The sequence below is a fragment of the Vipera berus genome (assembly GCF_964194415.1).
Source record: "Vipera berus genome assembly, chromosome: 2".
In the NCBI taxonomy this organism is placed as follows: Eukaryota; Metazoa; Chordata; class Lepidosauria; order Squamata; family Viperidae; genus Vipera; species Vipera berus.
This window is the reverse complement of record NC_138203.1, coordinates 192,406,144-192,528,039: the sequence shown is the minus strand read 5'-3', so window position 1 is coordinate 192,528,039 and position 121,896 is coordinate 192,406,144. Positions and strand designations below refer to the sequence as shown.

At 40.3% G+C, this 121,896-nt stretch overlaps 3 protein-coding genes across 4 annotated transcripts in view; 1 reads left to right on the top strand and 2 right to left on the bottom strand.

Moving 5' to 3' along the window:
• Positions 1–2,666: 2,666 nt before the first annotated feature.
• Positions 2,667–87,534, bottom strand: STK10 (serine/threonine kinase 10). The gene is made up of 19 exons (XM_081319536.1): positions 86,763–87,534; positions 58,173–58,337; positions 37,090–37,138; positions 33,832–33,981; positions 30,601–30,673; positions 29,373–29,567; positions 26,440–26,521; positions 24,650–24,784; positions 19,704–20,285; positions 18,640–18,770; positions 15,631–15,754; positions 13,538–13,717; positions 12,816–12,908; positions 12,461–12,590; positions 10,273–10,397; positions 8,560–8,748; positions 6,568–6,693; positions 5,843–5,956; positions 2,667–5,533 (listed from the first exon to the last, which is right to left on the bottom strand). The coding sequence occupies exons 1-19, from the start codon at positions 86,916–86,918 to the stop codon at positions 5,393–5,395; spliced, it is 2,940 nt and encodes a 979-aa protein (XP_081175662.1). The 5' UTR covers positions 86,919–87,534; the 3' UTR covers positions 2,667–5,392.
• An 8,173-nt stretch (positions 87,535–95,707) lies between these two features.
• EFCAB9 (EF-hand calcium binding domain 9) lies at positions 95,708–102,420 on the top strand (the record flags this gene model as incomplete). 2 transcript variants are annotated; one of them, XM_081316981.1, is made up of 4 exons in its annotated part: positions 95,708–95,843; positions 98,054–98,202; positions 100,846–101,022; positions 101,972–102,420. In XM_081316981.1, 4 exons carry the CDS (start codon positions 95,708–95,710, stop codon positions 102,137–102,139), a joined length of 630 nt encoding a protein of 209 aa, XP_081173107.1. In that variant the 3' UTR covers positions 102,140–102,420. The 2 variants fall into 2 exon arrangements, with proteins under 2 accessions (XP_081173107.1, XP_081173106.1); XM_081316980.1 differs by lacking the exon at positions 95,708–95,843 and having other exon boundaries at positions 97,398–98,202.
• A 5,529-nt stretch (positions 102,421–107,949) lies between these two features.
• UBTD2 (ubiquitin domain containing 2) overlaps positions 107,950–121,896 on the bottom strand; it is a 73,812-nt gene continuing 59,865 nt past the window's right edge. The window contains exon 3 of the mRNA XM_081315613.1: positions 107,950–111,495. Within this exon, the coding sequence (XP_081171739.1) occupies positions 111,098–111,495 (398 nt within the window). The 3' untranslated portion in view covers positions 107,950–111,097. The remainder of the gene's footprint in view (positions 111,496–121,896) is intronic.

The window sequence follows — 121,896 nt, the reverse complement described above, 5'->3', positions numbered from 1 at the left end:
CAGGAAAGAACTGGCTCGCTCGGGGTTGCTATAGCAATGGCTTCCTCATTGGAATTCATGGCAGCTGCCGCCATCACGGACCCTGAGAGGGTGCTGAGGCCATGCCCTAACAGCACAGCGGTTTGACATTGCTGCGGGCTGGATGCTAAGGTCAAAATTGAGATTTAGCCATGCGAGGTTAGGGATTCCTCTTTTCCCCCCCAGCACTTGGGAATCAGCAGTCACGCGTTTATACAAAGGTGAGGGAACAGAACACAGTGGAAGTGTGCATTGTGTTGAGGGCCAGGCGCTCCAGGGTGGCCACGTAGGTGCACAGGATGAGGTGGGAGCGGGGGCACATGTCCAGCACCGGGTAGGCAACCAGTCTGGCTGACACGGGTGAGCACAAGGAAGGAGTCCACATGGACTCTGCAGAACCCACCTCCCACTCCTTGTCCTCACTTACCTAGTTGAGATGGTGTAGTTGGGCAGCAGGGAGGGATGCAAAGTTCCTGCCAACTCGCCTTTGCTGCAGACAACTTGCCTGTGCAACGTTTGCCGGCCGGGTCTTTTGGCGCACTCAGCAGCATTTCCTATTGGCTTTCAAAAGCCAATAGGCTTTTGAAAGCCAATAGAGGGAGTAGCACAGCTTGTGCAAAAGCTGTGTGTGTGTGTGTGTGTGTGTGTGTGTGTGTGTGTGTGTGTGTGTGTGTGCAAAACAAGGTGCCAGAACGCCGTTCTGAGTGTTCTATGAGAAAAAAAGCCCTGGCTATTTTAATCTGTGACTTATTTACATAACTTCTATCAAGCATAGAAGACATGCATGCAAATATTAGGCATGATGGAGCATACATACATCAAGAAATCAATGATGCACACTAGTACAAGCTGGGAAAGGAAGGATGCATAGCAATTGGAACACCTACACCTTTTTGTCCCCCATTTTTAAAGACTCTGCTTTTCTGAACTGTTCAAGCTGACCCTTTAAAAAAGATTTGGCTTTCGTGCTAATCATGGTGATGGAGACAGAAAACAGAAAACAAAATTACAAGGAAGAGCAAAGAAAAGAAGGATCACAGAGAAAGCTGAAAACTGCTGGTAGTGGCAGTAAGGGCCAAGCAGTGATGCTGAATTTATTTATTTTATTACATTTATATACCGCCCTTTCCTGAAGGACTCAGGGCGGTAATGGTAATGAATGGTAATGAAAGATTATGGAATAGTCAGACAAGCAGAAATGGCAGAGATGGGGCAGTAGCTGAGGTAAACTTAAAAAGAAGCTGAATAAATCAAGTGCTACAGATCCAGTGTGGACCAGCAAATTACAAGTAGACTAGGCCAGAATTCAGCAAAGGTAAAACAAGTAGTATAGCAATTTCAGAAACATAGATACAATCATCTATTGATGATAGAATTATTGATTAGGAAACAAAGTAGTAACATCTTTCCTAAAAAAATAATTTATACAAAGTTTTTCAATAGATTTCTCATTTCTAAAAAAACTGTGTATCTCTTTGGCTGGTGCTGTCTTACCAATAAAATCAATGGTATAAATAATATGGAATGGGACAACTCGCTGCAGCCAGGTTGCTGCTGCTGGCTGGCCCCAGTGGGTTCGCCGCGGAGCAATTCACCACGGGATAATTCACTGGAGAATGCCGGATGCAAGGACAACCTCCTCCCTCCTTGATCTGGCTTACCTCCCCCCCACCCACCCACAAATACCCCTTGAACTCTGTGGCAGAAGCTCCTATGCACAGAAAAATATGTGACTCTCTCCCTCATCCCCTCCCCACTTTGCCCTCCCAGATTTTCCCCCCCACTCCGAGCTACAGAGGAGGAGGAGGGGGAGGTTTCCCTTGCCCCCAGCATTCTCCCTCAGTGACTTGTCCCACAGCAAGGGGGCCGGAATGAGGTGGCAAAGGTGAGGTGGCGGTGGTGAGTTGTCCTATATCCTTAGCTTACATGGCAAATGCATTTCAGCTCACTAGAATGAAGGCATTTGCAATGGTGCCGTGTTAGGGGGCTGCTTCTCAGAGCAGGAAGAGTTCTCCAGCGCTTGTGGAATTTCCTTTTTTCTTTTAACCTGTTGTTTATTCCTCCAACAACTCTTCCCTCTATAGGAGATGAGCAGGGAGATTGGACTCAAAAATCAAGAACTAGGATCACTGCCTAAAGGCTTTGAATGATGACCTAGTATTGTATAATAACAGATGTTGTAAAAGATATTATAAGTAGTGCAAAGTTCTGAACATAAATTCCTGTATTTTCTATTCTCAGCTGCCCTGATATTTTATGGAAACTGCTGAAAATGTACAGGAAAAATGGCTTCTCTGTTAAACCTAGTCAATCAACAAATTTCCATCTTACAAGAAAATCAGTAAATTACTAGATGGTTAAAAAGAGCCTTTTAACTAAGACTTCAAGATATAGTATGTAAGGTAGAAATGTTTCTGGAACTCAACTAAAGCCAGGTTTCATGTAACTGAAAGTAATGCTTTTTGAAATACTTCAGCACTCCCAGTCTATTATTATTATTATACAGTATAATAGTTCATATCAAAATAAAACTATTACAAAAGTAATATTAAGAGTCTACGAGAGGTACAGACCTTGCTATCAGTGTCAAACCTTTTTTTAAAAAAAAACAGTGAAAGAGACTTGTACATAATTCCAACTAGTCACAATTTGCTTCAAGGATTAATTGTTTAATATTAACACATTACAATACAGTACAGATATTTTCAAGTAAGACCATCAATCTATATTTTAAAAAAACACTTTGTACAGGGCCAGCAAGCTGTGGACTTGATTTTTTTTTAAAATGCCAATCAATAGAATCCTGAAACACAATTCCACTGTAGCCAAGCCAAGATCATGTACAAATACAGCTCAGCACTGCTGGCCTATAGAGACATGCAGCAGGAATGCAATTCTGGATTGCTATGCAAAGGCTTAGTGGTTCATATTTTATTAGATTATTTACATCATCATGGTAACCCAAAGAGGGAAAATCCTGGAGATTTTTTTTCCAAAAAAACCCCTTACCCCTATAAAAATACAAAATACCTTCTCTCTGCCCTGATGAAACCAAAATATTTTTTTTCCAAGGTTAACAAATGTTTAATGAAGGGAAGAGATACTTTCTTTCAACAACCTTCCTGGAAACATTGGAAAGTGCATATTGCACATAGGGAAGTTCCAGCCTCTTTGGGAACAGCCAGGATCGGGCTGGCAAGGGAAGGGAAGACAGAAAAAGCTGTTGTGTGTGCCATTGTTTGCTTTCTTAGCCAACAGAGGAAAAAGCAGGAATGTGCAGACAAACTAACCCACCCAAGAAACAATGATGATAAAGCATCCATCATTTCAACATGAAGCTAACACTGTTCGTTTAAAGAAAACTTGCCTTTACTTTCAACATTCATATGCAGGCTTTGTTTCCTTCTCTCTCTCTCTCTCTCCTCACACATTATCTTAACAATCTAAGATCTAAGACAGGTTGAAGAGGAATTAAAGTGCTTTGTGAATACACATTTCCTAAAAATGTCTAATACCCAGTATCCTTTTGGCAGACATTTCTTTCAGATTGTATGTTCATTTTGCCATCTTTAATATAATGCTTGACACTTTGTGCCTGGCTCTGTCAGCAGCCACTAGTTTACTAAATTTCAATTGACATTCCAACAAATTAGCTGTCAGCACAGCAATCAGGTCATTAGCAACAGTGCTTTGAAAAACAGTGCATAAGAAAACAATCATTTTTCCTACAGAGAGGCAACCAACTATGCTTACAACAATCCTACATTGGACATCAAAAGGAACATTGGATCATGTTCTCTCCATAAATACATATTGTTCTGAGATGTTGAAAATGAATTGCATCAGCTTTCTGTTTGAACTTTTAACTAAACAAGTACCAAACGTAGCATTTATCCCATGTAGCTGGTTACTCAAACTGAAATCTGTGTGAATTATACTTCATCAATGACAAAACAAAAATTTAAATATAAGTAGTAGGGAAATGCAAACTGGCAAAGGGGACAAAACCTTTGGAAATTTATATTAAATAAATCAAAACATGTGGAAGGGAAAGAAGAGAGATCTCTTTGGTCAAAAATAGCATTTTGTAAAAGTCTGAAATACTGAACGGCTTTAGCATTTCAAATATATAATATTATATTCTACTACCCGTGGCCTCTCTTAGGTAGCCCTTTCTCCTGATTCAGAGAAACTACAAAGACTGGAATTGCTCATAGAAATCCAGCATTGCTTTATTTCAAAACCGTGTCTTCAGTTCTGAGCACACCCAATCATTTAGCACGAGAAAGTCCCTAAGCTAGCATTTGCTACTCTATGAAAACTTAAAAATCATGTACAATTTGATACAAAGCAAAGCGCCTTCAATCTTAGTCCAGCTACAAATTTGTTGCCATGGATAACTGGGGTTGCTCTTCTTTAATTTAGCCAGAGTAAACACTAGTTCTTTCCCTAACTTGAGCAGAGGCTTCATCCTTGACTGTGAAAAGAAAAGGAACCACAGAATTCTGGTTCACAAGCACAGGTAAACCAAAGGTACAATGCTACAGAAGCTACTGGGATAACATCTGATTGACAAAGCAAAGAAAGATCATTCTTCCTTACTATATATTTACAACCATTTAGCTTGGGCAAGTCTCTTTATTTAAACATAGCCCAGGTTGGAAGCCTTTTCCAGTCTCTATTCAACCTCCACCATGGTAGAAAATCATTCCTTGGGCTACCCTGTTAGTTTTAAGGCTGCTTTGCTTCTAAATCTCAGGCTATTCTGTATCAAAGAAAAATTACAAATTATGTCACAAACTGTTTGGAAGATGCTGAGGGACAGAACAATTCCAAAAGGGAGGCACAGAACAAAAAGCAGTCTTTTGCTTAATTTACACAGGTAGAGACCCCATTAAAGGCAGATGATGATGTACTATCCTCTTAAAGGCTATCACAGGTAAACATCATCTACTATTGAGTCTCAAAAGTTATGCTGTTGAGTAAAACCACCCAATCATTAAGCTCAGAGACACAGGAAAGCTAACTTGGGAAATCCAACCAATACTGCAATTCATCTCCTCTTAGATCTTTTCCACTATCCCATTAGGAAATGGTAAAACTGGCTGGGGAAGGATTCAGCAAGCGACGTTGATTCTGCAGTCCACCCCATCAGGTGGGTCCCCTGGAAGCTTGCTACAGCTTGCTTCTAACCCATATGTGAAGCTACCTCACCTCTAGTGGATCAGAGTGCTAGCCACACCGACCATCTGGCACACGACTGAACAGAAAACTCTGATCAGAGCTGGCAAAGAGAGGAAGGAGCCCTGTCTGTTGATTTTCCTCCAACAGACAAAGGCAAGTATCACCAAGCCTTGCCTACTGAACCCAAGTATTATGAAGCCTCTGCAGAGCTGAACGGGACAAATTTAGCAGGTTTGTTTGGAGACATAGGAGATAGATCATCAGCTTCTTCGCTGAGTTTGAAAAACATCTCTTGTTCTCGCTTTTTCTGGTTCAGCTCGTCTTCTAGTGCCTGAAACACAAAGACAAAAAGAGGTGAAAAGATGAAGTTTTTGCTAATAATAACCACCTTGATTTCTCTCTGGATTCCTGCCAGCTTACATGCAGTTGCAGGTTGAAATGAATACGACATTAGAATAAGGAAAATAAAAGAGTATACAATGCAAACCTGCTCACAAACATTCAACGTCTTCCTTACTCATTTTCCCCTAAATTATGGGTCTTGTGGAAATTAACTTTTTTTAATCCTTATTTTGACCAACTGATCTGATCTTCAACATTTCACAATTTAATTCTGATGTGGGTGCAAATTTTTAATCACCTTTTTTCTTGGCCTAAGTTTATCTCGCCAGTCCTTGAGGGTCAGGTTGTGGTTTTCATCCAAGGCTTTCAGTTTTTGAGTCTCATGTTCAACCAGAAGGTGGCACTTTTCATTCTACATAGATTGAAACAAGCAATAGAGAGAAAGAAATATGAGAAGATATTTTGCAAGGAGGAAAAAGCACCAGGCCTACCATCTCTTTGACCTAATTTGAGATTGCTGACCAGCAGCAAATAATATTTAGTTATCTTTCTAATATCTTTCTGACATTAGAAGTCTCATTCTACCTGATGTCACAGATTCAATGTGTCTGCTTAACCTGGAGTTAGCCAAGACAGCCTGCTTAGCATATTGTGCTCTAGACATAAAGAGTTGAAATCTCTGATAATCCATGGAGTTTACTTGATGGCTTTGAGAAAAATCATCCTCTTTCAAAACTAGCATAACACCAGGCTTATATTAGGATTTAAATGAATTAAATGAACCCACATTTATTTACCCGTATTTCACCCCTCGGATAAAACTTCAGATATAAATACGATTACATGCCAGCATTAAAAAAAAATCCCTGATATTATTTTTCTCTTCTGTTTTAGGACCCACCGTGACCAGCATTAACACATCTTTCAGAACATGATAACAGATAGCTCAAAGGCTTCATACGTGCTGCACTTTTGAAGATTAACATAAGCATAAATAAAACTGTACCATTGATATTAAGTTACCTGTAACTGCTGGAGTTCATTCATATTGCCCTCACACTGAGCCAACATTTCCTTCATCTGCATCTCGTGCTTCTGCTGCTGCTGCATTCGCTCAGTTTTTTGTCTCTTTTCTTCCTGCTGGGCAAACTGTAATGGGGAAAACACCAACAACCATCCAAGTTTTGGATGGTTTCCCGCAACAGTTATATACCTGAACTTGAAATACTTCAGAAGGTAACCGAAGTTTACCACTGTGATTAATTATTTCAGTGAAACTGTTTTAATTCATCTCCTGGGATAGTTATAGGATCTCTGGACCCTGACTAACATTTGCTTGTATGATGAGTGCTTTGTCAATATGATCTGATTTCATTTTTCCTTACTTGAAGATACACCAAAAAATTGAGAGGGATGGGTGATCATAATTATGATCTCTCTCTACCCTTTCACAAAATTAGAGTGTGTGACAATTTGAATTATTTCTACTTTGAAACTCATTTAATGCTGAAGCCTAAATATCAGTGATATGATATGCAGCTGCTAGACAAATAATTCCCAGTAGGCTATGTCTAGCAGATTTTTACAGTATAATACATTCATTTAGTTCATTTACATAACAAATGCAAGGCCAAATTACAGTTTAGCAGTTAATTGGCAGTGCGTTGGTCCATACAGTACTGCTGTGACAGTACCTTTAGCTCCTCCTGTGAGCTGGCACAGCTAACCAACCTTGGATAATTCACCTATAGATAATTCATCATATTATTCAAAGCAGGGGCCCTGGTTTATTCTTCTCGTGGAATCCTCCATAATTTGTTAGTTGGGCCACTAATGGATGTGGTAGCAGATACAATCGGGGAAAGTATACACATTCCTCATTTACCAGTACCTCATTTTTATTTAAAATATGCCTATTCCTTATTCTCTTTGTTAAAAAACGCCCAAGCAATTGTTATAATCCTGTAACATGCCTAAGCAGGTTACATGAACTGACTTATTGACAAAAGAATCCTCTGCTTATTTTCCATCCAGTCATTGAATCATATGGTTGGAAGGGACCTTAGAGGCAGGAGTTCTCATATCATCTTGGACAAATGGTTGTCCAAACTTTTCTTGAAAACTTCCAGCAATGAAGCACATGAAGATTGCTATCATGTCTTCCCTCAGACTTCTCTTTGTTAAGCTAAAGTTATCTCGTTACTTCAGCCATTCTTCATAGGATTAGCCTTCGGACTCCTTATCATCTTTGCTTCTCTTCTCTGCATTCTTTCTAGGGCCTCAGCATTTCCTTTGTAATATGGTGACCGGAACTGGATACAGCATTCCAAAAATGGCCTCACCAATGTGATATAAAGTGATACTATTACTTCCCTTGATCTTGGTACTATCCCTCTATTGATGCAGCCCTGGACTGTTTTGGCTTTTTTTGGCAGCTGCACCACACTGATGACTCACACTTAAACAGTGGTCCACCAGGACACCTTGATCCCTCTCATAGGCACTACTGCCTATCCTGTACCGATGCATCTGATTTTTCCTGCCCAAGTGCAGGACCTTACTTTTCTCACCGCTGAACTGCATCTCTTTGGATAGGACCTAATGCTCAAGTCTGCCAAGATCCTCCTAAATCTTGAATCTATCTTCTAAAGTGTTAGCAGTCCCTCATCTACAAATTTGATGAGTGCCCCTTCAATCCCTTCATCTCGGTCAGGGGTACCCAATCCCTGATCCATGGCTGGGCCACAGCCTGTTCGGAACCAAGCCACTGAAGTGGTGAGTGCACGCATGCATGCACGTGAAGCTGCATTTGTGAAAGTGGCGTGCGCATGCAAAACCATTCCTACTCCTCTCCCCCTCCGCTGCTGCTGCCTCTGCTGGTCTGCCGAGCCAGAATGTAGGTCATTTATGAAAACGTTGAAGAGCTCTGGGCCCAAGACATCTCTGTATCTAATGAAAGTTCTCAGACAGATCCCTTCAGCAGGGTAGCTACCTGACTCTGACAGCAAATTTCACCTGTTTTATCTTCTCTCTCTGTTCTGAGGCACTTCCACTGGAGTTGATATGGAGACTCTTTTTATACATGGCCATGCGGGTTTTCCCTTCACTCCTCTGAATTTTGGGGAGACGGGCCCTCTCTTGCTGCTGCCGAACTTTCAGCTGTTCTATCATGCGCTGGTTATATCGTTGCATTTGCTCACGCTCCTGCAATATAAATCAACACAGTGGTGGGAATGAGGGAGCCAGCATAAGATAATGCCCCGCATTACATTTAGAGACATCAGTGGCAAGGAGCCACAAATTATTGAACAAAAAACAAAAGGTTATTGGGGGGCGGGGAAGTGAGAAATAAGATCAACCTGGAAGACCTGAACACGCAGAGGAGGCTAGTATTGTTTTTTTTTTCCTGAAGGAAATAACATCAATGCCCCCAGCTCTTATGGATGGCATCCCTAGTGTAAGCTATTGGGAACTATCACAGAGACAACAATGCTAATTAAGCCAGCTGAAACATAAAAGCTATTATAGAAAGCTGCCAAATTACAGATCTATCCAGTGGGATTTCTTAATGGAAATCATAATCAGTATGTTGTTTATGTGCAGAAAGACTACTTCTTCAACGCAATAGGCAGCCGTGGTTATTAAACTATACAAATAATAAGCAATATATAAATATTAGTGATCATCCACACATGCAGTACAGGTGCCAATAAATCAGAGGTAGAATATATATTAGTATTCTCCACACAGAGGAGGAAACATTAGCTTCATCTCTAATGGGAATGAAAGGCATCTTGCTCCATAATGTAAAATAAGCATTTTTGCCAAAGGTTCAATGCAATTTCTATCACAGCAAAAGGCAAAAATAGAACATTTGCTCTTATGTCGTTTCTTTTCCTGAAATCAGAGTTTTATCTGGTTTGAACAAAATTCTCTTTAGCAAACTTGACTGTAATCACAGTGGATATTGGAACTACAGTCCAATACAATGAGAGAATCCTAATTTAGGAGAGACTAACCCTAAGAGTGTGTCCTCTCCCTAATAACTACAGAGATTGTATTATAATCAGAGTACTCCTTCCCAGGCAGAACGGGACAACACGCCACAGGACAACTCATCACTGGACAACACGCCACAGGACAACTCGCTGTGGGACAATTCAATTTAATTATTTAAAAGTTAAAACGTTATTTTAATTTTTGTCATTCATATTTCATTTTGCCCCTCCTTTGGCATCCTTTCTTTAATGATTCTATTTCACTATATTTTTTTTGAGATTAGTGTAAATCTTGTCCCATGGAGAGTTGTCACATGGTGAGTTGGCCATGGTGAACTGCTCCGTGGCAAGTTGGCCACGGCGAGTTGGCTGTGGTGAGTTGGCTGCAGCAAGTTGGCTGTGGCAGGTTGACTGTAGTGAGTTGTCGTAGAGTAGACTCTTCCCAGGAGCTCTTAGGAGCCCACAGTTACCATACTGCTAAGCTTGTAAGCCGCCCTGAGTCTTCGGAGAAGGGCGGGATATAAATGGAATTAAAATAAAATAAATAAATAAATAAAATACAATTTTAAAAGTTCTGCGTTGTGCTGCTCTATCACATCTCGTATTTCTACCAAAGCTTTCCCATATCTCCACACTCCAACCCTTCTGCACACTAGCTTTGCTTCTATATATCTGCAACTTTAGATCCCACCTATCATTCAGAAGAACAGAGAACGGAAAATGCCGCTACCTTCTCGTGTTTCCGTAGCAGCTCGTGTCTCTGGAGGAAATACTGGTCTTTTAGTTGCTGTTTCAAAATCTGGTGCTTCTCCTGCAGATGGTGCTCTTCCAGATCCCAGATAGTGGCTTCCCGGTCTACAGTGTTTTAAAAAATTAAACATACATGGCCATTCAGTACCTGAACAGAGAAGGGAAGAGTAACTGTTTCAATCTCAGCATTGTCTACCCTCATGCTCAGTTTCTATCCCCTCAACCTTCTTTTTACGTTATGATATTATTGGCCTGAAAAGGTGAATGAACGACAAGAGCAGCTGGCTTTCTTTTTCCCCCTTTTCACAGGGGTTCCCAAAGCAAGAGAAGAGAAAGGATGCATGTGAAGGGGAGGGAACTGGGTACAAAATCTTTGCTGTATAGACGGAAAACCTGTCAGCCTCTAGATTATCATCATTTCCCAATCTGTGTTCCTATGATGATATTTCAATCCATAAGATTTATATTTATATTTATTAAATTTTTATACCGCCCTTCTCCCAAAGGACTCAGGGCTGTGTACAGGGCAATAAATATTAAAAAACAAAGTACAAAAGTTAAAAAACAATTAAATAATTATGCCCTATATATATAATAATTAAAACCATATTAAAAACCCAACCCCAAACCCATCAAACCAGGCTGGATTGCTCAAATAAATAGGTCTTTAGATCCCGCCGGAAGGAGCGAAGGTCGGGGGCCATCCGGAGCTCAACCGGTAGACGGTTCCAAAGGTCTGGCGTGCCCACAGAGAACGCCCTCCCCCTGGGGGCCACCAGTCGACATTCTCTGACCGGAGGCACCCTGAGGAGGCCCTCTCTGTGGGAACGCACAGGGCGGAGGGGAGTCGACGCCGGCAGCAGGTGCTGCCGTAGGTAATCCGGACCCAAGATTGTGTGTTAATACCATTTTTAAAAATAATTTTCAAAAATTAGCGGTCCCTTGAAGCATTTCCTAACGCATGAAGCTTTTCCACGCAACTTTCCTAATTCACATTTAAAGGAAAAATGATAAGTCTCCCTGATGTATAATGTTGAATACGAACCACCCCCTAATGCCACTTTAAAAAAAATTCTCTCTGCCTTCTCCCTTAAACTTTTTGTAGGAGACGATCAGGCTGAGCCTGAGGGGAGGAACAAACGGACCATCAGTTTGGAGTGGCTACGCCCCTTTAAGAGACCTATGTCCAGCCCTCCTTGAGGTCCATTGACTCTTATCTGGCACCAATTTGCCTTGATTGTTAGTAGATCAGGTTCTTGCATATAGGCTGCATGGAATGTTGCTTTTGAACACCACACTGGTTCCTGGTTTCCTGAGCTTGACACTTTTTGCTCCTTGCACATCTATTCCTCATATATGCTTTTTAAAAAAAATGCAAACACTTTATGTACATAAAATACAGCTTTGTAACAGATGAGATCTCTTCCCATCATATCTTTTAGGAATAGTTCTTCAGAGATCTTTTATTAAAGAAGGATGAACAACCAGATAGCTACAATCTGGGAAGAATTCATACTATGGCAGGGTTTGCTTTCTTAGAAATCTGTAGCAAAGATTTGCTTTTACATTTCTATTTCTGTTTCAATTTTTGATTCCAGCTCTCACTAGCACCTGCCAGTATGGTCAACAGCTGAGGAAGTTGGAAGCTGTAGATCAGAGCATCTGGAATATGACAAGTTTTCCTATCCACATTTTATAAGTAAGCTCTATTTTTGATGTTTTATTGGCTTCCAAACTAGCACTGTGACAAAAAGTGGCTGGAAAATTATAACTTCAGATTAATTGGCTACTTTTCCAAAATAACTCTCTAGCTTAAAATATTATTCCATAATATAAAAACTGACGAGCACTCAAGACAATCCACAGCATGCTTCTCATTACTGTAAAATGGGCATGTCAAACTTGCGACGTCACGTGACGTTGCACGACATATCACAACTTTTTCCCCATTGGCGGCAATGGGGTGGGCACGGTTTCGTCGTGATGCATCCGGCTGACAGGCCGGCAGTTTGACATGCCTGCTGTAAAGGATTTGCATTCTTCCTGTTTATAGCTTTGCCAATGCTCTCCAATAGGTTGGATTGCCTTTAAACGAAAGCATATTCTTCTTAGTCTGACTTCCTTACTCGTGAGCCATTCTAACTGGTCCATTTAAGGAAAAAAAGCACCTCTCAGAAGCTGCTGTTTTTTATTGAGGCATTCTCGTTCTTTGTCACAGATCTCTTTCCGATTCTGAGCTGTAATGTTTCTCATTGCCTGCTCCAGATCCTCGGATTGCTTGGCTATAAAGTCTTGTTCCTGGAATGAGAAAGGAGATGTATGAATTACTCGTCTTGGCTTTCTCGAATCTGTCAGCTTTTAGATATGCTGGGATGGTAGTTCTCAAACTAATTGGAAACCAGAATTCCAGACTTTCTGAAGGTCTTTGAGATAATCCATAGTGTGTCTCCCTGGCTGGTTGGGAATCTATGTTTCTCTAAGAGTTTGTGCTACAATGTCAATTAAATCTCTCTTGTGCCTTACCATAACTTGCTTTTTTTGTGCAAAGTCATCCAACTTCACTTTCATGCTGCTCTTGCGTTGTTGCCGTGGGAGCTTTTCAATGTCATTCTTGAGCTTCATAACAAAGAAAAAGACAAGCAGACAAACATTTGAGATATTCAGAACTACTGGGAAGCCCTTTGTAGCTTAGAAGAATCTATACTATTGTTTTGTACATTCAGCAGAAAACTGAATAGTACTGTCATTTTTTTTGTTTCTCTTCTGTCTCTCCTACCTACTGTCTTGCTTTGCTCATTATTTTATTATTGGCCATTTTTAAATTGGCATTTCCCCCCAAATTCCTTCCTAAATACCTTTTTATTCAGCAGTCCAACCTAGGTGAATAGAATGTATTTCTAGTGTGTCCATAGAGAAATGTCTGAAGGGGTTGAAAAGGTTTGTTGTGAAAGAAGTGAGATTTGAACCAGGAACTTTACAACCCATAGGTCAATCATTAAACAACTTCATTAGCTCTTCAGGTTTTCCTCCCTTCTCTCTCACCCCACTTTTTCATTCTTCTTTCCCTAACTCCCTTCTTTGTATTTCCTGTACATTTTTCCTTCTTAGATTACTTTCTTCATTCATCCTGGGTGCCATCTTCCATCCCTTTGAATTGCTTTGTTTATGAGAAACATTTTAACTGACAGCTGGGTTGGCATCCTAATATTATCCTAGCATGGAAGAATTCAAACTACCAGCTTTACCTCTTTCTTTTTTTGTTTCAGCAGTTCCTGAAATTTAAGCAGATCCCGTTCTTGCTCAGCACGGATACGTTTAGCTTCATCTCGTCGGTGCAGTGCATGATCTTGCTCCATTTTTTCAATTTGCTGCTTCTGCTGCCGCTCTAGATTTTCTAGTTCCGTATCATAAAACTTCTTCTTTGACTATAAAAGAAAAGGCAGATACAATCTTAAATATAGTGATGTTTTCCTTAATTTAGTAATAAAAGCAAAGCTTGGAAAAAAGCAAGCTTAGTTACAACCTAAGTTTGGTTTCATATAAGGATCATTAGTCAAGCTCATATTAATTCTAAAACATTCTCTCACTATCTTGGCTGTGAACATTAAAGATTCCATTGCTGGAGCTGTAACTGAGGAGTAACTCTTATTATTCTACCTAGGATTCAGAAAAAGAAAGTAAGACTCCTCACTTCATCATGCTTCCTATCTTTATTTTTTTTAATGTTGTTGAGAGTCAGCCAGTATACAAGTTTTAACAACAACAGTCACTGTGATTTGAGACCTTTGCACTAGGAAGAATGGACAATATCCTGGGACTGGTGGCCTCAGTGATCTTAATGCACCCCTTCTGGGGAGAATAGAATTCACTTTGCTGGTGATTGATTCAGCAATGACATTCTGGGCAATAACCATTAGGTTCTAACTGTGGCATCCTTTTCTGTAGACTGAGGATTGCCTATGTGTGTGTGTGTGTGTGTGTGTGTGTGTGTGTGTGTGCATGCACGTGTGTGTGCACATGTGTGTGTGTGTTGCTGTAGATCAGAAAAAAGCCATTCAAGATTCCTTCTGCATATAAGATTGGATGATGCACATTAGCAGCAGGAAAAATTAATGGGACAAAATTGCTCAAGTACTGGAATAATTTCAGAGAACTTCAGTACAAATTATCAACGGATGAGAAATTCCTATTAAGCCTGATTGAAAACTGGGAATGTGTAGCCCTGAGAAAACTTAAGGATGGCAATTGTTAACTGTACAAATATAGTATTTGAAAAATTATTGTCATTTTGTTTGAAGATTTAATATAATAGAGAAGCTGAGAAGGATTCAGCAATGCTGATACTAGCAGATGAAATGATTGCATCTGTTTACATAAGTCTTCTCAACCTTGCATTCTCCAGGTGTGCTGGAATACAGCTCCAACAATCCCATAATGCCACAGTAATGATGTCTGCATGCCCTTAGTTGTGGGATAACACATGTAGAAGGCACTGATTTAGAAGTGGCATACTATGAGGCATAAGAAAAATGATTGAAACAAATTTCTTCTCCCAGAATGTTCAGCTAAACGTGCTGCTTCCTGACATTCTGAACATGTAAGACAATCTGTAACAGAAACTCACACCAAAATTTTACAATGCAAAAATTGACCAGGCTTGGATGGGAGGCTCCTACAAATTTTTAGAAAGTGAGAAATTATTAGGGAGAGAAGGAAAAATAGTCCTTGTTTTGTATATGCTATATCAGGAATACTGAAATTTCCTATGCTCCAGATGTTTTGAACCGAGCTTCAAAAAATCACATTAAGTACTTGGAGTTCAAAACATTTGGGATTTTGCTGCTTGACATTATGATTTTAGCAAGGATTTTCCAAAGGATGTTCAATGTTTGAGGACACTAAAATATAAACACAGGGAAATTATTCTGAATAATAAAAGATTACAAGCCTAAAATCCACAATCTATAGCAGGGGTCTTCAAACTTGGCCCTTTTGTGACTTGTGGACTTCAACTCCCAGAATTCCTCAGCCAGCATGGCTGGCTGAGGAATTCTGGGAGTTGAAGTCCACAAGTCACAAAAGGGCCAAGTTTGAAGACCCCTGATCTATAGTAAAGAATATTGTTATGTTATGTTATGTAATATATAGTATATTAATACTGATACATTTACACAGGTAAGTTTGCCATTCTATCTATAATTCTTCAGAGAACTGACACTACTTTTAGTGACAGTATTTAGGTTTCTTCCTAGCCTAATTAATACCACATGGCTTATTAATTTTTCTTTCTCCATATCTTCGGCCAACTTCTGAGATGGCAATTCCTCTTCCCACTTACATTCATTTCTTGTTCAAAACGTTTTAACATTTGTTCCAGGAGCAGCTGATGTTTGTTTGTTAATTGTGTTTGATTCCGATGTTCCTCTTTCTGAAGCAAACGTAGCTCCCGCAGCTCCTGCCGCCTGCAGGGTTAAAGTAGAACAGAAATTTAGAAACAGAAGAGAAACTTTAAAGCCAAAGCTACACAGAAACACCATTTAGAGTAAAATAATCATAATGAAGACTAGCCAAGATAGGCTGCCGGCTGCCTTCTGCATTCTAAGGATCTAGAATTTCCTTGAGGGGAGAACTGACTCCTTCAGTCGCTGCCATGAACATATATCGCTTTTGGCCTGCAGGCAGAATATTTTTCTTTTTCTCCCAGCTCTTGTTTATATTTGCACGTCTGGCCTTGAATTATTCAAATTACATCATGCAAACATTTTGAATAAATATGGTTTAATACAATCCCTCCGACAACTGCGTGCAAGAATACATCTCTGTCTGAAACTTGGCAAGCTGAAAGAAATATAATAAACAACTCAGGTAACTTTGTGGTGTTGACATCTGTTGAAGTGAGTTTTAGAAAACTGTTCTGTCACTTTTTTTGGTATAATTTAGATTTAACATCTCAAACTGTTGCCAGACATTTGTTGACTCCTGTCATAATAAAAAGAACAGGCAAAAACATTAGCAGTGAATTGCTGAACTTTCATTTTTCCCTTCCCCATTCTTATTCTGTTGCATGGTTTAGTGCTTTCTATATGTATTTTTCTGCAACTACTATAAATCTCAGCTAGCCTTTGGCTAAGCTGGATGGGAAAACTGGATGATAATTCTCAATATCTGATTCCATAAGATAATTGCTGATCTCTAGTGAATACGAGTGCCGCGTAACAGAGTGAGCGCCTGTTACTCGTCCCAGCTTCTGCCAGCCTAGCAGTTCAAAAGCGCGTAAAAATGCAAGTAGAAAAATAGGGACCACTAAGGTGGGAAGGTAACAGCGTTCCGTGCACCTTTGGCGTCTAGTCATGCCGGCCACATGACCACGGAGACGTCCTCGGACAAGCCCTGGCTCTTCGGCTTTGAAACGGAGATGAGCACCGGCCCCTAGAGTCGGAAACGACTAGCACGCATGTGCGGGGGAACCTTTACCTTTACCTTTAACTAGTGAATAGAAACCTCATAGATATCCTTCTATGTGCTGTACTTGAACATGATCTAAAATGACCTGCTACTTTTGTAGATTCTCTGATCCAAGACTGAATCTTATTACCATCAGAAAATTCTTCCTAATATGGTTCCAGGCAGTTATATCGGCTTCTTTGAGTGAGGGTAGCTTCCCCGCCGTCTTGAAAGAGGCGGTGGTGAGGCCTCTCCTCAAGAAGCCTGCCTTGGACCCAGCTGTATTGAACAACTTTCGTCCTGTCTCCAACCTTCGCTTTCTTGCGAAGGTTGTTGAGAGTGTGGTGGCACATCAGCTCCCTCTGGTCCTGGATGAAGCGGATTATCTAGACCCGTACCAATCGGGTTTCAGGCCCGGGTACAGCACGGAGACGGCATTGGTCGCGCTGGTGAATGATCTCTGGAGGGCCCGGGACAGGGGGCATTCCTCTGTTCTGGTCCTATTAGACCTCTCAGCGGCTTTCGATACCATCGACCATGGTATCTTGCTGCGGCGTCTTGGGGGATTGGGAGTGGGAGGCACGGTTTTACAGTGGTTCTCCTCCTATCTCCAGGGACGCTCGCAGTCGGTGTTGGCAGGAGGACAGAGGTCGACCGCGAGGTCTCTCATTTGTGGAGTTCCTCAGGGGTCGGTCCTCTCGCCTCTCCTGTTCAACATCTATATGAAACCGCTGGGTGAGATCATTCGTGGTTTTGGAGTTGGGTATCATCAGTATGCTGATGATACCCAGCTTTTCTTTTCGACCCCAAACCACCCCAGTGATGCCCTCACCGTGATGTCCCGTTGCCTGGAGGCGGTTCGGGTCTGGATGGGGAGGAACAGACTACAACTCAACCCCGACAAGACCGAGTGGCTTTGCATACCTTCATCCCGGGTTTATTCGGACATTCCACCTCTTACTATGGGGGGCGAATTATTACCCCCCGTAGATAGGGCTCGCAACTTGGGAGTCCTCCTAGATTCACGGCTCACCCTGGAAGACCACATAGGAGCTGTGACTAGGGGGGCTTTCGCCCAGGTTCGCCTGGTGCGCCAGTTGTGGCCCTATCTAAGCCGGGATGATCTATGCACAGTCACTCACGCGCTCGTGACCTCTCGACTAGACTACTGCAACGCTCTCTACATGGGGCTGCCCTTGAGGACCACCCGGAGGCTCCAACTGGCACAGAATGCAGCCGCGAGAGTTGTGTTGGGAGTTTCCCGATACTCCCATGTCACACCTCTGCTCCGTGAGCTGCATTGGTTGCCAGTTGTCTTCCAGGTGAAATTCAAGGTACTAGTCATGGTGTTTAAAGCCCTACATGGCAGGGGTCCGGAGTACCTCAGGGAACACCTGCTGCCGGCGTCAACTTCCCTCCGCCCTGTGCGTTCCCACAGAGAGGGCCTCCTCAGGGTGCCACCGGTCAGAGAATGTAGATTGGTGGCCCCCAGGGGGAGGTCTTTCTCTGTGGGCGCCCCGGAGCTATGGAACCAGTTACCGGTTGAGCTCCGGACGGCGCCCGATCTTCGCTCCTTTCGCCGCGATCTGAAAACATACCTGTTCGAGCAAGCCGGCCTGGCCTGAGGGGGGATTGGTGGGGTTTTTACTATCATTTTATTGGGGTTTTATTAATGTATTTATTGTTTTTTATGGGCATGTATTTAATTACTTTTTAATTTTTGTAGCTTTGTGTTTTATTCTTGCCCTGTACACCGCCCTGAGTCCTTCGGGAGAAGGGCGGTATAGAAATATTAATAAATTAAAATTAAAATTAAAATTAAATTAAATTAATGTTTTCACTGATTAGATAAACAGTCAGGCCTATATAAATTGGTTACAAACAAAACACAATTTTAGCTTGCCTGAGGAATCTCATCTCCTCATCCTTCTTTTCATCTTCACTGATGATTTTCGAGGTGGTAACACTCACTTCCACTCCATCTACTACAAATCTTCTTGTTCGTTTCAGGGTCATGTTCTGTATTTTTGCATTCTACACATATAACCAAAGAAACAGTGTAAAAAGACAACAGGAAATTCTGGCCTCGAAATAATTACTTTATCGCGTAACTAAACAAAATGTGTTTTCTACAAGCCTCACAGGAATCGTAACCACCAGAAGAGGAAGAATGACTATTTTTCTAGCAAGGAAATTCAAATTCCAAGTTGATATTAAGAAATTAAAACAATAGATTTCACACATATTCTTGATTTGTATGGTTCATTTTGTTTTCAGTATTTGTATTTGGGGGAGTATGGGGAAGCGACAACATCTTGTCCAATTAGAAGACTTTGGCAAAGAGCAGGAGGGACTGGCAGTTATTCAATGCCAACCATTTTTCTGAAATTTCAAAATTTGAACCCTCTCTGAAACCACAAATATTTGAGTGTGTCCTCTTTCCACCAAAAAACAGGACTCATCCTCTCCATCCATGCTGCATTATTATCCATCGCTAGGCAGGCAACATAGTATTAGTTAGATTTTTTGAATGACATCACTTGTAACGGTGTGTCATCAACCATCAGTTGGTAGTGCCGATGAAAATTAAAATCCAAAACATTTGTGAAGCGTTTGGTTGTTTTCCTCTGAATTCCGTGTACGGAGGTTCTTTACCTTCCTATCCAGTGCAGCCCAAAACACAACCAGATTGCAGTAGAAGATGCTGCTGCATTTCCCAACCCTGCAATCCAATGATGCATTGTTGTATCAGGAGATAAAGAAATTTGGAGTTTCTAGCTCACCTTGGCGGACAATTAAAAAAAAAATAAGTGGGAGCAGGCGTGCTATTTCTGTTACACCGAAGGGCAGCAGGAGGTGTTCTCTTTCAACCTCTTCCTAAGCATCTCTGGTGCTGCACTTTTTGCTGACCATTCAATGGGGTGCCTAACATAACCCTCTGCCCCACCCACCCTCTTCAATTCTTACCTTTACGGAGTGGCACCCGCTGCTTCTGTTCAGGGACAGATCAGTAGACAAAGAGATGCTGAGGTCCATACTCTCTGAAGCAGAGGTGCTGCCAGAATCAGAATCTCTCTTGAGGCTGCCGTTCTCAAGCTGAGAAGAGTTCAAACTCCCATTGGGGAGTTTTTCTTCAGTCGGTGTTTCAAGGAGGCTGTTTACAGTATGGCTTCCCCAATTTGAATCCTCACTATTTGCTGGTTCAGTGCTTTCCTTTCGGTGGTTGATAGCCCCATCCTCTGCTTCTTTAATGTTTTCACTGGGCTGCAATGCCTGGGGGATGGTGCTTAAGTTCTGTTTGGCACCAGGCAGGACTGAATAACTTTCTATGCCCAGCAAATCCGAATGCTCAGCAGTTTTGACCAGAGCTTCAGTTCTAGTTTCTTCCTCCAAAAGCCTGTTGTGCTGCCCGTTTATAGCTTCCTTGATGTGCTCCAAAGGCAACTTTGGCCCATTGGCCACAAGTGATAGGTGGTTTTCTTGAAGCTTGTCTCTTTCCAAACTTATCTGGCTTGCAAGAGAGGAATCCCTCTTCTGAACGTCATGAGGCTGAGTGAAGGTAGGAGGGGAGACAAGAGGAAGATAATGAAATTATCCTTTCTTAACATTTTTTTTTGCCTGAAGGAACAAGAAAAAACAATTAAGGAAGAGAACAATGAGCACACTAAGATAAAACAGACTCATTTTAAGGGGAACAGGATCACATTCTCCTCCAGAAAAGAATGTTTGCAAACAGAACCATTGAAACTTAAGCCGGTAGGTCATTTGTCATAAATTAGTGTTTCATCACTGAATTCTCAAGGAACTTTGAGTACCTAGAGATTATTCCCTCTCCCTGCCAGCTTGTATTTATGAGGTAGGGGAAAAGTGGGAGCTAGAAGTAAAAGAGAGGGTTTAATTCTCTCCTAGTAATTTGGCACTCATGAACATGCTTTCTCCTCTTCTGCTTCATCAGTCCACAGAAGGTCTCATCCCTGGGCTATAAAGAGTTCTCTTTGCTGCAGAACAGCAGCCAACATTCTGCCAAAATCTTCCAGAAGGCTATGTTTTGACTTTTCTTTGACAGTGCTGGTGAACTGTTACTTGAAGTATGTTGCCCCAGCACATTCTTTGCCAATTTTGCTTCATTCATCCTGCCTTTCCACTTCTCGGTTTCCGATGATCTCTCCTCCATAAGCCTTCAGTCATGGTTACAGGGTCTCCAATTTATAAAAAGGAAAAAGCCTGCAACCAAGAATGCTGATTTTTTTGTCATGCCTATGACATGTTATCACAAGAATAAGGGGAGCAGGATGAGACATTGGACATCCCCAGAGATTGGGATGTAACACTACTAAGGCAGAAGCAGGGATCACCACTCCTACCTCTACAGAGCCAATCTCCTCCTCTTCATCTGCATTGTCCAATCTGAAGATTGCCACTACTGTGGCTGTGGATATCCCAAGAGTGGAAAGATTCTAGGATCTATGGTGAGATACCATGGCAGGAAGATTTACCGGGAATTAGCTGTTATACTGAAAACCCTGGCTTGTGCAGTCAGCTGGCTACTGATGGCTATGTCTGAATGGAGATTGGGAACCTGGACAGAGTATAATATACTAGGACATCGTTTTCAGTACCTCAGTCTCCTCTTTGCCTTGTCTTTAAACCACACCAGCTTTCCTAGGAATCCTATTCTTTCATTTGAACTTGAAAAAACTTTTTTTTTTTGCCTTTTCCTATGAACCTAGAATTGTAAGCCACTTGGCTGAGTTGGATGGCTATAGAAATAAACCTTAAACCTTAGCCACTGATAATATTTTTTTCCTTATCTTTATTTAGATTAGACTGGAACTTTTATGTTCTGATTTCAATTTTGAATGCATCTACAAATTCATGGACTCAAACTATGAACAATTTTGTTAAAGCTCTGCAGTCTAGGAGAATTTCTGACCTATCAAAATGCTATTTTGTCTTGCATTACCATTATATTTGGACTATGGAAGTTGCAGTTGTTCAAAGCTAAACTGGAGCTGGAGTGAAGAAGGACACATTGTTGAAAGCTCATCAAAGCCTATTAGAAAGAACTAAATTGGGACTGGATTCCTTGCCTTTCATCTGAGTAAGGAACAGATAAGGCTGAGCTGTTATCTATCTCCTTTAAAGTAACATGCAATTTGACTTCAGGAAACCACCCCTCTTGCTTGGAGGATTTCACCAGATAATCATTATCAAGCATTTTTCCCCACTCTTTTCACATACAAAAGAATAAGGAAATTAGTAATGAAAATGCTGAAAAGTGCAGTTGAGGTTTTCCTGAGAGCAGAAGGCTTCAGGCTGTCCTTCCACATAATTTGCACTAATGCCTGCCCTTCCCTCCCCTCGCCCCCTCCCTGCCTTCATTTCACTTTCTTTTCAAACTGTGTATTGTTCATCATTGTACTGGATAGAATCTGAGTTGCTTCAAGGATTATTAATAAAGTCTTGGCAGCTAGTGAAGAGAGTGCTGTGCCAAAATTGATTCCTGCATTTTTAACTCTTTTCTTTCAAAAGGCTTGGGGGAAAAATGCTTTTCATTGTTTCCTACAACGGAAAACAACATTTCCTGAAATCCCACACAAAAGTGGAAGATTCTTGCAGCTCTTTTAGTTAGGAGATGGCCAAAGAATGAAGATACTCCGTCTCTCGTTGTGTAACCATTCTCCAACAATCTTTATATATCTCTGGTTTCTCATGCTTCAGTTAAATTTCAAGAGAGGCCACCACCACAGAAGTTCTCGCTTGAGGCTTCTACTTATTAGGCAGCCAAAGAGGCTGCTGAGGTGAGGACTAAAATGAAAGACAAATGGCATGTTCTACCACCTCATAGTATTAAGGCTGAAAACCACAACAATAATACGTTCTGAAGCAAACCTTAGAATGAAAAGAAGAGAAACAGAAACTTTACTCATAAGGGAAGGAAATCTCAAGAAATAGACAGGATAATTCCCAGAGCAAGGGCAGAATGAGAGTCACTAAACTACCAGTAACTAAAAAAAACCCTTATAGACTTTTTGTGAAACAGGAAAAATGAAATTATGAGGTATGGTGCTGGGAAAAAAATAAATTATAGAAAAAAATATAAATCATGTAATCCTAGAATAAGAGGTTATTTTACATGTATATTTAGAAGTGCTGCATAGAAAATTGAAAACTTCTTCATATTTTCTTTCCTTTTTTCTTCCCTTCATTTGTAGCTTTTTCTTCTCTTTCTTTTTCTTTCTTCCCTTTATTCTAAATAGTAGTTACTGTGTTTATCTTTCTTTTTCAAAATTGCAATAAAGTTACATGAAAAAAAATCTAAAAAGGAAGTAAAGTCATTCTTTACTGCAAACTATCTATAAACCTCAGCTATATTTCCTACAAACCAGAAAGCTTGGATTTCCTGTGCTGCATTTGATAAGCTTCAGTGTTACTAGGAGTAGGGACACAAACCTTTTACTTGCCTTAGTAAAAAAGTATAAATCATTTATACTTGCCTTAGTTAAAAAAAAAGTTTGTTACAATTCACAACTTCCATGCAATAAGATGCAAATTTGCCTGTTGACACAGGAGAGGAGCCTGAGACTACATGGGTATCTGTATCTCTGTGTGTCCATGCATGTCTGTTTGTGTGTCTATGTGTGTACACACCTCAGAAGGGCATGAAGGGGAAGTAAACTCAGGTTAAACAACCCCTAGGTCTAGGACAAAGAGAAGGTAGAGTGGACATGCAATGCATTCTTAATTCTCTAACTATATTCTACTGCCTTCTTGTGGCCAAGAGGTCACAAGTAGTTACCTAGCCAGTCTTTTGAATCTATACCTCCAGCAATAAGGAAAGTCCTATTCTACTACTACACTCCATGCTCCATTCTGTCCTTCCACAAAACTACTGCTGAGTCAATACAATATACTGTATTCTTGGTCTTATTGTGGTTATTCTTGTTGAAAAGTTAGTTTGTACAGGCTTCCAACTACCGTACTCTTTCAAACACGGTCTTTATTGTATTCATGTCAGGGACAAAAGGCAGAAAGAGCCAAAAAGTTGAGCTAGCTTACAAGGTATACTCTACAGAAGATTCATTCTTTTTATCCAGAGAAACCTTCTCATTGACTAGTGCAAGGGTAGGCAACTTTGGCTCTTTTATGACTCGTGGACTTCAACTCCCAGAATTCCTGAGCCAGGATGGCTCAACTTGGAAACCTCTCCCTTTCCCCTCAGCATGGCTGGCTCAGGAATTCTGGGAGTTGAAGTCCACGAGTCATAAAAGAGCCAAGGTTGCCTACCCCTGGACTAGTGACTGCAGATCTCATTTTGTTAGATGACCCTGAATCCTTCAATCGACTAGATGCCTTTTCCCTGTCCCAATGTTTAACCTTCTATCTGTCCCAGCTAAGCCTAAAATCAGCCAGCACAGTCCAGGGAGCAGTTTGCGGTTTTAATCTTAAGTGGCTAAAGGCTACGTTCTTCACAGTAAAGGTGCCAACAATTAAAACTTTGCCTAGGGGACATGTTTGTCCACACAGCAAGTGCATTTACTGAGAAAGCCATCTTGCAAAAGGAAAGGGAAGGGTTGGCCCCCTGCCCAAACATTGTTTGAAGGATTCCTGGCTGCTGAATGAAGAGCAGCCTCTTCCCAGCCAAGGAGCCATTCTTCCTGCCCACCTGCGCAAACACCTCACAACTTCTCTCTTCTGCAAGTAGCTGCAGGGATCAAAGGTGGCCAGCAGTTTGCTTTCAAAAATCCAGCTAATGTTGTTTGTGGACTCTGAAGCATTTTTAATGTGAATGTATACATATGTCTGTGTATACTATGTGCATGAACGCACATTCACGTGTAGGGGAAAAGTAATATTTTGTCTTGTTTCTAAACGCAAACATCACTAATGCAACAAAAGGAAATTCAACTTACAGATGCAGATTCTGAGGAGTCCTCTTCTTCAACTTCCTCTCTATTGTCTTCAATTTCCTCCATCACTTCAGCCTTTGCCTCTGCCACGAGCTCACGTAAGGCTTTATTGCTGGTGACTTTGCTGACAAAAGGGTGCTAAAAAAAAACAACCCAAGTTCACAATGACCAAACTAGTCTGGTTCTCTTGCAAATCGAGAGCAAGACAGGTCAAAGTGAACGCAGAGACTTTGTCAGCTATTTCACCCTTCCTTTGCTACTCAAATATTTGTATACAATACAATGTTACTGTATTGATCATGAGTTACAGGCCATAATATTGCAATCTCATAACTTTAAAATAAACAGTATAGGTCACAGGTCGCGGCTCCGGAGCCACATGTGGCTCTCTCAGCCATCTCCTGTGGCTCCTAGTCCTCTGCCACGTGCAGTCCAAAAAAAAAAAAAGTGGGACTAAAAAAGTTCAACCAATCAATTCAAATATGCAGGGTAGGTGCATATCTCGCCTTGGCTCCACTCTTCAGTCAAACCCTGTTCTGCGCATGCGCGCATGTATGCGCATGCGCACACATTTTTTGCGGCTCCCAGTTTTTCCTTTGTGAGGGAACCGGTTCCGAGTGGCTCTTTCACTGTTTCAGGTTGCTGACCCCTGGTATAGGTCATAAAAGTTTCTGTGGGGCCAAACCTTTTCCAGAAAATGTTAGGAGCTAGACGTATATTTAGTTATCAGTCTTTACAAGCTCAGACTGGTTTCTTTCACAGTTGTGGAATATGTGTGCTTCCAAGTAGCATTTCTACCGAAGTGCATGCTTTCCGTGACAGTGAAACACTGAAGCTGGAAAACTACACAGACAAGGCAAAGAAAAAAACATGAAAAAAACACATGGAATAGCTGCCTATTGGAGTTTTAAAAACACAGGTTTCTATTGCTTGATGAATACAACGTTCCCATTGCAACTAAGGAACTATAATATACAATGTTGGCATTCCATGGGCAATCTTTATTCCTCTTTTAGAGGTGCACCTACTTTAACACCACAGGGAGAGAACAAACTCACCAAGAAAACCCATAAATCAGCCTTCAATGTTTTTACTGACTCATCATTAAATTTATATGGCCCCTCCCATCTCACTTGCACGTGATTCTAAAACGCACACAGTTAAAACACAATTAAGAATTCTAACCTTCCACCATTAAAATCTACTAAAACAGTTAAAAGCTATATCTAAAAATTAACATGTAAAGAAAAATTTTTTTTTTTAAAAAAATCAGGGTTTTCCACAGTAGAAAGTATTGCACACTTTCTTTTTGTTAATTATGTCAACATAGTCTGGTTTTCAGTATACTTCTGCCAAGCAATAATCAAATTAAAATTCATCCCTCCACTTAAAGGGTCACTTTTTCCGAAGTCAAAGTTAGCAATAAACAAACAACAACTGCATACTTTTTAATGCTGGGCCAAAATTTAAGCTGCATGGAAGAGCCTTCCCCAACCTGGATGCCCCCTAACCCCCCCTCCCAATGCATGGAAATAACCACCATAATTCTCAACAATGTACAATGTTTTAGAAGTACGCGGGAGACTGCACTAGATGTGTCAGGAAGCAGGACCACTCAAACGGTAGAGTTCTTTCTCCCGTGAGAAACGTAAGTAGAACCTAAACTCCAGCAATCACCCAGGTTTTCTCTACGTTAATGGGGGGAAATCTGTACTCCCACTAGGGACAGGTGTGTGGATTTATGAGCCTTTATGCAGCATCAACATGTGACTCACTTGAGATGCTAAACTTACTTCCAGTAATTGTGTGGCAGTTGGCCGCGTCTCAGGGTTCTTATCAAGTGCAGTCTTCAGAAAATCTCTGAATGCTGGAGACCTTTATAAACAAACACACACACACACACACACACACATTTTAAAATGTCAGGAGAAAGAAAACCAGGACATCCTACCCTGGATACACTAACACGGTTTACAAATTAAAAGTTTGTATGGCTGAACAGCGATGGTTGTACAGAAGCAAGCTACATGCTGTCGTTCTGTTCCCCAACTCATGCCAAAGACCAAACGTTAGCAAGCTCACGTGGGGACAATTTGTCTGCCTGAGTTTAAGCTAATACAAAGCCTTCTGTCAGGCAACGGATTGCACCCTCCTCCCTTCCTGCATCTCTTTTTCTGTGCTGGCTGCCCTGTAAGAGTAGGTAAAAACAGCTACTGCCAGTTTCTATGTAGAATCACAGTTTCACATAGGGCTACATCTGCCCAGTGATTTTCTAGCCTGTCTTGTTCATGTGTAAGAGACTCAGAGCGTCTGGCTGTTTTCTATTCCTCTTGTACCGTAATAGGAAGCCTAGCTAGATGTACCTTCTATTAAACATTTCATCTCCTGGGAGAGGCCAAAAGGGGCTTCAGAAAGTAAAAACACAAAGCTGCACCAGTTGGATATTTGTTGGGGACTGTGCTGTGCATTAAAAATATCATCATAAATCAACACATTTCAGATATTCACCAGTCAAACTACAGGTAGTGCTCAGTAAACGGCAGCAATCGGGACTGGGTTTGCTGTTGCTAAGCAATGCGGCCATAGTGTGATGTCACATGACTAAGCTTCTTAGTAACAACAGTTCCAGCACTCCAGTTCCTCACTTCATTAAGTGAGGCTGACACATGGTTACCACTTGTGACATCCTGCTGGCTTCCCCACTGACTTTCTTTGTTGGAAGCCAAGAAAGAAGGTTGTAGATGATAAGCACATGACCACAAGATGCTGCAACTCATAACTGTGAGGTTGCACCAAGTGCTCAGATAGCAACTATGTGACCATAGGGATGCTGAGATGGCCAGAACTGCGAGGATCAGACATAAGTACTACTTGTTCAGTACCATCACAGATCTGAACAGTTGCTGAATTGTTAAGCAAGGATGCATTTGTCTTAGAATGGAGGGAATTTTTCCTGTCTCTTATTATCATACACCTTTTAAATGGGGAAGCCAAGGAGAGAAACTGAGATCTTCCCATTACAAAGACAAGCTATTATCTTTGCTGTACATTGCTCATATCTCGGATGCTGCAGAAAAATGTGGCATTATATAGTCCTAAGGCAGGAAATACTGTATTTTAAGAGTTTGGAAAATGAAATATTCTGGAAAACAGGACAATACAACACATTGAAATAAGAAATGGAAAATAATGATTGATAAAACAAGGTCAATGATACTGGAAGTTGTAGTCCAAAACATCGAGAGAACATCAGGTTGAGAAAGGCTGCTCTAAGGAATTCAAGGTGTACTCTTTATAGGTGTCAGCCCTTTGAGGTGGCCCAAAATCATGAATACTAAAACTACTTTTGTTATAGGGTTACAGTAACAGAATCTTGCAACTCTGAACAAGGAAGGGTCAAGTCTGAGACACTTTCTCAAATTCCATTCCTGCTTCGGGTGGAGATTTATCTGACTGTTGTCTTGGATGGATTTTTTCTTTCCTCAAGGTTATTCTCACAGCCCACTATATCAAACAACACCTTTTACATTCACATTTTAGGAAGATGCGCTAAGAAGACAAAGCTCTTTGCCCAAAATTACCTAGCTTCAAGGGTTAAGTGGAGATTTGTGTATAAACAAATTAGAAATTAGTGCTAGCAGTCATTGTTACCAACATAATTGGTATCTCAATGTTACACTTGCTAGATATTGCTGGAATAATACTTTCCATCAGCTACAAAACTTATGGTCAATAGTGAAAGGGGCAGAAGTTATAGCTAACCTGGAGATCAGCATGAGGAATCTTAATCAAGTCTAGGGATGCATAATCCTTTCATTGGAAGCATTTCATGTGATGCCCCAAGGGTTGCACTTGATAAATTGGGAAGAGCAAAGTCTAATTAAAATTACTTTAATTGACTTAATTGCAGTTAAGGTGATGCACTCAGCACGTTTTTAATTATTTCCCTTTTCTGTCAGAATTAAATTTTACAATTTGGTGGCAAGTTATAGAGTAGTCCTAAGGGATGAATTTAAAGCATTACAGCTTCAAGTAAGGTCTTGGTGCCTTAGGCTGTGTGTTTCTGAACTAGTCCAGGGGTTAATAAAATAATAAGAAAAATATTTCCATTCCTCTGCTTATTCATTCTTGAGAACCTTTTTATTAAATGGGTCCCAATTTGGAGTGGCAATATTTTACAGCAGCTGGGAAACCCTAATAATTAACCATGCTGGCTGAGGCTAATGGTAAGTGGAATTCAGCAACAGGAAAGATTCCGGATTTCAAATTCAACTTCTCAGACTTTTTCTACCATGATTATTCCATTTACTACAGATCTATTTTGGCTACTAATAAAGTAATAGATTTATCCAATGAAGTATTAATGTGATGGTATGTGAAAATGACCTTGAAGGAGAATGGAAGAGATGCTGTCCTGGAAACGATCAGACACAAGAAGAAGAAGGAGTCCTCAGTGGCTTAATGGTCAGAGGAAAAAACTTAGAAAGGACCTGCTGTAATTGACTGGGCAGTTAAAAGTGCCGATGGGAGATTTATACCTTCACACTTGCAATATTCTATTAATGTAGCCTTACAATAATGCAGAATCAGCTTATCCAGTCACATTTCCTATTTTGTTTACCTGGGAACACTGAGAATTATTGTTGGTAAAGGTGGGAAGGAAAGAAGACCAAGACACTTCTTGCAAGTATGCTTGAGTGTTAGTGAACAAGAAAAAACTTCTCACCACTTTGATGGATAATTAAGAGTCGGAGGATCAGATTTGGCTATTTTCAGTAAGACCCTCATAGGGTTCAGCTCATGATGAGGTGGCTCTATTTGTGCCATTTCTATGAGTGTTATGCCCAAGGACCAGATGTCAGCCTTGTAATCATAAGGGGTGTCTTTCATAGTCTCACACATCACTACTTCAGGTGCCATCCTAAAAAACAAAGAAAGAAGAGTGAAATTCTACTACAAATTCATCTCCACTGAAATTGGTTCTAAGAACCAGATCTTGTTTTCAAGATAAACTATATATTCAACTACTCTAGGACTGACCTTAAGAGTACAACTTTGTAACTAAACTATGAATGAAACATGAAAATTTATCCCTTCTGCACTCAGAATGAACTAGCCAACATTACAAACTCCTGAATCCCATTGTATTTGGTAATATCATTGAACATAACACAGAAATACATCCTCTATTGAAATTAATAGATTGCAAAAATGGTTAACTTCTTTAGGTTATATCCACATATATACTCCCGGTCATTCATCTCTCCCTTCTCCATTGGCCACAGAAGGCAACCAGTCGGCTAATGACATCTGACCTAAATACTGCTTGAAATGGCAAATTAAATGCACACTACTGCATCCCCTTACTGATGATGTAGCTGATTTAGCGATTAAATTCTTGGAGTGAATACTTGTTTTTATACCCTTGGAACTGCTTCAAAAGGACATTCCACCAAATTGGGGGAGGGGAGTGAGAAGAAGACAGAACAGCCCAAATTCCATCAATATCTCATCCCAGATACAGGCTGTAGTTTCTTTACAGCCCTAAGAGAGCAGTGATTCAAATGACAGAATACTGTTGCAGCTGACAGTTTTTATTCCTTCCATATTTTTCCCTCCACCTCCAAGGAAAAAGTCCTTGAAACCTACAAACTCACTTAAAAAATAATAATAATTGAATGCAGTGCTGCCTTCTAGGTTGACACACTCTTTTTATATTTTACATTCATTTAAAATACATACAAATGGGACATTGCACTAATTAAGATCAAGATATCAGTCACACAACACAGAGACATATATATCTGCACACTCAGGGCATAATTTAAAATACAGCCCCATAATAAGTAACAACACCATATGTTGATTAGGACACAACATTCCCCCCCCTTCTCCCAATGAAATTTGGCAGTGATTTATTTAAAGGTCATGCTATTGTGAAATAAACCTCTTACCAGTATGGTGTGCCAATGAAAGAATCCCTCTTCTGCACAGTCTTCATGTTTTTGGCTGATACTCCAAAATCGGCTGAAAAAAGTTGAAATCACATACAATTCTTTAATGAATATTTTGGGTACCAGTGTGCTTAAAAGGGTAACCTTTAATTCTATCACTCCTCAGTTTATTTCTCAAGCATACAGAGGACCAATAGAAACTTTAACCTGGATGGACACCAAGGACCCTATGTATCTTATTGTACTAGAATTCTCATTTTTGGGAATTGGCTCTACCCATATCTAGCCTATACTAATGATCTGAAACATGTTAAAATATAAAAATAGCGATACTGTCAAATGATGGAGTCTACACCCACAAAACATTATTGCTAAATATTCTTCTCATAAGACAGACTACTTCAATATGGATGAGTATTTGAGTAGGATGTGAAAAGTAACCTAGCATTCTGATTAACTTGCTTTTTTTAGCTAACCATAATTACAGGGATGGTCAGAAAAACCCTTCTAAATCTCTCATCAAGCTAGAGCAGTGTTTTGCTTTACTATAAGAGGGAAACAATTCACTGTCACGGACTTCGCCTCCATCCTAACATACAATTCATGGCTTTGCTATTTAAATTTGATTTCATACAGTAGTTTACAGTTCCATTTTACGTTAAGTATTACCGTATTTCCATATCTTCCCAGAAATTTCAACTAGAAAGATATAAAGCAAGACATGTCAGCCTTTTCATCTCTCCACACCAACTAATAAGCTAACATTCTCCACTCATATAGAAATGATGCCAATTCCCACCAAACTTGAAAAGAATAGCAAGCATTGATTTATATAGAAGCCCTCACAGAACAGTAAGAAAAATGCTGAATTCATAAGTAGCTTTCAACGTCTCCTTGCATTCCTACACCTACTACTTCTGCTTTTGTTAGTCTTTTTAATGACCTTAATTTCTTTATCAACTTATGTGCAGGACTTTTTAATTGCACAATTTTGGATTTTATAACAACTGTTCCAGAGAATTCACATGCTGTTAAATTATATTCTTGGAAGAACTGGAGCTCTCATAATTCTTCCCTAAACAGACTTAGATGGGACAAGCATGAAGATAAATGTATACTGATGATGGGAAGACAGCTTGAGGGGGAAGATCAGAATTAAAAAGTAATGAAAGGGCACCATGTGTAATGTAAAACTTAAACTTCTGCTCCTGAAAAGACAAATTTTATTTATTTTATTTTATTTATTTTTATTACATTTATATCCCGCCCTTCTCCGAAGACTCAGGGCGGCTTACAAGCTTAGCAGTAGCCTTCATTGTATGTATATGCCTGCTTGTTAAGGCTTTCACACACACACCAAGCGGCATTATTACAAAGTCAGCTTATTGCCCCCAACAATCTGGGTCCTCATTTTACCTACCTCAGAAGGATGGAAGGCTGAGTCAACCTTGAGCCTGGTGGGACTCGAACCTGCACTAATTGCAGGCAGCTGGTGTTACTTAAGGAGGCATTAGCCCACTGCTCCACCAAGGCTCAAATGCTGATTTCTTGAGGCATATCATTATAACTTCGTCTTCAAAATACCTGTCCAATACTAACTTGCTCTGCAAACAGGATTTTCATTTAGAGTTAGACAATTATCAAAAACTTCTGCTTATAAAGGAGAATCTTTGAAATGAGTTCTAAATAAAAACGTCCAATCCCAAGGAACTATTTCTAGACAATTAAGAGTTGGGATAGCAAGTAGAAATCTTAGTAGTCTAACCAGAACAACAGCTATCCTTATGTGGCAGCATGGAAAAGGTTGGCCTTTTGGACAAAGAGATACTGTGTCTAAGCCAGCAAGGGAAGAAAATTCTTCAGTGGTTGTGTCTTTCTCACTGTAGCCAATGCTACATTCCACAAAGTTCATAAAATGACAAAGTTGCTGAACTGACTCCCCACCCACCCACCCACCCAGCACACACACACACACACACACACACACACACACACACACACACACACAATACGTTTCCTGGAAGGGGATGGAGGGAAGAGATCAGCAGCAAGCACTAAAGTTCTGAAGATGAAGCTAAGCACCTAGCAACTGAGTCCTTCGGGAGAAGGGCGGTATATAAATTAAAATAAAATAAAAAATAAATAAATAAACTCTTTGATTATGTCTCTTTCCCATACAAAACCTCAGTTAAAAATGATCATTTCCTTTTTTTAAAAAAAATGTTCATCAATTTATGCCAGCTTACATTAAACTACATCTCTGCTCACTCTCTCTACACCATTTATAAACCTGCTTTAAAGCATTAGGCTCAATACAATCTTTAGAAGTTTCTACTCAGAAGTTGCCTTTCAATTGTGAAAATGATCCATTTACTCTTGTGCCATGATTTTTCTTCTTAAAGTCTCCATCCTTGCTTCCTGGGACATCCTCAAATATAAAAACTGATCTTAAAACTTTGCCTTTTTTCCTTTACTAGAAAATCTGCAATTTCACATATAAGTTCTTTTTAAAAAAAGTTCTGTATGGATACCATCTGGTACCAGAGAACAGCTCCGTGTTCATTTTGCTCATGAAGTCTAAACTCACTATAAACTTCATTTAGGTTCTCTATGTTATATGGATTATAAACAATCTGTAAATTCCCGAGAGACAACTGATCTATACTCTTAAATCTGAAGAAGGAAGAAGAATTTTACTTGCATTGTTTCTGACTTCATAGGGCCTCTCTCTGGCAACTTTTGGCGCCATGACCGAATTTAGTCTTTTTTGTTCCGAGAAAAACATTTCCAGTTAAAATATTTTTGCATTTTGTCATGGCTAATAACATGACAAAGGCCCACCAAAGCTGCAATCCAGTGTATGTTTTTTCAGGAGGGAGTTCCATTAAATAGTGGGACTTAATCCTAAATATAAGATTGTACATTAAGAACTTATTGAAAGGAAATTCAGATAGTTGGTCAATAATAAAAGCTGCTAGATTATATTCAGCAAATTCTTCTTTTCCAATCCAACAAATTCCGATCAGAGAAAAAGGCTGGAAGAAGACCAATCTAACCAAAGACTATTTAACAGTTAGATGTGACTAGCTGTCTATCGCTATTTTCATGACAAAAGAGTCCCAACTGTGTTTTTTTTAAAAAATCATCTACTTTTCATACTTGCTGAATACAAGAACCAATCTTCTGGCATACTGACTATTTCTCACTCCAGAGCCAAGTACTTTGTCTCACCAAGTTTAATGTCTCCATCTAGGGTTAGCAACACATTGCCCGCCTTTAAGTCTCGATGGATAATCTTCTTGCCATGCAGATAATTCAGGGCTTCCAGTATCTGGCGACAAATCACCTGGATCTGGGATTCAGTCAGGCCACGATCCAGCTCTACAAAACAGTTGGAAAGACTCTTTCAGTTATTCTTTGTTCTGAAATTGGCAGTAAAACGCACACAACTGAGAGTGACATCCAATTAAAACTTAACTAGTTGAGTAATAAATCACAAAATCTGCAATATAGGCAGCCCTCTGCTTAGGATCACAATGGAGCCCAAAATTTCTGTTGCTAAGTGAGAAATTTGTTAAGTGAGTTGTGTCCCATTTTATGACCTTTCTTGCCCCAGTTGTTAGGTGAATCACTGCAGTTGTTAAGTTAGTAGCACAGTTAAGTGAAGTTGGCTTTCCCTTGACTTTGCTCGCAAAAGGTGATCACATGACCTGGACACTGCAACCATCATAAATATGAGTCAGTTGCCATGCATCTCAATTTTGATGATGCGACCTTGGGAAATCTGCAACCATCATTATTGTGAAATATGGTCATAAGTCACTTTTTTCAGCTCTGTTATAACTTTGAACGATCACTAAACAAACTGTTGTAAGTTGAGGACTACCTGTAAATGTTTTGGGCACCATGGCCTGCATCCTCTTAAATATAGACAACTCATGTTAATATGTAAAATCTATCGCCCATACTAACTACAGCTTTGGAGTCTGGAGTTTACAATATTCAGGCCTAAAGTAATTACAGCAAAATCAGGTTTAAAGTGTAAAAATTCAAAAGCCGTTGTTCCTGAAAAAAAAATAGATACTGCATAAAAGCGTGCCCTGTCTGTTTCTTTTGTCACACATATGAATAACCCCCCCTCTTTTCCCTCACTGGAGGAATGCTTCCAAATGGCACTTTGCTTAGAAAACATTATTAGTAGCTAAATCCAGTTTAGTGATTAAATCATGGCTGTGGCTACCATGTGGCAGTCCAAAAGGAGATCTGGTCCCATGTAGCAGGAATCACATTTTTATCCTCCTCCTCATCTCTTGTTTTTACCTCAGGACAAGAAGGTGGTGATCTGAATATGGAAGGACAGTATAGATCTAAATGGTTTTCTGGTTGCTCTGGTGAAATTTCTAGCAAAGCCTCCGTTAATGTTTAGAACAGGGAAATCAGTTGGGAAACAGATGCAGTCTCCCTGATAAGAGTGCTCTGGCAATGAAATAGGTTAACGTTTAAGTGTCATGGAGGAATAGTTTGGAAAATCCATTGGAGGACAGCCTGGAGCCCATATTAAGGTGTATGGGATGACAAGGATAACAAACAAAAAAGTACTTTGCCATCCATCCATTAGCATTCAAAGACAGTTAGGCCATGCAGTTACTTCAAGCTGAAATAAATCTATTTTGTCCTAAAAGTGACTGTCTACTCAATCCTTCAGTTAAATTCATAATCATAAATCTTGCTGGTCTTCTGAACCACCACAGCAGGAATGTGCATGAGAGATCTTTAGAAAGGGATTCTTTCTATAGATAACATAAAATTTAGAAGATGTAATTTCCTGCTTACTTAATAACTACATAGTTTTTGTAATTGATTTTTTTAAAAAGCACTGTTCTTTTTTTCAAACTGTTTAACATTTGTACTGACTTGGCTACCCAATTTGCAAATAACAACTCTGGCTGCCTTACTGGGTTAAAAACATAGAAACTAAGAATCACAAAACAGACAACACACAAAGACATATAACAATACAGAATAATCAAGGGCAAGTACACATATGCTAAATTCCAAAAGCTTTGTAGGACAGGCTCATCCCAAATTCTGGCCCACTGCCCAGAGAGGGAAAAAAAAAACAGGTTCTTAAGGCTGAAAGCCAACAAGGCTGTTTAGCATACCAAGAGATGTATGTTCATTGGAGAAAGAGATAAGAATATTTATATAAATAAATATGTAATTCTCCAAGGCACAATTATTACAGATGACTAATAATAAAATAAGGAAGGCCTTGACTCACAGCTATTGTAATAGAAATTAGTTTCCTCATATATTTTTTTGCTAAACCATAATAGATAAGACATTTAAGAATATTCTCTATCTTTTGCATTAAGCAGCATGACCCAATATGAATGCCAACTAGGGGCAAATAGGGATAATCCAAGAGGGAGGTGTTAAATAGGACAACCATTCTTTCAGCAGCAAAACATCTTAACTACAGATGAAAAGTTCCCATTTCACTGTTGGGTTCTTATTTGTCCACTGCCAGTAGAGACGTTGGATTCATTTAAAGCAGGGGTCTTCAAACTTGGACTTTTTATGACTTGTGGACTTCAACTCCCAGAATTCCTCAGCCAGCATAAAAGGGCCAAGTTTGAAAACCCCCAATTTAAAGGGTAGACATGGTTGAAGGGAAAAGGGGGAATGTTCCCTCTGTCAGCATTGTATCTCTTCAAAAATTTTCCAGAGATAACAAAAATTGGCTATGAGAGAGTTTTTCAGGATTTCAAGTCCTCCCCAAGCTGAAGTTGTCTTCAAGGCTTGCAATGACCAAAGGACATGCCCATTGTGAAAGTAATGGGCACAGTTGGAATTCATTTCCATTGATCATAATCAGTCTTTTACAATGACTGATTGCATATTAAAGTTTCTCCCTCTTTCTTGGAAGATCTGAGTCTTTAGATCTGCAGTTTCTATGCCAGGTTAAATCCTAAAAAGTCAGAACTTCACTACCCCCTGCCTTAAGGGCAGCGACTGAACTTTTAATTTTAATTAGAAATATTGCTTGGTTCTTTCACTTTGCTTTCCTCTAAAAGCACCTTTTCAGTCCTGGGGGTGATTTGTGGGGGGTGGGGAAACTGCAATTAAAATCCTGAAGAACACAAACTTTTTCTTTCCTATCAGGAAAGACCATGAAAACTAAGCCGTCACTATAGGTCACTTTGAAATAACAGCTGTAGCAAATGAAACCTCATCACTAGAAGAACTCTCCGCATGATGAAGCCACAACTCCCAGACTGATCTCCAAAATAAAGCACAACTTCCATAGGTTTGCCTGCTTTGTTGTATTTTAAGAAAAGCTATGAAAATATCTTCCTACTACTGAATTTCCTCTATACCTATATGATTATTGTCAGGCTACTATGGGAATGTTTATCCACATACCTTTAGGCACAAGTTGTAATATTCTATACGATATGGGGCAATATGAAGCTTCATTGTACTTACCTAGCATGGTAGCATCTACAGCTCCACCAGGACAAAACTCAATCATAATCTAAAGAGAAAGAGAAATAAATGGGTAGGCAGAAATGATATTTATATAATATACACACTTTATTTCATAAAATATGCAAAACAAATAAAAAACACACATATATTTGTTATATGTATTCCCACACAACTATGTAACTACTATATACAAAAAATCTGAATCACTGAATGAAAAGCCACAATAACAAATCTCAGTCAGTTATTTCTTCTCCAAAATAAAGTTGCATTTCAGTAACATTTCCACAAATAAGCTGAACTCCTTGCTGCTTCTGAGGTGTTAAGATGCTCACTCAAATGCAAGAATAACTAAAGATGTTATCTTTCCTCCTATGAACACAGGAAAAATGTTGTATTGAAATCAAGGCAAACCATTTTACAGTTCTTGTAATTTTTAACAAAAATAATAATTTGTTTCAAAACTATTAATACATACAAAGCACATTAGGTTGTCTTGGGGTTAGATTGGAACAACAGTACTGTTATAGTTTGGGCTTCATGTGCCGCAAATGTATTCCTTTTAGTTTGTGTGGAAAAAAAATTAAAACCCTCCAGTCCCTATGTGTCTACTCGTTCCTGTGCCATCTCCAAGTCTCCAGCTAGGATGAGACTTTGCAACATTTTATATGTGTTAGGCATGCTCCAAAATTCATTCCTTCATTGATTAGGCATATTAGGCATGCCCACAAATTCATTCCTTCTCTTGGTTGCTAATAATTCCCTACCTACACTTTTTGTACCAGGCACAATCCTACAAGGTTTTCTCCTTATTCTAGTTTGAGAGTTGCCATCAGCCATATTGGAAAGCAGATTCCTGCAAACCCTTAATGCAGAAAGCATTTATTCTGTCAGTCTGGGAATACTGAATAATTGAACCACGTTTTAGCCTACTACAATTTTTATAGAGATATTTGTAGAGCTGCTAACTTGCCTCAATAAGCCATTCCCTAGTTGTTCCTATGAATTTTAAGTGAAGCTCCTCTTGGCAGACCAAAGTCCCCAAACAACCGTACTCTTTGCCTCTGCAGCTGGAGAACTCATGCTTTGCTAACAATAAATTAATTTGGGATTGCTCTTACTGGTTATATGAAGCGCTGCTGCAATTGTTCCTATGCCATTTTAGTAGCTTACTGCCTTTTATTTTGATATGTTTAATGCATCTGTGAACTGCAATGAACAATAAAGCAAGCCTCATTTACATTTTGTTCCACTCATAAAAGCTGGAAATGCAGTCAATTAAGAAAATCAGTCACTGTAGAATTGTCCCTCTCCTGTATACTATAGATACAATATAATTGATAATTGCTTAGCTGGGCTAATAGCCTGTCCAGCTAAGTAGCAACTATTTGTCAACTTTTGCCTGATCTCAAAAAACTAAGCCGTATCAGACTGGCTGGGACTTAGGAAATTACACTGGGAATTACAATTTTTCAATTACAATTGAAAAACAAAAACAAATGGCAAATGGCAAACTGCATTTGTCTGATGCCAAGTAAACTCATACCTACTGTATATCTGCAAAATTACTAGGAGAGATGCTTAATTTGGAGACTTTTTCTTAACTTAAAACACAGCCAGGCTTACAAACCATTTTCATTGATCACTTATAGATAATCTATTTTCTTACACTGTAAATGGTAAAGCAAGATATTTATACTACTGAAATATTTAAATTAGGAGTCTGTGATTATATTTACTTCATACAACTACTTCAGTTCCTGCACTGAAATATTTCTTTCGCTATAGTCTTGCTCCTTTCCATCCAAGAACGGTAAGAAGTTTCATTTGTGCTTGAGACACTCTTTTGTTCATGCATGTGAATTTGTTATATATCAGTGATGGCGAATCTTCTAGAAACCGAGTGCCCTAACTGCAACCCAAAACCCACTTACGTATCGCTGGGCGCTGGGTGGGTGTGGCCCATTGGGTAGGTGTGGCCAATTGGGTGGGCGTGGCTGCAGTGATAACAGCAGACTGGGTGGGACTAAAAAGTTCAATCAATCAATTCCAACTTTGTGAGATCTTTTTTTTTCCCTGCAAGAAGTTGAAATTGATTGATTGAACCTTTTTTTTTGCATGTGGCGGCAGCCTAAAGCGAAAAGGTTTTATAAAATCCAGCTGAAGGCCTGGGACTGGGGTGACAGCGCGCCTGCCCACAGAGAGGGCTTTGCGTGCCACCTGTGGCACACGTGCCATAGGTTCGCCACCACGGTTATATATCTTCATGATGGAGTTCTTCTATCTATCTAATACTTATAATTGGGGCCGTCATAATTATAATACTTATAATTATGATTATAATAATTATAATACTTATAATTATGAGTGCCCAGTGTAGCTGAATAAGTAGTGCCTGCTGAAGTTTGCTCCTATCAGGAGCTCCAACAGGAGGGGGCATAGAAACGGTCATTTTTGGTTGATGTTCCCCTCCTTTTGAACAGCAAGAATGCTCCACGCTATTAGGATCTTCCAGAAAATAGTTAAAACTTGGCTTTTATGGAAATCCTTTGAAGATAAAACAGCTAAAGATTTGTGCCATTATTGTTTGTTACTGTTTATAATTGTATTTGTTCGACTTTGTACACTCCAGAGCCTCTGGAATGAGGTGGCTTATGAATCTTATAAATATGTCATATTTAAATATATGCTATGATTGCTTTCTTTCAATGCAATGTTTTGCACTGCTGAAAATGGACATAATTCTATCTTGGAAACAATTTGATGCAATAATTTTTTAAGGTAAAAGGTGATTAACCCCAACTAAAAATGGACCAATATTATCTGTCTTAAGTTATTTACACTGTCTTCCTTTACTTTACAAAATAGGTGGTCTGGAAAGGAATGAGAAATAAATATACTTAATATAACAAAATTAGACCAAAAGTTTGAAAAGCTGGCATGAACATGAAGAGTGATGGAGAGGATGCAAAGCTTTGTAAATCTAAGAAATTGAAAAATTATACGTGTGCAGTTCATGTAATACTAAGAGTGGAAAACGAGTAGTTTAAGCTGCTAGGAAGCACCTTGTTCTTGAGGGTCCAGAAATTCTATTTAAGTTGCAGTAGAAACTGTAATAGCTTCTGTTATGTGAAATCCAATAATAACGCCTGCCTTCCAATCCCTAACATAAACATTTAAGAGTGCTCCGTTCTACAGAACAATATTAAGCAGACATTTACTTCACTTTTTAAGCTCTTGGCCAGCTACAATATACAAGTTGTGTGGTCAAATTCAGCAGAAGAAAGAAACAAGTTTTATTTACTGTGGAACAAATAGAAAATAACACAATTCACTACTCAAGTCAAGTAGCAATGTTGATGGTCTTTCTTAAATGAAACAACGGGGAAGAAAAGGTATCAAAGTTGTTAGCACTGGTTATTCCTGGGACTCATCTAAACCCTTCATGTACATTAGCACATTAACTTCATGACCTTCTTTTCTTTAGCTCAGTGGCACTAGGCAGCCCTCATCTCTCAGCTAAAATCTGCCCTCCAATGTTTGATTACTAGTCTTAAAAAGACAGCATACCAGATGGTTTCTGTAAAGCCTTAAAATGGTGAACAAATTTGGCATAGGCTTACTGAATCATCTCCAGCCCATCTGCTTCAGCATTCTTTTTCCAGTTGTGAAAAAGCTACTGAACAACACACACTCTTAATTTCATAAATAATTTTAATAAAAGTCATTTAAAAAAGAAAAGGAAAACAAAGAAAGAAGAAATAGTCTTACGTAAATTATATTGGCAGGTCCCATAGCTGAGTTCAAGCCATACTTGATATTCCATACCTTATAAATGTAAGTTCCATACAATAGGATTGTCCAGTGGTCACATTTGTTATTTCTCTTTTTATTACTTGTCGATTCCTTTTAAAATATTTCTTGAATTGTTTTCAAGGATAAATGTTAAATCACAAACTAGAGTAGCCTTATGAAGAGAAATGACTTTTTTAAAAAAAGAAACAAGATGACTAGCTGGAAGCTGTTTTGGAACTGGTTGAGTTGTATGGATGTTGGGGAACATGATTAGAAAACTGGGAACAAGAGATTCTCCAGACCAATCACTCCTGGATGGTTATCACACAACTGAAACCAACTAGGATCACTGTAGCTCTGCACCAGAGGTCATTCCCTCTCCTGTAGAAAAATAAATATCTATACCATCCATAAAGGATTTGTAGCAGAATGTTGAAAATCAGCCTTAATTAATAAATAGAGGAGTGTTACTGTTTCATTAGGTAAGAAGTCAGGTGCTCTCAGAAAGACTGTTAGGATAAAGCCACCAATATATTTTTTTTTAAAAAAGGATGCTTGCCATTGTGTTTTTGGAGACAGATTTGTGACTTCACTCCAAAGAGATAAAACCCACCCTTTCAAATTTCTTAACCCAGTCTTCACTCTTTTCAGCAAAAGAGGCTTAAAGTCTGTGGCATGGAAATTTAACTGCTGAGTAAGCAAAGATTATAGCTGAAAACTTGACACCACCCTTCCTGTGTGAAGAATTCATGACCTTTGGTCACTTTTCATACAAACTGGCAATTCTCTCAATAATTAATCCTGGAGGGGAAGCACACTAAAAAGTAGGGTGTGTGAGCCAGAGACAGAATGAGAGATACTTGTGTATTACTGGGTGTATTCTGTTAGCTTTACTGAAACTGTCCCAGAACTAAATTCTGATTACCAACTTTCCAAAAGTACTGCTTTGACACAAGACTCTTGTATTTGCATCTCTTAATGTCTGTGGAGATTCTCAGTCATCCAGGTCACGGTTATCCCAAAGGTGCTTTTTCACGAGGCAACTGGGCTTTCTTTTTTCTCTTTGAAGACGTTTTGCTTCAGCTTCTCAAGAAGCTGAAGAAGCTTCTTGGATGAGAAGTGGAATGTCTCCAAAGAGAAAAAAGAATGTCCAGTTGCCTCGTGAAAAAGCACCTTTGAGACACTTGCATCTCTTCTATCTCAAGATCCCCTCTCTAGAAGATCTTTATCATGCCCAAAATATTGGGTTGCAATTTACTTTCTGTATTCAAAGTTTTACGAGTTTCATACTTTCCATCAGAAGTGAAAAGATAAAGTCACTACTACTCAGGTCTTGTGACAGAAGCACTTGTGACAGAAAGGCCTTCATAGCCTTGGACCTGACTACCTGAGGGACCTTCTGCCTCCTCTAGTTAGTGCTTCTCCGGTGAATCAGCCAGAGTTATCATGTTCTGAGATCCATTGACTAAACTGGGTCATTTGACGGAACCCAGGAATTGTGCTGTCTCTGTTGCAACGCCTATCCTCTGAAACAGTAACTCCCTGGATATCCATATTATTAATAGATTTATATCTTGCTTTTATTTGTAAAGCTTAAATATCCCTCCCCCACTTTTCCCCATAATAATAACATTGGGAAGTGGATTGAGCTGGGAGATTGTGACTGGCCTCAAATCATGCAGTTGGCTCAAAGGAGGCTTAGAACTCAGAGTCTCCTGGTTTCTTTGTCAACACTTTCACCACTGTATCAAACTGGCTTCTATAAGCTACAGGTATAGTCTGTACCATGATCTCATTTAGTAACCCTAAAAAAAAAAGTCTCCCAGGCCTTGGGCTAGAGGGCGTGGCATATGGGAATGTTTTGCACTCATTATGTGGGCTTTATTGCTTTCTCTGGATGTTTATCACTCTTACCTATGTATTATATTGTCTCAAATTGTTCTTAATATGATATGCTTCCCAGAGTTATTATGAAGTCAAGTAGTTTCAGAAATTATATAAATAAATAAAATGTACCTGTCAAGGTCCCCGCTCCATCTGATTTTATTTTTTTGTGACTCTGATTAATAATTGTTAAGGGGTGTTGTGCAACAAGTGCTTCTCTATTTGAATTCTAAAGTCCCAGAGCACTTTATCTTCTTCATTTTCTATTACTTGGCCTATTTTGTGGCCTCACCAACTCTTGTTTGCAGCTAAATAATATTTCTTCCATAATAATAATAACAACAGTTAAGAAGCTAGTATGTTGCATTTTCAAAACACTTCTATAAAATGGTGGGATGCTATAATCCAATGTGTTGTTTGATTTCTGGCAAATGGGCTTTTTTAAAAATTTGGCCATACCCACCAAGGCAACCATCTTGTTAAAGTGCCCATAACATACTGTCTAAATTAAAATGTGTCCTCTGGTTCAAAAAGACTTCAGACCCCTGCCCTAAATTATATTTCTCGACCATCCAATCTATACATTGGTTCTTATGACATTTCTTTTCCAGAATCTATACTGCAGAAAACTCCAGTGAGACAACACAGACAAAACTGAGTCAAATGGGTTGACTTTAAAACAATAGAAAACCTGATGTTTACAAGTTCTTTTTCTGAGCTGAAGGAAAGCAGCCCCACGACAGCTCAGAGATAGACCGCACACATCTTAGTCCTTTTACATTTCCAGGCCACACTGGAAAGTACTGTTTTTGTTTGAAACACTGATGACCTGTCTGCTTTAGTGTGCCTTATTTTTTTTATAATATTTTATTAATTTTCCAATCTTACGTTTAAGTATTTAAAAAGCAATGTGGTGGCTGGGTTAATCAACAGATAACAAAATCTTTAGTATAAATCTCAAGTTACAACATCAAATATTTCCTCTCTTTTTCCCTTAACATTTACTGTCTTGTATTTAAGCTAATACAGTTCTTATTATATCAACTCAGTAAAAACATCATTATTACCGGTACATTTATCAATAAATTTTTAGTTTATACGTATCTGAATTATTTTTACATTCAACCTTCGTAAACAATCCATATCCTGTTACTACTTTTTCCCAATTTTTAGTTTCCCAATCAATATTCCAATTTAATCTTTGATATTTATAATTTTCAGGTTTTAGATAACCAAGATTTCCCTTATCTCAATTCATAACAGAATCTAATATCCAAAATACACATTTTATCTATTTGAATATAATCTTGTTCTATTTCCTAAAAGTTATCTATTTCCCACCATATTAAATCATCTACTTAATAATACAATATCCTCTTTAATAAGTCAAAACCATTGTTTATATTACCTGGGTTAATCAATAAATCAAACATATTTATATATTTTTAAAATATTAAATATTTGAACAGATAAATATTAAATATTAAGCAGATAAAATCCTTATTTTCAACTAATTTCCAAATATGTTAAATCTAATGACCAGAATTCCCCTTATCTCAATTTCTCCCTTTAACCCTCTAATTAATAATATAAAATCCCCTCTGATAAATCAAAACCCCAATTTTCTTCATCCTTTTTCTGGCTTTCTTCCTTTGCCAACTAGGCTTCCATATTAGTGCTTTTAGCTCGTCAAATAGATCTCCCTCTATTATTATATATGTTATTTGAAATAAAGGAGACCATTTAGTTGCCATTTTTTTTAGAAGGACTAGCCCATTTGTAGCCATAAAGTTGTCTCCCTATTATTCCAATTCCCGATAATTGCCCTGATATGTTTATCTTCCATTCAATCTGTTCTTCTTTTTCAAATTCCTTCTGATTTATATAGAAAGTCTTTTCCATTTTCAATGTTGTCACTCTCTTTTCTGGATTTTCCATTAACTGTATTTATTGGTCAATTGAGTCCTCTGTCTTAATATTTAATTATTCCACTTCTTCTGTTATCTTCTGCATTGTTGGTTCTTTGGTTGTAGTCAAAGTTTGGGTTTGTGTATCTAAGCTGGCATCTTGATCTTTTATGTTAGGTCTTATTTTATCACAAGCTGAAAAAATGGTTTCATGTACTGCTTTCAAAATGGAAAGGATCTTTTCCAGGTCTTCATCCATCTCTTTCATGTGTTTATAATTAGTCTTTATAGTAGAAATCATTTGTTTAAGGTTTTTTAAGTCCAAATTTTTTATAATCCTTTTTTTTTGTAAGGTAAAGGTAAAGGTTCCCCCGCACATGTGCGCTAGTCAATTTCGACTCTAGGGGCCGGTGCTCATCTCCGTTTCAAAGCTGAAGAGCCAGCGCTTGTCCGAGGATGTCTCTGTGGTCATGTGGCCAGCATGACTAGATGCCAAAGGCGCACGGAATGCTGTTACCTTCCCACTGTAGTGGTCCCTATTTTTCTACTTGCATTTTTACGTGCTTTCGAACTACTAGGTTGGCAGAAGCTGGGACAAGTAACAGGCGCTCACTCTGTTACGCGGCACTCAGGATTCGACCCGCTAAACTGCCGACCTGATCGACAAGCTCAGCATCCTAACCCACTGAGCCACCGCATCCCTGGTTTCTTTTTGTAGATAAAAGCAAAAGTCTCCAATAAAAATAGGAAAATTTTTGGTCCCCAAGTTTCAGGAACATATAAATCCAATTAAATTAAAGTTGTTCTTTTAATCCTTTAATTCCCCTGGGTAGTCAGTCACCTCTATTCTTAGAGGGTGGGATAGAAATTCCCTTCCCTCTCACCTCACTGGGGGAAAGATACTTCAGGCAGCTTTTACAGGAAAAGAAAGTATTTAGGGTAAAGAGAAGATCAGATCTCACCCAGTTTCATGCGCATTGCTTTCAAAGTGCATGGTGGTAAGTTTAACTTTGGCTGTCTGCAGCCTAGTGTCAGGCCATATAACTATGGCCAGTCTTTCCTCTGCTGGTTTGGAGAGTTGCCCTGGATTGGAAGGACTGCTGCCCTCCCGTGGTCAAGTGGGGGTCCCCTCCTTGTTCATCACTCCTAAGGGCGACTTTCGACCCTTTCCAGGGTCCCCCAGTGGAGCGAAACCAAACGTGGAAGATGGAGCTCACCTTCCAGCGGCCGTGGCAGCCGCAATGGCAAACTGGAAGTTCTAGTTTGCCTTATTTTGAGCCATATAGCAGCGTTCTACATTCTGGTCACTTAAGTCTAGATTTTACTAAATGGTCATTTAACATTTATTTTATTTATTTATTTATTTATTTGTTTGTTTTTATATACCGCCCTTCTCCCGAGGGACTCGGGGCGGTGTACAGAGCAAGGTAGGTATACAGTTAAACAGTAGTAAAAATAAATGAGACCCCAAGCGCTATCAGGCCAGGCCGGACTGCTGGAACAGGTAGGTTTTTAAGTCGCGCCGGAAGGTGCGAAGGTCGGGGGCCATCCTGATTTCGGTAGGCAAGCGGTTCCAGAGGGTTGGTGCACCCACTGAGAATGCCCTCCCCCTGGGGGCCACCAGTCGGCATTCTCTGACCGGTGGCACCCTGAGGAGGCCCTCTCTGTGGGAGCGCACAGGACATAGGGGTGTTGACGCTGGCAGTAGGTGCTCCCGCAGGTAATCCGGACCCATGCCATGTAGGGCTTTGTATGTCATCACTAGCACCTTGAATTTCACTCTGTCTACTAATTTCACATGTCTACTAATAAGAGGAAGTTATTTAACTATATGACAATCACAACAAAACAACAAACCAAATTAAAGACATAAATGTTCAAAGTCAGGTTCACAATTGTGTAACTGCTGATACCAGTTCCATCTCTCTTTAAATCAAGATATATATTTATTGAATGGATTGCTCTAGTAATCCTTTTCAACATCTACATCAGGGGTCTTCAGACTTGGCCCTTTTATGACTTGTGGACTTCAACTCCCAGAATTCTTCAGCCAGGCATGCTGGCTGAGGAATTCTGGGAGTTGAAGTCCACAAGTCATAAATGGGCCATGTTTGAAGACCCCTGATCTACATGAAACTGCTGGGTTTGGTAACATCAGTATGCTGCAGTATATCATTCAACCCCAGGCCAGTCAACTGATGCTCTCAAGGTTCTGTCTCAGTGCCTAGAGACTGTATGGGTTTGGATGGTGAGAAACCATCTCCAACTCAGCTCAAACAATACTGAGTGTCTATGGGTATTTAGGCCATCCAGATCTACGATATCTCATCTCTGATCTTGCTTGGGGTGGCATTTCCCCATTGAAGGGTGCTGTATTGGGAGTCTTCCTAGACTGACACTTACCTACACTCTGATCATCTTACAGCTTGACTAATGTAGCATGCTGTAATGAAGCTGCCCTTGAAGACCACCTGGAAGCTTCAATTGGTCCAGAACACAATAGTGCAAGCAGTGATGGGCATATCCCATTATGCCTATATAATACTTCTGCTTTGTGAGCTGAACTGGTTGCTTCCAGGTGCAATTCAAGGTATTGGTTTTTACTATAAAGCCCTACAGGGTATAGGGCCTGGTTACTAGGGCCACTTATCTGCCCTAGTAGCCACTTTGATTTGGCTAGGTTTGCATGCTCTGGGTTTGCTTAAACAATGTCATCTATCACAATACCTGCCCTCTGGAATAAGGTTCCTCTGAGATCCAGATAGGCCTCACCCTGCAGATATTTCAAAGGGCTTTGAAGACCTAGTTATTCACCTAAGCCTTTGGCAAGAGTGAGGGAAACCTCTTTTTTGACTATGTGAGTTCATTTTTTTCATTCATGTTCAATTTGTCATCTTTGCCATCTTTTACTCTTCATTTTTGTATTATTTTTGTATTTATTCTTGTGTTTAATATTTTTATTTGTGAACTGCCCAGAGTTGAGAATTGGGCAGCATATAAATATAAATAAATTCATGAGAAATGTGCTGGGATACAGAAAAAGCAATAATCTTAAATAACAGTGGCACATCCTTTGGTTCACAACCCCGTTTTTGTTTCCTCCAGAGATCATAGTGGTAAAAATTGGAAGTAAATTGCCAGAGATCAATGGTATTATGTGAATTTTTAGCAGGAGATAAAATCTGTTTTGCATTCAGATAAGCTCAGTGCATTTCAAGATGGAAAAAAGGGACATCAGGGACTATATCTTGCAGCCGCCTATCCTCCAAATATAACACAAAATGTGCAACTATTTTAAAAATTAGGGAATTTTGTGCATGGAAGAAACAATTTCAGACAAAGCACATGCTTTTGATAATTTGGGTTATGCTCAACTACTATTGGAGCATTCATTGTTCATACACACACTGAAGATTAAATTACTATTTGATGGTTTCCCTGGAATAAGGTCCGATTTAGTGATTCCCCTCCCTCAGCAGAATGCAAAGAGATTACACCATATTTGTGTTATCCAACTGTTCTCAGGAAAAATACAAAGAACTAGATATTACCCATAAGGCCCTAAACAGCTGGGATTCAAGCTACTTTGATAGCTCGATTTGATTTTTCTATCTGGCCGGTGGTTAGATGATCTGGGTGGGGGTTCCCCAATTGTTACGCCCCTGTCATGGACCGATCATCATCTCCTGCGGCTGGTCTTCCGTTTTGCCACTCCCCGTCGTGGGGTTGTTGAACCAACTAGATGGTTCCACCCTAGGCGCTTAATGGACCCTGAGCGGTTCCAGGCGGTGCTTGGGTCCCCACCTGCCACCTTAGTTCACAGCTCGGCCGATGCCTTAGTGGAAGCCTGGGAAAAGGCAGCCACGGAGGCACTCGACCAAGTTGTACCCTTGCGGCCCCTGACCCAGTGCAGATCCCAGTGGGCTCCGTGGTTTTCCGCGGAGCTCCGGGAGATGAAGCATCGGAGACGGGGCCTAGAGAGCTGTTGGAGGTCCAGCTGGTCTGAATCCGACCGATTGCGACTAAGGTCCTCTACGAGGTCTTATCTCGCAGCGATGAGGACGGCGAGGTCTAACTACTTTGTTACCCTCATTGCGTCCGCAGATAATCGCCCGGCTGCCCTGTTTAGGGTGACTCGCTCCCTCCTTAATCAAGAGGTGAGGGAGGAGCCCTTGCAGGGTCGAGCCGAGGAGTTTAGCCAACATCTGTCGGACAAAATCGCTCGGATCCAGACCGGTTTGGACTCCGACTGGGCAGAGTCTGACGGTGAGGACATGGGTGGTCTTGGTAATGTCATCTGGGAGGAGTTTTGTTATATATTCAACACACACACACAGTCCCCTCACAAATATTAAGGAATCCCCGGCAGCCGTTGACAGCCGTCAAAAGGCTGCCGCGGCATTCCCCCCCCTCACACACGCGGCAAGCGGCCGATTCTGACAGCTGTCAAACTGCCGCGCATACGCAGTACACTGACAGCTGTCAAACCGGCCGACTCTGACAGCTGTCAAACTGCCGCGCATGCGCAGTACACTGACAGCTGTCAAACTCCAGAGAACCGTGCATGCGCAGTTCAGCCGGAGCTGTCAAAGCTGCCAGCTGGCCCCGGCAACAAGCCGCTAACAGCCGCGCCTACCTTTAGCCGGTCTCCTTCTTATTGGGCGTCCTTGTTTGGCGGGAGAACCCCGCCTGTTTATTGGTTCTTGATATTGTTGTGTTGTCCCTGTTCACTATAAATACGGGGGATTCCCGGCGGCTTTTTCGCCCGGGGACCTCTGCCCAATAAAAGTTGTTTGGACCGTGCCTACTGTCTCCTGTCGTCCCTCAAGATAGTCCAAGTTTGATCCTGTGACTCTGGAAGAGGTGGACAGGATCATGGGGAAGCTGAGCTCCACCACATGTTATTGGACCCGTGCCCCTCCTGGCTGGTTTATTTGGCTCGGGAGGGGACACGAGGCTGGCTTCAGGCAGTGATAACTGCTTCTTTGAGTGAGGGCAATTTCCCCGCCGCCTTGAAGGAGGAGGTGGTGAGACCCCTCCTCAAGAAGCCTGCCTTGGACCCAGCTGTTTTAAACAACTATTGTCCGGTTTCCAACCTTCGCTTTCTTGCGAAGGTTGTTGAGAGTGTGGTGGCACATCAGCTTCCTTTGTTCCTGGAGGAAGCTGATTATCTGGACCCGTACCAATCGGGCTTCAGGCCCGGGTACAGCACGGAGACGGCATTGGTCGCGCTGGTGAATGATCTCTGGCGGGCTCGGGACAGGGGTTGTTCCTTTGTCCTAGTCCTATTAGACCTCTCAGCGGCTTTTGATACCATCGACCATGGTATCTTACTGCGGCGTCTCAGGGGGTTGGGAGTGGGAGGCACCGTTTTGCGGTGGTTCTCCTCCTACCTCCTGGGACGTTCGCAGTCGGTGTTGGCAGGAGGGCAGAGGTCGGCCTCGAGGCCTCTTATTTGTGGAGTTCCTCAGGGGTCGGTCCTCTCTCCTCTCCTGTTCAACATCTATATGAAGCCGCTGGGTGAGATCATTCGTGGTTTTGGGGTTGGGTATCATCAATATGCTGATGATACCCAGCTTTTCATCTCTACCCCAAACCACCCCAGTGATGCCCTCGATGTGATGTCCCGTTGCCTGGAGGCGGTTCGGGTCTGGATGGGGAGGAACAGGCTCCGGCTCAACCCCGATAAGACTGAGTGGCTGTGTGTGCCGGCATCTCAGGAAATTCAGATTATTCCATCTCTAACCATGGGGGGTGAGATATTACCCCCGTAGATAGGGCTTGCAACTTGGGTGTCCTCCTAGATTCACAGCTCTCCTTGGAAGATCACATTGAAGCTGTGACTAGGGGGGCCTTCGCCCAGGTTCGCCTGGTGCGCCAATTGTGGCCCTATCTGGACCAATATGCCTTGCGTACAGTCACTCATGTGCTCGTGACCTCCCGTTTGGAGTACTGCAATGCTCTCTACATGGGGCTGCCCTTGAGGACTACTCGGAGGCTTCAGCTGGTGCAGAATGCAGCCGCGCGAGTGGTGGTGGGGGTTTCCCGATACTCCCATGTAACACCTCTACTCCGCAAGCTGCATTGGCTTCCGGTTGCCCTCCGGGTAACATTCAAGGTGCTGGTAATGACCTATAAAGCCCTAAATGGCATGGGTCTGGATTACTTACGGGAGCACCTGCTGCCGGCATCAACTTCCCTTCGTCCAGTGCGCTCCCACAGAGAGGGCCTCCTTAGGGTGCCATCGGTCAGAGAGTGTCGACTGACAACCCCCAGGGGGAGGGCGTTCTCTGTGGGCGCGCCAGACCTTTGGAACCGTTTACCGGTTGAGCTCCGGATGGCTCCCGACCTTTGCTCCTTCCGACGTGATCTAAAAACATACTTATTCGAACAAGCCGGCCTGATCTGATGGGTTTGGGGTATTTTAATATTAATATTAATTGTATTATTTTTATTGTTATTGGGCTGCACTATTTAATTCCTTTTTAGTTTTTGTATATTGTATTTTTATTGTATTTGCCCTGTACACCACCCTGAGTCCTTCGGGAGAAGGGCGGTATAGAAATTAAATTATTATTATTATTATTATTATTATTATTATTATTATTATTATTATTATTATTATTATTATTATTATTATTATTATTATTATTATTATTATTATTATTATTATTATTATTTGACAGATACCTTGTTCTACATTGTTCCCACCCCTATTGAGATCATCTGAGGAGGTTTCTAGAATACAGCTTTGCTGTATTGGGAAAAATAGGTTTTTTCTTGGCTTTTAAAAAATTTCTTAAATGGACAGTAAAAAAAAAGGGGGGGGGCAGGCTGATCTTGAATTTGGGATGACTGAGAAGAATTGTCCAAAAAAAGATTCAATTCTGTTCTAAAGAAAGAGAACTGCATTCAGAGTTCTTTTGTATACCACCAATCCATAATTAAAAGTTATATTTCCCTCCCATTCCTAACTTTTGCCTTTCCTCTCATGTTCTTTCACTCTAAGGCAGACATGTCAAACTCGCGATGTCACATGACATCGTGACACGCATCGGGACTATTTTGCCATTGCTGGCAATGGGGTGGGTGTGGCTTCCGGATGACATGTCCGGCCCACGGGTAGGCAGTTTGACACTCCTGCTCTAAGGTTACTGATAGAGCAGGAAGTCAGTGGCACAAAAGTTGCCTTTAGCAAGATTGGAAGCAGTGGAATGATGAATGGTGAAGCAATAATATATTACATTAACTGGTCCTCTTATCCTCTACTATGGAGCTAGAGGAGCTAGAGTTTTTCTAAGGTAGAAAGTTGGCTGTGTCTTCAACTAGTTTTAAAGGTGAAATTTATTTTATTTTATTTTTTTATTTTATTTTAATTCCATTTATATCCCGCCCTTCTCCGAAGACTCAGGGCGGCTTACAAGCTTAGCAGTAGCCTTCATTCTATGTATATGCCTGCTTATTAGGGCTTTCACACACACCCCCAAGTGGCATTATTACAAAGTCAGCTTAATTGCCCCCAACAATCTGGGTCCTCATTTTACCTAACTCGGAGGGACGGAAGGCTGAGTCAACCTTGAGCCTGGTGGGATGCGAACCTGCACTAATTGCAGGCAGCTGGTGTTACTTAAGGAGGCATTAGCCCACTGCTCCACCAAGGCTAAATCATGACACAGGTGGGAAAAATGCACTAATTAATATAGCGGTAGGGCCTCTACTACATGTTCAGAGAGGGCAACCAACCATTTAAAGCAATTCCAGCTTAAGATAGAATAAACATTCTTATACAGACATGCTGAGGGAAAATTCTGCTGACTTCAAGGTAAGGAGCCTACTATCTTGCCAAATTCTAGCTAGAGGCCCTGATAACTATGTTCAGAAGACTACTGAACCTCAAAGGCCAAAAAAGGTATTATCAATCTGTTCTTGGTGGAAAGATCTGGGTGGTTGGTTTCAAACTTGAGCATTATGGGATGGTCTCAAAGAGAGATATCCAATAGCCTGAGAAATCTTCAGAGGCAAAATGATCAGGTTCAAAAGAATCAGTACAGGAGATGAATGGGGAGAACTCCACGGCTCAGTGGAGGCAGACAAAAATCTGAGACTGAGGAACCTCAGCAGACGCAGACCTAACTCAAGGGGATGATTGTAATTGCTGGGCAAGCAACAGGCTTTGCAATGCCAGGAAAGGAAAGAATGAAGAATGAAAGAGCGTTGCTAGCTAAGCTGCCTGTCATACGGTTGGTCCAAAGACAATTACTGTATGTAGCAGATTTCAGGAGAAATACAGCACAGAAAGCCAATATTTAGAATGGTCTTCTTAGTATACTTAATTTAGACTAGTTCAGGGAATCCAGGTCCATTAATTAGGACCACAAAAGCTTCGATGCCAAGGAGGCCAATAAAATATTCTAGAAGAATGGAACAGCATGAAAGACATTACAGATTAGAAAGCAATGCTGTCTGAAAATGGAGTATGCATGAAATGATCAGCAACAGTCACAATGATCTTGAAATCAATGAAAGGAAAAGTCCTTAGTTTTGATCATCCTAATTCATCAGCGAACAGACCAGAGAAGAAGATGTGAGGGAGATCGGTCCTGAATTTCACCTTTCAAGCTTGACTCCCAGATTTGAAGAAGAATTGATAAATGTGGAGAGGATGAATTGAAGAATTTAGTCACACTTTCTAGGGATGAAATGATGTGTGGGAAGGCTTGGAGTTAGGTGAAGGGACTATATTAGCTTTGGTGTGTATGAACCTTAGAGCTTGTTCCCCAAAGAGTGGGTCACCCACAAGATTCATTGTTATAATTCTGACATGAATCTACTATGTGGCTTACACCAAAGTAACCCCACTCATAATTTGTTGCCATATGAGGTCTTTTTTCCACCACACTGGCATTTGCACAAGCTGAGAGAGAGAGAAAAAAAAGAAAATAATGGTTTCAGTACAACAGAAGGACAATCTGCTTTATCGGTACCAAGTGCTTATTAAAAACAAAGATGAAATGCAGTTTGGCAGGGGAAACATCAAGTAAAAAGATCAAGATCTTGATTTGAAAGAGTTAATGTAGAACTACACTTTCTAAACAGACGCATCCTGTAACAGCTCTGCAACCTCGTCTGTGCTCAATGATCTGTCCTATAAGAGAAATGGGAAAGACTTGATCTCGTTACACACTACAGAGGTGAAAGCTACTCTATTTTTCCTATTTTGTGATGGAGCATCTCAGAAGAAGGTGAAAGGAAATATAATCTGAAAAAAGGATTTAGAAAGCAGTTTGAATTCTGGTGGGAGCATGAGTAAAAGGAAAGAGGAAAGAGTGATAACTACCTTCAGAGAAAATTACTATTTTGTTCTCTTCCTCTGGATCTTTGCCCCCCACCATCTCTGGGGGACTGTGGAGACTGTGCTTTTCTTCTTCCCCTGCCTCTGCATTTATATATAAAATGCAATAGCTATTTGAGGTATGGGCATTCTTAACTTGGAGTCCTCTAGGTATATTTGTAGGGAAAGGGGAGGAATTGAGCAGCAACTTAGAGCAGCGGCCCCCAACCTTTTGGGCACCAGAGACTGGTTCTGTGGAGAGAGGTTTTTCCGTAGACTGGCATGGTTTCTCATGCTGCCTGCATCCCGTGGATGGGGCTTCACTGGTTTGCACATCCTTGTTTCTGGCATGCTGTGGACCGATGCCAGTCCATGGACCAGGGGTTGGGGACCCCTGACTTAGGGCACATTTTGTTATTTCCAGAATTTGCTGGTAGACATCTGTCCTGTATCTTTCAAATGCCTAGCAATGCTGACTGTCTGACTGTAAAAGTTCCCATGTCCAATGTGATTGATAGCATAAACAGTGAGGAGATCTGCTCTCCTTTGCTCTGGGTCACTAATCCTTGCCTTCCCCTCACTGAACAGGAACTAAGTCTGGCAGAAATGTCAAATGCCTTCCCCACACTTTCTAGGCAATCTGTGTGATCTCACAAAACCATCACACTTTTGGGTAACTTCAGAGAATCTAAAGACATTCTTATTGGGGAGTGGGGGAAGTTAAATGTCAACAGCTTGTCTGGCATGCAAGTATTCAGTAGGTGGAATTTAAATAGCTAATTCCCTAGGAAAACAGATTGCTTCCATTTTGCTATCATTCTTCTGCAATACAAAAATACCATTCACCAGCATGTCAAGCATAATGTCTTATTTTTCCTGAACAAACAAACACAATAGGGAAAAAAAATCAAACTGGGAATGTTATTCTTGAACTCAAGTAGCAAGTTACAAGAGAACGTGGAAACAGTCCCAGGTGGGGGGAAAAATTAGAAAATAATAACTCTAGCATTACACTCTAAATCTGAATAGATTACACCCGTTTGGGATTCTAAACTCATATAAACCATCTTCAATATTCAATGCCACATGCTTTGTCCTAAACCATGTTTGCCACTGCAGTAGTTCCAAACTATGCTATGAAGGATCAACAGCTCATACTTTTAATTCTGGCCTGCTCATATGTCTATGTGTGAGTTCAGCTAGTAAAACTACAGTATTCTACCTTGAGGACTAATTTAAAAAACATCTTCTAAGTGTCACTTTCTTCCTTTATTGCAATAAATAAATGTAGGAAGATAGCATTGGAGGTTATAGTGTTAAAATTATTATTCATAATATTAATGTAGGGAGGGTGGTACAGGTCGTCTTCATTTAGTGACTAGACAATGATTGTTCACAGATATGACAGTGATGAAAAAAGAACTGTGACTTAATGCAGGTCTGTAAAGCAAAGCTAAAGTAAGATCATAAAGCCAGTCATGGTTTCACTTAGCAGCTGCTTTACTTAATGACCAAGTTGCTTGTCCCAATTATGGTTGCTAAATGAGGACTACCTGTATAGTATTCATATATGACATCAACATTGGGGTGGCTGCTTTAACATTTTAATTATTATTTGCATATAAACTGTGTTTCTTTGACCCTTCATTTGGCAATCAACATCTTAACTTGGGGTTCATTATTTTATTATATTGCAAATAAAGTTCTAAACTGAAGGATGCCTACTCAGAATGGATTTCCATTTCAATCCAGAAAATATTTTAATCAACAAATTGACTATTTTAATATAATTCACTAATTTAATCACCTTCTTTTAAAACAATTTGTATTAATAAAATACTTCATCAAGGCTTGAAGATTCATGCCCATGAGACCGATGGCAGAGCTTGTGTGTCAAGCCTAGTTCCCTTTTGAACCTTTCAAGAATCATTTAGAGACAACTGGAAAATTCCAGACAACTGTAAAGTTCCTTCCTTCTTAGCGCATGCCTGCACTTTAGCCTTCTAGTTCTTAAAGTTCCACTTCTGTAAACTAAACCTGACACAGGAGAAACAGAGAATCCAATAAGGGATGTTGTCCGTTTGTCTGTTATTGGGGCTCCAACTAGTTCAGTATTTCTCAATCTCAGCAACTTTAAAATGGGTGGATTTCAACTCCTGGAATTCCCCGGTTGGTGCTTGTTGAAGTCCACCCATCTTAAAATTGCCAAGGTTGAGAAACTGTAGCGATGATCACATATAAACATTCCACTTCCACTGAGGCACTTAATTCAATTTAAAATGTGTAAGTCAGGGCAGCTGGAACTCATATTCTCATACAGTACTAATCTTTTTAGAGGGAAAGCTGCAATATCAACATAATAACTAGGATGCACATTGACTTTAAAAATCATTCTGTTAGGATTTCCATACTATGGCGAAATAGTCATATATGAAGAGAAACAGCATAAGGCAGGGTTATGTGTGGAATGATTTTAAGCAAGGCAGCTAAAATAGCTGAAAAAGAAATAGAGCTCAAGAATTTCAATTACCAGCTCGATTAGAAATATAATGGACATTGTACTAAAGAGTTTTTTTGGACTAGGGCAGGTATATTAAACCCAATAAAATACAACAAAATAAAAATACATCAGAAAAATCTTTCAAAAGTGGAAATCAGGTTCAACACTGAGCAAAAGCAGCTTAGCAGCAAGATAAAACCACAACTAATGAAAAACTGAGTGAACGAGAATTTGCCTGTCTCTTCTCCATTATCTTTTAAATGGTTTTTAGACAGCAACTCCCAACTGCATCCCAGCTCAGAAGGTCAGTCATTTTAGAGAAGAAAACACGTTAATCTTTACCGCTTAAAAAAAAAAATCCTGAGCAACAGCGCATTCGTTTAAACAAGTTGAAGTTCTTTCTGAGAAAAAGTTTTCAGAATCAAAACTAAAGGTGGTCAGATGAGGGCGGATGGTTTGTGAATCATCTGTCTTTCCAAAGAGCCCACTTCATTCCTGTTGTTAAATATCTTTCTCCCCAAAGCCCCACGTGACCAGCTCCCACCCAAACTCTCCACATTTTATTTTCAGTTATATTCATGTGTACTTGGGAGGTTCCTTTTCTCAATATATCTTGCAGCTTTTCTCTACTTAAGCAGAGTGCAATTTAGTGATTTTAAATAAATAACTGCCACAGAAGATTGACTTTGTTCTTGTAATAGTTGTCAAGGTTCCTGTTGCAATGTAGATTCTTTCCTCTGAATACTAGAAATTTCACTGAACGTGTTTCTGCAATAAAATTCAGATGAAACTTCTGTTGATTAAAGAGTCGTCCAGTTAGAAAGTCCCAGCTACTATGCCACGAAGGACAATCCTTATTGTAAGCTAAAGATCTTGAGAACCAGTTTATGGCTTGTTGAAACAAAACAGCATTTAGCCATAACTTATAATATTTTTAATTGTTTTTAATTTTTGTATTTTTTGTTTTAATTACCCTTGTTTTAATTACCCTTCGGGAAAGGGCGGTATACAAATCCAATTAAATAAATAAATAAATAAACTTACGAGCTGGTGAACAATTCAAAGTTTGAAGTCACCAGAGTTTCATCAATTTGAATAAAACAAAGTTCAGCTGTCAAAAAAAGATCCATTTCTGGCTGCTCTATAGAGATTCAGAAGAAAAATAGGCACAAGGAAGCTCTGAAACACTGCTAGTGCAAAAGGAAGGTCTGTCTCAGTGCAAATTAAGATTAATGGTAAGGATCACAAGCCAATATAAACTTCACTGTCAGGCTCCTGAACGGGAAATAACTCTATGTGTGATTGACTTGCCAGGCTGGTGTGTTGTGCAATTAGTTCACATGGTGTCACAAGATGGTTGGGTTTGTTGTCACTGTGAGTTGTTGGGGGGACACAAAGGGAGGCTAAGCCAATCTCACTGTACACATGTTGTACTTTGACAATAAAGGTTCATTCATTCATTCACATTAACTGTATTTATGGAAAATATGTCATAAGCAAAATATTATATGAAGATATTTAATAAATAGCTTCAAGAAGACCAAGCTACACATAATTGGCATATGTCTGCTTGTGCACAATCTTGCACACTCACACGATGTTAACATTCTTGAATAAATATAATGACCTGGAAAAAGAAGAGCGCTGCATTATAGAGTCCTCTTACCCATAATTTGCTATCATAATAAAAGGATCCCAGCAGCTTTACAATGTGTGGGTGATCACAAGTAGCAAGGATCTCTATTTCCACCATATAGTCTTCCAGCTCATCTTCACTTTTGGTCTCAATAACTTTGGCAGCAGCTAAGGCTCTGGTCTCTCTGTTTATGGCCTGTAATATATAAGTAAAAGGAACATTACATCTTGTGTGACAAACGGATGAATGCTACTCCATACACACCTGGAAGCACAATTTAGGGTTATGATTATTGTACCCAATAATAACCTAGGTGTAATTGGTACATGAGAGCATATATAAAACGTGTCATAAAATGTCTAAACATATATGCAATTATGGGAATTACTCAAATTAACTCCACAATCAAGGCAACAATCAAATAGTCTATTATTAAGTCTGAAGGCAGCTCCATCTGAAACCATCATTGAGCAACTGCCATGGCTGAGGGATTACAGGGAAGAGAGGCAAATGTCTTTTTTTATGGTAAAGCCCTTGGTATGACATTATAAATTACCATTTTTGTCTATACCATAATTGGTTAAGCTTACAAGATGAGACAGATTTCTACATTAAATTTCTGACCAGGTTGCTAGGATTACCGAAAGCAGTTAAAAGCTGCATGTATTCAAATCTGCATATGTACTTCAGTATATATCTGTATATCTAACAATGTTTGCAGCCCATTTACCAGCAAGCATCATACATGAACCTTAAGATTAAACTGGATGCCTCTCCAGTTTAAACAATTCTAAACAATTCATAAATGGGCATGCTGTTCAGAGCCTTCACCATCAATACATCTAAAGTAGGAAGTGAAACTGTGGAGCAAGAGGTAGTAATGTAAAGGCTCAAAGTATCTTAACAAATCAAAGCAGGATGGATCAAAGATATATAGGCAACATGAATATCACTGAGGGTCCAAACTGGAAACATTGCAAATGGATTGTATTGTAAACAGAAAATGTAGAGCTCTTCAAGTTATATGGAGGTAATTCTATCGTTATAAACTGCTCTAAGATAGCTTGAGTTGAGTTGAGTTGAAGGATGACAAACAGTGAAGTAGTTTAAATTAAGCAAACTCAAGTCTCTACCAGAAAGTCTCTAATACTTTACCTCCTCTGCATCTGGCACTTCATTATTAACTAAATTGGACAAATGAAGCCTTTTAGGAGAGCGTTTTCCAAATGCTGCTGTCTCAATTAGCTAGAGACAGATACTAGATATTAGAGCAGAGTTCTCCAGACTTGGCAATTTTAAGACCTGTGAACTTCAACTCCCAGAATTAATCAGCCACCCCTGCTGATTGAGGAATTCTGGGAGTTGAAGTCCTCAAGTCTTAAACTTGTGTTTCCTGTACTAGAGGAAAAATGAATTGGATCTCATTACTGATTTGCTACTGGTCAACTGAGCCAGACAAAGCCCGGCAGTCTCTATAAAGTTTTAACATCAGTTCTGAAAGCTTTTTGAGAAAAGTCCTGAACAGCAGTGGCCCTCCTACCCATCTTGGACAATGATATCTGATTCAGTTTCCTTGATCATCTGAACCCAATTCCCAGTGCTAACTCTCTTAATTTGGCCAAAATGTGAGGGAATGAGGAGCATACCAAGCAAAAGAGGGCAATGCATAAAGCCCTAGTTGAATTTCTCTAGACTGCCCCATTGGTGCCTGCCCTTTGGAACCAGTTACCCGTAGAGCTCAGGACTGCCCCAGATTTTTGTTCATTCCGCCGGGACTTGAAGACCTGGCTCTTTGAGCTTTCCAGCCAGGACTGAGAACTTTTAATTTTTAACCTGTTGTAATTGGGTTTTTTAATTAGAGTTAAGGGTTTTAGATTTTAATCAAGGATATTTTAATTTATTTTCATTTGTTATTAACTTTTGTATTGTTATATTGTTTTAATCGCCTTGTGAACCGCCCTGGGTCCTACGGGAGAAGGGCAGTATATAAGTCTAAATAACAACAACAACAACAACAACAATTATTATTATTATTATTATTATTATTATTATTATTATTATTATTATTATTATTATTATTATTAATTATTATTATTATTATTATTATTATTATTATTATTATTATTATTATTATTATTATTATTATTATTATTTCCCAGGTCAGTATCCAGGTAATCTGCCAAGGCATAGGGACAGCCAGTCAACGATTACACATATCATCCACACATAGTTTTTCTCCAGTTGACAAAAAAGGGATACTTAGGATAAGCTTTTGTGATAAACAGAGGTATACATATACAAACGGATGAATAGCAGAGACAGTAAAAGCCTTATTGAATAAACTTAACCAATCTATTTAAGTACCGCACAAGACCACATGCTCCACATTTTTGCCTAATTCTCTGAATGTAGTATATAATTCTTTCTTTACTTGAAGACACGTAGCGGTACTTTCCACCCTGAATCTTCTGCAAAGCCCACATCGGGGTTTTGTAGGGTGAATGAGCAGAGAATTATGCTTCACTGGAAAATGCTAAGGGCTTGTTGTCTACATTACTGCTTTCTGTTTTTAGATCTCTGTTTATAATATCTTCACAGACAGTTTATAATGGCTTTTGTGCCCAGCATAAACATTCAAGGTGTGCTTGAGTGAGGACAACATTGGAAATGCAGGAATATGTTGGCTACTGCGATGTTATAGTGCTGTTTAGCAAGCAGCATTTTGGAGGCTGAAGCTGAGTTTGTACCCTTGCACCATCAGGCAAGGTGGAGAGACAAAAATAATAATTTTCTTTTCTTTTTAAAATGTTATTGTTGTTGTGACTCAGGGCCAGCCTGTGGGTCCGGCAGCCGGCTCAGATGTCTCGGATGACTCAGATGAGGGGGAGGAGGAGGGTGTGGAAGACGAACTGGCTGATGATGGCTTGGAGGCTTCGCAGAGCCCTCAGCCGGGGCCCTCTTCTCAGCTGCGTGAGCCCGATAGTGCGGAGGATGATGACCCACAGCTGGCCCTGTTCAAGGACGCCCGACGCAGGAGGCAGTCGAGCAGGAACAAACAGAGAAAGGCTGTGGGACTTCTCGGGAGGAGGCACAGGGAGGCCACGCCCTGAACTCTAAATAAAAGGAGTGTTTGGGGAAGGGCTGGTTGCTGAAAGCAACCCTTCCGTTTGAGGATTCAAGTTCCAGTGTTTTTGTTTCTTGTTCTGTTGTTTGAGTAATAAATCTTGGCAGACGCTTTTCAGCCTCAGACGCTCTCCAGTCTCTACTGTTTGAACAGGGGTTTGCCTTATTGCAAGGCCGGTAGCAGGCTGGTTCAGAACAATTGTACTTCTTTTTAGAGAAGTGTAGTTTGTGCTTGCAAAACAAAAGATCAAACAGCACCGGGAAATACTCGGGCCTACTGCGTGGAACTTACTACAGGAAACTACGTGCACCAAATGATAGAAAGATCTGCTCTCTCTCCCCACAGGGTGCAGAACTATTGGCTTGGAGTAACAGAACACAGTTCTACTCATCACAGGGCCACCACAAAAGTGATATTAAGAAGTATGAGAGTTTCCAACTGGGCAAAACAAACCAAGATCCTAGTGTCTACAGAGATTCTCATGGTTGTCATGGTTGTCCCAAGGTGCTTTTTCAAAAGGCAACTGGACTTTCTTTTTTTTAGGATCCTAGTGATACTGGTTAGGCACCAGCTTTAAGAGTTCCATTATAATAAGGACCCAACCTCATTGAGACCCTCCAAATGTTGTACATCTTTTCTGGATTATGTGTTGGCATGGCTTTAGGAAATGAAATAGAAAGACTGTGGCAAAGGCAAGCAAGGGTAATACCAATAATAATAGGCACCTTGGGTGCAATTCCAAAACAACTGGAGCACCACTTGAACACCATTGGCATTGACAAACTTGCCATTAATCAATTGCAAAAGGCGGCCTTACTAGTAACTGCTTCCATCCTGCAACGATATCTGTAATACCATCAAACATCCACATCTGCCTATCCCAAGTCCTTGGTAAGGACTCGATAGGTAGACAAAAATGGCAAATCTAGTCTGAACATCTGGCTGACTGTGCGATGATCCATAATAACAACATCAACAACAACAATGATGATGATGTAGGGAGGGACCTTGGAGGTCATCTAGTCCAACCCCCTGCTGAGGCAGGAAACCCTATACCATTTCAGACAAATGGCTGTCCAGTATCTTCTTAAAAATTTCCAGCATTGGAGCATTCACAGCTTCTGGAGGCAGGTTGTTCCACTGATTAATTGTTCTAACTGTCAGGAAATTTCTCCTTAGTTCTAGGTCGCTTCTCTCTTTGGTTAGTTTCCATCCATTGCTTCTTGTCCTGCCTTCAGGTGCTCTGGAGAATAGCTTGACTCCCTCTTCTTTGTGGCGGCCCCTGAGATATTGGAACACTGCTATCATGTTACCCTTAGTCCTTTTGTTAAACCAGGGGAAAAAAAGTTAGATTCATTCTTACAAGAGAGTAAACAAATCTTGACTTTTTGTCAGTTTCTTTTTCCTTTTAAGCAACTTTTGTAATCATCTTTATGAAGAAATTATACAAGCTTGTAACAGAAGCATACAACCTGAAACGCCATTCCTGAGTAGCCCACAGTGCACTCTTTAGGGACTTTCTAAAGTTGTTACCAAATTATTATTTTAATGTATCTGAAGGTGAAATTATTAAATTCATTACCAAAAACAGGTTAATAATTCTGATTTATAAATAAAATGAAAACAAATGTACTTTTCAGCCCACTATTTTTTGGACTATGGCCCTGACATGTCACACAAAGATCAAGAATGGCATTTGGTATGAAAAACTTTTGGAAAATCCTGCCCCAGGACAGTAAATGGATTTATACTCTGCAGTGGAAGCATCTGTTGAGTCATGCAACAAAGCCCACAAGACAGAGAGATATTTATGTTTATGTGTTTGTCCTCTGACACTCTATCCCATTACTCCATTAGTTGTCTATTTATCCTTTAAATTTTCCAGACTCATATTTGCAGCAAAACCTATTTGCTAGATAACAGAGGCTACAATCAAATACGTTAATAGCTTGTTTTACAAGCCTTTTAATGCCTGTTAATTATTACACATATTGTTATTCTAATTTCCAGTAATCTCATTTCTAAAGCAGTAACTATAGAGCAATAGATCATTTGTAGAATAGCTATTTCAGGGAATAAAGGGAGAGACGAAACCATATGACAGTAAACAGTGACAGAGGCCTTTCTGCCTCATCACGAATTTAATTCAGTTACTCTGATTGTCTAGTAGAATATTTCTATCATAATTTCTAAATTTGTGAAAGTGTGAAAAATGGAAATACAGACCAGTGAAGTTATATATTAAGTCAACAAACTTCTGTGATACATCTTGCCCTCAGGGCAAAGTACAATGCTCAAAGATTATTCTCAGTATGCTTTCCAAGGGATTTACAAATATATTACATTTCTTCATCTTCCATCTGTTCAGTGCAGTATGAAAATGATTTCACAGCATATGGAGTATAGTTGATAACAGCCAGAGGAGAAATGGAAACGCTCATCAGAGAAAAAATGACAATGTAATGAAAGATTACAAACCTTATGTGGACTTTTTGCTGAAAGAAAAAAAAGATTGAATTCATGATTTCAGAACCCAGGGATTAAACAAGGATGAAGAGAATGGGAGAAGATGATAAGATGATAATTACCTGATAGAAAACAGAAGACATACAGTAATTGTATGTTTTCTTTTCTTTCTTATTTCCTTTTTCTATTTGACTTCCTATTTCTTTTTATTTTTGTATAATTTTGTATAATTTTACTACGTTGAAAAGTTCCCCCTCTCTCTGGGTATATTAAAAAATGAAAACTTTCAAGTGATGAATTACCTTTAGACATGGCTTTTTTGCGTTATAGGCATACTTCAACAACTCATTCCACGGAGCAAGACTCAACCATTGCAATGTTCTCATGCACGCCTTAGCTTGTTCTGTGCTGGCCTCTATCAGGAAGCAAATTTCCTCTCATTTTAGATGGAAAGTGATTAAAACGTCTACTCCCATTTTTTTTTAGGAATGAGAGCACATTTATTGTATTTGTTTTTTATCTGTCTTTTTTCATGCATCCATGGAATTTTTATATTTGTGATTTGTGATTAAATATTGAAAAAAATAAAGTAATAATGAACTATTCTGTTCAATTGAAGAGGGCCAAGAAACTCAAACAAGGGGCATCCATACATATATAAACACGCGACAACTGCAGGATAGAGTTGCAAGATAGACTGCTTCTCTTCGGAGTTCTCTTCAGTTCTGCCACCTTCCATAATACCCAAAGCCATTCCCTTTCACAGTTAATTTTCAGTCCTGGGCACTTCCGAACACTAAGTATTAATTCTGTGTTCAGTAATCATGTTCCATCCTCGCTGTTTGTTTTTCTATTTGTACAAAGTCTTGTATAAAGACCTCATATATTATAGGATTTCTGAGTTTGTTCATGATACTTTGGTACCTACATAAATACTCACAGTCAAAGACTCGATTAGTACAGAGATTAAAGATAATTCTTTTGTATTTTAATTTCTTTTGAAACTCAATAAAGTTTTGTAAAAAAAAGTAACTGTACATTTTTAGCAAATGTAAGAGAAAGGATGTCTGAGAATTTAGCTGCAAACGGCTCAAGCTGCAAACTGATATTCTAGCCCAACTCACCTTAGCAAAAGGCTGTCCAGTGAACTGAACAATTTGGTGAGCTGTTATTAACAAACTTTTACTTGTGGGAAACTGTGTGCCTCTTGTAAGAGCTGTGGCTCCCTCGTTTCTGTGGTTTGCATAGTTTGCTTTCAGAGAACTCCTAGAAAAAGCTTCCTTTGAGACTAAACTTGGTGGAAATCATCCACAACATAAGAATGTAACATAAGGGTGGGAGATGAAGCCTTATACTATGTGTAAGGCATACATGTCTATATGCGATGTGATTTGGCTCCTCCAGGTTAAATCTGAACTCAGAAAGTGAATTTCAGCTTATTGAAATGATCTAAATGATTAAATTTGGTAGTCACTCTGGCCAGATATGACTTCCTTTTTTGTGCCAAGTAGAAATGCATTATACTGATCACTTGTTGTCTGCAAACTCAGTCATTTGCAAATAAAATCAGACACTGACATGAATGTGTTTTCAAAATCTATTTGCTCAATATGCCATCTTTACAAAGAGGCTATTCTGATTTTCCATTTGTGAATTGTAAATTACTGACGTATCAAGAGACAGAGATGTGAGTTGGGTAAGAAACATGAGTTTTAAGTGGTGTCTTTCATCTCTAGGTTCTTTTGAAGGACATCCTGCCCTCTCAGCCAGTGTGGCAAATGGTCAGATAGAACAGCAACTGAGAATCAACCTGGTAAAGAAGTTAGCTGGGGAGTTTCAAGGTCAGGTTCATCCAAAGAACACAATGGGTAGCCTTGGATCAATCACTGTCAACCCCACCAAACTCACAACATAACTGACTTGGGGGAAAATGCAGAAGAGAATTCTATTTGTATAACCTTGAGTTCAAGGAAGAAAACCAAAATAAAAATCAAATCAAATAAGTTGGTTATCACTTGTGACTCAAAGCTAGGAATTACTGCCTTGAACTGAGCGGAGTTCAGGGTTAGAGATGCAAATTTTTCTTTTCTCATTTGTTTCCTGAAATACACTAAAAAGAATTGAAATAGTCATTTTCATATTATTCTTTACTCATTCAAATTATCTTTGCTGCAGTAACACGCATTGTGGATAGTTCTGCTTATTCCTAACATTTACTCATAAAATTAGCAAATTTAGTACCTTTATTAAATGTCAATATATGATTTGGTTATAACACACACTTGAAGCAATTGGTAATACACATAAAGGCCCTCTAAGAAATACAGGACCTCTTAATTCTGCAGTAAGGTAAATCTGCACAAATAAATTTAGAACTGAAAAAAATATCAGTATGATAATAAAATGGAACTATGTTTTCTCAACTTGAGACTCTTCTACATGTTCACATTTTTAGAAAAAATAGTTGAAGAAAACAGGAAAAAAAAACAGGAAGAGTCATTGCATAAAAGGTTTTCCTTTAGAGCAATATGCACTTTTATTTTCTGACAGCATAACTACCAACAGTTTCTGCTTCTTCAAAACGTATTGCTTTATCTACTAATAGACTCATAATTCTAAAATCTGAAGATCTGACCAGGCTAAGGCAAACTTCTGTATTCTTTCACACATTTCTCGGTACAAGAATTATGTTGCTCATATACTCTAAACAGTATTACATATTATTGAACAACATTTGGGAGGAGTAACAAAAGGGCATGTTTTTCCTTGGCGATATTAGAGGCATTGAAGTTTGTACCACAAGTATAAGTGCACAAAATTTCTTTCAACAATAAGTTGTTGTCCAATTATTTAACCTTAAATGGGGGACGCAAAGGTACAGAGTTAAAAAAATAAGGTATCAGTGTTATCACCTGAAGTGAATTCACAGCAGGTGAGAAGTGAAAGTAAATTCAAAGCAGCCATGTAGAAAGTCTAGTTGCACCCTTGAGCATTGTGCAGATTGTAATAAATGTATACAACGCTGTGAAAACATTATATGGCATTTTCAAGGGTGGTGCTTCCCATCTCGACAAATACAGATAGGTAGGAAGTTTGTATCCATTTCCTATCTAAACCAGGAGGACAAAATTGTTCCTCTGTTGCCAATATATTACTGAGAACTAATTTAAACAGCTATTTACATTCTGCTAAAGAGAATTTCCCTGAGGATGGGTTCCAGCATGAATCTGAAAGCTTGGAAGACTAAAACTCTAGTCCCATGGACCGACCCAGATTGGATCCCGCAACATTATCCTGGGTCACGTATATTTGCCTTCATCTCTAGTTCCACATGAACCTGACTTTAGATATCAACCGTGCCCAGTTTTTTGGTGCACGAGCCTCTTAGAGGCCAACTAACAGCACTGACTTTTTAAAAATTTAGGAAACTACTAGAAACTACTGCAAACACACTTCTGATTTCAGATAAAAACAATGAGGCTGCTTCATTTTTGGCTGCTTGTCTTTTCTGTATTATAGTCAGAACTGCTGGCCTATGTCCAGAAAGGACAATGAACTGGATTCCACAGCACTAGGGGGTAGGTGGGTAGGAATTAGCTTGTTTCACTATTAAAGAGAGGGTGGGGGGAAAGCAATCCAAATTGCCTGCCAAAATACTTTCTCCATAAGGGATAGAGAGAGAGAGAGATGTTGTAACAGAAATAATTATACATTGAACAATAGCAGCGGAAATTACAAAATCCCTTTTGAGCTGTACTCAGTAACTAGAGTGGCCTTGCCGTTCATCTTTCAGAGGATGTGAAACAATGATTCAGGAAAACAAACTTGTACTTAGAACACTAATAGCTCTAGCAAGATGAGACAAAAATCCTATATTCACAAACTTCCAATATCTACACAATATTCTATTTTCCCCTCACCTACCCACCACAATTAAAAGACTGATATCAAAGTGTAGAGAAAAAAAACTGGAATAGTAATTAGGAATTTTACATGACTGAGTAATTCTGAAGTACTGAATATGCCACTTATCTTTGGAAAATCTCTCAAGTTTCTCTTTGTTTGTTACGTTATGCATAAGTAGAGGACAAAACTAACATTAGGTCAGCAGCACAGTTTTTTCCAATGATCTTTCTCTTGGACTAAATCTCTACCAGCCCTAATGCAGTGCTACTCCTTAATATCACAATTCAGAATGGTGATATATACCATGGGAACACTTGGAATGAATAAAATCAGAATTCCAATAATTTCACATTCTCTTAAATAAATCAAACTAAAGACTCTCAGGGCAATATGAAATATGATGGTTTCTGCCAAACAGTTTCCTCTGTATCAAAGTCATGCAATATATTAATACAATACCTATAAAGCCCTAAATGGCTTGGGTCCGGGTTATCTCAGGGAACACCTGCTGCCGGCATCAAGCTCCCTTCGTCCTGTGCGCTCCCACAGGGAGGGCCTTCTCAGGATACTGCCGGTTAAGGAATGACGGCGGGTTATTCCCAGAGGAAGAGCGTTCTCTGTGGGCGCGCCGGCCCTATGGAACCAACTCCCAATGGAACTTAGGACTGCCCCCGACCTTCGCTCATTTCACCGGGACCTGAAAACTTGGCTCTTTGAGCTGTCTGGCCCAGGCTGAGGGGTTTTAATTTTATTGGGTTTTTGTTTAAATTGGGGACTTGATTTAATTAATTTTAATCTGATTTTAACTTTTGTATGTTTGTTTTTAACTCTCCCTGTAAACCACCCTGAGTCCTACAGGAATAGGGCGGTATATAAATTTAATAAAATAAAATAAATAAATAAATTATTAAAGTGAAACATACATAGATGTTCCTGGTGTGTTCTTTTTCCCCCACTTTGAAATGTTGAGTTGCATTTTTAAAGGGAGGGAGGCTTAAATAAAAACAAGGTATGGGCTTGCTCAGAGGTTTGGTATCCGCAGGAGATCAGGAGATGAAACATTCTTACTGTTTTTAATGGTCCTGTGTCAGTCATCTTTAACGCACTATTTGTGCAGCAGCTGGCAGTGAAGAAATCATGTTGAATACTGTTTCAATTATATAAATATGTAGCAATGTTTCAGGGTTTCTTGTTAAGGTCCTCAGTCAGATCTATGGCATTTTCAAATGCCACTATTTTGTGTTTATATACATTACTACACAAAAACTTTCTACACTTTTGTGGTGAAACGAAAACACTGAAAATTGTGAATGGATAAAGAAAATGGTAACCATTATGATTAAATAATTATCAGCAGCATTTTGAAGAACTTCAAATCCCTCTTTGTTTTTTAAAAGGTAATTTTGTCCAACAGGTGCTTTAAACAGCACTTGGTATCTCCCCACAGTTAAAAATAAAGGAATGCTTTATTCAAAAATCAATTCTTAGCCACATGCCTATTGTGCACAGCCTGGAAGATTAAGCAGCTTTTTCTTTCCACCTCCTATCTTAAAGCTGCCAAAGTATTTTAATGGTTTAGCATTATGGAGAGAATTTTTCCACTTGATTTCAGAAACCTACAGATGTATTTGCAAATGCAGGTGATTGCCAAATTACCACAAATACTGACCGCCTAATGCCCAATTAATTGTAAACCCCAACGGTTCCATTTTAAGAAAAGTATTGAAAGAGCCAGCTTTCATATAAAGTGAATGTGAATGGCTCTTACATTCCTAGCTAGCATAGCTATTACCATGGGAGTTCTGATCATAACACATCTGGAGGACATAGTGTTGTTTGTTCATCAAAATTTAAAGCTGCCCATATCACTATATCTATGGTGTATTTTTGAATGGCAGACAACAATTGGATAGGTTGGGAAACATTGCCCTAGATCAGGAGTTTTCACTCTTGGCCCTTTTATGACTTGTGGACTTCAACTCCCAGAATTCCTCAGCCAGCAAGCCTGGCTGAGGAATTCTGGGAGTTGAAGTCCACAAGTCATAAAAGGGCCAAGTTTGAAGACCCCTGCCCTAGATAGTTGTGCTTATCCCCAGCAACTCATCATGCTTCAACAGGATACTGACAATCTATACTAATTCTTGCAAAAAAGAAGTAGGATTGTAAATATGATTTGTTACTGGAGAGGGGCACATGTAGTTTTCATACAGCTAAAGTTAAACATGAAAATATTCATTTTCAGAATAGCTAAGGCTGGGGTCTCCAACCTCCCAGGCCTCAGCCCATTACTGGGTTGTGGCCTATTCACAACCGGGCCACATGAGCAGCGGGCTGGTATGCATGCTTGCAGTGTGACTTGCACGAGTGGTGGACCAGTGTGCATATACATGCATGTGCAGCTCAACCTGTGCAAAACAATGTGCACATATGTGCATGAGTGCTGGCCCGCCACTCACACAAATCAAGTTGCGCATGCGTGCATGCACGCGACAGCCTGCCACTTGCGTGGCTGTTCCCCTCTCCCCTTCCCACTAGGCCACCAAATCGCAAAGGTTGGGGACTGCTGAGCAATGCCATTGCTATCAGTGTGAATAGGCAATATGTATTAGTAATTTCCCACTAAGTATATTGATGGGCCTGCTCTGGTCAAATCAGGGAAGAATGTCCATCTGACATTATACAAAACTTAAAATCATTACATCAGTTGTCAAGATTTCTGGCCCTGAAGCTATGTCTACACAGGTTTCCTTCCAAACTAGTCAGTAGTAACTGGTTCTCAAAATAGTCAATCGAATTCTGATTCAAAATAATGCCAATAAGAAATATGCACATTATGCGAGTAATTCTTAAATACATCAGACTTTCAAGAAACATGCAGGGCATTGCCAGTCATTAAAGAGCCCAGCTTTTTGCAGGATTCTGAACTAGCTGAAGACTTCAAAATGTTCCATTGTTAAAAGCAGGAGCTCGTAAAGCAGGAGCATCAAATTTTTCAGAGTTGTGCAAAAGGATTGGCCTTTTTCATAGATAACAGGGAGGTGATTTTCTCTTGCATTCAGAAAGTCTAAAGTGTATTTTCAGAATAATTTCTAAGTGAGCACATCCCAAAGAGGCATGATTTCGAAGCAAAATTTATTTTGCATTTATGAGAATCAATCTAAGTATACACTGGGGGAAATATCTATGGTGTATTTTTGAGGGTTACTTAGTGATTCATAATTCTTTATCTTCATCTTTGTTCTGGAGACCATATCATCTTATTGCTTGGGAAACATAGACCAGTGGCAGGGAATTTCCTTGGCCAGGATTTGATATTGCTCTTTATTTACAAGTATGGCACTATAGTATAAACAATAAATACTCGTAAGGGAAATTTAACCATTTTATAGTTTCCTGCTCAAGGTTTCAGAATGTATTAGTTTGTCATTCATGAACTCACAATATGGGTTTGGTTTGGTTTGTATCAATAATTAAATATATGACCTGCAATAAAACTGCAATAAAGCACTTACTTGCTCCACTTTGGTGTATATCTGATTAAAAGCTCAATTACTTAGAGCAGATAATATTGTGTTGCAAAACAGATTCCTCCCTGTTTTTAAAATTCTCCTCGGTGTTCCAACAGCTTCATTAGGTACAAGATCACAATTTAACTTAGATATAAAGGGTTAACACCTCCAACTTCCAACAGCAGTTGTCATGTTTCTTCATCCTTTTGCTTAATAAACACAGAATGTTCTGACCCAGAACCAGATCATAACTCTGAATGTTTACATTTACAGTTGAAGCAGGCAGAGCGATTCCAAAGTTAAGGACTTTGTCAAGAACAATATGGAGACTATCAGTAATAATTGAGAAAACCTGTATTTTTGTCATATGAAGAAAAAAAAAACATGGGGTGGATGTCGAAAACTGCATAAGGTAAAATAATAGAAGGTATTGCAACCTAGCTTTTTGATTGTAAAGAAACACATTTTAGTAGGAATCGGCTTCTTGGTTACATGGAGCAATTTGCCCACCTAGCAGTAACTGAAAATGAAGTTCAAGAACACAGAGGTGGTACATACATTGCCCAGGAAAAGAAAGGTCACTTATAGAAATTTCTTGGTTGATCCCAAAGAATATATCAGAATAGGAGCATTCAGAAGAAGGTAGCCCTAATACAGAACGGCAGCCAAATATTCTCCTGTTGATATGTCAATCAGAATGTGTTCTGGTGAGGAACAGAAACTGTCCATTAGTGGAAAGAGGAAAAAGGAAGAGTTGCAATCCAACTGAATTGCCCAAGGTGGAAGACTTGCCTAGTTGCCAGTAAAAAAAGAAAGAATATTTAAAAATGCAGAAGTACTACAGTTGGATTGCACAAGAATCCAGGTGCATGGTCAAAACACATTCTTCCCCCTCTCTTCAACCCATGCCTTCCTTCTGAATTGTCACATGATTTATAGTACATCTGTCAAGGAAGGAAGCTCTGGTTAAAAAGATTCTTCCTAAAATGCCAAAGGCAAGACCCACACGAGGAGGTTAAAATATATAAACTTACAGCTCATACTGCCATTGAGGCTTTGCTTATGACTATACGCAGTTGCACATCGAATGTAGTAAAGACAATTTTTTTATTTATCCATATTTGGAATAATGGAAACAACATTCATTTGATATTTTTACTCCCCATAATTTTTCCACATGTGGATGCATTTTGAAAAAGCCAGGGCTGGACTGGTAGGCATCTGGCTATGGAAAACAAACTTGAAGAGAAAGAGAAGAAAGCTTACACACACACACACATATATATATATATGCCATGTTGTGTATTATGTGCATGTCACTATACATAAACAAATTCACATGTTTATATATTTAACTGTTCTGAATCTGAACTCCAGTAAACATGCTTGCTCTTTTCTCATATATTGCAATGGCTAAAAAAGAAACAAAAGACTGTTCTGTGTAACTTGCTTGCTTCTTCCATCTTTATTATAGTTATGTTGCAAAGACATCAGGATGATTAATTGCTTTCTAAGTAATTCACTGCATCCTGTTTGAATCACTGATGTTTTAGGATATTATTACTGATACTATATAAAGGTTTTACTATTAGTTCCATATCTGGATCTCCTTGTTAAGTCAATGTGGGTGCTGTTTTTATTATTTAGTATTTAGGAGACAAACAGCCTGATCAATAATAACTCAGAAAGGGAACACATCAGTCAAATTAGAAGAAAAAAGTCCAGTTTGTAGGTTACATTACATATTACAAAAAAATTGAGCCATGGTGGCATAGTGGTTAGAATGCAGTATTGCAGGCTAACTCTTGTCCACTGCCAGTTTGATCCTGACTGACTTAAGGTTGACTCACCTTTCCATCCTTCTGTGGTCAGTAAAATGAGGACTCAGGTTGTTAGGGGCAATATGCTGACTCTGTAAACCACTTAGAGAGTTCTGTAAAGCACTATGAAGTGGTATATAAGTCTATGTGCTATTGCTATACTACGATAGATCACAACCAGGCAGGGAAATATAACTTACATTTTTCCTCAGAATATAGATAATAATGCATTCATAAATAAACTCAAATACAATGGTATTCATCTCGTTATTATTATATTTATTTATAGTACAAGATAAATATAAAAATATAACAATACAATGACAGATCAAATGTAAACCAACAATAAACTTGTGCAGGAAAGCCTGAAACAATAAATTGTGTGAAAGAGGTACCAGATGACTTTTACAATCCACGGCTGTTTTTAGAAATTTGGCAACCCTTTTGGAAATGGCTGAAGTTTGGTCTCATAGCAGGAAAGCAGTGACCTCCTGCTCAGAAAAACAATTAAGATTTCTAACCATAGTCCAAGGAGGGGTGATTAGAACTCTGGTTTTATCTGCCTGAAGATCTAGATCTTAAATCTTCCACTGTGATTAGCTGTGGTTTTATCAGGCCAAGGGGCAACTAATGCAGGGAAGGAAGGTCAAAAATAGGTCAGATCAAGGCTTAAACCAGAGTATAACACTCTTACAAGTCATTGCAAGAATAGAACTGTGTAAATAACCACTCCATTTAATTGTAAATGTACGTACATGTTTAGTTGTTAGAATTGTACTTTTCTTCCAGTAATAAATGAGAAGTTACCAGAACTTTCAGTTAAATTGTCTTTGTGTTTAGCCAGCTACCTTCCTTTTGCTGAATGTCTGTGGAGATTCTCAATCGTCCAGGTTATAGTTGTCTCAGATATGCTTCTTTTTTCTTCAAATGGCAACTGGACTGTGTTTTCCTTGAAGAAGAAGAAAATGTTTTGCTCCTCATCCAAGAAGTTTAATCAGTTCTGATAGTAGGGGGAGGGAAGGATAGGTACTGACAGTTAAGACTGGATAGTGGGGGAGGGGAGGGAAATGGAAAGATTATATTTCTTTGCAGTCATCTGGTCGTAAGCACTCTCTGAAAGCTGTTGACGCCACTTGGGAGTTTATCTGTGCCCTCAGGGCTACTTGAATCAGGGTGCAATTGGTTGTGGAATCTTCTAGGAACTGCTATAAGGGCTCCGTTATAAACTGGAGATAGGTGGTAGCTTATTACTCCCCCTCTGCCAAAATGGCCTCAACAACTCTCAGAGAGAGTGCTAATGACCAGATGACTGCAAAGAAATGCAATCTTTCCATCCCCCACCTCCATCCTATCAGAACCTATCCTTCCAACCCCCTATCATCCAGTCTCAACTCTCAGTACCTAGCCTTCCATTCCCCCCCCTCCCCCTGCCATCAGAACTGATGAAGCTTCTTGGATGAGAAGCAAAACATTTTTTTCTTCTTCAAGGAAAGAACATCCCAGCTGCCTTTTGAAGAAAAAAGCACCTTTGAGTTTCCTCTTGCTGATTTAGACAAACGGACATGTTTTGACAATGGCTGAATCATAAGGAGAGTAGAATTAGAAGTCCGTCTAAATGTGCTCCGGACCCAAGATTTTCATTGGGCCTCCAAACACAATCCTGAGCAGCAGGAGAAGCTACAAACCAGAACTGCTTCTGACAAATCGGCTGCAGTGCACTATCAAGGAAGCACTTTTAAGTAAAATTATCAAGGGAAGGGGATAGAATTTCTAGTCTCCAGCTCCCCACCGGAATGATGTTTCTTGCCTTGACTGAATTACCATTTATCTGGTTTGCTTTGCTGTTGCTTTGTTGGGAGAAGAAACACTGTGAAGTGTGGGCTGTCCATTCACTTCAAGGATTGCTGGGATAAAATCAGATCAAATCAAATCCCTTTATTATAGTCTTTGACCAGCATTTACAGTACTGTAAAAAGAGAAATAGTTTGGTATAACAATTTGTTATTGGGGAGAATATGATAGGACAATTAAATGACATATCTAATTAAAGGTTGCGTAATTCAATTGCGTAATTCAATGAAGCTATGAGCTATGCTGTGCAGGGCCACCCAAGACGGACAGGTCATAGCCGAGAGTTCTGACAAAACGTGATCCACTGGAGAAGGAAATGGCAACCCACTCCAGTATCTTTGCCATGAAAACCCTATGGACAGTACCAAAAGGCAAAACGATATGACGCTGGAAGATGAGCCCCTCAGGTCGGAAGGCGTCCAATATGCTACTGGGGAAGAGCAGAGGGCTAGTACTAGTAGCGCCAGAAAGAATGAAGCGACTGGGCCAAAGCCGAAAGGACGCTCAGCTGTGGATGTGTCTGGTGGTGAAAGGAAAGTCCGATGCTGTAAAGATTTTTTCTCCATAGGAACCTGGAATGTAAGATCCATGAATCAAGGCAAGCTGGACGTGGTCAAACAAGAGGTGACAAGACTGAACATCGACGTCTTAGGTATCAGCGAACTAAAATGGACAGGAATGGGTGAATTTAATTCAGATGACCATCAGGTATACTACTGCGGGCAAGAATCCCTCAGAAGAAATGGAGTAGCCTTCATAGTCAATAAAAGAGTAGGAAAAGCAATACTGGGATACAGTCCTCAAAATGACAGAATGATCTCAGTTCGAATCCAAGGCAAACCATTCAATATCACAGTAGTCCAAGTCTATGCCCCAACCACCAGTGCTGAAGAGGATGAAATTGACCGGTTCTATGAAGCCCTACAGCACCTTATAGAACTAACACCAAAAAATGATGTCCTTATTATCATGGGGGATTGGAAGGCAGGGCTAGATGAATCAAAAGTTGGAATTAAGATTGCCGGAAGAAATATCAACAACCTAAGATACGCAGATGATACCACTCTAATGGCAGAAAGTGAAGAAGAACTAAAGAGCCTCTTGTTGCGGGTGAAGAAGGAGAGTGCAAAACTTGGGTTGAAACTTAACATTAAGAAAACCAAGATCATGGCATCTGGCCCTCTCAATTCCTGGCAAATAGATGGGGAAGAAATGGAGGTAGTGACAGATTTTATTTTCCTGGGCTCCAAGATCACTGCAGATGGGGACTGTAGCCAAGAAATTAAAAGACGCTTGCTCCTGGGGAGGAAAGCCATGGCAAATCTAGACAGCACACTAAAAAGCAGAGACATCACCCTGTCAACAAAAGTGCGTATAGTCAAGGCTATAGTCTTCCCAGTTGCAATGTATGGCAGTGAAAGTTGGACCATAAGAAAGGCTGAGCGCCAAAGAATTGAGGCCTTTGAACTATGGTGCTGGAGAAGACTCCTGCGAGTCCCTTGGACTGCAAGGCGATCAAACCGGTCAGTCCTAGAGGAGATCAATCCTGACTGCTCTTTAGAAGGCCAGATCCTGAAGCTAAAACTCAAATACTTTGGCCACCTAATGAGAAGGAAGGACTCACTGGAGAAGAGCCTAATGCTGGGAAAGATCGAGGGCAATAGAAGAAGGGGACGACAGAGAATGAGGTGGCTGGATGGAGTCACTGAAGCAGTAGGCATGAGCTTAAATGGACTCCAGAAGATGGTAGAGGACAGGAAGGCCTGGAGGAATGTTGTCCATAGGGTCGCGATGGGTCGGACACGACTTCGCAGCTAACAACAACAACAACAACAATTAAAGGTTAGGAAAGCAACACATAGAGGGATCTGTTACCTGCTCCAATGCACTACATCATTAGACCTAATAGTAAGTTGCTGTCATGGTAAGGTTTATGACTAAATCCTTCCAAATACCACAAATTTCCTATTTACAAAATGTTAATGAAGTGTTCTGGTTTTGCTTTTTCTCCAGTGGGCTGTAGGGAGGTTTCAATATGACAAATACTGAGTTTACCTTCCACTTTTATGTATACCCTGATTTTCTTTAGAAGCTCAAGGTGGCTTCCATTGAAATATCATGTGATTTACCCATACACAGTAAATCAAGGCAGACTGGGCTGACAAACAATAACTAGCCCAAAGCTGAAATTCCATTGTTGAAGATAGATTTCAATTTGGATACCCCAGTCCCAGTCCAGCATCTTAACTCTCTTGTCTAAAGATGAACAACCTAGGAAAGCTGTAACACACAATTGTGCTGCACCACACACATATGTAGATTAGCACAACCTACCAATATAAAGTTTACTCCCAGCACAGGATGGATTCATTTGTTTACTATGCATGATCTTGCAAGCCATTTGAGCTCCATCCAACCTCCATGCTAGCCTGACAGGTTTGTGAAGTCACCAGGAATCAATCTGAGGACTTCATCTACTTGAAGTTGGGTAGTAGGACTTCCTGGAGAGTAGGAGGGATGGTAGTGAGCATCCTAGATTATTGGAGCATCACATTGACTTCTGATAAATAACAATGACTGGCAGTGCTCACCATGGCAGTCATATTGTGAATGAATATGCCCTCCTGGGAGCAATTTTATGAGAATGCCCATGTCCTCAAAGTTCCAAATATGTCCATTGGTTCAGAAGATTAATGAATTACTGCAGAGGCCAGGCAGACTAGGTATGATTCCTAGAGACAGTCACAGGCAATTTTTCTTTACGAACCAATTTGACTCATAGAGATTGCATCCAATCTGCATTTTTGGCAGTCTTATGAAAGCTATTTGCCATTGCCTTTTCCTAGGACTGTTTTTGACTCCCCCATCTTATATGGATGGTCAGCCATAAAGGAAGCAATTTCATGGTTCTAGCAGCATACTTTGGTGTTATAGTCCCAAGGAGACTTCTAGTAGGACAGCTGCAACTTGCTTCATTATATAGATCCAATTGCCAGCAAACTTTTCTCGACTGTGTAGTATCTACATTTCTGATTTGTAAACATGTTGCCTTTCTTTTGTTGTTCAGAGCTAGAAAATATCCAGGAGTATAATTAAAGAAAACATGGTTTGGCAAAATGTTTTCTTTCCCCAGCCCTGCAAAAACAAGATGCTCAGAATTAAAGCCATGTTTTGCTTAATAGAACACAGGATATATCTGGATGTTAGCAGTCTTTTCCCCAGGAACTACAAAGAAAATATGTCTCTATTTAGATTTCTGGGAGGAGGGGGTGAAGACTTAGAGGCATTCTCTCTCCCTCTGATGACAGCATAGTTAAAAAAAAAGTGGAGGAGGGAATGACTTTAACAATTATTAACACTTCCTAAGATCTAGTTAAAGTTTCTGGAACTTATATCTTCCTTGTTGCAATTATGTCCAGCTCCATTAATGAAATACTGAAATGCATAGTCTGCCATGCTTTTGTTACTTCTGGCATTTGCAATAATATGTTTCTTAGTCCATTCAAACAATCCAGGTAAAGGAAATGTTATTCATAATATAAAATTCTATTCTTTGATGAATAATTCTGAATTATAACTGTTACATTTGGAAGCAACCAAATTCCTATTTGGTTAATTGCAGGAAACATAGCATGAATATACTTAATTTTCTCAAACATAAAGTGACACCACAGTCAAGATGCTGTTTTCAGAAAATGGGAGGTTCAGAGAAGAGAAAGGAAAAGCTGCAGTGTCCTTACAGGAAAAAGATCAAGAGCTTCTCAAAAAGCAGAATTATGAAATACTTGTATTAGCATCTCAACTGTTTGAATGACAAGATAATTCTGTGTTCGATGCTAGATGCAAATAGCAAATACAAATAAGCTTAAATTACAGCAAGAAAAACAGCCATCTGAAATTGAAAGTTAGAGGATTTCTAAAATTGAGTGAAATATTAACAGAACAGAGTTTTAAAATGCCTCTCAACCATGCATACAAGATCAAAAAAGAATAAAAAAGGAAAATAATCAGCAGGAAGTTACTTCAGTACATTGTTTATTGGAGGAACTGAAAGTCACACAGATCACTGTGTTGAAAACACATCCTGTCCCCTATCCTGCCATAGTCAGATTATCAAGGGCGTTGGTGTCCTCACCGATATCACTGTGCCTCAGAGCTGAGCAATTCACCAGAGGCACAGATAGTGCACAATTATTCTCCCTCTGAGACACCTTTTTCATGGGACATGTTAATGTTCAAAATGTTTGAAATACTGCGGGAGTTTAGCCTGGTTCGGAATCGAACTCTGATGGCCTACAACCTAATTGTGCGATCCTTGAATAAGTTTTCTTCTGCTACTTGTTCTCAAATATGTTACAGTTTAACAGATTGTCTGCAGTTTACATGAGTGGTCAATTTTATTTGGAGATTTTAATCCGAGCATCTGTTCCTTGGAAGGAGAGTTTTGAGAGCTGAACAAGCTGCTCAAGCATTCAAGTGGCCAAGAAAATATATATATATATATATATATATATATATATATATATATATATATATATATATATATATATATATATATATATATATATATATATATATATATATATATATATATATATATATATATATATATATATATATATATATATATATATATATATATATATATATATATATATATATATATATATATATATATATATATATATATATATATATATATATATATATATATATATATATATATATTCAGGACATTTATTTATTGGTGGTAGAAGGAAAAAATAGGCAGCTATTAATAGCACCATTATTATTATTTTTTGCTGCAGTCTCTGCCAATTTAGTATATTCCACATATGCCAAGAAATTCTCAGAATTCCTAACCAGTATGATTGCTAGGAATGCTGGTGACAAATTTTGACAAGTGTAATCTAATATGTCAAGTGTTCCTGCAACATCTAGTTCAATTTATCTTGACCTTTGTTGGACATTTTTTTCCTACCAATAGCAATTTCTAATGCAGAATGGGGGACAGGAAAATGAAAAGAATAGTAGTCAAAACATAGATTTTTTTTGGCTTAATAATAAGGAAGAACCTGACTCCAAATTGATACTTTCAATAAACTTGAAAAAACACACACACACACTTCCAAGTTATTTCAAACTACAATTCAAAAGTTTAAAAACCAACATCAAAGCCAGCTAACCCAAGTAAAGCAAGATCCCCAAAAGTGATTTAAAGCATCTTCTACAGTCATCCAACCATTACTATTATAAAAATATCAGTACTGTAATGAAGACAGATTTTACATTGTCTAATTTTATGTGTGTATGTCTTCAAGACACTTTCTTTGCTTCTAGTAACTGCCTGGACATTTCCATGTAGATTTCCTATCAAGATTTCAGAATTGGTTTGCCACTGTCTGCTTCTTAGGGCTGAGAGAGTGATTGGCCCAAGGTCACCCAGCTGGCTTTTTTGCCTAAGGGGGGGGGGGCTAAACTAGAAGTCACAGTCTCCTGGTTTCTAGTTTGATGCCTTAACCACTACTCTCAATAATAACTAGTTGACATTAAAAGATAGTATTGATCACTAATGACAATCCTGCCTATGGGAAAAATAATAGAGGAATACAAATGTGTATATTAGTTCATTAGAATTCTAGCCAGTGGAAGGCAAAGGATGCAAAAAAAATCTGATACTAATAGTCACTAATAGGCAGTACACACATTATATGTTAAATACTGCTTTAACAACAAAGACTGTTTAAAATGATGTTATAGGCATCTAAGTATTCTGCAAGTCTTAGACACCCTCTAACTGTGTCTCAATCCTGCCAAGACTGAGTGGCTTTGCGTATCGGCATCTCGGGCTAACCAAACTATTCCACCTTTAACGATGGAGGGTGAGGTGTTACCCCCCGTTGATAGGGCTCGCAACTTGGGCGTCCTCCTGGACTCACGGCTCAATTTTGAAGATCATATAGGAGCCGTGACCAGGGGGGGGGTTGCCCAGGTTCGCCTGGTGCACCAGTTGCGACCCTACCTGGACTGAGATGCCCTATGCACAGTCACTCATGCGCTCGTGACCTCCCGTTTAGACTACTGCAATGCTCTCTACATGGGGCTGCCCTTGAGGACCACTCGGAGGCTTCAACTGGTGCAGAATGCGGCCGCGCGAGTTGTGATGGGGGTTTCCCGATACTCCCATGTAACACCTCTACTCCGTGAACTGCATTGGCTTCTGGTTGCCAATATATATATATATGAATGATATATATCTTGCAATCCTGCCTACTGAAGTAAGATGTACAGAACTATGAAACATAAATTCCTTGGAAGACTGCACCATCACAGAACTTTGAGCTGATTTTGGACTGAATTAACAAAAGTACTGCAGACTGAAAAATCATTTCTTTTATAATCCTTACAATAATTTTTCCTCAAATGTATCTTTGTGGTTATCTTCATTACTTTGCCTACATGATAACCAAGTTGCAGAAAACAAATTAATGCTCTAATTTCTTGGTGTCTTCTTCCTAGTCATTCCCTTCAAAATCACTTATCTCCCATTGATATTAATATCAGCAACCAAATATTGCTAGGAGAACAAAGACATGTTCTCTGCCTATCAGTTAGATAGAAAGGAAATGGGAACAGGTTTCCCAGGGATTTCGTACAATACCAAGAATTGACTACTTCTAATCAAGAAACTCCATTTTTAAAGAGTCCTTTGATAGGGATCATATTAGCATGCATCTTGATAAGATCTGGTCCCTTGAAAGAAGAAATATTCATTAAATGGCATTCTACAGTGAACATTCTTTACTATCAAATTCTGCTCATTTCCCATTTAACAATAAGCACTTATTTTGTACTGTCTTGGCAGAATATATTTGCGAAATAAGATATGTGTTTCTTTGGATAAGTTTCCTCTTAATAGCCAGATATGAGAAAGAGAATGAAGCTGGAAGCTCTCTTTGTAAGATACACGAGTTACAATTTCCAGGGCCAATATATCATTCTTTATTTTTCTAGAAAGGATAATATTGTTTTCAGAAACTCAATGTGCACAGTCTTCATTTTAAATCTACTGCATCCAGGCCCTATCAACTAGGCCAGTGTTTCTCACTCCCTTCCCCCCCCCATGGAATTCTAGCCTCAACACATTAATATAGTGAGGAAAGATGAACTAGATGGTAGTGGACCAACAATTACGTTCAATGCATGTTTGGCAAATACCCAAAAAAGAGGGCAGGGTGAGGATCACATAAAGGACAACAAATTTCAATTAGTTCAGCCATTTAGTTCTGAAACCTCCCACAACACCACAGGCAGCCCAGACCAAACCAGTCCAGGCTCCGCACAAATACATTAATCCCAGACTTGAAAGCAAAGCCAAGTCTTAAGAGCTTTTTGGAACCCCAGAAGAAAGGACACTGTCTATGTCTGTGGTGGTATGTTGTCCAGAGGACAGTGGTTGTGACAGAGAAGACATGCACCCTTGGTCCTGTAAGACAATATTTAATAAAGGGGACCTGGAGCATATCTGCTCTGCTGCAACATACTTGGCCAATAGAAAAAAATGGTGGTAGACAGTCTCTCAGGTAAACAGGCACTATGCCATGAAGGTAATGACTGACAGCTTATACCGAACCCAACTGGTCATCAATGTACTTCATATAGCAGCACTCACACATATCAAGAAGCACTTGTTACTGTTTGTGCCACTGCATTTTGTACCGGCTGTAGCTTCTAGATGCTCTTCAAAGCCAGTCCCATGTTGAGCATATTCCAATCATCCAATTGTGAAGTGACAGCATCTGAGTAACTGCCTAAAGCAGGGGTGTCAAACTCAATTTCATTGCGGGCCACATCAGCATTGCGGTTGCCCTCGAGGGGTCGGGTGGATGTGGCCAGGGTGGGTGCAGCCTACTGGGTTGGCGTGGCTGGAGTGCGTGTGGCCCAAGGGGGCGCCCAGCTACACTTAACTCCTCAAGGCTGCTGCTGCTGTGCTTGCTCTCCTTAGCCAGGTTGCTCATGATGGGTACGAGGGCAAAGTCAAGAGGGAGGCCCACTCCATCTCCATGTGAGGAGACCTGACTTTTTACCAAGGCTTCCTTAGCAATAGGATGGGAGACCCCCCCAGAATAGGCCAGGAGGAGAGGGCAAGGGGATGGTGAAAGGGCAGCAGGGAAGGACTAAGGCAGGACTTCCCTCAGACCCGCCCTCTCCTTCCTTCCTTCCTTCCTTCCTTCCTTCCTTCCTTCCTTCCTTCCTTCCTTCCTTCCTTCCTTCCTTCCTTCCTTCCTTCGAATGGTGGGAAAATATTTGAGATGAGGGAGGGAATAAAACAGGCAAGAAACACAGCTAGGGAAGTGTCATCCTTCATGAGGAATGAAGTAATGCACCATCGCCTGGAAGTGGCCAGCACATGGCCCTCACCTACTTCACATATCTGGCTTGGTGGGAGGGGATGCCATGAGCAGCGTGAGAGTCGATGTTACCTGCGCAATGCTGCCCAGCCCCCAGCCTGCCCGGTTTTGGCAGGCAGCGGGGTGCTCTCTTCACAGTGCTGAGAGGCTGAGCCAGGTGGCATGAATCTGAGGAGAAGCGCAACGCTGCCCAGCCCCTAGTCTGCCCGAAGTAGGGAGGGCCATGTGCTGGCCACTTCCAGGCAATGGTGCATTTCTTCATTCCTCACAAAGGGTGATACCTCCCCAGCGTGCGCCCACTGGGCGGGGCCGAGGCGGCAGGGGCTGGTCCCTCGCTGTTTCCAGACAGCCTTGTGGAGCTAAGACTGAATGCGTTTCAGCATAGATGGCTACCACGAAATTGTACATTGGCTCCCGGTCGGCCTGGGCCAGGGCCAAGGCAGCGAGGGCTGTTCCCTCACTGTTTCCAGGATGGGTTCACGGGCCACATGAAACCACTTCGCGGGCTGGATCTGGCCCCCAGGCCTTGTGTTTGACATGTCTGGCCTAAAGGATTTCCTGGTCAAGGAAGGGACAACTGGCACACAAGACCAACCTTTGAAAAAGGCTTCCCAGCCATAGATTCAATGGCTGCAAGTCCAGAAGAACCCCAAGCTGTGCACCAGTCTGGAATGGGAAATATAAACCCATCCAAGACAAACAATGGAAATGTGGGGATGGGGGAAGGGAAATAGCCACAGCCATTCAGTCTTGATAGGACTGAGTTGAAGTATGTTCTATCCCTTGCACCTGAACAGCCTCCAGACATTGGGACATGACATTGATAGCTTCACCTATGCAGCCCAGGATTGAAATATACAGTCGTATATCATCAGCATACTAATGATTCTGAACAGATTGATGACCTGACCCACGGTTTCATCTAGATGTCAGAAACAGGAAAAGGAACAGAGCTTCAAGCTCTGAGGCACCCTGCAAATGAATGGCTGTGGATGTGACTTCTGTCTCCCTAGTCAACTACTGATCAGGCTCCTGCTTCAAAGCTCTTTTATCATCCAGTGCAATGACAGGTTCTGGAGTGGTCCAGAACTTATTGTATCTTTCCTGGAATAAGATTCTTCGTGTTGCTCCTATTCTATCGTGAAAGGCAAAGGTGCCATTCATATCAGATAATTCAAAGAATAATGAAACCAGATCTGACCAATAGTACCATAAGACACCCAGTAGAGCCTAGAACCTTTGGCATGCCATATCCTAATTCTTGAATTGCCCAAAAAGTGGTCTTGACTGAACTGTAAAAAGATTCAAGTGGCAACTCTCCAAATTTCCGTGTATTTCCATTGAAAAGATTGTACATACAAGAAATTATAGGACTCAAAAAATATTAGACTCCTTAGATTCCTCATCGGTCTACTAGTTTGTTATCTCTTTTATAGCTAGATGTTTTATATTTTCATAATCAGAGCAAGTAGCTTTATGATACAAATTGTTTGAAGCTAGCCTTTTCAACAAACACATCCATTGATAATTACACCATTTATGATTGCAGCTTACAATACTCCCAATTATCTGTACCATCATTTCAGATATTGGAAGACTTTCTTTGCCTCCACTAATCAAACAAGCTCAATACTTTTTCTTTATGTTCTTATTACTTATCATTTATCAAACTCCTGATTTGCATCTTTAATGGAGGATGGAAGCTAACAACTCCCATCCTAATGAGCCTTCTTAACTCATTCTTTTGCACTTCTAGTGGCCATGTGAATTCTTATAATGTAGCTACAACATATATCAATCATGAGTTCAGAGAGCATCCATTTCAAATATTCTGAGCAGATATATTGGAGAAGCCCTGCAGGGATTATTGCTTTCAGCTGTTTTCAAGTCTCTTCCTTTGCCTACTGTTTAAGAATTTGATGTCAGTATAATATCTATGCAGAAATCATGTCCAATTCCCAGTTATTATTTTCCTAAAAATGCTTAGAAGAAACGGAGCATTTCCAAACCACATTAACCATACAGCCACTTATTTTGTGTTGGGCACAATAAGTTCAGAAATCTAAACTACTTCTTTTCATTACTAAGCTGTAAAGGAGCCTTCTTGAGCCTTACTTTTACATCCCTTAGCTTGCTGCTCCAATAATCCCTCAGCCAGTCTTCCCTTGGACAATGAGTCTTGCCATTTTCTTGGCAGTTTCTATCCATAATTATTCATTGGAATTGCACAGCTATATTAGAATACCCCCAAAACATTTATATAGTGAAAATGGAAGATGTTAGATCCAACAAATGAAGACAATCAGAACGGAGGGAGAAGAAAAAAGGCTGTTAACTTTTCTCTCTTCCACAAACTTTCTTTTAAAATAGAAGTTTCTATTTCATGCTTTTGGATGGGCCATGTGTAACTCCCCAGACATTTGTCATGAATAGTGGCTAGAGCAATGTCATAAAAAGGAACAAACCTTAATGTGGTTTGACTAGATATATGGGGCTCAAACTTACTTTGAGGCCTATAGTGCAAAAACAATCTAATAGAAACAATCTATGAGTACAGAGAACAAAGTATTAAACTGAAAGGCTCTTCCAGATCTGGACAGTCTCCTTAATTTGAGATTACACCATATATTTACAACTCAGAAGATACAATCTTGGTGCTTGATGCATAATTACACATGTCCCTGAATAAACAAAGTACAGAGTCATCCAGAAAGAGAATGCAAAATCTCCAATCCCATCTTCAGTTATTATAGTAAATCATTCTTACTACAAATGTGGGGAAAGTACACATTTATACATTCTCCCACAATCTAATATCACTTCTACAAAGAATAAAAAAAGACTGTAATTGTTAGAGAAATTTATCTTAAGAATAACAGATTTGGTTGATATATTACAGCAAGTCATAGTGTGGTTTACTTCATTTAGGCACACTGCATTGTACAACTCAGCCACTGTAATTTATAGACCATAGTTTATTGATCAGTGGCTTGTTATGGCTTGGAGTCACTTCCTCTGCCCTGAGTAGTTTGACAAGCGGCAGCCATAAGTTGACTAACTAAAAAATAAAATACAATTACAATATGATATGGAGTGGGGTATTTTCTAGACTTACCAAGGAAACCCCTGAATTTAATTCATTAAAAACATTTATGTAGCTTTATATAAAATATGGTATGAAATGCTACATAAAGTGTAACATTTACATATGATAAATGTAAACTGTCCACACACCCAGTGAAGGGGGCAGCGCACACCTTTCCATGGTCAAACTGCTGGAACTGAACAGAAGTTCTGTCCTGTGGCATCTTAAGTCCATCATGCTTATCTTGCACTCCAGAAGAGGAGAATCTTCTTTTACGTTTGATACAGTACCGGAAAAAGTCTTTCGTATCTTACCGCTGAGCACAGCCACTTCCCTCGGATACCCGCCCCCCACCCCCGCTTGTTCCTTTCTCTGAACCTACTCCGAGTTGCCCGTCCGACACCACCACCCCCCCGCCGCCCCATCCCGTCTCCATCTTCCCGCTCACCTTGTACACCTTGCCGAAGGCGCCGTCGCCTAGCTCTCCGACGATCTCCCAGACTTCGTTGGGATCCAAGTCCCGGCGCACGTGCTCGTACTCTTTGGATCGCCGCTTCTCAAAGTTAGAGAGGCGCAAGATGCGCCGGAAATTAGCGAAGGCCATGGCAGCGTCCAGGCTTGAGCTTCGAGATCCTCACCATCGACGTGTTAGGAGAAGCAAACGGAAGAGAAACGACTCTGGACGGGCTTCTTCTCTGCAGGCAAAAACCGACCAGGCTGGAAAAGGGCTAAGGATCTGTCGAAGCCTAAAGACGGAAGGAGAGCTTCCGAGGAAGCAGCCGAGCCCGTTCCCGCCCGGTCGGTCGGTCGGTGCTTTCACGGGGCTTCGGCTGAGAAGAAAGCCCTAAGGATGCTTCTCCGCCGGTTCCTCCGCCAAGCGTGGGGCGCCCGCCACCCTCTGCTTGCCGGGCTATCTCAGGGCTGAGGGAGTGGCTCCAAACGCAACCGGCAGCGCGCGAAACGAGCGCTCCGGCGCGGTTACCCCCGAGGCAGCGGGAAAGGACCGACCCAGCCAGCCGAGAACTTGGGAAGAGTTTGCGAGCGACGCTTCACCTGCTAAGTCGGACGGGGGCCAACCCCTCCCGGCCTCACTGGCGGGCCCCGCCCCTCTCCGCCAGGACACCTTCCAGTTCCTGCGGCTCCGCCCCAGCACGCGTTGCGCCGAGCTGCTCCCCCGCGCGGGTCGCGTCAGAGCAGGGGGAGCCCGCCCCGTGTCTTCCTCCTCCTCCTCCTTGAAGGGTGTGTGTGTGTGTACACACACTTTGCGATTTCTTTACCCCCCCAGACCCGTGTCTTCCTCCTCCTCCTTGAAGGGTGTGTGTGTGTGTGTGTGTACACACACACTTTGCGATTTCTTTACCCCCCTCCCCAGACCCGTGTCTTCCTCCTCCTTGAAGGGTGTGTGTGTGTGTGTGTGTACACACACTTTGCGATTTCTTTGCCCCCCCCAGACCCGTGTCTTCCTCCTCCTCCTTGAAGGGTGTGTGTGTGTGTGTGTGTGTGTGTACACACACACTTTGCGATTTCTTTAACCCCCCCCCCCGCAGACCCGTGTCTTCCTCCTCTTCCTTGAAGGGTGTGTGTGTGTACACACACTTTGCGGTTTCTTTACCCCCCCCCCCCGCAGACCCGTGTCTTCCTCCTCTTCCTTGAAGGGTGTGTGTGTGTGTGTGTGTACACACACACTTTGCGATTTCTTTACCCCCCTCCCCAGACCCGTGTCTTCCTCCTCCTTGAAGGGTGTGTGTGTGTGTGTGTGTGTGTGTGTACACACACTTTGCGATTTCTTTACAACCCCCCAGACCCGTGTCTTCCTCCTCCTCCTTGAAGGGTGTGTGTGTGTACACACACACTTTGCGATTTCTTTGCCCCCCCCAGACCCGTGTCTTCCTCCTCCTCCTTGAAGGGTGTGTGTGTGTGTGTGTGTGTGTGTACACACACACTTTGCGATTTCTTTAACCCCCCCCCCCGCAGACCCGTGTCTTCCTCCTCTTCCTTGAAGGGTGTGTGTGTGTACACACACTTTGCGGTTTCTTTACCCCCCCCCCCCCGCAGACCCGTGTCTTCCTCCTCTTCCTTGAAGGGTGTGTGTGTGTGTGTGTGTACACACACACTTTGCGATTTCTTTAACCCCCCCCCCGCAGACCCGTGTCTTCCTCCTCTTCCTTGAAGGGTGTGTGTGTGTACACACACTTTGCGGTTTCTTTACCCCCCCCCCCGCAGACCCGTGTCTTCCTCCTCTTCCTTGAAGGGTGTGTGTGTGTGTGTGTGTACACACACTTTGCGATTTCTTTGCCCCCCCCAGACCCGTGTCTTCCTCCTCCTCCTTGAAGGGTGTGTGTGTGTGTGTGTGTGTGTGTACACACACACTTTGCGATTTCTTTAACCCCCCCCCCCCCGCAGACCCGTGTCTTCCTCCTCTTCCTTGAAGGGTGTGTGTGTGTACACACACTTTGCGGTTTCTTTACCCCCCTCCCCAGACCCGTGTCTTCCTCCTCTTCCTTGAAGGGTGTGTGTGTGTGTGTGTACACACACTTTGCGATTTCTTTACAACCCCCCAGACCCGTGTCTTCCTCCTCCTCCTTGAAGGGTGTGTGTGTGTGTGTGTACACACACTTTGCGATTTCTTTACAACCCCCCAGACCCGTGTCTTCCTCCTCCTCCTTGAAGGGTGTGTGTGTGTACACACACACTTTGCGATTTCTTTGCCCCCCCCAGACCCGTGTCTTCCTCCTCCTCCTTGAAGGGTGTGTGTGTGTGTGTGTGTACACACACACTTTGCGATTTCTTTAACCCCCCCCCCCCGCAGACCCGTGTCTTCCTCCTCTTCCTTGAAGGGTGTGTGTGTGTACACACACTTTGCGGTTTCTTTACCCCCCCCCCCAGACCCGTGTCTTCCTCCTCCTCCTTGAAGGGTGTGTGTGTGTGTACACACACACTTTGCGATTTCTTTACCCCCCCCCCCCCCAGACCTCGTTAAGTTTGGCGGGACAAAACCGCAGTCGGAGAAATGGGGACCATCGAATACCCGTGGGTAGCCTCTTCCGCGTTCAAGATGCTTCCTTCACAACAGAGCTGCTGAGCTAAAGAATTCGGGGAAGGATTTCAAGGTCCTAATTTAAAGAGCCGGTGTCCCTTGGGGAGGGGGCGGCAAAGGGGGGAAGGGGAAGTCAATCGTGCCTTTGAATGTGACTTTCTGAAAATTGTCAGGCTAAGTTGGGATAGAAGTGGGTGAGTAAGACCTGATTTCCTGAATTGCTCAGAGAAAATAATGGGTTGTCTAGGGCAGCCCAAGTGCTTTAAATAACAGCAGGTTTTTAAATGCTTGTCAGTTAGTAAGACTATTGCCAAAATGTAGTTGGTGCTCTCTGTGGCTTATAAAACTGGATTAGCAAGCTATACCCAGCTTGTGGTCCAGTTTGTGTGGCCAATGTAGGAAACTGGATCAAGCAAACCAAAATAAGCTTCAGCGTGAGTAGTGTATGATACTGACAAGAAGTAGGTTACACATAGCTAGTTCAGAATTGTTTAAACAGAGGTGGTTCATCCATAAAGTTAAGTCATAATGTAGCTTGCTGCCTCTTTGTGTAAATGCAATATATGACTACTTTATTGGAAGTGCGCTGCATTTTAAGCCTTTCAAACTTGCAATAGAGTTGTAATAAGTACCTTCTGTTATTGGCCAGTAATTTCACTGATGTGCTGAAATTACAAAATTGTAATAAGGATGGATTTATGTTCCCTTAATTGATAGTTAGTAACCTCTAGAATTTGCAGCATCTTTTTTGCCCTTTTTATTACAATATATTGCTTTAAGTCTTGATATATTGGTTCAATACAAGAATATATATTGGCTTCCGGTGGCTGCGCGGCGCCGGAGACAGCCTTCCCGGGCTGCCCGCGGCTCAGCTGAGTAATTTTCACCCGAAACAGCGTCGATCAGCTGTTCGGGTGAATTTGAAGCCCCCTCCTCGGGAGAAGAGGAGGGGGTGAGGCCCCAGGTAGGGGTTGAGTTCTCCGGGGCCGCCTGAGCTTGTAGCTTGGGCGGCTGAAGGATCGAACTCCCCCGTAGCCTGGGTCGCTCCCAGCTGGCCAGCGTCTCTGCTCCGGATTTCTTGGAGCAGAGCCAGGCGTTTGCGACCACCCCTGCCTGAAGGAAGGACTATGGAATAAAAGGAGCAGGCAGAGCGGTACAAGAGGAAAGGATGAAGAGGACTATTATATTTTACTCTCGAGCTTGATGGACTTTTTTAAACTTAAAGTGAAAGTGCGTCACAAGTGGAAGTAAAAGATGGCGGCTAAACCTCCCTCAAAAACTCTTCGGAGTGCTGGAACTTCTCCGACGCAACAATCATCATTGCAGGCGTTGCATCCTCCTGATGTATTGACACCGAAGGATCTACAAGATGCTCTTGAAAAACATGCCCAGGTAATTCTGGAATCAATGGGTGATAAATTTGCACGGATGGAGGAGAAATTGGAGAAATTGGAGGAGAGAATGGAAGAGAGGATGGAACAGAAGTTCAGTGTGATGAAGGCAGACATTTTGTCTTCAGTGTATAAAGTGGCTGAATGTGTGGAAGACCTGGATGAAAAAGTGGAAGATTTGACTCAAAAGAATGCCATATTAGAAGCAAAAGTATTGGAGAATGAAGATTTAAGAGACAAAATGGACAGAGAATTGAGTCTTGCTCAATATTATCAGATGCAGTTTGCTGTTAGAATCAGAGGCTTAAAAGAGAATATTAAGGAAGATCTAAAGCAGCTGATTTCTGAGGCTCTGGAAGTGGTATTGAACCAGCCAGCATCTGAAATAAAGGGAGGCATGGATAAAGTGTTTCGTGTGAATTCATGGATTGCTAGACAGAGAAAGCTGCCTAGAGATGTGGTGGTTTATTTTGTAAAGAGGGAAATTAGAGATGAAGTTATACAAGCTGCCTATGATTCTAAAGTTGTGATTGCTGATCAAGAAGTTTTGGTTCTAAAAGAAATTCCTCCAAAGATTTTAAGGAGAAGGAAGGATTTTACATTTCTTGTGCAAGAGCTCAAACAACGAGATATAAGGTTCAGATGGGAGATCCCAGTTGGGTTGAGGGTGATGCACGAAGGTAAAAGGTACCGTTTGGTTACTGTGATGCAGGCGCGTGATTTTTACAATAACGTTTTAAAAGCAACCCCATTATTACTTTTGGAAGCTGCAAAGAGATCTGGAGAAGGAGAACATCAAGAGGCTGAAGATGGACAGACAGAGGAGAACGGTGCTGGAGGAGATCAAGCTACAATTTCTTTGGATGATCTTAGAGAGCAGAGGGTGACGCGTGCTGCTTTAAAACGATTAAAAAATAAAAAATAAAAGAACAAGATCAGCAGAAGTCTATGGAACTTTCACAACGTACTTATAGCCAAGCAGTGGGAGGAGCAAGGCCTAAAAAAGATAGTCCTATCAGAGCAGCGCTTTAAGAGCTTTGGGATGATATGCATGACAACTAAATTTTTAACTTGGAACGTTAATGGACTAAATTCACCACAGAAGAGGCAGAAAGTTTTTCAATATTTAAAACAATTCAAGATAGATGTTATATGTTTGTAAGAAACGTATATTAGGGTTGTGGATCAAAAGTATTTACTGAACTCAAGGTTGGGTACGCGATCTGTTGCTTCTGCAATGAATAAGAAAAATGGAATGGTTGTTTATGTTAAAAGTGCTTTAACAGCAGACTTAATTGAAGCAGATAAGCATGGAAGATACGTTATGATAGAGCTGCTGCTAGAAGGCAAAAAGACGCTTTTAGTTGGATTATATGCTCCTAATTAACAACAAGCTGACTTTTTTAGTTTACTTTATACAAAGCTTACCCAGTTGGATTATAAATCTGTTATTTTTATGGGGGATTGGAATGGTGTTTTGGATGTACAGATGGACAAGGCTGGAGCTTTTAAGCGCGTCCCAAGTCATGCTAGATTGCCTAAATCCTTTTTTTGAAATGAAGATTTTATATTAATAGTGTTTGTAGTTATTCTATATGAGCTAGAGAGTGATAGATTTTAGAGTTTACGGTTGTTAGCATGTGGTTGTTTATGATTCTTTTTTTTTTGTTTTTTATACCTTGTACTTAGCTCTGGGAAGTCGGGGGGGGGGGAGGGGGGGAGGGGTAAGGAGGGAGGGATAGGGGAGGGGTAGGGGGGTTTGTTAAAGATAAAATGTATGATAAAACTTTTTAATAAAAAAAGAATATATATTAATATTTTTAATTTTATTTAGTTGTAATTATTTGTCTAAATTATTTAAATTAGTAATTAGTTGTAATTGTTTACTTCTCTAAATTAAACAATAGAATATTAAACAGAAAAAAACTATAATATTAATTACAATTTAGGATGGTAATGCTGCAAGCATAACATTACACTATTTGGCTTTTTCATCCAAAAATGTATGTAACACTTTAAAAAAAGAGAATGCTACAGATTGCAAAGTAATAAGTATATAATAAAGGTTTTGGTCTTGAACTGATTACTTCATTATGTAATTACTTAATAATTTTGTGTGCATCTATGTGTGTGTGTGCACACTATGCTTAAAAGGGAAAAAATAAGCCATACAGATTTAGTAAAAATTACCGTACATAACAAAAAGAGAAAAGAGAAAAGAACAACTGAGTTTTAACTTTCCCCTTTTTGTATATCTGCTGATTTGCAGTATTGCAGGCATTTAAATCCACTTGGAACAGGGGTGTCAAACTCGGAACGTCACATGATGTGCCACGACATATCGTGATTTTTTCCCCATTGCTGGCAATGGGGTGGGCGCACTTTTACCATGACGCATTTGGCCTGCGGGCTGCCAGTTTGACACCTCTGACTTAGAAGTCTCACTGTAAATGATAGATATGCTTGTATGTGCCCTGCTGTGTGTTATGCAAAGCATGGGAATCATTCTTAAACTTGGTTAAGTATATAAGTATATGTTGTTTTTGCCTTTGCTGCATGTTTTCCAAGTTTTAAGCTTCCAATCAGATGTTGTCAGGAGCATCCAGCCAATTATTGAAGTGAGAAAAGAGAATTGTTAGTTTGGCACAATGAAGTTTAGATGACACTGAAGTTACTCTGAATGGCTGGTATGGAAATGCTCATAAGTGGGCCACTAGAGAAGAAGTGTCCAGTGTTGTCTAAATCCACACAATGCCAGTGCTGCAAAAGGGTTAAATACTCAAGACTTCTGTGTAGCCAGTGTTGGTTGCTGCTGAGCTGAGTTTAGCTACTATGAATCCAGGATTACTGTGTTAGTTTACTGAATCATGTTTCAATTATGGTACAGTATATGCTGTGAAAACATGGTCTAAGTCTTTGTTATTCCAACCTGTCAGTTTACAGTCCCCATTATGGCATCAGGAACTAGTACAGACTTGTGGTATTGTTGCTTCCATTGATTTAGCAGCTTTGAGAAAAGATTTATAAACTTATTTGTAGAACATAGGACAGACAATGCTGCATTTATAATATAGGACAGAATGTGTGAGTGGAGAGTAGCACATAGTCAACCAAGTATCCTTTTTGAAAGGATGGAGCCAAAATGTTGGCTCATTATGTTGTCTTTTTAAAAAATATATATATATGAAGGAGACCCTTGCAAAGCACTCATTTCCTGAGTCAGGCACTCATTTCATTTCCCCCCCTCACTTTTGTTAAATAAACTCTGACATAATACAGAAAGCCAAGCCTTCAAATTTATTGCTGTGTCATATTCCTTCTAGAAGTGGGCCAAGTTATGCCCCTATGTTTGGGCCTCTATTCCTGTAAATCTACCCAGCATGGTTAGTCATCACATAAGGGAGGGCATTCAGAAGAAAACAAAGTTATCTGTACAGTAGGTATATTCTCAATATATGATCTGGGAGGGTCTCGTAAGCAGACAATGTCTTCAACATGTCTGATCAGAGTGCCAAAGCTCACAAGATATTCATGTGCTTTCTTGAATATTAACATCTTGTGAGCTTTGGCACTTTGATTCTATGAGATCCCTGTCTTGTGAAAACTGCCCTGCCCCCCAAATTCTGTTTTGTCTTTCTGCCTGAATTTGGCAAAATTTTGGAGAAGAAAGTCAAATTTGGCTATCTTACAAAAGTTGAGGGTGAAGGTTCGTTCTCCAAGCTTGTGGGTTGGTTTCCAAATGTTTCATTAACAGGCTAGGTAACATCTTCAGCAGCGTTTTAAATGTTTTACCTAGCCTGGGTAACGAAATGTTCGGAAACCAACCCACAAGCTCGGAGAACGAAACTTCACCCTCATCCTATACCTGAGCTACAGATATTTGCCACTATTGCATATCTCACAAGTTTTTCAGTATTTTAAAAAAAGTTTTTAATTTCATTTTTAATCTTGCGTCGAAATTTATCCATTGAAATATTTTAGCTATTTTTTTAAAATAAGAAATGTTGATAAGTATAATCTAGTAGAGACATCTAGAGGAACTATGTGGAATTTCAGAGCTCACTTATGTAGCAAATATGGTAGATGAAAAACAAAATAACAATCTTGTAACATCCTGATGATCATTCTTATTGTACAATAGTATAATAGAAAAATAACAAAATTTAAGAAGTAGTTAAATCTGCAACCAGAAGATTCATAATAGAATTTCATTAGTAAATATACTTATCTGTCAGCAATAAAAGACTGAAAACTGGACAGAATATACATGAAATCAATGTTTGAGAAAGGTGAAGAGTGGCATGTCTGGAATTCATGCCAGCTGGGGAATTCTGGGAATTGAAGTCCACACATCTTAACATTGCCAAGTTTGAAAAATACTGATGTAGCAGAATGCAAATGGTAAGTGTTGTTAGTCTCTCAAGATCCTTAAGATATTTTCAGCTCCCAATTTATCTGCCTTTTCTTTCTGGTCAGGAGGCCTACTTCCAAATAAATCCCATTCCATTTTTCCTTAGAAGGTGAATAGGGCCTATATCATAATAACGGGACTTAGAGGCCATTTGTTTATATAAAGATGATCCGATTGACAGTTTGCATTGGAGAGGTCTTTCCTCCTCTTGAAGAATTGTGTACATGTTACATGGGGAAGGGAATGCAGCAAGCACCAATAAAGTGTTGCAATAACATTGCACTGGTGCCTGTGGAGAAAGACAATGTAATCTACTGCTCCTGTAGGAGAACCAAAAGGCTTAGATTGATGCTAGGATAGTAGATAATTAAACACAAGGCAGAAATGTTTCTTATTCATCCATATTCTCTGGGTGCAAAACCTTTGTAGAATAGCACAAAAGTCTTTTTCGTCATCAGGTTCTAATTCCAGGGTGGAATTCTGGGATTATAGTGTTGGCATCACCATGGTCAATTCCAGAATTCCAAATATAAACATAATTCTTCTATGGCAAGATGAGGCTGAAGCCAAAAAGCTTCTTTCATTTTCTTTGTTTAGATAAAATATACTGCTTATTATCTGTCAGAAATGCCAGAGCTTTGACAGCTTACTTTCATCTCCTTGATGTTCATAAGAAGAACGCTTTGAATAGTAAGTAGGATACGGAAGCTAAAAAAAAGTTCATAAAAATGAAATATAGGATTATCATTACTGTATTATTTCCTTTTGAAGATCTTTAAATATTGGGGGGGGGGGCTTCCACTTTATTGAAAAGACCACAGCAAGAGAAAACTGAATATACCTCATTGGATATCTTCAGACTTGAAGTCAAATGATACTGCTATGTTGAACATAGATTAACTATCAAAGATGAGCCCAAGTAGATTGCATTATATGCCTCTCTTAGAGTATTCCACTAACCTTTTCTAATTTATCCCAGTAGCTTTATTTCCTTGACACAGTCAACTATGGTTAAATCAGCCATGATTTACTCAGCTCAGTTATCTTGGTGGATTACTGTGACAGATTAAAGTGTAAACTAAGCACACAGCACAGTTTACTAGGTTAAATATGGCTGGCTAGGCTGAGGTTCAAATATCATGCAAACGTAGCTCCTATCTGGAATTAGGAGTTCAAAGTTGATCTAATTGTAACAATTCTGAAGCCAAAAATCAGTAGACTGATGAGGAATTGGAGAGGTTATATTCTTAGCAGTCACCTGATCATTGATTGACGCCACTTGGGGATGGGGTTTATCTGCACCCTCAAGTTCACCTGAATCAGAGTGCAAATGGGCATAGAACTTTCTTGGGACTGCTGAAAGGATTTTGTTGTAAACAGGAGATAAGTGGTGTCCAGAATGTGGACCTTGCTATCTTCAAGGAAAGAGGACCATTGGTTTGAAAGAGGGGTAAAAGAGGCCATCTATGTTAAAACTGAACAGCCCTATCTCAACAGAGGGAGAGGGATATGACACCACCTATCTCCTGCACTCTGATTCAGGTGAATCTGAGACTACAGATAAACCCCCAAGTGGCCTTAGCAAGTCTCAGAGAACTAATAACTGACCTTCAGAATGCTAACAACCAGATGACTGCTAAGAATATAAATCCCTCCATTCCCTACCATTCAACCAGAACTGAAGAAGCTTCTTGGATGAGAAGTGAAAAGTCTTCAAGGAAAAAACCCAAAGTCCAGTTATCTTTTCAAAAGCATCTTTGGGAGAGGTTCTTTGAAGCCATTTTGAGCAAAGCACTTCTTTGAAGTTGCTTCACAACTTCACGGTGCAGCTTTTCCAAACATGGTGCTCCCTGGATGCTTTGGAACTAATCTCCCAGAATTCCAGACTGTATAGCGATTGGGATGGGAATTCTGGGAGTTTCAGGCCCAGCTGATCTAGAAGGTACCAGATAGGAGTGCTGCACTGGACTGTCTCAAGCAAAGCAAAGGACAGACTGCTGCCAAATTTGGAAGAGGAAAACTGGTTTTCATACTTGTTTCCAATAATGTCTGCCTCTTCATTTGATTTAAGCGTACTTTTTTGATTCTGTGACATCACCATGCAACTTATTTTAGGCTGCAGTTAGAGTCAGGAATGTACATATATTCAATTATATATTTTAAATAAACTTTTTCAATAATATGTGGAAAATGTCTTTTATGGATTTTTGAGATACTGACAACCACTCTTATTTGTTCTGCTGTTAATCAGTGGCTGGATTCAAACATTTAACTAAGCCAAATTATGTTGTTAGATTTTGACTTCTGTCTTGTGGGAAACTTATTAGCCTTGGTGGAGCAGTGGGCTAATGCCTCCTTAAGTAACACCAGCTGCCTGCAATTAGTGCAGGTTCGCATCCCACCAGGCTCAAGGTTGACTCAGCCTTCCATCCTTCCGAGGTAGGTAAAATGAGGACCCAGATTGTTGGGGGCAATTAAGCTGACTTTGTAATAATGCCGCTTGGGGGGGGGCGAAAGCCCTAATAAGCAGGCATATACATAGAATGAAGGCTACTGCTAAGCTTGTAAGCTGCCCTGAGTCTTCGGAGAAGGGCGGGATATAAATGGAATAAAATAAAAAAAATAAAAATAAATCACTTATTCAGTAAATCATTATGTATTAATCCAACCAATATTAGCTGCTGTATTACAAGTTGGAATATAATAGAGTTACCAGATTTGGCTAGTAAAAATCAAGATGATTACTACAAGATATAAACAAAAATGTTCTGTACCATCATCTGGATTTTTGCAGCCCATATCTGGAGATTTTAAAATATACAGTATACTATTATTAATAGTCTTGTTAACTATAGTAGACCCTTTGCACACACAATGCCTAACACCACATTATTTTTCAGATCTGCAGTTTTACCGCTTCCTTCAGCATGTAACTAATTTATCCTCAGCTCAAATCATGCTGGTTTTTGATTTACTGGATTGGGATGGCAAAGGGGAAATCGGCTTTGACGAATTCTATATGTTGGTGTGCATAATAATGGCACATGAGGTAAGTGAGCTAGATTGCTGGAGGTGACTGAAGAAACATTTGGTTTTGCCTATCATCAGGTAATCTAGTTTTCACTTATATAGCAGGATTTTTAGAGGACTTTGGGGGTACTAAGTAAGGGAAGAAAAATATGTTATGTGAGCATTTTCCATTCTGTAAATGGATGGACAATTCTGAGTCCAATTCTTCACACAAGCTGATTTCTCATTTCTGATTTCCCAGTGAAAAAGCTTACTTATCTGTACAGTGTGTTTACCTGCTCCTCCTTGGTTGATGCTTCTATGGGAATCAGTTGACTAGAAGCCACATGTTTTCTCTTGTAATTTAAGTCAGAATCCTTGGCAGATTTTTCCCTGAGAACCCAATGGAAGATGTAAGAATAACTTGTATCTTCTAATTCTGGTTTATAGGATAGAGACTAGTCTGGGATGCCAGTTTAGGAACTGGTATAAACAAACCATGATAAGAGCTTCTACAATTTGGGCATCTGGCTCCTGCTGACAGAAGGCAAGATCAACTGAGACTGATGTGTCAGCATGGCATCTTATTCAAAGTCAAAATTAGCAAAAATTGCAATTTACACAATGTGTGAACTATGCCTGAATTGTATTTAGCTGAACTGGTAGCAATTTTATTTTTAAATGCTAAAGTGGAATAAGGAAGTTTTTTTGCTTCAGATGAAGAGACTACAAGTGGTCACCTACCGCTAGGAAATAACTATAAATATTTTAGATATGCTCTTAACTGTACAAATCATGATTTGTGGAGGTAGAAATAAATGTCAGGCTTGCATTCTTCTCTTGTGACTAGCATCCACTCATACCCTAGCTTAAAAAAGGAAGGATTTTTCATAAATCCAAATCCATTATAGGACAGGTACATGGAGGACTTGTACAGTATGGCTCCAAGTAACTCATGGGCAGTTGCACCATACAGTAAGAATCTCCCTCTTTCTACTCTTTTTATATACCTGGCAGCTGCTACAAGATTATTTTTTTAAACATGGGTTTATTGACCCTCTGAATCAGTACTAAATCCATGTTCAAATGTAGCCTGATTGACAAGTGTGGGGAGAGAATTGCATGAAGCAGCTCCCTCCCATTTCATTGTGCAGCCTTCCAATAGAATTTGTTATATTTAGTTCGGCAAAAGCTAGTTCTGACCTATCAGTATACCTGCCAGTGTAACCATGTGTAAATCTTTTTCCATTCAAAGTTGAAAAGAATGATGGGTATTCTCCCATTAAGGTAAAGGTAAAGGTTCCCCTGCACATGCGTGCTAGTCATTTCCAACTCTAGGGGCCAGTGCTCATCTCCGTTTCAAAGCCGAAGAGCCAGCGTTTGTCCGAGGATGTCTCCGTGGTCATGTGGCCGGCATGACTAGACGCCAAAGGCACACGGAACCCTGTTACCTTCCCACCGTAGTGGTCCCTATTTTTCTACTTGCATTTTTACGTGCTTTCGAACTGCTAGGTTGGCAGAAGCTGGGACGAGTAACAGGCGCTCACTCTGTTACGCGGCACTCGGGATTCGACCCGCCAAACTGCCGATCTTCTGATTGACAAGCTCAGCATCCTAACCCACTGAGCCACTGCGTCCCTGGATTCTCCCATTAGTTAATGACATTTGATAGTGAGGTAATGAATTTTTCTCTATAGATAGTCCTCAGGTTACATGGTAATTGGGACCAGGTTTGCTGTCACTAAGCTATGCAGTTGTAAAGCATTGCCTAGCAACCATGATCCTGGCGGTCCCAATTACCTTTGTAACCCCAAGATGCACAGATTGTTAAGTGGGAAATGATGGAAGAGCCAGGTGAGGAGTGTGATGGTGCTGCAGGAGGGTGGGGGATATTATGTGGGAGGGAGGGCTTGGGAAGGCTGGAACAGGCCACACACAAGTGTAGGAAGACTGGGATGCATGGGGCAGTGGGTGTGAGTGCAGAAAAGCTAGCAGAACTTGCCAGGGCAACTAGCAACTTTCCCTGCCAGCTTCTGCATTGACTTTACATCAGGGAAACCAGCAAGGAAAGCCACAAAGAGCTAGCTCGTCAATGCAGAATGCTGCAACTATTGTGAAGTGTGATCCAGTTCCCATATGCTCAAATCCCAATTATGTGACTGTAGGGGTGCTACAATGGTCAGAATTACCACTTATTCAGTGCCATCACAACTTTGAATGGTTCTGAATCGAGTCGGTAAATGAGGACTAACTGTGCAGAGTGTTACTTAGATTTAAGAATGCGAGAAGCTGAAATGCCTCCCCCCCATATGATTTTTGCTTTGTTGTAGATATGCATTACATGAACACAAACCAACATTCTGTTGAAGTCTTCCTGCCTGAAAGATATTCTATGGTCTACAACCTAACTTCTTCAAAAATTTGGCCTCTTTGTATAATTATCCCTAATCACACCTCTCATTAAATCTTATCACTGAAAGCCCAGGCATCAAGCCATCACAGAAAAGGGTTTCAAATCCTGTTCTCATCCATGAGATTTGCTCTTGTTCACATTCAGATTGCCATTATAGGAGCATCTCAAGTTGTTTTTTTCTGATACCTGTCAATAATGTTTAGTTTTAATGTTTGAAGACACTAGAGCAGCAGCTCTTATTGCTGTTCTTGCCTTTCTGTCTTTGACCAGAACCATCTTGAAAAACAGTTCATGTATCGTCATTCTCACGCTGTTTTTGAGTTGCTGGACATTGATGGGGGCCATACAGTTGCTCCAGCAGAGTTCCAGGCCACACGCTTCCTTTTCAACATCAGAAAGACTGAGCTGAGTCAGATATTCAAGGACTTTGACATCTCAGGTGATGAGGTAATCCAATATGATGAACACGAGACAGGCTCCTCCTTCCCAGCTGTGACATCTCAGTATCTTTTGTTAGCCAGAAGCAACCCCATCTAATATTGTAACTGTGCTGCCCACCAAAAACTTATATCCTCCTTGTATGTTAGTCTCTCTGCTATGTTTAAAGATCATAGTAAACCAGTGTGTGTTTTAGCCAGGACTTGGGGGGGGGGGGAAACAAAGTTAATTTTGTAGCAAGCATGATGTATTTTGGGATAATTTTTGGCTCAAAATTTTACTATTTTTACCTTGTATCTCTCTGAATAGTTCCACACTTCATTTATATACAAATACGGAATGTTCAAATTGGTGCAGTGGAAGGTTTTAGTGATTTTAAGAAGGCATGATTATCCTTTCAACCTGTCGGCCCATGTGTAACATGATGTGTGTTCATGTGAATGCTGTGAAGGATCTTGGTAATGTGGCATCCCTTCTTGTATCAACATGGCAACATCCACTGACACTGAAACTTTCTGACTCTCATATTGCAACCAAGTTTCATTAAAGAATGAAAGCTTTGAACTTGCTTCATGTTTAAGATTCAGTTGCTTACTTGAGAAATTCTGTAAAATTCACAAGAAATTCTATTTGTCTCTTTGTTAAGATTATATGAAACTTCAAGCTTGAAAAAGTTTATTAGCTTACTCGGTTTCAGTGGTACCTTGCTACTCATCACTAATTGGTTCTGGGAGGCACAATGAGTACCAAAACAATGAGTATCAAACAAATTTTTCCCATAACATAGCCGACACCGACAAGTTCTAGCTTTTGCGTTGAGTACCAGGATGAAATTTTCACATCATAATGTGTTCAGTATCGAATTCTATGAGTTTCAAAGCAGTTGAGTACCAAGGTACCACTACTTTATAAGCCTGTCAATATTCCACTAAAATACTATTATGTTTCACTCCATTAGCAATTGAACTACAAGGAGTTTAGAATGTTTACGATCTTCTGCATTGATAGACAACAGAGGAAAGCAAAAGATAAACTGAAGAGAGAGATGGCGAGAGCTGCAAGTGAAGCTGAAGCAGAGGAGGAATATACTGATTATACCAGATTTAAACAGAACAAGAAGTTCTAACAGCATATAGAATTAATCTATGACTGCTCTCCAAGATTCAGCCAATTGAACCAAAAGGATGATAAGAAAACCTTGCAAAATGTTCAAAACAATCACAAGATATACGTGAGCAATAATCAGATGGGGTGCTGTGTTATGGAAATATTCTGTGTTCTTTAAAGAATAAAGCACCTTTTAAAGTATAACCTATTTTTCAAAAAGTAAAAAAAAGAAGGCTGAGAATCAAGAAACAACTGATCACTTATTGGGATGAATTGTGTGCTTATTAGAAAAATGGAAGAATTGCATGGACAATATTTAAAAAGGCCAGGATAAGATGGGACACCTTGATCTAGAATGGATGAATGAATGTCTGGAAAGTCCAGAGCTCTAGGCTAGTTTGAGAAATCAAAACACCTTTTTTGGGTTTTTTTTAACATGGCCGATCATCCCAACCAGCCCGGAGTTGCTTCAGGCCAAAACTAACTCCTTTTAATGCCCTTACCCACCCACCCCCACAACGGATTCATTGTCTGATCTTCCACGTCAACAACTATACATTTGCAGGACTCAACACTTTCCTTTGACTTCGTTTAGATTGACTGCATGTCTAAAAAGAACGTATTGTGGCCTACTACAAATATCCAAGGAATATTGATTGATTCTAGGCACCACACTGAAGGAAAGTGCTCAGATGTTTTGTTGTTGTTAGCTGTGAAGTCGTGTCTGACTCATCGCGACCCCATGGACAACGTTCCTCCAGGCCTTCCTGTCCTCTACCATCTTCTGGAGTCCATTTAAGCTCACGCCTACTGCTTCAGTGACTCCATCCAGCCACCTCATTCTCTGTCGTCCCCTTCTTCTCTTGCCTTCAATCTTTCCCAGCATTAGGCTCTTCTCCAGTGAGTCCTTCCTTCTCATAAGGTGGCCAGAGATACTTATATAGAAATAAACTAGTATGTCCAAGAGTCATGTGAAAACTACAAACTTTTCAAACATGATTAGTTTTCAAATGTTTTTTTTTAATTGCAAAAGGACTTTCCCATTTCTTTAGGATAGAGTACTGAACCACATTTCATTTAGGGGAAGAATGTCATGGTCAGTCTGAATTTCCATCATAGTATCAAAACTTTGTCCTCGATTTTTGCACTGAGGTATCTAATATATTTCTAAAATATTAGAAGTTCACATACATTTTGATTTGTATGCATGCTGGCAGCTGCTGTGGCTTCTTGGCACATTTTTATGTGAAGTAGTACAGTTGGAATTTTTTTTCTTCCAAACGTGAGGAGATACCTGAAAAAAACCCACTATCAATTTTTGAACTCTGTACTACTTTTCACAGGTGTGACTTTTAAGAAGTAATTCACAAACATCGTGGTAAATAAAAACCCCAAAAATATGGGCTATAGGTCAGTGATGGCGAACCTTTTATAGACTGAGTGCCCAAACTGAAACCCAAAACCCACTTATGTATTGTCGGGTGCTGGGTGGGCGTGGCCCATTGGCTGGGTGTGACGCATTGGGTGGGCGTGGCTGCAGTGGTAATGGCAGACTGGGTGGGACTAAAAAGTTCAATCAATTCCAAATTTGCGAGATCTTTGTTTTCCCGTGAGAAGTTGAAATTGATTGAACTTTTTTTTTTCCACACGGTGGCAGAGGCTAAAGCGAAAAGGTTTTATAAAACCCAGCTGAAGGCCTAGGACTAAGGCAACGGTGTGCGTGCCCACAGAGAGGGCTCTGCGTGCCACCTGTGGCACATGTGCCATAGGTTCGCCACCACGGCTATAGGTTTTATCATCCAGAGAAAAAAAAGGAAAGTTTTGGAAGATGGTAATTGAAAAAGAACAGTACGCAAGCAAAATAGAAATCTTAAGGTAGATGCAAATGTGTTAAATATTCATTCATGGACATAATCACGGCACTTCTATATTCAAATTAGTAATGAAGGATTTGCTGACTAAAAATGATCCATGGTTGTGGGATGTTTCTGACGAAAATCTTCCCACTCATATACTTTGTACTCTCAAGTAGAAGCTAAAAATGACATAAGGGAGTAATGATACTATGTAACCAATATTTTGAATGCTCTAAACCAGACATGTCAAACACAAGGCCCGGGGGCCGGATCCGGCCCGCGAAGTGGTTTCATGCGGCCCGCGAAGCCATCCTGGAAACAGTGAGGGAACGGCCCCCACTGCCTTGGCCCTGGCCCAGAGACCCTCCTTCTGCCAGAGACCCTCAGATCTGTCCCACTCCTGCCCAGGCCCCCATAGGCACCCTTGATGTGAACGATGTAGAGCTGGCCATGCCCACCCAGTAGGCCATACACATAGCCACGCCCACCCAGTCGGCCACACCCACCCGGCCCCTTGAGGGCAACTGCAATGCTGATGCGGCCCTCCATGAAATTAAGTTTGACACCCCTGCTCTAAACAGATTCAGAATTTTCAGTTAGGCATAGCAGCGCAGACTCCAGCAAGGCAGGACAGAAATGACCACTAAATAATTTATCTCTAAGAGAGAAAGAACAAAGAACTTCTATTTTAAAACAAGACATATCCTGTATTATCTTTATTCTTTAACCCTCCCCAAATAACTAAAAGGCATTTTATTTTTATTTTTAACACAGAATTCTATAATATACATTTCTACCTTTTTGAAATCAAAAAGTTTCATTTATACTTTCACTGTTCAAACAGAACTATTTGTGCTCAGCGATCTCTTGCTTTTCAGAGAAAGCAAGAATTTATTCTTGGGCTAATAAAAAATGCCTCTTAAAAAGGTTCATACAATCCATGCGTAAAGTTATTTTTTTTAATTTTATAAAAGTTACAGGAAGAAAAGGTGTCACATCACTGTAATTCCTCTGACTTTCTTTTTAGCCACTGAAATTGTGTACTGGTACTGAATTACTAACCATTTGTAGAACATAAATGCTTTTTAGATACATGGCACACAACAAACAGTGTACAAAAAAGGATTTACCAGAAAAGAGAAGATATTTTATTCAAGAAATACAAATTGATGGTACCAGCCATCTTTGGAAGCCACTACCATGAGGCAAATAGGACATTAAAATTGAGTCCTTTGCTTAGCACATCAGAAAAGAGTTTCATTATAAACTGCCAGCTGCCTAATGCAAAACAGCTCGAAAGGCTGTCTCCAGTTTCTTGACATTCCCAGGATATGGAGAAGAGAGGCACAACGAAGGCCCTTGACAGAAGGCAATTTCATTATTTCAGTTAAAGCCCCCAAAATGGTTTGTATATATGTGAGTTCAAATAAAAAAAAACACCCAAAAAACAAATTTAAGTTGACTTCCATCTTTGGCTTGATTTAACTACCAGGAAACAAAAAGTGATCAAAAAGATGCCTTTTTACTATTCTCCATAAAAACAATATTGGGATCTTGCGTTTGACAACATAGTTCTGGTTTGCAAACCATCTGCACTATTTCCAGAAATATTTAACCCGTGACCTTAATCAGAAGGCATAAACATAATTTTTCATGGATTGCTAATGCATGAAACCTATCACTGTTGTTCAAACTTAATTATGGAGCTAGCTCTAGGCCAGGGGTCAGCAACCTGAAACAGTGAAAGAGCCACTCGGAACCGGTTCCCTCACAAAAGGAAAAACTGGGTGCCGCAAAAAATGTGTGCGCATGTGCGTACATGCGCGCATGTGCAGTACAGGGTTTGACTGAAGAGTGGAGCCAAGGCGAGATATGCACCTACCCTGCATATTTGAATTGATTGGTTGAACTTTTTTAGTCCCGCTTTTTTTTTTTTTGGACTGCACATGGCAGAGGACTGGGAGCCGCAGGAGACGGCTGAAAGAGCCGCATGCGGCTCCGGAGCCACGGGTTGCAGACCTGTGATCTAAGGAAACCCTTCTCCCACTTTTATACTTTTTTATTTCTATACATTTACTGTTATGCCTTCAAATATTCCACTCTCAAAAGGAGATGGAAACAAAAGAGCTGAAGAAAGAATAATTCATGACATTATTTCAAAAATCAGCCAACTAAACTTGGGAACGTGGATGCCAACCAATAGAAATTGCTAGCATTAGTTTAATACTCTGTTGCTTTGAGTAAATTGTTGAAAATTAGTTCATTTCCGTATTTCCCATACACAGCATTTCTTTCTATTTACATTTTGTTTGATAGAAATGGATTTTTAAAAGCACACTTGGGAGACATTTGCAAGTGAAGTACATTGCTAGATTGATGAAGAAACTGCGCTTCAAGGAAAGCTCCATATAATCATAAGCAAACACTAGCTATGAATGCAGAAGAATGCATGATCATGTAAAAATGAAATAAACATGACTTTTTGTGTTAGAACACCAAAGAATTTCAAGTGAGCAAGAAAAATCTCAGCACTAGTATGCCAGTGCTTTCATTGTATCTACGTGTTCACATCTGTTACACTAATCTATCTTTGGGTTTGGATGTTTAAGGAATGAAAGCACTTACATAAGATCTTTTCTGCACCTTGTCAGTTGTTTATATCATGTTATCAAACAAACAATCTCCCAACTAAATATATTGCTTTTACCATCTAAGTATAAATCCTAATGATTTATGTGGAATGAATGGTGAAACCATACTATTAATAAAACTGAAGGATTTATCCATCAATTTACTTTTAAAACACAGTATATTACTCTATTTTTCTTATCGAATTATTTCTTGAACATCTCTTTACAGATGAGAGAATTATAATCATTTTTATATGACTACTTCCTTAATCTTCTTGACAACCTTTTTCTGCAGCATAAATGAAGCACAGTGAACACTGTCTGTCTTATATTAACTTGTTGCTATGTTTTTGTACACAATGCAGTACAAGCCCTTTTGTCTTTCAAACTATTCCAGGAAAAACAAATTGTAGACTATCCATTAATTCTGAAGCATGTAGTACTGACACCTTTGCCAGACAAGGGGACAAATATACTTATTATTGGATATATTTGTAGCCCTACTTCAACAGCAAAAAATGTTAATTAGATGTGGGAATTTGATGTGGCTATTAGGAAAATGGTTGTTTGCTTTTGATAACTCGGCCAAATATTATAGTACACACCGAGCTGGCAGTCAATCAGAATCTGGACTACACATACAGTTTAATACAGTGCTTGCTTGAACTTCTGTTAAAGCAACAAATGAAATTGTTCTGTCTTGCAGGTTAACAAGTTTAAAAACCTATAGTAAGCTTATTATTTACTAAAAGTCAGATGAGGGTGGTAATGACATATTATAAACTATAATATTTAAAGTAACTTCTCTGGAGCAGAAAAAGAAAGAAATGATACACTCATTCCTTTGTTCTGAGAAACAATTTCTATTCAAAGTAAAAATTATTCATGATACTTATGAATTAAACCAGATATTAAATATCCCTTATTTGTGAATAGAAGCTCTTATATCAGTGCAAAAGAAGTTAACTAAATTATCATGCACTTGCCCCAAATTGACCTTTTGTTGGCGTTAACCAAATTCTAACTCTATGGATAATTGAGCCTTGGTGGAGCAGTGGGCTAATGCCTCCTTAAGTAACACCAGCTGCCTGCAATTAGTGCAGGTTCGCATCCCACCAGGCTCAAGGTTGACTCAGCCTTCCATCCTTCCGAGGTAGGTAAAATGAGGACCCAGATTGTTGGGGGCAATAAGCTGACTTTGTAATAATGCCGCTTGGGGTGTGTGTGAAAGCCCTAACAAGCAGGCATATACATAGAATGAAGGCTACTGCTAAACTTGTAAGCCGCCCTGAGTCTTCGGAGAAGGGCGGGATATAAATGTAATAAAAAAAAATTCATTTCTTCCTCCAAAATATTCTATTCTAATTGTAAGAGCAGTATCCTTCATTTTTTCAGGGAGCGTCTTGCAATGTGTCTTCCACACTGATTTATAAACATGTTAGAGAACAATGAAAAAGAGCATTACAAAATTTTCCCAGTGTGCATTCTGTTCATGAAAGCCCACGAGGGGCTGTGAGAAATACAGAAACTATTCTAATGTATTCTGGTGGTGGTGACTTCAGAGCAGTATGGTTACTGATGAACACTTTATAGCCGGCTATATTCTAAATGCTATTGGTTTTTTACAAAATTATTACAGTAATTCTAAAAAGCCTATAATCACGTTGGCTAGCATTCTTGGTAGCTGTTGAGGACCCACAATTGAATCCTGACGCATCAGCACTGAAAAGCATCAACTTCCTTCTCTGAACAACAGGTCAACTCTCTAGTCTCAATAAAGAGAAAAAGGAAAGGAAGCAGTGGCTGTTCCTTGCTCTTTTGATTTACTTATTAATTGTCAATGCTCATACTGGATAGATTTGCTGGTCATATTTTTCCTACAGAGTTGGAGTGATTGCCAATGAGAGGAAGGAGCTGGTGCTCACTTCATTTGTGCCGATTCCACCATCCCTATCTCCATATTTGAGGCAGCAGTACTGTAAATATAATTCACTGGGGGACAATCAAACTTACCTAATTCGATGAACTGGGTGAATACATAAAAAAGGGAAATAGTTACAAAAATCATCAGGCTATACATGCTTTTACTTTTTCATTAATAGCTGCAATTTTTCTCCCTTTTCTAAATAGTCCTCGGGGGGGGGGAGTGCTAAATAATAAATTTTGTCATAGTTTTCCTGATGTGTAATCCCGTAACTTGCACAATATGTAGTGCATATACCTTATCCAGGCACTGCCCAAATAAATGAAAATTCTAACATTGTAGATATTTAAATTTCACTTAAAGCACATCCAGACCTTACTTCATTTAGTCACAATATTAAAAAGTATCCCTAGTGATATGCAGAATTTTGAATTCATCAGTTTCAGGAAATGGGAAACTTAATCAACAATTTGAAAACTGCCACTATTTCTAAGAAAACATTTTAACTACTAACTGACCCTAATCTACACAGAAATATCAGACAGTAATAGACAATGGCCAGAAGACTTCTATGGTTCTGATGCATGATACATTCCTGTAAATATAAAAACTTATTTCCAAATGGAAAAAAATGGGATAGTTTTTTTTAAAAAAAAAATCAATTTAATCAAAACTAGAAGCTTTGTAACTGTAAGGTTCATGTGCATAAAAAATCAGATTTGGTATTTAGCCAGCAAAAGTGGTGTCAGAGATGATGACATTACTACCAAGCACAGGACCGTGTCAGAATCAAGAAGCACGTCATGCCCCATCTTAAAATAACATATTTGATGAGTATGCTAACTGTTCTGATACACCTGGCCAGTGCCATTCTCCAAATTTATTTTATTATTCTAGAGAGAATCATTACTAATTTTGCTCAAAGCACTCCTAAAAGGATATATACTGTACCTACGCCTCTAAAGAATGTCTGACCTTCAGATTCTAAAGGGAAAATCCTGTATGATACTGCTAAGATTCACACTGAGCTCTAGATAAATGACATCATTTAAAATCTATCGACTATAGAAAGTTATAATCTATTTGCCACAGGCACTGTTTGTACACTGTTAAAATGCATAAGTAAGAACAGGTGTCATGGAAGATAAGAACATTTGAAAGATGCTCTCTTATTTAAAAGTTTATGGGGTATATATGCTGCTTTTACAAACTAAATGAATCCGGTCTTAATGCAAGCTTCCATCTCTAGAACTTATTTATGGATTCAGGGAAAATAACATAAATATACATGCAATGCAGAATCCCCCAAAATGTACTTATGGGTCTAATGGAATATTTGAAAGATCTAGTGTTATACAGTCTATAATATTTTCACCTGCTAGTGAGGCTTTTTTTTTCTCCCAATCCTTTCTTATCACATTCTCTCATTCTGTGTACAATGGCAGTGTGTGTGTGTGTACATACATATGTATATTTAATTTGAGTAGGAATAAAAACCTCACTCCTTGATTATAGCAAGAAAATACAAATATCAGTGGGTAAAAATGCTATCAAGTAAGCCGAACTCTTATTAGAAAAATGTATGAAACCAGCTTGTGCTTTCCCCCCCCCTAATTAGTTCATTGCTATTTTTGAGGGTAAAGAAGGTTCAAAACTATTGTTTTAAACATCAGAGGTGAACATATTAAATAAAAGATGTCATCTGTGCCTTTATTATTTTCAAGCTGGTGTACTTTGAATGTTTGATTTTTCACCAATCACAATAGTGCACATTTAGTAGGCCCTTTTATTGGTGACAGGGATTTGTACGGCAAGTTTCCTTATAGTGGACAGCTTACAGTAGACAAGAAATTTATGTATTTAATAAGTTATTGCCTAATTTTTCAGAAGGCAGTATTTATACACCCTGAAGTCAGCCCTAGCAAATTGCTATTTGTTGCTAAATCGGAATGTACCAAAACGTCTAGTAAAACCTGAATTTGAGAACATACCACTATTGGAGTGTACCTCTAGTTCTTTGCTACTCATTATTAAGCAGGAGTCTTACTGAGCCAGTAAATAAAACCCTAATAGAAACAACCTCTACAAATATCACAGCATGCTAGATTAACCAGGGGAGCTACAATGATCAGCTGAACTATAAGTGACACTGATTTCATGAAACAGTTCAATTTGGTTTAATCCTTTAAAAAGTGCTTTTCACCTTCATGGATCAAGACATCACTTACAGTTCAAAAGCTCAGTTTCAGCTTTATCTACCTTGAATTTCAGGCTCACTCTGTCACAAACATTTTTCCACTTACTTTGCTAAGAGTGGTGTCAAGAAATACTAAATTGAACAAAACGTCCAAGTATAGTTTAGAAACAGGGACCGTGTGTTTATACATAGATTTGTGTGTGCGTATATTTGCCTATGTGTGGTTTTTTTAACCTAAATTCCATCACAGATGGAGAGTTTGCTGGTCATTGCTTGGAACCAAACCATTTGCAGGAGAGGATGGAAAGTGAAAAAGTTCCCACATGATAAAAAGAGCAAGGAAAGGGAAGAAGAGGCATATAGGCAAAAATCAATTCTCCACCAAGACAGGATTTGTTAAGGGCTGGCTCACAATTACTTGCACCACATAATCCCTTGGTATTTTCAGTTCCTCCAGTTTCATTTTGTCTGCGAGTGGCCGGCCTGAAAAAAACCATCGCTGACTTCTAGGTTCTACCCCTTCTACTGTGTGTAGTCGTCTCTTCATGTGATACACAGTGTCCATACTGCGGACCACAAGTTTGAGGTCTTTGCCTGTTGAGAGGCGTAAACGAAGCTGGCATTCATGACCGGAGTTAGGTGGCGGATCCGGAAAATCCAGAGTCTCTAGATCACCCTTCTCTTCTATCATGTTGATGGGTGGAGCAAGGCAGTAGACAGGAAGCTGGTATCTGTTTCCCAGTTCATCATAGCACTCTGTAAGAGCACCTTGAGAAGAAAGGGGGGAAAACTGAGTAAATAACACATTTTTTAAATTAAACCAATGTTGCATTTCTTGAATTGCTTGAAATTTTTTTAGGCACAATGTACAGCAGGCAACTTTTATCCTCCCATTCTCTTCAGAATTATATTTTTTTGGCATTACAGTGTATGTATATGTTATATGAAGCGAACAAGTACAAACACATTCACCTTTGTACACTAGTGCTATTAGAGCATATAGTATGTTAATTTCAAGCCTTGCTCACATGCACAGGTTATTTCAATTTGCTTTTAGCTTCATAAGAGTATTTATCATATTCAGAAAATATGAATAGGCACAATATTACCAATTACAGAAAATGTATGTATTTTAAGTGGCGGCCTGTCACTGAAAGCTTGAGTGTATCAGCCTTTGATTTATATATAAACAACAAAAAAAGGTCACATTTCACAATGTTGCAGGATACTGGACAGCCATTTGTCTGAAATGGTATAGGGTTTCCTGCCTGAGCAGGGGGTTGGACTAGATGACCTCCAAGGTCCCTTCCAACTTTTATTATTATTATTACTATTACTATTACTATTATTATTTAATTTAATTTAATTTATTATCATTTCTATACCGCCGTTCTCCCGAAGGACTCAGGGCGGTGTACAGGGCAAGAATAAAACACAGAAATTTACAAAAATTAAAAGATAATTAAATGCATGCCCGATTAAAATACAATTGATACATAGTAAAAACCCCAAGAAGAATGATAAAAAACCCCACCAATCCCCCCTCAGGCCAGGCCGGCTTGCTCGAACAAGTATGTTTTCAGATCGCGGCGAAAGGAGCGCAGATCGGGCGCCGTCCGGAGCTCAACCGGTAACTGGTTCCATAGCTCCGGGGCGCCCACAGAGAAGGATCTCCCCCTGGGGGCCACCAGACGGCATTCTCTGACCGGTGGCACCCTGAGGAGGCCCTCTCTGTGGGAACGCACAGGGCGCAGGGAGCTTGATGCCGGCAGCAGATGTTCCCTGAGGTACTCCGGCCCCATGCCATGAAGGGCTTTGAACACCATTACTAGCACCTTGAATCTCACCCGGAAGACAACTGGCAACCAATGCAGCTCACGGAGCAGAGGTGTCACGTGGGAGTATCGGGAAACTCCCAACACAACTCTCGCGGCTGCATTCTGTACCAGTTTGAGCCTCCGGGTGGTCCTCAAGGGAAGCCCCATGTAGAGAGCGTTGCAGTAGTCTAGACGAGAGGTCACGAGCGCGTGAGTGACCGTGCATAAATCATCCCGGCTTAGATAGGGCCGTAACTGGCGCACCAGGCGAACCTGGGCGAAAGCCCCCCTAGTCACGGCCACCATGTGATCTTCCAAGGTAAGCCGCGAATCTAGGAGGACTCCCAAGTTGCGAGCCCTATCTACGGGGGGTAATAATTCACCCCCCATAGAAAGAGATGGAATATCCGAATAGACCCGGGATGAAGGTATGCAAAGCCACTCGGTCTTGTCGGGGTTGAGTTGAAGTCTGTTCCTCCCCATCCAGACCCGAACCGCCTCCAGGCAACGGGACATCACGTTGAGGGCATCACTGGGGTGGTTTGGGGTAGAAAGAAAAAGCTGGGTATCATCAGCGTACTGATGATACCCAACTCCAAAGCCACGAATGATCTCACCCAGCGGTTTCATATAGATGTTGAACAGGAGAGGCGAGAGGACCGACCCCTGAGGAACTCCACAAACGAGAGACCTCGCGGTCGACCTCTGCCCTCCTGTCAACACCGACTGCGAGCGTCCCTGGAGATAGGAGGAGAACCACTGTAAAACCGTGCCTCCCACTCCCAATCCCCTGAGACGCCGCAGCAGGATACCATGGTCGATGGTATCGAAAGCCGCTGAGAGGTCCAATAGGACTAGAACTGAGGAATGACCCCTGTCCCGAGCCCTCCAGAGATCATTCACCAGCGCGACCAATGCCGTCTCCGTGCTGTGCCCGGGCCTGAAACCCGATTGGTACGGGTCTAGATAATCCGCTTCATCCAGGACCAAAGGGAGCTGATGCGCCACCACACTCTCAACAACCTTCGCAAGAAAGCGAAGGTTGGAGACCGGACGAAAGTTGTTCAATACAGCTGGGTCCAAGGCAGGCTTCTTGAGGAGGGGCCTCACCACCGCCTCTTTCAAGACGGCAGGGAAGCTACCCTCACTCAAAGAAGCTGATATAACTGCCTGGAACCAGCTGCGTGTCCTCTCCCGGGCTGCATAAATCAGCCAGGAAGGGCACGGGTCCAATAAACATGTGGTGGAGCTCAGTCTCCCCATAATCCTGTCCACTTCCTCCGGAGTCACAGAATCAAACTCCTCCCAAGTGATATCGACAAGACCACCCGCGTCCTGATCGCCAGACTCTGCCCAGTCGGAGTCCAGACCGGTCCGAATCCGAGTGATTTTGTCCGACAGATAATTGTTAAACTCCTCGGCACGACCCTGCAAGGGTTCCTCCCTCACCTCCTGATTAAGGAGGGAGCGAGTCACCCTAAACAGAGCGGCCGGGCGATTATCTGCGGACGCGATAAGGGTAGCGAAGTGATTAGACCTCGCCACCCTTATCGCAGCGAGATAAGACCTAATATGGGTTCTTAGTCGCAATCGGTCGACTAAGGTGAGCATAATTTCTTTCTGGAAGAGAATTTCAAGGAAGGAATATTAAGAAATATATATTAAAACAAGGTAAACATGATTTTTATGCAATCCGTGGCCAGAATTGAGAAGGTTAACCCCACATGTTGCTTAGTTAAAATTTAATAGATGCTACCAAAGAAAAGGTGAGACAAAACTGAATTTGCATTTTCAACAGGTGACATCTTAAGGATTTAACATTCATAGAATCAACTTGAACCTTTGTAATCATGAAATAAGTTCTTAATATGATACACTTTAAATATTAAGCACTCAAAGGAAAAAAAGCAATTGGCTGATATTTATTAAAAAAATCCAAAACCAAATGGAAATGACTTTGCTAAATAAAAAATTTGTATAGCCACTCATCTTATATACCATATCCTGAATGCTTCACATAAACATTAAGATTATAAAAAAAAACACAACAAAAACTAGCACAGCACCCCAAAGGCTTAGAAACAACTAATTAGTTGTAGAATATACTATAAACCACATATGTATTATTTTCTTAGCATTATGGAATGCTCATCTGTTTTTAAAAGCATGATCATGCAGCACACATATCAACTGATGAAAAACTGTAAGTCTAATAATGTTTGAAAATACTGAGAGAAACCAAAAAGCACTAAATTCATGTAACTAGATTCAAGATAAATGAGATTTGCTCAATTGGTTGTGACAAAACAAGAGATGTCTATGCTTATATAGTTCACAGGTTTCTCCCATTTAAATTAAATGCCTATATTATGAAACTGTCTCTGGCTCATGTCAGAGTGAATGTAAGCAAAAGTCACTTTTCTCTTCTTCTTTTTTTTCTGTGCTTCTGTATGAAAGATCTTGCAGTCCCAAGTTCCTTCCTTCTTATTTAACAGTGACCGTTATTACAAGAAATAAAATATTTGGGAAAATGCAGATAGTCCTTGACTTACAACCATTTGTTCAATGACTGAAATTACAACAGTGCTGAACAAAGGGACTTATGACTCCTGCCTGAATTTATGGCCACCGCACCACCTCCGCAGTCATGTGAACAAAATTTAGGTTCTTGGCAGTTACACCAAGCCATTACAGTTGATTGCAGGAATTCTTATCTTCTCCCCCTGCATAATTTTTTTAGGTGCCGTAAGATTATAGATTATAAAATATTATGAGTTATAAGAAGGATGGGGTTATAGTACTACTATGGCTGGAAAATAATACTCATGAAATATGAAGGAACTAGTAACACTAGTGCCACCAAATCATCCTCTTCCATATATGTCTTAACAGTTTTCTGACAGGTGATTTGACATTCATTTTTTAAAAAAGGAGAATCCATGACAGATTTGTCAGCTTGTACTGTTCAGAAATTTCCTGATACTTGTTCTTAATTTATTTCTCCTGCATTGATAATAATTGGAGAAAAGAAGAATGCCAATTATAGTTTTTCGTCCTCTTGTAAGGGGCACAGCAAGAAGATTAGACAGCTTTGCCTTTGGGTACATCTCCCACGGAGTTCATTGCTTGAGTACCAATTACAGAAAAGAGATACTAGCAGAAGTTCTTGTTACTATAAGGATATTTCTGAGTGCTGAAAGGAAAGTGAGCAATATTCTAAGATTTCTGAAAACATGTCAGTTCTAGGTTGAATCTTGTTTTGCAGTTAACAGAGATACAACGTAACAATTATTTAATAAATGCAGCAAGTAACAGTTCTATTGCAATGTTGGGGGTCCATTTCTTAGAATAGGAATCCTCAAACCTGTTATATCATAACCCCCCCCCCCCTAAAATGACAAATGAACATGGCAAACCATCTCAGAATGAAATGAACAGGATGAGGTTTGGGCAAGAAATCATTTATTAAGATACAAAGTTGTTATGTATCTTAGGCTTTTCTCTTATCATAAAATAAAACCTTTTCTATTTTAAACAGCTAGAAATTTAAAATAACTGATAAAATATTGAATTTCACTAATACATACACCTCTACAGATACTCTATAAAGATTTGGACATATAAGATTTATATGCCACACCAGAAATCACCAACTGCTGCTAACCTATTCACCAACCACTGTGTAGCTTGACAGACGGCACACACTGAAATCTCACCACTTCCCAAGTGGTGTTCCAGGTTTTGTTCCCCATTTTCTCTGAACAAATTCTCAGCAAAACATGAAATACGTTTTGTTTGGGCAAAACAGGAGCATTGTTAAAATTCACTCCAGGGTTGTGTCAGTGCAAGAAAACAAGCAGGAAAGTTTGGGACAATGTGTTGACTTTGCCTGAGCAAGATAATCAGGTTTTTTTTTTGTAGCTCTCAGGGTTCCATCTGAATTACAGTATATAGTAAGATTAAGGAGATTCTAAGTATATTATAAAATAGTATCATCTCACCCTGAGATGACTTATAATGGTTAAGTGAGAAGATCTGCTCCAAATCTATCCACTTTGTTTTCCAGAACCAATTAACTTCATTTCTCTCAATTCTTTCTTAAGTCTATACAGAGATCTAAGTTGTGGATATGCAACTTGTGTAAGTTCAGCATCTTATTATTATTAGGACTTTGTTCTCTGAATCATTACGTTTTAATGCTAGTATATTAGCAACATGGCTTTAAATTTACCAAAAAAATCATCTCTAGATGAGACTCGATTCCTATTAATCCTTAATGACCTATTAGTTCCCTATTCAGTTTTGTACTAAAGATTATTTACCATGCTTACACTTTGTTGTGTTATTATATGCTTTTAATTCAGTATTGGAAAATACTTTAAATGCATAATATAACTGAGTTTTAAATTAATGTGGAAACTACGTTTAGACAAATCATTTTTGGATACTGGAAAACCTGAACTGTAATCCCATGAGCTAGATTTATTTCAGTCATTATTTTCAGTTATTTAGTTATTATTTTCTCTGCTTTGCATAGGTAAAATAATCGTGAAAGTGCTCTCCTTGATCCATTGGGCACTCAAGTAGCTTTAGCAAAGAGAATATATGCTGAATAAAGGGGAAAAAAACCAGGAAAGTATTTACGTGCCACTTGAAACATATGTCTATCTTGGAGGTTTCTCCCTCAAGGCACTGAGCACTAATGGTGGTTTCTCCCTTAGTGCTTTAAATACTTCCAAACTGCTGCTCTATTGCTGCCCTAGAATATACTTATGTAAATCTTTTATTTTGTTGCAATGATATTCTAGAACTGAGATGCATTACGGAAAATGTGTTTCACAATTTTATAAGTCAAATTCACTTCATGATTTTTAATGATGCAATAACTTTACAACATGAAAGTAAAGGAAGTTAACTAAGTAATTCACAAATTCTTCTTCAGAAATATCCAGGTACAAAATATACTGTTGTACATAAATCAATAATGCATGGTGGTTTCCCAATCTCTTTTTGGTTCTTTGAAAGCTTGAAAGTTTCAGTACTATCTATTATGCATCTGCCAACAAAGAAAAAAATGGATCCCTTGTGAGAAAAAGTTCCCCATATTGTTATAACTCAGTGGAGATTTAAATTAAAGCAGTTTGCTTCAGGATAAAGGAGTAGATGTATATATAAACTGAGAAAGTTTTGTTGCAAATTCAGAACCTCTTTTAAAATGTTCTGTTGGGATTTTTCAAATCACAATATATGTTCAAAATATTTTTAAACTTTTCACAGCAAACAATTATGCATATTTTTGCAATCTACATAAATAGCCACAGAATAACTCAGAAAATAATAAATAGCTCATGAATAATCTATACACTGCCTTCTTCACTTGAATCCTCTCAAAGCACTGGCAAGGTTCTACATCTCTTCAAACTTATCCTCAAAATGATTCCTTATATGTAATTCTTCTGCTTATTTCATTTTGTTACCACATATGCTTCATTTATTCATCCAAACTTGCATGCGTACATATGTCCAGATTATCACTTTTTCCAAAACTGTATCACATACACAGATTTATACATGCACTTCAAAAAAGTAGCAAATGGTTATTTTTAAAGTTGGGGATAATTATCTCAATCTATTGTTCAAGTCCACACAAACACTTTATTTTTCCCCTCATATACACATGCGTGCAAGGAAGAAAACCTCAAAAGGTGTTGGTTAAATATACTCCTGGCACAGAGACCTGAGTTAGGCAAAAGGGAAGCCTAATTACAGTAAAGCATCCTATCAATAGATTTTGGAAAAATTCTGACTTCGAATCCTAAAATAGCTATGAATATAAGTGGATACTGTTTGATAAATTGTTCTTGCTCAGCTTAATTTTCTTCATAAGATTATCATAAGAATAAAATGGGATGAACTCAAAATCCTGGAATGACAAGTTACAAATTAGAATGATTATGTCCAAATGTAATGTTTTTAAGTATGGTCTTAAAGACTACTGAGCTTCATAAAAAGTGTGAACTGCTTATCTTTATTGGAAAACATTAATTCAAAGATCAGTTGACAAATAATAAAATCAAAATTCAACCATTAAAATCAGAACCATGTATGCTGATCCATTGATATTTAATAGTTCTTTGGTACATAAAACCATTTTAGTCAAGTTCAAATTTAATTATTATTAGTTTTTAGTACATATTTCACTGGTTTTAAGATGTCCACTGTACAGTACTAGAATTCTAACAAATATTTTGATTACATATTTCTGAACAGAATTACTTTTTGTCTGAAATAATAAAACTGCCAAAACCCATAATCACCAAATTTACAAATCCGGCAGTTTATGAAGCTGTTATCCACCCTACCCCTCACCCCCATCTAGATCTAATGCTGTGCATTTATCTGTGGAGAATGAATTTCAGAAGGACATTTCCTAATTACTGGGACCACCGATAAATCAAACTACAATTCCTGTGTGCAATAAAAGCAGTAAATGGCTCCCATTTCTACCACTGCTGGGATGTCAGCATCAGGGAACAACTTTTCCAAACTCATGTTTTATGAGAATGCTCACAAAAATGCAAATATATATCTAATTAATTCTACACTGTGTTTGTGTGTAATTTATCATTCAGATTGCTACATCTAATTTCCCTGGCAGGATATTAGTGCAATATTATCAGCTTCAAAACTAACAGCTGTGCATTTTATTAAGCTCCCCCCCCCCTGTTTATATCATGGAAGATCAACCCAAAAGTCTTTTAGGCACATTCCTGTCTTTTCAGATAATTAATTTACATAAAATTAAGTTTGCGATCATTTAACCAAATAAGCACAATCAACCATCATTTATCTTAAGAAGAAGCAAATTAAGATTTATAATGTCTAGAAAGCTTACAAACTGCATGTACAAATCATGAGATAAAGTTAAACATACCAGAAATATTCATGAAACCTCTGCAGAATTTCAGCATTTTTATTAAAGCCTAATTTTAATTATTAAGACCCATGGATACTATTCAGTAAAATACTCCCTTGTATAGATTTTATTTCAAAAATAGACAATACAATTAAAACAATTTATTGTTTTATTTCATATAGTACAACAAAATAAAGTTGGTCTCAGGATTCCACCTAGCCCTAACAGAAACCTAATAAGAACTGTTTAGTTCACTGACAGGAAAAATAACTAGGAATGTCAATTCCTTTTCCTCATCTCCAGAGCAGTAAATTATATATTTTAATTACCGTATATACTTGAGTATAAGCCGACTCGAGTATAAGCCGAGACCCCAATTTCACCCCCAAAAACTGGGAAAAGTTGTTGACTCGAGTATAAGCCGATCCGCCGTTCTGCAAGCCTCCGCCGCCGGCGGAGGCTGGATCCGCGCTCTGCAAGCCTCTGCCGCCAGCAGAGGCTCGATCCGCCATTTTGCAAGCCTGAATACACAGGAATACCCTGTGTGGCCGCGGCCCTCGAGGAAGCCCTGGCTGTCCGCTTCCTCGCTCCACGCTGCCATTTGGGGCCCACGCGTTCCCCGGGCAAATCGCGGCGCCCAGCAGGCGAGGAAACACGCCTGCTCCAGTCGCCCCCCCTTCCCTCAGGAGACGCGAAGCAAGTGACCGCCCGGAGCTTACCGAGGACTTGCGCGCGGCCGAGGCTTCGGTGCTTCCAGGATCGCGCGCACCTCTCCCAAGCCGCCGCCGTCCGGAGACCTGCCGAAGTTTGGGGAGGTTTGGGGAGGTGCGCGCGCACCTCCCCAAACCTCCCCAAACGTCGGCAGGTCTCCGTTCCTCCGCGCAGACCTGCCGACGTTTGGGGAGGTTTGGGCGCCTCCCCAAACCTCCCCAAACGTCGGCAGGTCTCCGTTCCTCCTGCCGATGTTTGGGGAGGTTTGGGCGCCTCCCCAAACCTCCCCAAACGTCGGCAGGTCTCCGTTCCTCCGCGCAGACCTGACGACGTTTGGGGAGGTTTGGGCGCCTCCCCAAACCTCCCCAGGTCTCCGTTCCTCCTGCCGACGTTTGGGGAGGTTTGGGCGCCTCCCCAAACCTCCCCAGGTCTCCGTTCCTCCGCGCAGACCTGCCGACGTTTGGGGAGGTTTGGGCGCCTCCCCAAACCTCCCCAGGTCTCCGTTCCTCCTGCCGACGTTTGGGGAGGTTTGGGCGCCTCCCCAAACCTCCCCAAACGTCGGCAGGTCTCCGTTCCTCCTGCCGACGTTTGGGGAGGTTTGGGCACCTCCCCAAACCTCCCCAGGTCTCCGTTCCTCCGCGCAGACCTGCCGACGTTTGGGGAGGTTTGGGCGCCTCCCCAAACCTCCCCAGGTCTCCGTTCCTCCTGCCGACGTTTGGGGAGGTTTGGGCGCCTCCCCAAACCTCCCCAGGTCTCCGTTCCTCCGCGCAGACCTGCCGACGTTTGGGGAGGTTTGGGCGCCTCCCCAAACCTCCCCAGGTCTCCGTTCCTCCTGCCGACGTTTGGGGAGGTTTGGGCGCCTCCCCAAACCTCCCCAAACGTCGGCAGGTCTCCGTTCCTCCTGCCGACGTTTGGGGAGGTTTGGGCGCCTCCCCAAACGTCGGCAGGTCTGCGCGGAGGAACGGAGACCTGCCGAGGTTTGGGGAGGCGCCCAAACCTCCCCAAACGTCGGCAGGAGGAACGGAGACCTGCCGACGTTTGGGGAGGTTTGGGGAGGCGCCCAAACCTCCCCAAACGTCGGCAGGTCTGCGCGGAGGAACGGAGACCTGGGGAGGTTTGGGGAGGCGCCCAAACCTCCCCAAACGTCGGCAGGAGGAACGGAGACCTGGGGAGGTTTGGGGAGGCGCCCAAACCTCCCCAAACGTCGGCAGGTCTGCGCGGAGGAACGGAGACCTGCCGAGGTTTGGGGAGGCGCCCAAACCTCCCCAAACGTCGGCAGGTCTGCACGGAGGAATGGAGACCTGGGGAGGTTTGCGGAGGTGCCCAAACCTCCCCAAACGTCGGCAGGAGGAACGGAGACCTGCCGACGTTTGGGGAGGTTTGGGGAGGCGCCCAAACCTCCCCAAACGTCGGCAGGTCTGCGCGGAGGAACGGAGACCTGGGGAGGTTTGGGGAGGCGCCCAAACCTCCCCAAACGTCGGCAGGAGGAACGGAGACCTGCCGACGTTTGGGGAGGTTTGGGGAGGCGCCCAAACCTCCCCAAACGTCGGCAGGTCTGCGCGGAGGAACGGAGACCTGGGGAGGCGCCCAAACCTCCCCAAACGTCGGCAGGAGGAACGGAGACCTGCCGACGTTTGGGGAGGTTTGGGGAGGCGCCCAAACCTCCCCAAACGTCGGCAGGTCTGCGCGGAGGAACGGAGACCTGGGGAGGTTTGGGGAGGCGCC

What these genes read in the sequence shown, in the direction of transcription:
- STK10 (XM_081319536.1), bottom strand. Translation starts at nt 86,918, where the DNA reads ATGGCCTTCGCTAATTTCCGGCGCATCTTGCGCCTCTCTAACTTTGAG. An exon ending in AGATGGAGACATTAAACTTG is followed by an intron (nt 30,674 to 33,831) that starts GTGAGACAAAGT and finishes AACTTTTTTCAG; the next exon opens with CCGATTTTGGAGTATCAGCC. An exon ending in GTTTTGAACAAGAAATGAAT is followed by an intron (nt 13,718 to 15,630) that starts GTAAGTGGGAAG and finishes TTTCTTTTATAG; the next exon opens with TCAAAGAAGAAGTTTTATGA.